The following is a 140,589-nucleotide window of genomic DNA, read 5'->3' as shown; positions in this document are numbered from 1 at the left end:
GAGAAATAAATAAACCACAAAACACAGTAAAGCACTTCAGACTTCACTGTCCTCCCTCTTGACATCAGGATTGTAACCTTCGCAGTCGGGCGTGGAGACATACATCAGCTACTCCAGGGGCTGAGGCAGAAGGTTCCAGGCTTGGGGTAGCTTGGACAGCTTAATGAGACTCTGCTCAAAACAGAAAGAGGAGGAGTTGCTGGATGGGACACTGCTCAGCGACAAAACTCTTGCCGAATAGGCAAGGCCATGGATTGGATCCCCAGTGCTACCACCAAGAAAACTAAAGAAGCGTAACCAAAGCATTTGACTTCACCCTGTTGTTCATGAGACTAAGCTTCGTTGGGGAGGGAAATTAGGGGTCCTTGCACCCTCTCTCCCATTGCTGCTCCTAGCTAATCTGTGGCCAGAAGCTGTGTGACCTGCAGGTCCCTCACACTGTGGCACCTACAGAGACAACAAACTGTGGGCCACCCTTGCCACCACACCACAGAGGCAGTGACAGCAGCCAGATGTGCTGCACTAAGGCAGTGTGTGTAAACGGGCTGTCCAGGGGCCCCAGGACATGTGGAAGCTGAGTTCTCTCACACTCTTTTAGGGGATGCTCAAGCTTCGTGGCTCTGCAGTTCCTCCTGGATATTTTTCCTTCCCCAGAAGCCAGCCAAGAACCAACCTCCCAGGCCCCCTGCTCACTGCTGGAAGCAGGAATGAGCACAAGGATGGTGGTCGGCACCTGCTCTTCTCTCTGTAGATAGGTCTGCAGGTAAGGGTTGGGCAGGGACATTTGTCCCAGATACCAAAAGTTATCCCAGCATCAGTAACTTGGATTCACATGATCATGAGCAGGCCTTACATTAGCTATGGATAGGGTCTCCAACATGTAGGTGGTGGGGAAGGACTGGGACGCCCTCGATGCCCCACTGTCCTCAGGGGACAGCAGCTGGCCAGCAGCAGGTTCTGTACCATGCTCCCCACAGGCAGAGCCTCTCTGCTCCTCCCTCATTCACATGAAAGTTCCCTAATGTTTCTCATAAATAGGAGAAAAGAAAATCAACACCCAGACGTACCCCGTGAAGGCAGTATTGTGGACGGGCCCTCTGGACTTTCCTTTTATTTTGGGAAGATGATCAGCGCAGGGCCAGCCAAACTCCTCCCTCCTGTGTGTCTCCCCGGGATATGAAGACTAAGATCTTTTCTTTTCTTTTCTTTTCTTTTCTTTTCTTTTCTTTTCTTTTCTTTTCTTCTTGAGACAAGATCTCACTATGTAGTGCAGGCTGGCCTTGAACTTGCTTGTGTAACTCAGGCATGCCTCAGCTCACAGTCATCCTCCTGCCTCAGCCTCTCGAGTGATACGATTACAGATACTCGCCACCCTACCCCACTATGAAGACAAACATTAAAATGCCTGGGATCTGGTCCTGAGCCTCCCAGAGAGGCCACCCTCCCTCTAAACTTGCCAGAAGTTGGAAGAGCCTGGCAGGAATCCCTCACCTCCCGGTCCCCAGGAGGGGCCCCACCCAGCTAGGCTGGGTGAGGGCACAAGGGGCAGGGATGTGCTTGGTTTCCAAGAGACTTTTTAAATTGACTACTTTCATTTGTTGTTCTCTTATTTTTCTGAGGTACTGGGGGTTGAACCCAAGGCCTTCACTGAACTTCATTCTCAGACTTTTCTTATTTTGAGACGGGGTCTCTCTAAATTGCCCAAGCTGGATTCTCCTGCCTCCACATCCCAGAATGCTGGATCACAGATGGGTGCTGCTGTGCCTGGCTACTGCCTTGTTAAGAGTCATCTTATCTCTGGTTGACATGGTCATCTGTACCTGCAGAGATGGAACTAAACCCACAGATTCCTGCTGTGAGATGGAGGCTGGTGGCAAAAGCATCACCTTTCCATTCCAAGCCCTTACAGACTTGGGACCCCAGTTTCTCATGAGTCCCCATCATCATTTAGTGACTGGATGCCTTCCTGTCTATTGGACTTTAAAAGAGATGCATGCATATTTAGTGCTTTATGAGAAAGACCTCTATTCAGTGTTTTGAGGTGAAGCTGAAGGATGCAAGTAACAAGGATTCACCATTACTATTGAAGTTGAGGGATACTCCACCTGGCAGTTGGCTATGCTGGGCCCAGGAGCTGCCCCAGCTCAGGCCAGTCTGAGGAGAACCCTCTCCCCTCCACACAGGGCCGGCCCCGCCCCACCAAGGGCAACAGAGCAAATGACTAGAAAGTTTCCAGGTCCCCCACTGCCTTGCCCAATTGCCATGGACCCCTCCAGACAGGATCTTCCAGGCAGACAGGTGGCACAGGCAGGTTCTGTACCTCCACCCTGTCTTAGGTGGAGACCTAGAGACCCCCATCCCTCACTTGGGCCATGTCCCCCCCCCAACACCTCAGGAGAACACCATGATGGCATCGAGTCTCCCCCACCCTCATCCCATTACGTTTCCCTCCCCTTCTGTTGGTCCTGTGAGTTCTAGAGGGGCAAGTGAAGGAGGAGGCATCTCCGTTCTTCCCCTTCCAGGTCTCGGAGCCAGCTGCTGTTGAGAGCCTGGGACACAGGGACACTCCTAGCAGAGAGAGGGCAGCTCCTTGGAGCACAGCCAGGCCTGTGCTGACACTGATACCTTTCTCCTCCCTGTTGGAAGGAACCAGAGACTCCTGCCCTGTGGGTGGCACTGACACACTGCTCAGTGTGGGGCTCTGCAGGCTCTCATTCACAAAACCCATGGCCTCCCTGTTCTTGCTTTCCTTCCCCAGCCCCTCTTCCTTGGCTTCTGCTGCTCGGTGATTGTGCTCCCCATTAAACATATCCTCTACCTGGCTAAGAACACTCAACAGCAATATTCAAGTCTTAGCTAGATAGCCTTGCTGAAAGAAAGAAAGAAAGAAAGAAAGAAAGAAAGAAAGAAAGAAAGAAAGAAAGAAAGAAAGAAAGAAAAGGAACATTAGAAGTGTCCAGAATCAGTGTGAAGTCACAGGCAGAATTGTTGTGGGAGTTGCCTCTGGGAAGATGGGCCCCACGGACCTTGGAGTGGTGACAAATGGGGTCATGGAGAAAAAGACACAGGGGAAGTAAGAGACAGGGCTGTGAACTGTCCTAGCCTCCTACAAAAGCCCTGATACATCACCTTGTCCATAAAAAGTCTAGATGAGTTCTATCCACTGCTCTAAGAAGTCAGCAAGGACGTTTTCCACCCATTTAAAGGCCTAAATGGGAAAAGACTCCCCATAGACAGAAGACCCTGGGCATATAACATGGCAAGGTGGGGTTTGGTATATGGATCTCAGCTAAGAACAAATAAAAGTTTGTGTAAGCAATTGAAGCCACTGAAGTAGAATAAAGTGCACGTGTTCCTATAAGGACACATCAAGAAGCTGGCGGACACATTCAGAACAAAGTGTTCAGGCCACACAAAGGAAAGGGACCAATAAAAAAAACAGCAAGCAAAAGATGCAGTGGGGGTATCCCCCTCAAAGTAAAGATAAACAAAATAATAGAAGCAATAAAAAAAAAAGGGAACATGAGTAGGTTTTCCAAAGAAACATGTAGTTTAGAAACTGGAGAAATAAAAAAGTCTAATCACAGAAATCAAACTCAAAGGAAAGATTAAAAACAACAAAAATGAAAATTTACAAACTAGAATATAAGGATGAAATGTGATGCAGAAAACAACACAAAAAGTCTAAAACATATTTGAGATACAGACCATTAAAGAAGAGAAATAGATTAGATCCCTGGAAAGAAAAAAAAAAAGAAGAAGAGAAATAGAATGAAATGATCCATTATAGATGGCATGGTATCTTTGTCCATTTCTCCTGCTGTAACAAAATACCCAGGGCTGTGCAGTTATAAGCAGTATAAAGGTACTACTCAAAGTTCTGGAGAATGGCAGTCCTGAATCAAAACACTAGCAAGCTCTGTGTCTGGTGAGGACTGCACTCTGCTTCGAAGAAAGCGCCTTGCTGCTGTGTCTTCACGTGACCAAAGGTGGGGGCAGGACCTGCTAGTCCCCTTAGGCCTCGTCCTAGAACACTAATCCCATGTATAAGGACAGAGCCTTTGTGATTTGATCGCCTCCTGAAACCTCCCACTCTCGGTGTCTTGGTTCCAGCACATGAATTTGAGGAAGAGGGGGCGCATATTCAAAATAGAGTGGGCAGGAAGGAGGGAAGGGAAAGAGGCAATATTGAAAAAGATAAAGATTTTTCAAGTTTTCAGTGTGCTAGTTTTCTAGGGCTACTGCAGCAAAATACCACAGGCTGGGGTTTAAACAACATAAATTTGCCGATCATATTCTAAACGCTGCAAGTCCAAGATCTAGGTGTTCCAGGGCTCCTGGCCCTGTGCTTGGCTTGAGGATGGTTGTCTCCTCCCTGAATTCTCATGAAGACCCATTCATCTGTATGGATCTTTGTTTAAGGGCAGTGGTCATGTGCATCAAGTCCATCAAACCCAATGACATGCTTTAAATTAGCTTTTTTTTTTTTTTTTTTTTTTTTTTTTGTAGCAGGGATCAAATTCACAACCTCTCGCTTACCAAGGAGATGCTTATGCCACTGAGCTAAATCCCTGGCCCCTGAATTAGCTTTTTAAATGACTCATCTCTAAACATTCATACTCTGGGGAGGAGGGCAAGGGACACAGTTCAGCCTCTAACAGAAAGTGACTGAAAACAGAAAAATGAGAGCTTTACTCTGAGATTCAGACAAAGTTGAAATATAGCGTCCCAAAAAAGAAGACAAATTTTAAATGTAGCTAGACAGAAAGTGTAGATGCTAAGAAGAGCAACAGTGAGTTTGATAAAAATGCAACTGCAGTAGCTGAAATACCAGCTGGAAAGGAAATAATATCTACACTGCCTAGAAGGTAAATAAAAACCATTTAACAACTATATCCAACTAAACTGTCATGCATTAGGGCAGTTGAATCTATACCCAGCTAAACTATGACCTAGCTGTGAGGCAGAGAATATGTTGTAGACTATCTCAGAAATGACTACTGAGAGCTATAGTCCAGGAGGAAGGAGCTAAGGCCAGAAGGAAGACCTGGGACAAGAAGCAGCAGTGGGCTAACTCTAAATAATCCTGGGATGTGACTGAGAAAGACAGTAGCTAACATGGAGAATTTGGAGGTGTAAGTGAGACAGGAGAGGATTGCCTACATGATAAACCTGGTGCTTGTCTTTGCAATCACTCATCTCCAGGAGGCCCCCTACAGCAAGCAAATGACACTGTTTTCCTATACCAGGTCACTGGTGCACTCATCAATGACCAGTGGGACTTCCTGCTGTGGAGAGACCTCCTCTCTTGGGAGCACAGTACATCCCTCCCTGGGTTAGCCACATCTTGTCCTCCTATCCCAGCCCAGTGGGAATGCCTGCCTGGTCAAGTTCTGTCTACCACTCTGGAAACAGCCCTTCTTTGGCCCACCAGACATCCCAAGGAACATGCATTGGTGACCAAGTCTGCCCTGGGACCCACATGGTCTTTAGGAACTATCCTAAAAAAGTTGGCAAGGAACTAGATTCAGGCTCTGAGGAATCAGATGGGATCTATAGGGGAATAGTGTAGGATCCAGAAGGAGATGGTGGTTTGGTCCTGTATACCTTTTGTCACACAGATCTGGAGGGACCTTGAGTGGGATCTTCAGGTACAGCAGTGGGTGTTCCAGGTACATTCAGAAGCTGCATCAGCAGTAGTGCAGGGCAGAATATCATGGTGTTCCGACCACGCATGTTTAACGACAAGCAGAAGAGCTTAGTCTGTCCCTTCCAGGTAACAATCGGTGGGAAGTAACTGCCCTGCAAGAAGCAACCGATATGAGATGCGCCCTGAAAATATGTATTTGGAACTGTTTTCAAAGTCACATGATGTGGCTGCCAAAATCTGTTAAATTTGTCACTATAACAACTCCCATATTTGCTCATTTTTAAGATACACAAACTTTTTTTCCCAATCTGTTAAAAACCCTACTATAAATTTTCAGTGAGTTTTAACCCATTTGTTAAAAATATACCAATACTGCTCTTTCCAATAAGTTTTCTAGGGTTGTGATTAGTATCAGAGAAGATGGAAATTTACCAGCTGAATTTCACCAAAAGGCTTTACATAATTGATGGATGAATAGAGCAAAGAATACCATGGTTTTGTAAGTGCAGCCAACAACACGCTTTTTTAATTTGAATTTGCATATTTTCCTGAGGTGTTCTTTTTAACGCTGACAGCCAGCTATTGAAATAAGCGTCTTAGACAAGACCCTTGAAATCACAGTTTCACAATGTACTACGCTGAGGTGCTCAAGATAATAGCACATATTCATTCACATACCACCCTAAATAGTACCATAATTACTAATTTTAAATTAGTGATAGTGTTAAGATGAGGGTATGATTTTTTTAATAACAGATGAAACATCTTGGAAAGTCATCTAATGTCTACCTTTCTTGTTTTGGTATATATTTGGGGACATTTTCTCAGTTGCTTTTCACTGATAGGCTAGCTGATCAAAAAGTTCAAAAGTGATCAGGCTGAAGGATTTTTTTTTAATTATATGGAGTGTAGAAACACAAATAGTAGTAAAAGAAAAACTGGGACGCCATAGAGTAAAGTGCAGTGGGCTGAGAGTTTCAGAAGACATCAACAGTCACTCACTCTGGGGAGGGCTAGATCCAGGCACCAGCCCCAGCCCCTCATCTCGAGACAGGTGTGGAGCAGTGCTCGCTTGGGGCTGGTGGGAGCCTGGAGGGTACAGAGGCACAATCTTGATGTGTGTACAAGAGAAGTGGCCAGCTGAACCCCAAAGCAACAGGCTGGAAGCCAGTGATGTTGCTTTACACCTGCGAGTGTTAAAGTGACATGATCTGAGTCTAGGCAACCAGATTAGCAGTTCCTCAGGGTCATGATACTCTAAAAGGTGTGGCTGAGACTTAAAAACAGAACCTCTGTTTGCCACTGGGGAAACGAGCTTGAGTAATACAGATCCCTACCCACATAGACGTGTGGTCCTTGGGTCACCAGAGGGAAGTCAGTCATGACAGGAGGTCACCTCTGCTCACTCCCAGGTCACCTGGACACCTTGCACACAGCACCATCCTAGACACAACTACCAGTCAGGTGCAGCAGTACAACAATGCCCCAACTGTGTCCCCACCCCACCATGGCACGTCAGGAGCAGAACCTGGGGCTGGATCAATCCCCCCACCCCACGGCCCTCGTGCTCCATAGACAGGTTAGTGATACAGCAGCCTATGCCCTGTGATGCCTGTGACCCCTTCCAGAGTCTGGGTGGATGGAGCCTGTTAACCCTGGAAATCCTACCACCCTGAGTGTTGCTTGTGATAACAAGTGACACTCATCCTGGAACAAAACTGGCATTAAAATGTTCAAGGGAAAAATCTGTGGATGGTTTTGACAGGGATGAAGTCACTGATCCTTTCCAGGAGTTTATATCTCAGCATAGGGAGGGCTTTGGATTAAAAACCCTCGGGGCTCAAAATGTAAAACTGTGTCCCTCACTGCCTGTCACTCGAAACCGAGGTATTTGGTTTAAGCTTATTTTTCTTTTTAAGCCGCCTGGCAAGTATTTTGCCTCAAGAGTGATTTTACAAAGCAAAGATATTTATTTCCCAAGTTGGGGGAAATCTGCACCCCTTCAAGTGACCTGCTTCTGTGAGAAATTAAAAAACAAGACACATACTGTGTTGATGAGCCCACTGGGCCCAGGACCCCATGCCATCCAGGTTAGCCCTCACCTCAGGAGACTGGCACTGTGCTCAGGAGCAGCCTGTGTGACTCGGCTGGGTCATAGAATGATGCCAGGCAAGAGCAAGCTGATAACCACCACTGGGAGATGAAGGCCACTTGCAGGCTGCCATCCACGCCTCTAGAGAGCACACTCTCTCCCAGGTGGGGTTCAAGTTCACCAGGGTGAGCTTCCACCAGCCCCTTCTTGGGTTGCTTGACTCAGGCATTCACTCTGTCTCAGCCTCAGCTTCCTTCTCCAGCTGGGATATGCAGACATCCTCATCCTGCCTCAAACCAAGGTCATCCTGAGACCCAAACAGTAGGTATGTGCGTAGAGGCCTGTGTTGGAGGTGTGGGTGTGTCAGCATGCATGAAGGCATGGTGTGCAGGGGTGAGTATGCAAGAACATGTGTAAAGGCACACATGTAAAGATACACATGTGGAAATGCACAGCAGCACAGGTGTGCAGGCACAGGCGCGGAAGTGCAGGAAGTGAGCAGGGCCTTGGCAGTGGCAGCCACCCTACAAGGCCTCGCCAGACACGAGGCACCTTCTGTCAGAGGTGTGGGCCGGGCCGAAATGAGCTCTACCAGCCACAAGGAAGAACAGCACGCTCTTGGGAGTGCTCACCACAGATCAGCAGTGTACCTGCCCAGTCACACAGGACCGGCTATGCCCCTCATGGCACCTCCCAGGATCCTGAGCAGAGGTCCAGCAGGTCAGACTCAGGGATGCATAAACCAGAGGACATATCCTGGCCAAGAAAGGCACCACAGGAATGCAGGCTTGGCTTAACCTTTGGCAGTCCATCAGCGAGAAATGCAAAAGAAAGGAGGGAAACTGACCAACACAGCAGAGAGAGAAAGGCATCTCATAAAGTTCAATCTGTTGGCGCTAAAACTTAGCAAACTGGAAGCAGAAGTTGCCTTGTCTGGCCAGAAGGGTCGGGAAACCACAGCTAATGTCAGACCTGACAGCTAGAGGTCCACGCAGGCCCAGCCACAAGGACAAGGACATGCAGCAGTGGGAGTGACTGTGAAAGGGGGCTGATGTCAAGGGGGAAGATGCTGAACCCCAGCCCTGCCATACACCGTGCACACACAAATCTGACATGGGTCACAGACCCAAAGGATGGGAAGAAAGACCCAAACAACAAGAGGCTCCGGGGGGATGCCAGGAAAGTCTTCCAACCTTGGCATTGGGTAAAAATTACACTAATGGTAAAATTAAAAATCGAGAAGTTAGACCTCATCAAAATCAAAGACATCACTAAAAGAATTAAAAAGAATTAAATGGTCTGTTGACAATACTTGCCATGCATTTGTGTGACAGAGGACTTCTATCCAAAATCAATGAAAACTAGAGGAAACAATAAAAAGACAACCCAATAACACTGGCAAAGACAAACAGACACTTCACACAAGAGCACCTCCAAGCAGTGGTGAGCATGTTAGAAGGTGCAAAACATTGCTACTTATCAGGAAAACACAAGTAAAACCATGATGAGAAGAAACCACTGCACACCTGGCAGTGTGTGTCTGTCAAGTTAAAAAGATGGATATTACCAAGTGTCAGTGAGGGCTGAGCCCTGAGAACTCACATACTGGAAAAGGTGCAACCACTTTGGAAACGTCTCAACAGTTTCCAGCAAACCCAAATGTGTGTCCACCTGACAGCCAAGCTGTTCTGTTTCCAGGTATGTACCCTGAAGAGTGGGGCCTCTACCCACAAGCAAGGTGCTCACAGCAGCCTCACTCACGGTGCCCCAAATCTAGAAGCAGGGAGGATGGATGCACAGGTCCTGTCGCTGCCACAGGGCGGGACGGAACCCAGCGAGGCAAGGGCTCCAGTAGGCGTTACACATACCAGTCTCGAAGGTTAGACTGAGAGAATGGTTGGGCCCGACAGAGTACACACATAGTGTCCCATGTTACGTGACATTCCAGAAAGGAAAGGGCCTCTGCAGACAGCAGTGCATGAAAGTTCTTTATGGGGGATGGGAACATGAGGGGAGACAGTGCCTGGGAGGGGTGTCCTGTAGGAGCAGATTCGGTGAGCTGTATCTGCAGATGTGCACATACTGTGTGAAAATCGTACCTCAGACTAAGATCAAGCAGCCACCCCTGAGACCCAAACCAATGTACAGAGAAAATAAGTGGACCCAGGTACAGGAGTCCCAAGGCTGGAACAGAGGAGAAGGCAGAGAGTCACCTGGGCATCCACCCCAGCAGGACACTAGAATTCTCTCTTTAGTTCAAGGATTGTGAGGAGATCCTCAGTGTGGGACAGATTTCTCCTTGAGACATCATTGGTAGTGGGCAAGAATTGTGTTGGCCAATTTGCAGTGTTTAAAATCCACTGGTGTTGGGCTAGGAGTTTAGCTCAGCAGCCTAAGCGCCTGCCTTGCAAGTATGTGGTCGTGAGTTTGATCCCCAGTACCAATAAAAAAGAAAAATACAAAAAAAAAAAAAAAAAGAAAGAAAGAAAGAAAGAAAGAAAGAAAATCCACTGGTCTTTCACAGATGGATCAGCTCTACTTTGAGCTGTGTGTGGTTTTGTTTGCATCTCCCTCTTTGGTCTTATTGAGACGCACTGGACACATAACACACTGCACATACCTGAGAGCAGTTTGTGGAGTTTGAACACGGGTCCCCCATGAAACCAGGTCTGGATTCAGAAAAGAAACAATCATCACCAGGCAAGTTCCCACCTCCTTGCAACCCTCTGTTCTGCCCCCTGAAGCCTGGGCAGAGTTTGCGCTCCACCATTTAGACCAGCTGCAGTTTCCCGATTTACAGATATTGAATCACATTGTACAATTTCGACACAGGAAGTCATGCGGCACATGTATTTGTTTAAATCTCACTTTGTGATGTCAACTATATTTACTCTGAAACTCACCCATGTGTTCCCTGGCTCACTTATCCTTAGCCATGAGCTGTTTGTCACTCATCCATCGTGGACCTTTGGCTGATTTTCAGTTCTGGGCCTTTATAAATGACACTGTTGAGAACACACTTGCGTAGGTCTGTTTGTGGATCCACGGTGAGATTGCTCTTGTGTAACTGCCAGGACAGCAATAGCAGTGTGCAGCATAGTGTGGGTCTAGCAGGCACCCAGCAGCTCCCCCTGGGGCAGCTCACCTGCTCCAGCTCCCCAGACCAAGTCCTGCACTATGTAGTGAGGGGCAAGGTCAGGCCACCTTTGAGGCCCAAAAGAGATGTGAGCTCTGGGGCATCACAGCACAAGGGGCCAGTGCAAAATGTTTCCTGTCTGAGCCAGCACAGAAGGTTATTCTCAGTTGTTTCTTTCTTCCAAACCCTGGCAGAGTGTCCTGGGAAAGCAGCTGACTGGGAAAGTTTTAAGGTTCTCAAGGCCACAGATCTGGCCTCTTCTTGCCTTGGGGATGACCCTGAGAGGACTTCAAGTCCTTTCTAAAATGGTCATAGTCTCTCGCTGTGAAAGCTGGCTGCCACTGCTCCTTTGTGCCAGACACTGGCTTTGGCATCTGGAAGTCTAGAAGGGACAAGTCCAACCCAACCACTCCCCTACCAGAGTCTGCTCTGCAGCCCCTCAAGGTGTCTGTGGTCACAGGGACTCGGTGCTCAGAGGAAGACAGGAGCAGTGGAGGAAAGGGGGCTAGGACCTTCAGCAAACAGCTCTGCCCTTGGGGGAACAGCCCAAGGATGGGCTGAGTCTGATACCAGATGGGTGCTGTTCTTACAATGCCCAGCATGGCATGGGCCACCCTGGATGCCCTAGAGAAGGGGGAACAGGATGATGTCTGAGTTCACACCAGATATGACACGGCCCATACTGGCTGGGTGCTCAAGGCTGCTAGAGGATGTCGTTGGCACCCAGTTGTATAGGGCAGCTGAAAGGCAGTCTGGCCTTTAACACATACACACACTGTTGCCTGTGTCCTCGGGGTCTGAGGAAATGGCAAAAGGAATAGGAGGGATCCACGCCCATCCACAAGACCATGCATCACCTGCCTGTGCTGTGACCCCAGTCAGCAGAGGTGCCAGAAGGACAGGGGAAGGCAGAAGGATCATGGAGAGGGTCAGGCATAGGGACAGCCACCACCTTTTTCCTGACCTGAACTTTTCCTCTCAGCCCCTGGTGTCATGTGAAAAGTGCCCCATGGGGACCACCTCAGGACATGGCCCACGAAGCCAGCATTGCTGGACCTGGTAGATGATGGGTTTCCCCATCCCTGAACCTGAAGCTGGGGTGTCCTGGAGGAGGTCTTGGTGGAATTTCACTGTGGACCTCTCATGTAGGGAGCCAGTGCTAGGGAAGAAGAGAGCGGGTATAGGACAGTCATGTCCAGCCTTGGCCATTTACTCTCCCCACAGTGGACGGCTCTGGGTCCTGCAGGCTGGAGCCAGCATGGCTGGGGGTGGCAGACAAGTAGCTCCCTTGCTGGACTGGCCTCCCTGAGATGGCCTTGGGGGACACTCTCTACTTCCCAGGCCGTTCCCTGGCATTGTGTGTGTTTGCTTGTGGTTCCAAGTCCATGAACAAAGCGGACACATCGGTATCCCCACCAGGCCAGTCCTGTGTGGGTTTGGGGTAGGAAGTATGCTGCGACCTCAGGTGAAGAAGCAGGGGCCTTTCAAAAGGTGTTCATCTTCCCTAATCAGAATATTTTTCCTCCTATAAAGCATCAAATTATGGAGGCAGCTCTGATGGCACATTAACCTACTTGGATGTCTACTTGGATGATGCGAAGGTCTTTAGGATGGTCCCTCCCCGGGGACACAATAGTCACTCTCCATCCGCTGTACCTTATGGGTGGGATAGGCATCAAGTGATGGCATGGAGCAGCAGTGAGGGACCTGCCCCAAGAACACGAGCTGTGTATGTTGTCTGTGGCCATAGGCAGCTCCAGCCATGGACTGCTCCATCAGCCAAACCACAACCAGCCACATGTTCCCCTCACCTGATCCACTGAAACCTGTGCCAAGAGGGAGCAGAGAGCAGCAGATTCCCATCTTCAGAGATTATGGGGACCCAGGGCTCCTCCTGCCTTGCACCCATGTATATTTTATTCACCTGTGTTCTGATAGTTCCTGGGTCTTCTTCTCCTGAAGGGCTCAGGGTGCTCTCCGGCCGGAAGGGAAACCAGCTGTGTGATCACCTCCTCCAGAGAGCAGCACAGCCTTCCCTGGCTTTAGATTGATCTGCCCCCATCAAGCAAAGCCAGCTCACTAGTGTTTGGGTTTTTTAAGTATTGCCCAGAAATTAAATTAGATAAATGCCTGTGGAGCTGGGGGCCCTGCTGTGGCATCAGAAAGGAGCCAGGATGTGTTGGACCACCAGCTCCACAGGCAGCAGCAAGCCTCCCAGATCAGGCCTCACTGGCTCCATTGCTGTGTGTGGCTCTGGAGAACCTGCCACAGCCCCTGGCCCCTGTGAGCCCTGGTGCCCACGACAGATGGCTATAGCTGTCACTCGCCATGGCCAGCACAAGCAGCGGCCAATCCATTCCCATCCAGCTCTGCTCAGGAGTCCCTGGAGCATGCCAGGGGCTAGGGCTGCACTGACTGTTCTGTGGCTCAGCTGGACCTGGGGCGGGAAGCAGCACCCAAAACATCAGGGAAGAGCAGGGTGGCCAGTGGGTGCATGGGCAGGGTCTGGTCTGGAGAAGGAGGGTTCCTTAGAAAGTAAGCATGAGCGACCAGATGGACATGGGTCCAGAAGAGAGAGAAGCCAGCAGAGGGAGTTCTGCGGGAAATTGAGATGGTGATGGTGATGATGATGATGATGATGATGATGATGATGATGATGGTGGTGGTGGCAGCCATCGCGATGGTGTTTCCGGGCCTAAAATCGGAAGCAGAATTAAAACTCATCCCAGCATTGGTGCAGAGGGCCAGTAGGTGCCATTTGAGAGAGCTCAGCTCCACAGTCAGAGATGACAGGAGTAATTTATACCACTGTAAGGCGTCAGAGGCTGCTTTCCATCTCAAGGCAGCTGCTGAGGAATGGACATTTATAACCGGCAAACTCAGAGGGTAAATACGGCATAAAAATGATCTATCTGAAGGCAGCCAACAGGAGAGGGAGGAAGGAGGAAGAAACACAGGGAAATGGGCAGGCTGCAGCCTACAGACTCAGCCACAGTTAGGCACAGAGAGCCAGGCTCCCGGGAGGTGGGAGATGCCCTAAATCCTAGGGCTGGTGGTGATATAGCTGGAGCCCCCTCTCCCCCGCAGCAGAATCAGGGGCCAGGCCAGGGCTCCATAGGAGCTAGGGGCTTAAATAGTGAAGTGGCTGTCCTAGGGGAGGCGTGACACTCACTGAGTCAATTTGAAGCTGAGAGCAGGTCTCCAGACAGTGGCCAAGCCCATGTAGTGGTACATTCCTGTTATCCCAGCTCAGTGGTGGAACCTTTCCCAGCTTCCACAAGGCCCTGGGTTCAATCCCCAGCACCAAAGGGCGGAGTGAGGGAGATAAACAAATCTGAGAAGTATGAACAAACTAGTGAGTGATCAAACACAGATGCACGTAAAATTGGTTAACTGGGAGACAGATTGAAGTAGCAGCCTAGATGCAACACAGGGAGCTGGGGGGAGGAGCAGCCTCACTGAATGGGGCAGCTGTGTGATTGGGTTTAGGTGCATCAAGACACCTGGCTTGGGAGCCACCCTGCCCTCAGGATCAGTACTTGCTAGGAGGTTGTGGAGGCGTGGCCTTGGGTACTGGCCATCGTCCCTCACCTCTTCCTCTGTGGTTCTGTTCCCTGCTGTTTTCTAGCCATTATGAACCAAACAGCTTTGCTGCACCACGTCCTTCCACCATGATGTCTTATCCTGGAGCCATCTGACCAGGAACTGAGGCCTCTGAACCATAAGCCAAATGCCACCTCTCTTTCTTGAGGTTGTGGGTGTCAGCTGTTGTGTCTTACCCACAAGAAAACCAAATAATATAACATCATAGGGAATAAAAAGGCCCTTTGTGGCTAACTGGGGCCTAGAACAAGAAATCAAAGTAAATAAGCTGAACATGGCGGTGCACATCTATAACCCCAGCTATTGGGAGACTGATCAGGAGAATTAAGAGTTCAAGACCAGCCTGGGGAACTGAGTGACAGCACGTCTCAAAATAAAATAAAAGGATTAGGGTGCAACTCAGAACTTTCTGGATTCAACCCTAACTATCACAAAAGGAGAAAGAAAGAGAAGGACAGAGTGATAGATGAATAGATAGATGGATGGATGGATGAATGGATGGATGGGTACAGAGCTGGAGTAGTGGCACAGGCCTGTTATACCAGTACTCTGGGAGACTGAAGCAGGAAAATCAAAAGTTCAAACCCATCCTGGGCAACTTAGTGACTTAGGAAGACCTTGCCTTAAATTTTTTAAAAAAAATTATTGAAAGGGATGAGATGTAGCTTAATGTGAAGGCAATGAGCTATAGTATCACACACATGAAGGAAAGGAAGAAAGAAAGAAAGAAAGAAAGAAAGAAAGAAAGAAAGAAAGAAAGAAAGAAAACGCAAGAGGAAGGAAGAAAGGGAGGGAGGAAGGAAGGAGAAAGGAAGGGGCTGAGGCAGTGGTGAAGAGGCTGTGAACAGGGGAAGCTGTGTGTCAGACCCTCCAGCCCCAGTGGCTCTGAGTAGGGGAACCTGTGCAGACCCCACCCGCCTACGTCTGTGGGTACAGCAATGTTTGGAGGCAGATTGCGGAAGCAGCTGGAGTAAAGAGTAATTCAATTAAACATCAACTAAACTGCTATCTAAATCACAAGAATGAATGTCATGAGAAGCAATGTTTCTAGAGGTCTGAGAGAGGTAACTTTCAATGAGGAATTCCTCATGCCGTGAAACTGTCTTCTCGAATAAGAGTGAGACAAAATTGCTTGTAGTTAATCAGAAACTAAGACTTCAGCTTCCAGCCACGATGGAGGAACTGGCTGTAGATTTGCTCTCTCACCTTAAATAACAGGAAGCCAAATGTGAACAAACATTTTCTAGACATCGGGCAGAGTGGAAAGAAGCTCTTGTCAACCTGCGCAGAGAATCTCTGGGCCCAGTTGATGCTGAGTGGAGACAGTTAGAAGTCTGGGGAGACCATGGCAACTGGAATTTGCAGGGCTGAGGCCTAGGTAAGGAAAGAAAGACAGATGCAGGGAGAGAATGGGAAAGATGGAGAGAGTAGGGTGTCTCCAGGGCACCTAGGAGCATCTTCTCCAGTCTGAGTAAGTCCCACCCTGTAGAGATGAAATAATAGAGGAACTTTCAGTTTTGAGCAAAATGTAGGAAAACATAAAGAGTCAGGCCTTGGTTTGGTTCAAAGTATTGGTCGTTCAAATTTTCAGAGAGGAAAATGTTCTCAAAGTAAGCAAAGATCCCTGGTAGAGATTGTATTCGGGTATTTCAAATCTGTCCCAGCCTCGGCTCAAGTTTGGATTTGGTTTGTGACTTTCCTGGTTTCTTGGACACTTCCCAAGGGTCTCAAGTGTCCACACTGACTCTGTCTGGTGTTAAGTGACATGTCAGTGGCTTCTGCCTAGTGACAAGAACCCCATTGGATTCACAGGGAGCCCATAGCTTGCTAAAAGAATTGTAGTGGCAGGACCGTCATTCGTTCTGTGAACCAAAGGAAGAGCCCACTGTGGAGGAGCTCAGGGGAACCTGGGGGCAGTCCTCCTGGACAAGAAGGGTGACTGGGAAGTGGAGTCAGGAGCACAGAGGGAAAGGCAAGAACAAGCCCAAGCACTGGCCCAGCCAGGTGCTTGTTCTGCTGCAGAGCAGAGGCCTGACACCTGGCAGCTGGAGCTTGACCACATAACTGTCTAGCCTCATGTCTCTTCCTCCTCCACTCTGTGCCCACAGAGCTGCTCCATGCTGCCCAAGTACAGAAGACAGAATTACCCCTGATGCTTGTGGGTCTCTCAGTGGGGCAGAGGGCACTTGAGGAAATACCAGGCTTGGTGTAGGATGAAATCCTGGATCTTGAGCCCCACCAGTGTGCGGTGGGCTGGGACCTCAGAAGAGGAGGCACAGATCTCAAATATGGAGGAGCCATGATGCTTGTGCCAAAGTGGGCTGTGACATCTGGTGGCCCAGAATGCATCCCTTCCCCATTTTCATGGTGGCAGGTTGTGGCCTCATCAGGAGCTCACCCATCAGGAGCCTCACCCGACAGTCATGCAAGGTCAGGGAGGAAGTGAATGCAGGCCTGGCTGAGACAACATCAGAGGTCGAGGCGGCAATGAGCTCAGGGCATGCGTGGAGCCCAGGCAGGGAGAGGGAAGGGCTGGCTACCCAAATACAGTGGGGTGAAGGGCTGAAGGTGGCGCGCAGCCGTGCCTCTTAGAATACCTCTCAGTCACAATTACACTGCTTCTCATTTCTCCATTCTAACTGCAGAAGCTCAACAGTTCCTCTGTATGTTTCCAAGCATCTCCTGAAAAGATCTGCATCTCCGGGCCATGGATTTAGCTCAGTGGCATAAGTACCTGCCTGGCAAGCGTGAGGTCATGTGTTCAATCCCCCGTACCAAAAAAAGTAAAAAAAAAAAAAAAAAAAAAAAAAAGATCTGCATCTCGTCTGGCTGGGTCAGGCGTTTGCTTCTCTCTGGACCAGCAATGATGGACCATGTTCATCCCTGTGTCCCAGCCAGTCTCATCCACCCAGAGGCTGGGGGAGCTGTGCTCATGCTGGCTGAAGCCAGGGTCAGATGTCTCCTGCAGAGGAGGGTCTTGCCCCCATCTTCAGATCCCCTCAGCTTGGCCTCAGTCCCCAAAATGGAGAGCAAGAATCTCTGGCCTTGGCCTGGTGGAGAGTTCCAGCAGCCCCCAGAGTCCCAGCTCCCTGTGTGTGGCTTCCAGGAGAGGCAGAAGGCACTTCAGAAGGGAACCAGGCCTGGGGTGGCAGGTGACACCCACCTCAGAAGAGAGAAGCTGGGCAGCAGTTGGGGCAGGAAGGGTACCTGGGCCACTGGGGACCTCCCTGAAGGCTGTAACACTCAACTCAGCTCCAATTTTGGCTACAGAGACAGTCAGGGTGGCTGTGCATGCACACGTGTGCAGTGAGCACATGTATGTATGAGCGCATGCACATGCTTGTGGGCACTTGGCTCCTGCATCTGGGTGGCATCACTCATTACACTGAACACAGGTCCTTGGAGGCAATGGAAGGGTCACCATGTGTGGAGCCACATCCACTCTGCCAATGTACTTGTCCCCTGCATCTGGAACCCAGAGCCATCTCTGCATCAGTGTGTCCCAGCCTGGCCTCCATCTCCATGAGGACAGCAGAAAACAACTCAGAGGAAACAAAGAAAAGTAGATCTACATGTTGAAAACAGGAGTCACATTCTAGAAGCAGAGCGTAGTGAGCAGGATTGATGTGAGGTTGGCGACAGGCAGGAGGGGCCACTGGGACCTACCAGATGCCATGATCCCATTGCCAGTCCTGGCAGTTATCGTAAATTAAGTTTCATGAAATTACAGTCTTATGCACTGTATTAAGCAAAGGCAATTGGCCTCCACTCCCTTCCCCTTGCCCAACCTGGGGAGATCCAGTGCCAGGAATTGAAAGCTATCCCTGCTGTGGTTCACATGCAGCCTGAAGGGAGCTCCACACCAGAGAGAAAACACAGTCCCTGCAGGGTGCTCCTTTTACAAAAGTGTCCTCAATCCTTCCGGGCACTGGAATCACACCATGCATTTCTGTCTGCAGTGTGTTCTCCAGGGACCGGCAGGAAACTGTGCTGCTGTAGCCAGGATCGGGGAGAAGGATCCCCATTCCTCACTGTTTTCTTGTCTCCGCAGATGCTACCTTTGTTGCGTCATTCAAACAAGACACATGGACATGAGCACAGAAGGACTGGAGACAAAGGGAAGGGCAGAGCTCACTCCACCCAAGCCACTGGTCAACTGCTCCTGAACCTCTGGGACCAGCAGGATCAGCTCACCAGTGTCAAGAGGCCTGAGGACATATCCGAGAGGGATTTACCTCAGGCAATGCTGGAGTGAACCTGTGTGCACCCGAGATGGTGGCACAGACGCAGGAAGCCACGCCACGGAATCACAAGTCCACAGGTGGAGTGGACAGCACCACAGTGCAACCAGGAGGCTCGTTAGAATGAGCCGGGCATATTCAGGCTGACTTGGAAAGATCTCTTCAGGGTGTCAGGACACAGAGCATGATGTCACCAATGCTGAAGGTGTGTTCGTGCATTCACACATTTGCACCTGTGCTCACTCACCCTTTTGTTTTTGCATATTCATTCTGTGAAAGGTTACACAGGGTTTTAGTACCATGAGGCTGAGCAGAGAGAAACATGCTCTTCATCATCTCAGTTGATTCATGCACAGAGATTATCTAGTTTTAAATCAATTTTTTAAAAAGAAGTAAAGGGGGGAAAAAAGCCAGCTTAAAAATCTGATTACTTAATTCTCCTCACAAAAAGAACCCCCGGGTTTCCCAGTAACTGTGTCAAATCAAATTGGTGACAGAAGCTCTCATGCTGAGCTGTTTTCAGTAGAGGAGAAAGGCAGTGTTTGGACAGCGGTCTGCATACTGTGAAAACTAAAGTACCCCAAAATATGAGGGACTTTTGGGCAAGACGCTCACATGTGTCCCCCGCCTCTCTCATGACCGTGGGTGATGTGGTCTCAGACACTGTAACACACAACTGGTGCATTACTGCTATTTCCAGGGTGACTGAGACCAGGACTGTACGCTCCATGGGTGCTGGGGACCTCGGTGTCTCGCCTTCAGAAAGATGGCACTGCCCTGTCACCAGGCTCCTCTCACACCATGGCCACCAGAGAAACACACCCAAAACTGGAATCCGACCAACCTTGGTTGCTTCTGTCCCTAGGATGACCAGATCTTCAGTGTCCCTTACCTCTGTGTCTTCATCACGGGACACAGATCTGCGGCCTGGCTGAGGACCTTGCCCACAGTTTGCTCTGCTTGCCTCTCTTCTGCTTCACTTGCCACCTGGTGTCCCCTCCTGGAGCCCCACTGTCATGTGGCAGCGCCTCCCCAGCATGGTGACCTCAGAGGCAGGAAGGGTCAGTTCCAGCGCCCTTTCCACACTGCTCCACTGAGATCTCATTAGCCATGAGATTTGTGATGTGGCCGTGGCTGGCCTCTGGAGCACACACCATGGTTCACCCTCACGTGGGCCACAGTTTAAATCCAGCCCTCACTCCCCCGTGTGGGGCTCCAAGTTCATTTTCTCCCCACCTACACAGGGTCCCCAGGAGGCTGAGGCCTGAAGCATGGCTCCCCCAGCCTACAGCAGGGATGAGCAGTGACCAAGGACAGCACAAAGCGGCAGGGGATGGCTCTCCTCAGAGCAACACTGTCCACAGAGGTTCTGAATCCTGAATCCTGTTCACTGATGACCTTGACCCCTAAGGCCTTGTGAGGTTACCTGGCTACATGCAGGGCCGCTGGACCTGGCAATGACCTTTGTTGGATCCCATGGGCTGGCTGATCCCACAGCTGAATGCAGAGTGAGGACAGAGGCAGTGGACAATGTGGAGTATCACCTGGCACAAGTGTTGGGTCACATAGGGGTTGGCTCTCCTCAGAGCAACAGCTCCTGCGGAAACAGACCATGGCTGCCGGCTAGACCGCAGGTGACACCCCAAACCTGTGTCCACTTGCCATTGCTGACCCACACAGAAGGCAGGATATGTCCTGCCCCTCCATGTGACACGCAGATGCCCCTCACCCTGGTTCTCACCACTGAGTCTGCACTGCCCAGCACTGCTGAACCCCACTTGCTGCTGAACCCTGATTGCAGCCTCTTGCCCCCCAATCACTGCAGGCCCAGGACAGTGCTATAGTTACTGCTTATTTCATAAGAGATGGAAAAAGAAGGTTTTTTTTTAAATGTTGAATTTCCTTTATTTTTTATTTTATTTTGTCTTTTTCCTTTTTATCGGGTACCGGGGATCAAAACTCACGACTGCCTGCTTGCAAGGCAGGCGCTTATGCCGCTGAGCTAAATCCCTAGCCCTGGAAAAAGAAGGTTTAAGTTGAAGAAAATGTTTATATATAATGTTAAAACATTGGCCTTTTTATCAACATTGTTAGAAAACAGAATTTTCTGTATTTCTCCTAGAAATGAGGCCCACAAAGGCAGAAACATTGCCGCAGAACTCCTAGCTACCCGGCTGGCCCCACAGTGTCAGCGGATCCCACCTCGTGTATCTCCCAGGCTAGGCGGCATGCTCAGCCCTCCTTCCCATAGCCCCGGCACTGGCAGGAGCTGGAACCTCATGCCTCCAAAGGAGCATCTCCATGTGAACTGAGCTCAGGAAAATCATCCAACAGTCCCAAGTCCCCTCTTCCTCACATGGAGGAGAAGTGACTCCTTAGTCCTGCAGGGACACAAGTCAGCAGCCTGTGGCCCAGAGCCAGAAGCCTGCAGCACAGCCCTGGGCTGACTGCTCTGTTCCCAACTCCCAGCATCCACAGGAGTCTAGGTCTCTGGGGACAGGAAGGACTTGGGAGCTCCTGGGCAGGGATCCTACCTTAGTTGATTTCCTCCTCACTGAGATACAATTTAAAGGGGAAGAGGTTTATTTTGGTCCCTATTTCAGTTCCTGTTCCACTGGCTCCAAGACAGAAGCAGCATGGTGGAAGGGTCTGGCGGAAGAAAGCTGCTCACCTCATGATCGACAGGAAGCAGAGTGAGAGGAGGAGCAGGAAAGGGGTCATGCCCACCTCCTCGGGTGTGTAACCAGATGCACTGAAGCATGAGAATTTGGGGATGTTTTAGATCTATACCTAACAGGTCTGCTCCAACCCACTCTTCAAGAGCATCCTGGGGGAATATCCTGGGGTCCAGAGATTTGCATCTGGGGCCTGAGGAAGGACAGGGCTAGGCACCACTATCCTGAGAGTGGGCATCAAACATGGTCAGCAGTGGGAACAGGGCTCTGCATTCTGTCTGCTGAGGGTTCCTTTGCCTGGCATCCCAATCACTGGGTATGAAGGCATCCTTCCAGGGACAGGTGAAGGCAACAGGCCCAGCCTCGCTTCTACAGGAAACATGGGAGCGGTCATAGCTTCACAGGTCATAGGGCAGTAGGCCTGGCTCTGCGGAAGGCAGGGCTGCCCATGGAGGAGCTACGCATGCCCAGCCACACACCATCCTGTCCTGACAGGTCCTGGAACAAGGCAGGAGCAAAGGCACCCATGGACATGGGACACGGTGCCTCCCAGTCTGCACTATGCCAGGCCAGCCTGCATGGGCCCTGGCTAATCTCAAGGGCTCCTGCCAGGGGCAGCCCAGATTCCCAGCCCTCATCCCTGGGCGTGACCAGCCAGAGCACAGGAAGCCCATGGCCCCCCTACCCTAGTCCCACAGAGCCAGTCTGCAGATTGATGGGCACAAAAGCCAGAAGCATACATGGAAAGCATCCACCTCGGTCTGGAGATTCCATCCTGAACAAACCCCAGAGGAGCCCCAGCACGGGTGGCCTCTGTCTCCTCTGTCACATCCTTGGAAGGGCAGTCTCTCCTTTCCTGGGCGGGGGCAGGCAGGATTGGGCTGAAGGAGACCTAGAGTCTCAGTTGTGGACAGAGGAAGACAGGAGCAGAGGACAAAGGAGACGCTGGCTGTCGAGAGCGCGGAGAGACAGCCAACTTCTATTTCCAACAAGCAAAGGATGATAAAAGGCGTAATTAGCTAATGGAGCACAGGACAGCACCGTCAGTGCAGGGTGGAGCTTGCCACAGGCGCCTGTGCCTCACATACAAATCAGTCCTGAGAGGCTTCTGGTGGGGAGCCAGGCAGACGCCCTGGGCCAGACACAGTTGACAGTCTACCTGATGCTCAGGGAGTGAGCCCTGGGGACAGGGATGCTGGACTCCAGCTCCCAGCTGCAGGGCCTTGAGGTTGCCTTCCTTCCTGCAGGGCCCCCAGGATCCACTCCACCCTAAAACCAGGCCTTTTTCTAGCTTGGGGAGGGACCTGGGGAGCCAACCAGCTGGACCGTGGGTTGCAAGTAGCTCCCAGCACTTGGCCGCCTCAGTTGCCCTTCCATGGAGGCGGGGAGCCATCAGCAGTGCCCCAGCTCCTCCAGGACAGAGTCTCCAGACACAGCCAGGCCCTGGGGGCTCCCAGGATCACGTGCCCAGAGAGAAGGCTGGGGCATCTGCTGCCAGGGGCACCAAGGTCAGACCCAGGGTTAGAGTGGGGGCAGTAGTCCTGAGCTTCTCAGGGAGGCACAGTGCCCTTCCCACTGCAGAGCAGGACCAGCCACCACCACAGCGAGCCTCAGCTGCATCCAACAGTGAAAGTGGGAAACACAGACCAGGGCTGGGACGTGGAATTTGGAATCTTACAAGAGTCGGGTGGGGGAAACACCCAGGGAAAAAGTGCAGCTCTGGGAAGCAGCCACTGCCCTGCACTGGGGTCAGAGCAGATGACCACGCTCCCTGCTTCACACCCTTCCCCTCCCACCCCTCTCCCTTCTTCTTCCTCCTCCCCTCCTCCTCCCTCCCCTGCCTCTCCCCCTTCCCCCTCCTGCCCTTCCCTCTTCCTTCCCCTCCTCCTGGAAGATGGCTAAGAAGGCACCAGTGACTCCACAAGGCCTCTCTTTTGGCATGGAGTGCTGTTCCACTGGGCTGGACCATACTGTCACAGTTGTCATTCAGCCACTGTGTGGGCCTGGACCTTCAGACAGACACTCTGGCCTTTAGAACCCGGCTGGTTATCAGGGTTGGAAAGAGGCTGTCAGTTCTGGGACCAGAAGGACCTTCTGAACCTCAAGGGTGTCTGATATGAACTGGTATAAACACGTTTTTCTTGATTAATATTGATGCTAGAAAGTCCAGGGAAGGGCAGCTTCAGGTAAGAAGTGATCTAGGTTTCAGTTACAATGCTTTACAAATGTTAGCTACACAGTGCACCATGTGTCTCCTCTGCTTCATCCTCAAGGAGGCTTCCCTCTTGGTATCCAAGTAGCTGCAGCCATTCTGGGACTCACATCCCCATCCTAAACCATCCAAGAAGAGAGCTTCCCATCTAGACTTGGACCCAGGACACATACAGACCAGGAAGCCACCTGACAGTGGAGGCGCATATGACCCACTGGGGTACCCAGGAGGCCAACTGACAGGCTCTGGAATCAGCTGCTCCCCAACCTAGGGGGTGAGCATACCTAGCGGGGCCTAAACCAGGAAAGCAAGTGAGGCTCCACCCAGGCCCTTGCCGTGACAGATGCAAGTGGCTCTCACCCTCATCCTTCCCTTCTGGCTCTGGAGCTGCTGCCCTTGTCCTTGCCCGGAATTCCACACTGGGTGCTCCACTCCTACGGGGGCCTGAAGCTGGCCTTGCACGTAGCTCTCACTGGGAAAGTCTGACCTGCCCCACTCACAGGCTGTGGGAGCGCTGTGTCCCCAGAGTCTCCCCCTGCCCAGGGCTTGGCTACCAGTGGCCCTGGGAGGCACCTGGGTCCTGCGGCTCTGACCTCGCTGGAGGAGGGGTCCACAGATGGACAGGACCTTGTGCCTGCCCTGGCCCTTCCACTCCTCCCTGTCCCTGGCTGTTCCCCACATGGAGGTCTGAGCCTTCAAGCACCTCCTCCTCTCAGAGGTTTGTGTCACCGCAGAGGAGAAGAAGGCTGCCGCACCCCACAGGGGCGTCCCTGGACACTTACACACTGCAGAAAACAAGTTTTCATGTGTGTATTTTTTAGGGCCCAGAGCCCTCCAGAGGAGAGAGGAGTGGGCTGGGTCGCGGCCAGGCTGTCAGTCCATAGACCCGGCCCATCGCCACCCTCCAGACACACCACACCACGGTGTCTGCGCCATGCTGACGGAAGGGCAAGGGAACAATCCAATTAGTGTGGGCCTGGGAGCCAGGATCCGATTAGGCAGCCCCGGCTGGCTGGAAGAGGCTGGAGCTGCAGAGCGGATGCGGAAAGGATCTGGCTTTCAGTGGTGAGCACAGCATCTCCCCAGGGAGCGCCCTGGCAGCTCCCTCCACCTGTCACCCAGAAGGCAGAGAGAGAGAGAGACAGACAGAGAGAGAGAGAGAGAGAGAGAGAGAGAGAGAGAGAGAGGCCCATCTGAGAAATGAAAGACTATGAAGGGAAAACAGCTCTAAAAATTTCCATCTGTGAGCTGGACCAGACCTGCACCCACCAGGCCAGTGCATGGCCACTGTGCTCCTGCCACAGGAAGCCCCAGGGCACAGTTCTGCTCCTCCAGGAAGGAGACCTGGTAGCTACAGCCAGGGCCAAGACCCAGGGACACTCTCGCCTCAGGGCCCTGCCCACTTGTCCCAGCTGAGGAGCCAGCCCCCAAGCACAGGCAGGTCCAGGCACATCTGTCCCAGGACCACTGCCTCTTCTATAGTCATCAGTGAAGCTGAGATCAGTGCACATCCACCCCAAATATTTTGCTGCCTCTTGGAGTTTCATCTCCATCCCTCCCCTCACCCTGGTGCAGCTGTCCTGTGCTTCTAGCTACGGGGATAGACCTGTATTTCCAAGAGTTTCATGCCATGGAATCCATGGTTCATGTACATGTGGCCTGGCTCTGCCATTCAGCACCATTACCCTGACATTTGTCCCTATTGCTACAGTCAGAATGGCATGCCTTTTTCATGGCTGCATTGTGCTCCACTGTAAAGCCAAAACCATTTATCCACCCACCCCCTGGTGGGCTTGGAGCGAGCTCTGGTTTATCAGTTTTGCCATGGTGGGTGTTTGGTTTCATTTGTCTGCTCACTCACTGGTAGGCACTCATCTCAGCTGCTGGCAAGATGGGCTCTTATTTCTCTTAGGAGGGGGGCAGGGGCCTGGGGCAGACTTTCAGCTTTTGAAGGACCCCCATTCTTCATTTCCCCAAGGGAATCAGCTCCCACTGAGTGAGCAGGAAAGCACTGTTCTCCCTGGGTCAGCACCTACCACATCCCAGCTGGTTGTCTGACCTATGGGTGGGCACAGAGCTGGCTCCAGGGCTTGAATTCACTTTCCTAATAGACGACAGCTTTGCATGTGCGTGCTCTCCATAGATAAAACTTTTGCCTATTTTTCCCTAATATACTTTTTCTTTCCTAAAATATTTTAGCATATAGCAGCTTTATTTATAAGGAAACACTGTGGAGCTGGCAGAGTTCCCCCAGAAGCCTCGCAGTTCCCAGGGTTAAGGAGGAACCCTTGTCTTAGTTAATGGGCCAAATGCAGGCCCATTTTATGTTTGTGTTTCCCTGTTTTTTTGTTTGTTTGTTTGTTTTTTGAGACAGGCTGGCCTTAAACTCACAGCACTCCTCTTGCCTCAGCCTCCTGAGTTCTGGGATTATAAGTGTGTGCCATCACTCCCAGCTATGGCTAAATGTATTTGAGATTTCCTCAGTTTCCCCTAGTACTCTTTTCTGTCCCAAGACCCTGCCCAGGAAACTTCATACCAGGGAGTCGCCATGTCTCTGTGGGCTCTTCTTGGCCTTGACAGCTCCCCACACTTCCTTGGCTCTGCCAACCTTGAGGGTTTGGAGATTGGGCATGTTTTGTAGATGGCTCCTTTCCCGGGCCTACTGGAACCCAATGTTTTCTCTGACTGGCCGGGGGCTCTGGGACTTTGGAAGAAAGACCACAAAAGTGACTGGCACGGCCATGCACCAAAGGGTCCAGAGTCAGCTGGTCTGGATCGTGGTGACTGTTTCCCCTTTCCACATTCTGGGCAGAAGTTGCTGTGCATGGCAGAGTAGGGTGGGGAGGGCCACACCGAGATCTTCTCGCACAGCACCCGTGGGCACCAGGTGGGGTTCTGCAGGTCCAGCTCTCCTCCCCACTTACTGGTTACATGCCAAGGAGCTGTGCATGGAGTCCAGGTGAGCACTGGGGCTCCTTGTGTGCTAGGGCCACATTCCAGATCCACTCTGTTTTGCTCCAGCATTGTCATGCATGGCTCCTCAGATGGCTCGTGGCCCTGGTGTGTCCCCAGCATGGCATTTCTGGCTGCCTGCTTGCTTGCCCCATGCCCAGCAGGGTCTCCAGGCTGCCCCATGCTCCTGTTCTGAAACCAGGTTAAAATCAAGGGGAGCACAGATGTGCCCAGTGCTGTGGACAGGCCCTGAGTCCTCGCAGCTCTGAACACCGAGGCCACATACAAGGAGCCTGGCTGCACTGGCATCAACCAACCGGCAACTCCGACTCTCTCGCCCACCTGTGCCCCTCCCAGCACTCTCACCAGTGCTGCAGACAGCAGAGGCGCAGCCACAGGTACACAGGGTGCTGTGTGCAGTGCACGTCTCTCAGCCTCACAGATGCCTGGGTCCCCGCAGAGGTCTGTGCTGTGCTGTGCCCTCATGGGGCTGCCTCATGGGGCAGATCCTGCCCGATTTCTGGATTTGCCTCAATGACTTGCACCTGTGCTGGGATGCCCAGTGGGCTTTCATTGAGCAACAGTCATGGACTGCACAGGAGATCTTGGCCTGCAGAGCCCGAGCATTCCATGCCTCTGACGGTGCAGCTGCCTCCTTCCCTGAGCCCAGCCTGGTCTCTCCCACTTCCCTCTGGGCACAGATGCTGACACTCAGAGGAGTGGGTCTCTGCTCTCCTGTCTCCGTGTAGTTTTTCCTTATTCAGGCCTGTTACACTGGTTTCCAACCGTGCACTCCTCCATGAACCCATGGGGTCACAAAGGCTTTGCCTTTTCATATGTGGGGCACATTTTGCTAACATTTAGTTGGGAATTTCTGGACCTACATTCCACCAAAGCACAAATGAAGGGAAGTGCTTCAAATATTGCAAGAAAAAAACACCAACCTAGGATTCCAGGTCCGGCAGCCAGTGGGTGGAGTCATTGCCGGGCAGGCACAAAGTCCAGGAAGCACTGGGTGGCAGGGAGCCTTCAGGGCGCACTGGCCTGGATCAGCACCTTGGGTCAGCCTGGGAAAACTGAGATTTGAGAAGGAAAAAGGCAAATTCCTCTACTCCTAATCCACCTAAACTACAATGGTTGCTTTAAGGTAGACCTCGTAACAGTGACTGCACTGCAGGCACGGGCAGGAGAAGCAGTGGGGGGAGCTGCAGGACTTGCTCTCCTGGGACTCACCGGCCCTCTGCACAGTCCTGAGTGCTGGGACACCCTCATGCCACTTCTGAGTTGGAAGAGGTGGGGAGCAATTCGAGGTGTCTTCAAGGTGGGACGTTCCGGGGACACACAAGGTGCCCACCTCGCCCAGATGCTGGACCACGCTTTCCATTAGAGCTTAGTGCAAGATGCTCTGACTCCCTGCTGATTTGGCCCTGGACCACCAGGTTGCTTTTTTATTTCTAAACTGGTGAGATTTCCAGAAATCTTTGTGTTCTTGATGCCTAGTCTGTTTCTACTCTGGTCAAAGAAAGGCATTATCTTGGTGTGTATTTTCCCACCTTTTTACTGCCCAGCTGTTTGCATCTGGAATGGGCTTTTCTCATCAGCATGGCAGGGCTGGATCTTGCTTCCTGGGTTAGTCTTACAATGTCTGCCCTAGTTTGAGTGTCTGGTCTGTCAGAATATCAACATGATTATTAATTTGATTGAGTTAAATACATTAACTTGTCTCTATTTGTCTTGTGTCATTTTTGCCTCTTCTCCTGCCATCTTTTGGACTGAGTTTTGAATTCCATTCATCTTTTCTATTGGCTATTAGCTGTAATTCTTCTTTCTTTCCATGTGTAACAGACTGAAGGTGTGTTTCGTTGTAATTGTTGCAGTGTTACTCTCCAGAGTGCTCTTGCTCTCCCAGGAGTAGAATAAGCCCAGGTGAGCTGTTTAGCTGCTTTACCTCAGCACTTTAGGGTCCTCCCGTGCCCCCACCTCCCCAGGCTTCCAAGGAGAAATCCAGCCTTTCTTATCCCTTGCTGGGTACACTTTAATCCTTGTTGCTGGCTGTGAGTGTTTGCCATGTTCCTTCTGTAATATTTCTTGTACGTGTGGTTTATTAAGATTCGTGGGTCTGTGGATTTATATTATCCAAATGTTTGTTTTATTCTCCTCCCTCCACCTTGAATTTTTCTTTTTTCCTTTCTTTTCTTTCCTTTTTTTTTTTTTTTTTTTTTTTGGTACTGGGGATTGAACCCAGATCCTCTCATCAGGCTATATAGCCTGGCCCTTTTTATTTATTATTTTGATACAGGATCTCACTAAATTGTTATGTTGCTCAGCTGACCTCAAACTTGAAACCCTCCTGCCTCAGCCTCCCTGAGTGTTGGGGTTACAGGCCTGTGGCTCCTTCCAGGGCCTGCTTACATGTATTTGAGAGCACTGGAATTTTCCCTGTCACTCACTGATGGCCCCTCATTTTTTAGCGCGCTTTTTTGTGTGATTTTGTGGTCTCTGCTGTCTCTCATCCTCAGTGTCTAACCTGAGGTCCCCACCCACCTGCATGTGTCACTTCTCACGCTTCAGTGTCCTTCTCTAGAAGCTGAATTTGAGTCTTCTTCATATCTTCAGTGTGTCTCACTGTGCTTGGCCTTTTTCCTACCTTCTTGAACATAAAAATATACTTATTTTGTAAACGTCCTGGTCTACTAACACGTATCTCTTACAAGGTTACTCCTGAATCTGTTTCTAAGGACCGATTTCCCCTCATTTTTTTTCCTGGTTATTGAACTCACCATCTCACGCTTGCCAGGCAGGCGCTTATGCCTCTGAGCTACATCCCTGGCCCTTCCCCTCACTGTGGGTCACACTTTGCTGCTTTGTCTTTCCATGCCCACTACTTTCTGATTGATGACACACATTGTGGCCTCATCTTGCTGGACAGTGGACACTTTTAGGCTCTATAAATAGTCTTGAGCTTTGTTTCAGAATGCCTTCATATTGCTCAGAAACTTGATTTATTTCTCTTGGATTTGCTATTAAGTTTTTGGGAAAGATCGGGGCAGCTTTCAGCCTGAACCAGTTTCAGTTCCCAGCAGAGGCAAAACCTTTGTGAATATCCTGTCATCCTCTGGTCCTGTCTTCTTTTGGCTGCTCCAGAAGAATGAATGCTGCTTTATGTGCATGCCACTCCCTGTCTTGGTGGCATGGTCCAGCCCCATGTCACCTATCATGGTGCCCCACGGGTAGGTGACTCCCTAGGGCACCATGGTGAGTGCCAAGTTAGTTTGTCTAGCCTGTCCTTTCCCTGGTGATTACACGGTGTGTCTCCTGACCTCCCTGTGCCTGAGCAGTGCTGTGCACCTCACGCACATCTGGAGTGGAGCCTTTCTGTGCAGTCGCTCTCTGGAGAACTGCATGTCCCCCCAGCCAGCCACCCCAGGGCTCCACTACCTATCCCAAGACCACCCCTAGTGTGTTCCGTGCTGGCCAAGCCTAAGGTCCTATGATCTCACCTGCATCTCCGCCCCCAGCTCCATCCACAGCCTGCACATGCACCCAGCTCCCTGGGCTGGAGGTCCCTCACTGCCGAGTGGGATCCACTCCTGCAGCGTGCAGGCTGCTGTCCCTCACTGTCACCAGAGTTGGATGTCAGGGTTAAAATAATCTCTGCAACAGAAGCTCTGTGTCTAGCAATCTGCCTTATAAATATCCGATGTGTCAGTGAGATGATGAATATGCAGGGTGATTAGGTTTTCACTGCTGTTAAAAAGGAACCTGGAAGCTCGCTGTGTGTGGAGTTGGAGCTGTGTCAGGGGATGCAAAAGATGCCTCCATCACGGAGCCTGGGGCAGGTACAGCCCCCCCCCCAGCACTCAAAGCCTTAGGGGGCTGTGTGGGAGCTGGGAGGGGACACTATGCTGAAGCTGCCCCTGCTGGACGACGGGTCGGAGGAGACTTTCACTCCACAGCCTCTCATGCTTTCTGACATTTCAATCATGTAATAGACTACTTATTCAGTAAGCTAAACAAAACCTGAGAAGATGAAATTCCTTTGAGTCCTGCAGGCTGAACCATCAAAGCACTGAACCCCTGAGGTTTTAAGTCTGCTTCTGGTCTCACACTGAGCAGGTGTCTCTGCGTCAGGCCCAGGAGTCAGAGTGTGCACAGTTGTCCCTTCAGTGGGCTTCCTGAACACGTAGACAGATGCCCAGGGCCACCCCCATGACTCAGGACCAACTCTGGTCTGGTGCCCGCACTGCCTATGTGTCCTGAGCTGCTGTTTGCCACTTAGCTTTGTACCACATTTTGGCCTGAAGATGTTTTTGAAATCACCGTGTCTGTGTCTGGCAGCATTGATGACCCTGCCCTTGGTGGCTGGCCAGACTTGAACATCTGGTGTGCTTTTCCAGGTGCTGTGAGATCCGTGCACAGCTGTCCAGGTCGGGGCAGTCAGGTGACCCAGCACCACCTTGCTGTGGTAGTTACTTTAGTTTAATCTAGTTACTGTGACAATGCTGGCAAAGCTCCTGGAGGAAAATAGCCCAGTGTTGAAACCAACTGAAGCAGCTCATTAAGCTTAGAGTGGCACTCCTGACTGACTTCAGCTTTCAGTGGGACTGGAGAAGACACTTGAACACAAGACAACCAGATTCCTCCAAACTCACCTCCTTTGGAACAAACCCCTCACTGCTGTCCAGATACGGCAAGGCGAGGCACTGCCAGACCTCTTCCCCTCCTGCTGGGTTCTTTTCCTCCTGTTATTCCTAATAACCGATAGGTTTTAGCCAGATAAATCTGCCGATCATAAGGTGAGGAGGCCATAAAAAAATATGTTTGTCCTCCGGGGCTCCAGACCCAAAATAGACTTCCTGCCTTTTCTTTCCGCGCACGCCAAGACACTCCACTCCCTAAATAAAGCATCACTCCTGTCCCACCGTCACCAGCCAGTTTAGCACCACCCAATGAGAGTTAACGTAAGTGGCCCCCGGCCCTTTGTCCAGCGAGAGAGCCTCAGTGTTCCCTCCGCAGCCTCTCCTGTGCCTCCTCATTAAAGACCTCCTCGTACTTTGTCTTCTTATCTCTCTCATTTTCTCTGTGCTGTTCCAGATTGAGTCTCAAAAAATAATCAATAATCACTCATCTAAATGCCTCCTTTTGTTCTCAAATTTATTCTTCAGTTTTGGGAGACAAAGAATGGATTTACACAAAGTAGTTGTTTTTCTGCCCTTGGGTCCCTGCCCACCCTGGCCAGGCTCTGCACCAGCTGCTTCTGCTCAAGCAAAACACAGTTCTGTCACCTGTCGCTTACTCTGAGAGGTGAACATGAGAGTTGTTTTTTCCGTAACCTGCTCCCTGTCCTCTCATGATCACCGATGACTTCACAGCCCCATGTGGGGCCGTACATCTCCGGCACAGGCCTGGGGCGATGTCTGAAAAGTGTTACACCTCACCTTTACGTGTTCTGTAAGAGTCTAACTTTTAGTTCTGAAGGTTCCACATCTCCTTGTCCCTCTCTGTGTTTGTGTCTGGCTCAGGCAGCCCTCCACCTTTCCCCACATTTCACCCCACGGCTGCCCTGTACCACAGCACCTGTGTCTCTGACTCCACCAAGGGGCACACAGGGACAGAACCCCCAGACTTGTGCCATGCTAGGGATGGGCCTGCTTCAGGGGCTGTGCAGGCCCACACCAGTCAGCACTGCCCAGCAGGGCTCTCTGGGATGATGGGGCAAGGGAGTGCCTGGGGTAGGGACTCTGGGACTGGAAACTTTTTAATTTAAACACAGGTGTGCGGCCAGTGGCCTCCCTGTGGGCCAGCATGGGCTGAGACAAAGTGGTAGTGGGGTCTGGCACTGGCTCAGTCCAGGGCTCCCCTATATGGGGCCAGGAATGTCTGCAGGTCAGCCTTGTAGGCCCATGCTCCTCCCTGGGTGGGAACCATATCACAGCCTCTGTGTGGACCTGCAGGCCACCCTGATGACAGCTGGGTCATGGCAGAGTAGAGGGGACATCACATGCTTGGGTTGGCAGTGGTGCACCAGAGGCACAGAGACCTCCAGGCTGGCTGGGGGACATCAGAGCTACGGCCTCACTGCCCTGACTGTGTGAATAGTCACTGCTTACCATGTTACCATGACAGACAGACAGACACGGGAGATCCAAGAGAGAAAGGGAAGTACCAAGGGCCACATCTCAAGGTCCCCCAGGTGGGTGACTGAAGGAACCTGCTCTCCATCTCCATTCCAGTCCCTGCCTGGGTGATGCCAGGACTCTGTGTGACTGTGGCCCCAACAGAGGTGGAGAGCCATGGCCCTGCCCGGCGTTGGCCAGCTCCACTCCTGCCTGTGGGCCACTCTAGCCATCCCAGGTGTGTTTGTGGGGTTCCATGCACCTCTGTGTCAAGGAGCATCACAAGGTGAAGGACTACTGGCCCTGGCCTGAGCTCTTGGGAGGACATGAGTGAGTGGCCCTATGCTTGGACAGACAGACATGTGGGGAGCCACTGAGCCAATGGTCATTCATACACGTGGAGCTGAAAGCACAAGTGCCCACAGAGGAGCCCCCCAAGGGCACGGAACCCCTGGGAAACTCTCTGAGGGCATTCAGTTCTCGAAGAGAACAGGTCTTCCAGCCCCAAAAACTCGAGGTGTAAGAAGCGAGCTAGTTCAGCCAAGGGGCATGGCATGACAGGTGCATAAATGAACACATTGCAGTGGTGGAATTAGGAAGTGCTCCACCTGGCCCCAGCTTTGTGTCTCTATCTTATTTTCTTCATTCTCTCCTCATTCTTCCCCCAGAAACTTAGAGAGCTCTCATGGCTGCCAATAGACATGGGTGAACCCCAGCCTGTGCCTCACTGCCCTGTGGCCAAGCAGAGGGAGGCTTGGGGTGGACAGTAGGGATGGCCCCCATGTGCCCTTCAAATGCCAGACAGACCCAAGCTGCCCAGTCTTAGGGCCAGGGGCCAGGGAGATGAGACAAAGAGGAAGGCCTCAGCCACAGGAACTGCAGCTCCCTCCCGCCCAGCCCAGGCTGGAGCTATCTGTCACTTCACAGTAACCAGGGCAGGTAGTGACCATCCAAACAACCTCAGAGCGCCCCCCCCCCATCCTGTCTCCACATGCTGCACCCCCTTGGCTCCTCCTGCATTGCTCCCAAAGCAGGGCCACTGCTAGGCAGCGCAGACAGGGAGGGGGGTCAACCCCGGAGCCTGGTTCCTGTGGTCCTGCCCTGTCCTGCCTCGGCTCTCACCTGCTGCCAGCTGGCAGGGTGGGGGTGGTTTAGTCTGTGCAGTGCTTTGGAAAGAATTCAATTAGTTTTAATTAGTACACATGTAATCAATTTTAATTAGTCTTAGCTCATTTTAAATTCCTAATTAGTTAAAACTCAGGGTTTTCACCTCAGAATCTCAGGTGCCAGGCTGGGTCTTACAAGTCAGCAGCACCAACACCCACAGCCCCCGAGGGACTCTGGGCAGGGGCCAGCAGCAGGGTGGCAGGGAGCCAGGTTCTTCCCTGAGACACCCAGCCTGGGGTCCACCATAGAGGTAGGGATGCTGCCCGCTGACCAGTGCCTGCCTGCCTGCCAGACCAGGCTGGCAGCTCCCTGGTCCAGCGCCCTACATCCACTCACTCACCTCCTTCCACAGGGTGCTGGGGCTGGTGGGACACTGTTGGTGGCTTCCCAGGTCCTCTCCCCAGCTCTGTGTGCCCCCAAGTCCAGCTTTGATCCCTGCCCCATGACCTTGGAGGGCCACGCAAGGACATGCTTCCGCCCCCCAGGGAGAGAGAAACAGGTTCCCTGCCCCACCCCACCCCTAGCCACAAACAATAGATGTGATCTCGGCTCCCCAGGTCCCTGCACAAGGAACCTGGGAGGGACCTCCCAGGACCTGGGGAGCTGGGACAAACCCAAGCCCTGCAGCTCCCACCCTGTCCTGTCCCCTCCCTGCCTGGCCTGGCCTTTGAGACTCAGGAGAGCTGTGATAGACCAGGATGAATAGGCCCCATAACCCTAACCCAAACTGGGGCACCACACAGGCCACCATCAGCCTTGAGGACACCAGGCAGGGGCCCAGGTCCACCCCAGGCCCCTCAAAGCCCGGAGGGTGGGCGAGCACATCAAATAGTGGGCATCGTGTCTTCCTGAGAAACCCCATAGAATTACTGGTCCCCCCCTACCCCCACAGGGCTCCAGGTCAGCTTGGGCCTCCAGGGAGGAGGTGCCTGCATGCTCTGAGGTGCTGCAGGGAGCACCGTGTGTAACCCAGTGGGCGGCACCCATCTCCACAGTCAGGGCCACTCAGTTCCAGCCCCAGGTCCCTGACTGGAGTTCTCCATGGGCCAGCACCAGCCTGCACAGAGCCCATGGGCTGCCCAGTGGCTCCAGCTGCAACTGTCCAGGTGCTTTTAAAAACAGGAAAACCCCTTCCTAGCACCAAGACACAATCTCACCTGTCGACTTGTTAGTCACAATCTCACCTGTCAACTTGTTAGTCACAATAATCATAGTAAAAATAATAAGTGTAACTGTTCCCCACAGCCAAAAGGCAGGAGCAGCCAGCGCTCAGCAGACGTGATCCCTTCACACATGGAGTGTCATGCACCTGCCCCATGGCAGGGCCTCAAGAACCCCAGGCTGCATGTGGGGAGCCAGGCACAGCAGAGGAGCAGGCTGGGTGGGGACAGGGGCAGAGGCTCCCCGTGGGGAGACGGAAGGCTCTGGAGATGGATGGTGGTGGAGGCTGTGAAGGCCTCGGCGCTGATCGAAGATGCACATAAGAACTGCAGAGATCGATTTCTGAGTGTTTAGGTGCAACTTTTAAACACCGTTTAGAAGACAGCCACGCCACAAATCAGGGCTCAGAACAGTCTCACAAATGAGCACTTGTGCAGCCACATTCTCAGATCTTAACTAAAACTGAAATACCAATGAGGTAAAAAATACAGTAAAGCCTGGTGCTGGGAAAATTTTAACCTTTCCTGTATCTGAGTCCTGAACCCGAGAACCTCGACAGGAATCACGTCTAGTCCTGGCCCACAGCACGCTGGAAAATCTTCAGGTTCCCTTCATTATTTCTTGATTTTATTGTTCATATTTAAGAAAGAACAAGTGACATAGCGACCACAACACAGGCAAAAGTGAGTAAAAGAGTAGAATGACGAGAAAAGCAGGAAACAATTTTAATTACTTTAAATGCAATTAAAACTTGATATTTTAATTCAAGTGATAGTTCTTTTAAAAAATAAAATAGTATAAAACAGAATCCGGGGCCTACCCTGGAAACCTTTACATCCAGAGCACAGCAGGGCAGACAGGCAGCAGGTGGGCAGGGGGCGCTGGTCCGGGACCTGGTTGCCAGCGGGTGGGGCCTGAGCATCAGTGGGGGCTCAGGCCACTGCCTGAAGACAGCATGGGCCAGAGGAGGGTCCCATGCAGCGCCGGGGACACAGAGGGTCTTGGAGAGATGAGGCAACGGCCCAATAGGAACTAGCCCCCCAAAATAGGTGGGGCCCCGGTGCAGGCGATCAAACCCACACTGACCTCTTGTGGCTGGTCTTGGAACTGCCAAGTGCACACCCCCAGGCCCAGGGAGAGCCAGATCCAGCGAAGCAGGGCTTGAGGCGTCTTCTGGAGTGCAACTCCTGGGGCTGGGCAGGGGCAGGGGCCTCCATGCTGAGATGCATAAGTCTCAGACTCCTGGCTGGAGCACAGAAACCGCACCCCGCTCCAGGGTACTGAGTCCCAGCTACCTGAGGCCCAGAGCACCAGGGCTGCCACTCCCCCATGGCCTGCAACCCTAGCCTTCCTTGTTAGATGCCTCTGGCTCACTGTCTCATCTCATGGCTCCTTCCACTGTTTCCCCTCAGAACTGGCTGGGGCTGGACCAGACTTCCAGGAGGAGAGAGAGGGCACTGAGTGCTCAAAAAAATCAATTTTATGGAGGTGCAATTCACAGACCATAGACCGCACCCACAGGCGTGTGGCTGGACATGCCCTTAAACCCACACCCAGGTGGCTGCCCTGGCCAAGCGAGAGCCCAGCCCTGCCCTAGCCAGCCCGCTGCCTCTGCCTCCTGTAGGACAGAGCCATCACGGAGGACCTCTGGCACTTTGGTGGCCTCTGGCTGGGTGCGTCCTTCTGTTGTCCTGAGCTGTCCCCACTACCCAGCTGCCCTTACCTGCTAATGCTAATGCACATCTGGGTCTCCTCCTGCTCTTGGTGACTAGATATGACCGGGGCAAACCTGGGTGCTGGTTCTGTGTGGAGGGTGCTGGGTCCTCGGCCTGAGTCCCACAGCATGCATAGTTTAATGTGCACGACCTCTCCGTGTCTTTGGCAAAGCCCAGTGCTGCTCCTTGGTGTCAGTCTCTAGTGGGAGTGAGTGGCCCTCTCTCCTGGGGGAGGCATGATTGTGACACATTTTCACATGCCTGTTAGTCATCGGTATATCTGTGTTAAGAGTCGGTTTCATGCATATCTTTAAATGGGTTATTGATCTTTTCATTTCTGAGTTGTACAGGTTGTTCCTGTCTTCAGGGTAGGTCCAAGTCCAGACACAGGATGTGAATATTTGCTCCCAGTGTGGCTGCCTCAGTGTTTACTGGAGGCCTTGGGAAAAGAGGAACAGAGAGGAACAGAGGGCCTTGGGAAGTGAACACTGCTGGGTTCCCTCCTTGTCACAGGTTCTGCTTCCTATGTGTCCCCTGCTGGGAAGGCGCCTTCCCGTTCCTACCCATGGTGCACCACAAGAGTTTGGCTGCCACATGACTCCAAGGCCCATGTGTGTGGCTTGGTCGTCCCGAAGGGGCCACTGGGAAGAGAAGCTCCAAAGGCCCGGCCTGGTGGGAGGCCTTGGGGGTCCCTGTGCATGAGCCTCGGAAGAAGACGGGGGCCCTGACCATTCCTGGTTCCCTCCGCCTGCAGCGGAGGCACAGCAGCCTCGCTCTGATGTGTACCCCACTATGATGCCCACTTCATTACAGGTTGAAACCCCAAACTGCCACCACAGACACATGCCTCCTCCTTACACATCTGCCATCTCAGGGATCTGGTCTCAGTGCCAGGAAGTGATGCTTGTTATAGAGGTGACCTTTCTGACGCAAAGGAAGTCTGTGCCTAGTGAGCACAGAACTGGCAAGGACTGGAGTTTGTAACAATTTAAGTAGCTGTACGTGGCCACTCCAGTGACTGCTACATTAACCCACACAGGCTCATCAGCCCCATCTCCTCCCGCAGGAGCGGGCCAAGGGCCTGAGCAGGGCTCTTCACTCCGGTCTGTAATGCATTTCCAACCGATATGCACAGTGTCAGGGAGACAGATGCTCCTTAGGGGGTGGTGCAGGGACAGCCCCAGGCCTCCCAAGGCTAGGGAGTGTCCGGCCTCAGAGCCAGCCCAGACGTCCTCCCACCTACCCAACCCGCTGTGTCCTTTCTCTCTCAAGGTCACAGGCTCCTGTGTGTGTGGTCAGCCATCAACTGAGCAGGTTGGCATCTTCTTTGCTTTCTTTCTCAAAATACTTATCTGCTGTAGGTCTTCTGTGTCTCCAGATCAATTTTTGAATCAGCTGCTCAATTTCTGCAGACTAAAAAGCCTGTTGAGAGTTTAGATTGTGCTGAACCAGACGAGACCGTTCACGTGAATGAGCTTACAAACCTATGAACAAGGCATCTCGTCCCAACTCCTGTTTGTGTAGATATTTATTTTCTCAGCCAGTGTTCATCATACTTTACAAATATCAACTTCTCCTTATAATGTTACATCATTTTTGGTGTAGAGCACATCTACTTTTCTGTTAGTTTAATTCTTAGGCACTTTACAATTTTTCAATGTTATTGTAAAGTGTCTTTATTTTTGTTTTCTAGATGTAATAGTCTGTGGTGTGGACTCATATAAGAAATGCCCAGCTGATCTGCTTAGCACAGTGCTGGCTGCATCTGAACACTGGGTTCATTAAAGAGGGGACACCCAACCTGGGTGGTGGTAGCTTGGAGCCTGGATGACAGGAAGGGAAGGAGAAGGAAGTCTTGCTCCAGCCCTCATTGACCTTGGGGTGTGTTTCCAGGCTGCAGCACAGACCTTGCAAGCTTCCTGATGCTGTCTCCCGCGGGCCTGGGGTGAACTCTGGGGCCTTGACCTTTGAGGCACCGTATGCCCTGTAAATCACAAATATACATTGTTATACTAAATCCGAGCTTCTAGTTAACCCTAACTGATACACCAAGAATCAGTTGTTAGTATGTAGTGGCACAACCCACTTCAGATAGACTTTGTAGCCTGTGACTGTTTTACTGTAGGGCCTAATTGGCCCCATTTGAGCATTTTGGTAGATTGTTAGGCTTGCTGGCTCTGACAGGCCCTCTGTGGACAGAGCATGACTCTGTCCTTCCCTCTCCTCTGCCTTCCCTCTGACTCCCGTCCACTCCTCAGCGTGGCCTCCCCAGGCACGGCGGGGCCAGCAGTGTCTTTCCCCCAGGACCAATGCTGGCAGGCAGGGGATTGTGGTGCAGAGCTGGCAGGGAGGACAGGTCTTTGGCTTCCCAAATGGTTGCCTTCCGACCCCACCTTCCCCGAGCTCCATTCATATGGCCCTGCCTGGTTCAGTGTTTCTCAAGTCCCCACTGCTATCTGATGTTGTCATTCCGACTGTTGGGAGCTGACAGCTGGCCCAGGGTGTGCCCCTTACCCCACCCCCAAGAGGTGACCCTGATGCTGCCGGGGGATCTGTCAGAGTCAAGGTGGATCCCAGCCCAGGGGCATGTGTCCAGGGAAGGGGTGGAGTAAGGACAGCCCAGGGCAGCCACTGTTAGTCGCTGGTCACTGAAGTGACCAAGGAGGTGAGACAAGGGCCTGCTGCCCCAGCAGGGGCTTCCTGAGGGTTGGGGTGTCCAAACAGGCCCCTAGGCTGCACCTCCAGTTCCTGACCCACAGGGCAGGACAGCCCCTTTGTGCCCTCACACAGTTACTCAAGGCAACCTGACAATATGGACCAGAATGACTAGAACAGGTCCATTGAGGCTCCTAAGAAGTTGGGGTAGGGGGGAAGAGGGCAACAGTAAGAGCTTGGCCCAGCCCTGCTCCAGTCCCACAGCACGAGGTGGCAGCCAGGTCTATGGTAGAGACTGATGGCCAGAGGCAAACACTGTGGTCTCAAGCAAGGAGTGGGACCCCAGAGTCAGAGGGGCTTGAGCAGAAGGGACGGATGCCTGGTGCTGTTCAGAGAGAAAGTCGGGGATGCAGAGGGCTCTGGGAGGCGCTGACTCTGTGAGTGGTGGCACCTGATATGACAGAACACTTCCAGGCTGTCAGAGCCAGCAATGTCCTGGGTACAACCAGGCATGGAATGCTGGCCAACCACAGCAATCAAACCATTTCACAGCTGGCCTGCAAGAGGGATGCTGTGCCAGGACACCCTCTGGGTTTGCAGTGTGCATCTGTGAGGAGAGGGGAGGGGACAGTCACACCCATGGCCCTCCAGGCCTTGCCAGGAGCCTGGCTCTGGGCACAACCTACCTGGACCTTCTGTGCACTGGGCTTTGCAGAGGCCTCAGGGCTTGGCTTGCCAAGCAACCTGTTCACAGGAAGGTGGGCCTGTGTGTCTAGGACCCATGCCACCCACAAGTGAGTGTGTAAGGGAGGCCGTGGCTGGATATTCAGGAGTCCCAGAAACTCAAACCCTGGGAATGCACCATGCCCAGCCCCTGGGCCCAAACACTTACGCACCTGTCTCTCTGTCTCTCCTCTCAAGTCCCTTCCCAGGTCTTCTGGGCCAAGGTCAGTCCATCCCACTGGCTCTCCTCTCCTTGCAGACCACGGCCTCCATGCTGAGGGACAGTGGTGCTCCATCCCCTCACATATGTCCTCTACCTCTCAGGGCCTGGGACCCTACACTGGGAGTGGACAGCCTGTCGGCTGCTGGGTGCCCACATGTTCTGGCTGGGCCTGATAGCACTGCAATGAGGCCCACTGGAAGGAGCCCCCATTTGGGAGCCCAGGAATGAGTGACTGGCTGAGCCTTTCTAGTACCTAGTCCTGGTCCCCTTATCCCCCTGGGGCTGGGCCCAAGCCATGTCTCTGAGCTAGGTCTTGTTCAGGGAGACCAGAGTTCTGACCCGAGATCACCAGCTCTGGTTTGAGCAGAAGTGGGGGAGATGCACTGTGGGGAGCCTTGGGCTGGACAGTGGTGGGGGATCTGGTGGCCAAGTCTTTCATCCAGAGTACCCCAGACTGCAGAGAACTAACTCAGTTGTGTAGGGCTGGCTGGAGAGAGTGGGCTGGAAGCCCCTTCTGCCCTCCTCCAACTGGACCTGTCTGTGCCTTCTGTGGCCACTGTGCTTGGTGATTTTCAATGTGCCCTGCTGTTTAGGGGCCACGACTGTGTCAAGTGCCCACCCTGTTCAGTCCTCATCCTCACTGGTTCCCTGAAAGGAAACAGACTTGGAGCTAAGTGGTCCTGAGGCATGCTCTGACCTCCCAGCCTGACCCCAGGACTGTCTTCACCTGAAGTCCTGCTGGGAGGACATGGGGACAGGAGGCTCTGGCAGCTAGTGGGCAGGAAGCCCTGGGCCTCAGGGTTGTGGGTTCTCTCTGATGCCATATGGGGACACCCTTAGAGCTCCTTGCCTTGGTATGAGCTGGGCTGCAGTTCACCTGAACTCATTAGGGCAGGGGAGAGGAAGGGATCTCTGTGAACCTGCTGAGACAGGTGACCCCTGCAGCCCAAGGCCATCCAGGGACCAACGCTCACTCTGGTCTGCCACACCCCCAGCAGCCCATGCTGCCCTGCACATGGACAAACACGTGAGAGCCTCTTAAAACATATGACTAGTAGGGGCTGGAGGTTTAGCTCAGCGGCATAAGCGCCTGCCTTGCAAGCAGGCAGTCGTGAGTTTGATCTCCGGTACCGATAAAAACGAAAAAGACAAAAAAAAAAAAAAAAAAAAAAAAAACCAACAAAAAAAAAAACATATGACTAGTGACACGCAACGCCCAGGGACCTGACTGCTCACTGCTGGAATATCTGCCTTTGCGTGTCTTGACTTTGTTATACAATTGACACTTTCTCACATCAAAGTGGGTCCTGGACCACAGGCACCCAGAGGCCACTGGAAACTCCTCCTGCTCCCCCTCAGGGCAGGGCCTCTGGGACTGCTGGTCACTACGATCCCCTGCCCTCACAGGGGATCCCCAGCTGCTCTTACAGGAATCCTGGGTCTCACGTCTGCACAGCCAAGCACAGGCTGTCTGCGACCCAGGGCGGGAGCGGCGGGGATCACACGTGAGAGGAGCACAGGGACAAAGGACCCTCTGAGGAACTAGCACCCGTCCACCCGCTAGCCAGGAGCCCACCCTGGCGCCCGCACGGGGCGTGGCCCTGCAGAGTCGCCCCGCGACCACCCAGTCCCTCCTCTCGAGGGGCGTGGTCATGTAGCCACGCCTCTCCCGGCAGGCCCCGCGCCCACAGCGCCGCTTTGTGGGCGATGTAGTCTGTGTGCAAGGTACCCTCGGCGTCACTGTCAGCTGAATCCAGGTGCCAGCCGGTCTGTGGGAGTGCGACTAGCGCGCGCCGCATTGCAGCACGGGTGGTGAGTTTGAGGTGCAGGCTGAATGCCGGGGTCTCTGGGCGAGTGCGGGTTGCGGGCCAAGTGCCAGGGTCTCTGGGCAAGGGCGGGGAGCGGGCCGGGTGCCGGTGTCTCTGGGCGAGTGCATGGTGCAGGCCGGGGTCCGCGGAGTGCTACGGTCTCTGGGGCGTCAGGCGCAGAGTAGGCTTCCCCGCGCCCAGGGCTTCCCTTCTGCAACTTCCCGCGGCTGCGGGCTGGAGGTCGTGGCGCCGCTGCCCCGCCCCGCCCTCTCGGTTGAGGCCCTTTCCCGCCGAGGCCCTTCCGGGCAAGGGGACCGCGTGGACCAGCGCTGCCTCCTGCCTCCCCTGCAGCCTTCGCCACGTGCTGTGAGCCGGGGGAGCCCCCGCCCACCTGGGCCTGGTGCGCCCCATTCATTGTGGGACCGGAGGTTGTAAATGCTGGACAGCTCGAACAACTTCCCCTTGGAGCAGTGCTTGGCCCCGGTCCTGACAGCCTCTGGCCTCGACAATGGCCTGAGTAGTCTTCCAAAGCCTCTAGCATAGGAAACGAATCCCAGGGCCTCATGGCTTCTGGGAGCTCCTGGGAGTCTGGCCAGCGGCCCAGTCACATACTATATCTTCACAGGACTCCTCACCTTGCTGTGGCTGTCACTGTCACTGCCTGGCCTCAGGATGTAAGTGGAAAACCTAAGCTGGTTTTATTGCTCAGCTTCTATAGAGAAGATGGGGTAAAGTCCTTGGTGTTGCTTACTGGGCCACCCTGTGGAAAAGTGACCTCTTCCAAGGAAACTTGTGGTGCCCAGCCCTGATTGGCTCAGCAGGATACAAGACATCTGGCCAGTGCAGATGCCTGCCTCTTCCATGCTCTGGAGCAGACCTCTGCAGGTGACTGGCTGCCTTGGCCTGGGACCTTTAACCCAGATGTGGGTACCTGTGCTGGGCCAGCTGAAAATGGGGTCATCCCAGGGTGTTTGAGCCTGCAGCATTCATACTCAGAAGGCTTTATTATACTCACCTGCGGCTTTCAGAGAGGTGCAGTGCCTTTTTTTTTTTTTTTTTTTTTTTTTTTTTTCTGTTTTTAACTGGCAGCTGCTCTGAAATGTAAGGAATGTTCTGGTCTGTTCTGAGAGCCTAGCTGGTTTAAAATAGAGGACTGTGCTGGGGTGTAGCTCAGTGGTAGAATGCTTCCCTAGCATATGCAGGGCCCTGAGTTCAATCCCCAGCACCAAAGGAAAAAAAAAAAGTACTGCTTCCTTTTTTTTTTTTTTTTTTCTTATATTGGGCTTGTAGGGGAATGAAATGGGGGTGCACCAGTGCTCCACACTGCCCTAAGGACAGCTGCTAGGGGTGGTCAAGAGGAGCAGTGGGGTTCAAATTTCTGGCTCCCTGGCTGGCCCAGGACTTCCTGAAGTTGCCTGGAAGGGGCTGGAAGTTACACTGGATCCAAGCCCTGCCACCTCGTTGTTAGTCTCCACTCTGTTTATGCAATTGCAAGCACCTTACAGGGATCCCGGGCCTTTGCTCTTTGAGCCGGCCTGCATCTCAAGAGGAGACTCAGCTGTGTGATCTCATTGTATGCGAGTGACATTGTATGACCACAGGTGGTATGGATTTGACTGGAAGGAAAGTGGACTGTGGAGACCCTAGATGGCCCTCAGGGCCTACACAGGTGGCCCAGAGAGAAGCTGAGAAAAAACCACGCTGCCTAGCAGTCTAAAAGACTGTGCATATTAACTTGAGTTTAGACCTGCAGTAGTCAACATTTTTTCAGTCAGGAGCCAGTGTTAAAAACAGATTTGGAGTAAGACTGTGGACTTTTGGCCTCATCCATACGTGGCAGCCAGGTCTCCTGGTCATGATCAAATTCTTCCCACAGTCTGTGGCCTGGCCCAGCTCACTGCTCAGTTACTCTGTCCTCTGCCCTGTGGGCACTGGAGTTAGCAGCTCCAGACCTGGACCTGAATTTTTTGGCCATATGCACAGGTAGTATCCACACTCCCCTGTCATGTACTGTGTAGCAAATCTAGGGTCTGGTTAGGTAGGTAGTGCAGAGCTGTGCACCCCCAGGAGTGGGGTGAGTGGCTTGCACAGATGAGAGGGAAGGTCTTGATAGCTTTCAGGAAATGTCTAAATCAGAATGAAACTGGCTGTCTCCAGGGAGCCTGGAGCTGGCAGCTACTGTGCCTTACCACTTCCTTTTGGTTGCTCTTGCTGGCCAGCCCTTGGAAATAAAGGTCCTCTGAGGATGGGCCTTTGTCCAGAGCCACCTTTGTCCAGAGCTGCCTGGGCCTCCTGGTTCCCATCAGAGGAAGTCAGAGGTCCCTGCAGCTGGATGGGGAGTAGAAAGAGGCTGAGTTCCTGAGGCATACTGAACATTCCTCTGAGTGCTCCTGCTGGGAAGCTGGTCTGATGAAGGCAGATGGAGGCAGCCGGGTTTCTCTGAGCATGTTTATGGAGACAGTTGAGGAGGAAGGCACCATGCCTAGCAGGGAGACCTGCCAGCTAAGAGGCTGCAGACCTGGCACATGATCCCAGGAGGAAGGCAGAGGTGCACGTCACAGAGCCCACCCTGTGGGGGACACATCTGACCTCTTGGTCATCATGTTTGCACAGAACATGGGTCACAGGAGCTTTGGCCAGTGTCTAGGGCCTGCTCACCAGGATTAGGGCGTCTCCGTTAGATATGGCAGTATCTTCAAGTGGTGATAGGGGGCTGGAGGGAGTGGCCTTGAGCAGCCCTGACCCTGGGCTGGGAGGGATGGAATAGAGCTTGCAAGAGGCAGCTTTGGGGTTCTACCCAACAAGCCCTTTGGCTGGCCTTGACCCATTCCCTGGCCAACCAACCATGTGAGTGTTATGGGTCACTGAATGTCAACTGAGGTAGCTCCTTACTTGTGGATCGCTTCTGGGGAGTCCGGCTCCCCGATATGTGAGACATCCTGGAAGACGAACCAGGCTGTCCACTTCTGGGAGCCATCTGAACACTGGTGGGTGCTGCTGTGCCAGGTCGCTAACTCTGGATGTCCACCCCATTCAGTCCTGAGAGTGGTGTGGTGCATTGCCCGTTCTGGCTTTCCTATGGGACATTTAGGAGGACAGGGTCCTGGGCTGCACCCTGAGCTTCAGACAGACAGAGAGGCTCCCTAATGAGGGCCACAGCAGCCTAAGAAATGCCCAGGGGTCAGTGAGGCTGGGGAGCACTACACTGGCATCTGGGAACTTCTGTCAGGAGCCCAGATCTGACTGACCCTGAGTAAGGAATGTCCTCTCAGCAAGGATAGTATCTTTTCAGCAAGGCCAAGCCCTGGATCTCTGAGCCTGTGCCCTGAGCATGGGCCGGTAGGGCCAGTGAGGTGGGAAGTGCCACTGGGTGGCAGTGGGCTGGACACAGGTGCTCCCTGCCTGGCCTGTCCTGTTCTGCACAGCTTTTCCTGGTGCTGTGGGGGATTGAGTTTAAGGCTCCCTGGTACTTGGCCCTTTGCAGCTGTTTCCAAAGGCATCCAGGGAGATTGGGAAGAGCAGGGCCAAGAAAAGTGGCCTCCCTGAAGCAGCTTGTCCTGTGCTGTGTCCCTCTCTGATGCTCAAGAGGTGGCCCGGCCCCCACCTAGCCTGTCACTTTCATTCTGGCCCCAGAGGATATGGACCCTGTCTCAGGCCCTGTGGCTTAGAGGTCACTATCTCTGCTGTGTATCGTCCTGTCCCCCCTGCTGGGGCTCTGGAATTCTTACAGCTGCTCACATTCCAGCAGCCCTCACAAACAAACATCTAGCTCCTGCTGTGACCCCAAGGTCCTCTTCTCACAGAAAGGAACCTGCTGAGACCTAGAGGATGGGGTCCCAACCATGTAGGGCCTACCCAACTGGTGGGTAGGCCCAGGTGCCTGCCCACCAGTGGCCCACAGGCCCTCTTGCTTTCCAGGGTCTCTGTCCCTTGTGGGGAGGAGGTACCTCCAGCCAGAGAACTCTCAGCCGGGGTCCAAATGCTGGGCCTCTGGGCCCCCAGAACTGATCTGTGTCACAACTGGGATCTTTCTCTGCCCCTGCCTGAGGGCAAGAGAGGGTTCTCCCTGCTTCCAGATCCTCTGCATATACCCACTCTTTGCAGTGGTCAAGGCAGAGTTGTCTAAGCACCTGGGAGCCAGCCCACGAGGGATAGGTTACCTCTGCACCCAGCACATCCCTACCCTGCCTTAGCCACATCGGACACAAGCCGAGCCAGGCCCAGCATTTGGGAGGAGCTCACTGTGAGGCTGCTAGCGAGGCCCTGTCGTGGAGAGTGGGAGGCTGGCCTCCTGGTTGTCATGGCCCTGCTCCCAGGCAGCTCACCTTTTAGCTACAAGGAAACTGGTAGCAAGTGGAACACAGAGGTGGGGAAGTAAAATTAGTTCCAAGTGGCTTGGTAGGCAGCTGGGCATGGCATTGCCTTGTTAGACAGGACAGTCAGAAACATGTGGGGCATGTTCTCATGGTGTAAGATGGATGGAGCCTCTGTCCCAAACAGAACTCAGATAAGACTGAGCAAAAACCTCACATGGTCTGGTCTGACCACCCAAAGTACATTGGGACTGCATGGGGAGGCCAGCCCCAAGGCTGGATGGCTGTCACCTGGGGAGCTCTACCTGGAAGGTCACATCTGTCTCCAGAGGCAGGCTTCGGGCTGCTCCTGGACACAGGGTCTTTGTGCTCTGACTCCTGTCCCTTTTCACACCTTGTTTTGCCCCACAGCTACCCTCAGGCCCTGGTGGGCACCTTCCCTAGTGTCTTCTGCCCAGCCATGGAGAATCTACCCCAGGTCCTCCAGCATATGGCCTGTGGCAGGTACACACCATTCCTCTGGTCCTTGAGCGCTGCTAGGACAGCAGCTTGCAAGAGACGTGTCTGGTCTGGTCACCTCTGCCCATACCAGTGGCTGGAGAGCCTGTCCCCAAGACTATCAGGGAGAGGAAGGGAACATGGCCACACTGTGTCAGGTACACACAGAGTGAGTGCTGTGCCTCCAAACATGAATTTGGAACATTTTTAATGTAAAGAGCTAGTGAAGTAGTTCGTTAAGTTGACTTTAAGGTTTAAGTTAACCTTTAAGGAACTACTGTGGGCTGAAGGATCCTGTCTGCCCTGGAGACCCAGAAGGCAGCACCGTCTGGGAATGGGACTGGATTTTAGGGCTCCAGTGAGTCTCAGGTTGGTGATAAGGAGTGGTCAGGGACACGGCTCTGGGCACTGGTCAGTGTCCAAGCTGACACTGCCTCCTAGCTGAACGAGCATCGGGAAAAGCACTGTGGGAAGGAAGGGGTGCTGGGCCCTGTGTCATCCTGCCCTAACTCAGCTCTTCCCTTCAGGTTGAGCCTCACCTCAGTCTCTGCCAGGGTCCTGTGCGGACCTGGGTGGAGTGATGCCCTCGAGCCAGGCGGAGGAGAAGCAGGCACCAGTGGAAGAGTCCGAGCCTGGCCTGGAGAACAAGGCATGGAGCTGCCTGGTGTTCTACCTCTGCTTCTATGGCTTCATGGCACAGATGCGGCCAGGCGAGAGCTTCATCACTCCCTACCTGCTGGGGAACTTCACCAAAGAGCAGGCATGTGGACTTGGGGTGCTGGGCACAGGCAGTGGTGGAGGGTTGGGCTTTTCTCACACTTGGTCTTGAGCAGCCAAAGCTGGGGAAGGTAAGTGGCTGTGGAAGGTCACAGGGTCTAAAGCTGCTGGGGTAGTGGCTGGGGTAGCCCTGCACCCCCACATGCCACAGCAAGCCAGAGTAAAGTGCCTTGGATCCTGCAGAGGGAGCCCCTACCTGCTACCAGGACAAGGGGTTGGGGGCAGAGGAATTGGTGCCCGCAGGCTGGCCTCTCTGCCTTCCTGGTGAGAAAGCCCTCAGCCACCTGTGTCCAGCCTGCTGGGCACCTGCCTCCAGCTGGGACTAAGCAGTTCTTCATGGAAAGAGATTAGTGAAGGAATTTTCCTTTTGCTCAGCCACCAGACAGAGGGTCCTGTTGAAACCCTGCTAATAAGCTTAAGCTCAGCCATGAGGCCCAGACCGGCTGGGTTCTGTCTTGAACTTAAGTTGTGTGCTTTGTAAAAACCTGAGCATACAAGGAGAGAGTGACCGTGTGCTCACCTCCCTGCTTCTTGTGTTCCCAGTGGCTTCTCTGCCCTCACGCAGGGCCCACCCGGTATCAGCATGTGTGTGAAGCCTCTTAACACAGGACAGTTGTCCCAGAAATGTTAGAACTCTTGTCTTCCTTCCCTTGCGTTGGACATTAATAGATTAAAAAGTAGATTCCAAGCCGGTTGTGGTCTGTAATCCTAGCACTCTGGGAGGATGAAGCAGAGAGGGCAGCAAGTTGAGTCCAGCATGGGCAACTTAGCTAAACTCTGTCTCAAAATTTAAAAAAGAACCGGGGCTGTAACTTAGTGGAGAAGCCTGGGTTCAATTCCCAGTACTGTACAAAAGCAAAAAGTGGATCCAGAGGTCAGCCCCTCCCTAGGCTTGTCTTTGGAGAGATGGCCACCAGCCTTGCCGGCCTCATGGTCAAGTCCTCGGGCCTCAGCTCTCTGGGCACTGAGTTATACTGGATAGCCTTGTCCTTGCTGGGCCTTGGTCAGGAGGGAACATCAGTGGTGTCTCAGGTCACATCTTCTGGGACCCGTCTTCATCTCGTAGGAAGATTCATCCTGGTAGGATCAGGGCTGCTTTGGGAGCCACAAAGCTTTGCTGTAGTGCTGCATGGTGAGGCAAGCAGGTGGCTCCCAGCTCTTCCTCAGCCCAAGGGCAGTACAGGTATTTGTTAGTGCTCAGGGGTGGGATACAGGAGTGTTCTGAGATCTTCAGAGGTGGAGTGCAAAGCATGTCCTAGAATTCTCAGGGGTAGGGTGCAGGGAATGCTCTAGAGTCTTCAGGTATGAGGGTTTGGGAGTGTTCCAGGACCCTCAGGGGCGCCAGGATCATCACTTATGGAATACAGGGAATGTTCTAGGACCCTCAGCTACAGAGGGTAGGGAATATCTAGGCTGTCTCAGGGTGCGGTGCAGTGCATGTTCATATCACATTAGGAGCCAGTTTCTGTGATGCTGTCCCTTCCGCTGACCCCATGCCTGTTCCTCCCTTTATGTTGAGGCTGTCCGGGTCCAGATTAGGATCCTCCCTGCACTACCCTTTCCACTCAAGGTCTGAGGGACAACCTGGCAATACCAGGCCCGGCCACTAGAAGGGTACCCTATATCAGCCTTGGCCTCTGGCTGATGACCTGCACCCACTGGGACCTTTGTGAGTAGCCTCCCCGAGTAGCTTTCCTGGGGACCCAGGTCACAGCCCAGGGCAAGGCCTTGTTCCCTGGACAAGTCTGGGGGCAGTAGAGCAAGCTGCAGGTCAGGAGGTGCAGGGGTGTCTGGTCAACCGAACCCCTGCATCTGGTAGGCAGAGCTCGGCAGCAGGAGCTAAAGCAGGACCCAGGGGGCCTGGCCTCTGCCCAGCCTTGGCTCGGAGAGCAGATTGGTGTGGCAGGCACCCATAAACTCAGTAAGGATGTGGCCTGACCCTCCCTTACCTGGTCTTTCACTTTGCCAGGGCTTAGACCTGGGCTGTGTGCAAGCTAGTGGTGCTGTCACCAGGGTTTCCAAGTGTTGCTAGGCCTGCACACCTGAGCTGCTGCTTTCCATCCTGCCTGGCAGAGTCCTCCTATGTCCTCAGGATTTCACCATTAACAAAGACACAGCCCCCTGCAGCTGGGCCTCAACAGGTCACTCAGCATTCCGGAACCTGGCTTGCCCTGAAAATGCCCTGCAATGTCCCCGTGTGAACAGGGCAGAGACCAAAATACCCCAGAGCCTTTGGGCTCTACCTTTTGGGGCTGCTCTTGGAGGAGACTGTAGACACAGGATAGCCCTCATGTCTGGCCTCCAGGAGAGACAAAGCAGTCATCTGGGCTTCTTGTGGGGAGGGACCTCCACAGAGTACCTAAGGCTGAGCCCTCAGGTAGAGGCTGGGGCAGCGCCTCTGTATCTCTAGAAAGGTGAGCAGTAACGGCCCAGGGATCCCAGCAGCTACTGTCCTGGCCAGGGCTGTGGTATTAAGTTCCCATGGACACTGCCCTCTGGTTCTGCCAGGTAGGGTGGGGTGGGGCATAGTGATGGCCTCCTTCCACCCTGGTTTCCCCAGCAGGCAGCATAATTGGCAGAAGGCCTTAGCCACTTCCTGTTTCCTGGGACAGACTGCTGTAAAGACCCCTGTGGGGACTTGGGAGCACTGCAGAGCTATGGCCCCCTCGCTGTTCTTACTGCTCTGCCCTCCTTTGCTCTTGGTCTCCTTCCTCTGAGGGAAGGTCCTGTCCCAAGTGCTCCCTCTTCTCCCTTTGCCTTTCCCCTCCCTTTCCTAAGGGACAGAGGTAGTTCTGCTGATGTCTCCTGGCCACGGCACTGTCCCCACATTGTTACATCAGGACACAAATCTAGTCCATTTCAAAGAAGACAGCCTGGATCAGCATGATCTAAGCTGCGAGAACCATGGTTTTTCCCTGCATAACCGCCAGCAACTACTTTCTCCTTCTGACTGCATGGGGTCAGTGGTTCCTGGGGCTGGGTCACTGCCCATTCCCTGATGACGGGATGAGAGAGTGAGGGGGAGGTCACAAGACCTATATGGTATGACAAAAGGGCAGGAGGAGGATGGTAGAGTGGTCAGCTGGGATGATGGACCCTGGGGCAGGGTGGCCCCCAAGGCTCAATGCAGGTACTCACAGTGACTAGCATTGCTAAGGCGGGGCACCCCCATCTACAGGTGACCAACGAGATCATGCCAGTGCTGACCTACTCCTACCTGGTGGTGTTAGTGCCCATCTTCCTGATCACCGACTACCTGCGCTACAAGCCAGTGCTGCTGCTGCAGGGCCTGAGCTACGTGTGTGTGTGGCTGCTGCTGCTCTTCGGCAGGTCGGTGCTGCACATGCAGCTCATGGAGGCCTTCTACAGTGTCACCATGGCTTCCCGCATCGCCTACTCCTCCTACATCTTCTCACTGGTGTGCCCCGCCCGCTACCAGCGCATGGCCAGCTATTCCCGGGCCGCCGTGCTGCTGGGCGTCTTCACCAGCTCGGTGTTGGGCCAGCTTCTGGTCACGGTGGGCCGCGTGTCCTTCACTGTGCTCAACTACATCTCCCTGGGCTTCCTCATCTTCAGCCTGGGCCTCGCCCTCTTCCTGAAGCACCCCAAGCGTAGCCTCTTCTTCAACCGCAGCACGCATGTGCGGGGGGCCTTGCCCTATGAGCTGGACCAGATGCACCCCAGTGTGGGCCATCTGGAACCCCAAGGGAAGATGGGGCGCCTGCTGCGCTCCTGCAGGGAGTCCTTCCTGGTGCGCATGCTGCACGAGGTGGGCACCAGCCTGCAGCTGCCGCAGCTCTACCTCTGGTGCCTGTGGTGGATCTTCAACTCGGCTGGCTACTACCTGATCGTCTACTACGTTCACATCCTGTGGAATGTGGTGTACCCCACTATTGACAGAACCCGTGTCTACAATGGCGCAGCCGACGCTGCCTCCACTCTGCTGGGTACGGTGACGCCTGTGCCCAGCCTGACCCCTTCCCTGCCCTGGGCCCCGGCATGGGCTGCACTTTCACGCCACAGTCCCCCACTCTGGCCCTCCTGACACACCCTGTTCCCAGGCGCCATCATGTCTTTCGCCGCGGGCTTCCTGAAGATCCGCTGGGCCCTGTGGTCGAAGCTGGTCATCGCAGCTGTGACTGCTGTGCAGGCCGGGCTGATCTTTCTCCTATACAATACCCAAAACATCTGGATTTGCTATGCTGCCTTCATGGTGTTCCGTGGAGCCTATCAGTTTCTTGTGCCCATTGCTACGTGAGTGAGCAGGTGGGAGGCACTTCCAGAAGGGGCTGCATGGGTAGCTTCACAGGAGGCTTCTTGCTGGATGCCCTTGCCTCTGTTCCTAGCACATTGCCTGGGCCTTGGCATGTGAGCCATGTGCCCTCCTTGATCACACATGCACATACCACGGAACGCATAAACATGCATGTACAACACACTCACATACATACATGCTGCACCATACATACACCTGCCCCCCACATACCATGTATGCTCTGTGCACATGTACTGTGTGCTCACTTGTGCACATTCAGCCCCCACATACACTCATGCTCACACCATAATATACACATGCACGAATATGTGTACACACACCCCAATATGGGCACTGTGCACACCATAGACTCCACACAGAGCACAGATTATACACATATCCACCATATATGCACAGGCATTAGCCTTCCCTGCTACTTACCTCCTTCCCTCCTGGAGAACTTTGCCCACCTCCTCTCGTCCAGCCTTCTGCTCATGATCTTGGCACTCATCCCCTTCCCCGGTGCAGCCTGACCTTGCTGGGACTGTCCAGTGCCCTAATTCTCTGTCCCCGGTGTGGGAAGCCTGGACCTAACCCAGGCTCCAGGGACTACCTCTCCTGTGCCTTTGCCTTTTCTGTGATGCGCCCCATCGCCCTGCTTCTTGCACACACTTCTAATGCACACTTCTTCTGTGGCCGACCTTCCTCACATCCCATTCTCGGGAGGATTTCCAGAGCATTCTGTTGCTGGCTCTCCAGGCATCTTCTTCACTTGTAGCACCCATTCTGCTGCTGGAGGGGCCACATTCCCCGCAGGTGCTGGGTGGGGAGTCCCAGGCAGCTGCATCTAGGAACTGCTATAGGGAGGGGAGGGGGCTGAGGGACTGCAGGGTGGAGCTTGGAGAGCTGTATCTCACTGGGGCTAGAGCTGGGGCTGTGGGCCTGGGGAGGGCCTTGCCCGAGCTTGCAGTGTGCTGGGCATGGGACTGTGCACCCTGGGGAAACACTGCCTGCTCCAGCAGGTTCCTCCGTACCAGTCTACGCAGCTAGATTTTAACCAGACCCTTGCCCCTGTCACTACCCCAGCAAGTCTGATCACTGCTTGGTTTTCTTGCTAGTTTCCGGATTGCATCTTCCATGTGTAAAGAGCTGTGTGCATTGGTCTTTGGGATCAACACATTCCTGGCCACCGTTCTGAAGACCTGTATCACACTGGTGGTGTCCGACAAGCGTGGTCTGTTCCTCGATGTCCGCTCACAGGTGAACCTGGGTCAGACTTGCTTCTTTCAGAGGAAAGCATCCTACAATCTTGGCAGAGCCTTCTGTGTTCACTTAGACCCTCTCAGGGGCCCAAATCCCGTCCCCATGGCTGGTGGGGCCATGTTGGAGCAGGATCTTAAGAAGGTCTAGGGGAGTCTCTCACCTGAAGTACACTGCTCCAGCACCTCCAGTCTGTGGAGGATGACAGTCTCAGGCACCCATCTCAGCAGCTCTCTGCTCAACCCAGGTTGTTCTGTCTGCAGTGAGACCCCGAACCTCCAGGGCCAGAGAAAAGAGGGCCCCTCACCTGGCTGCCTGGCCCTGCACTTGCCTGTGTCACCAGACTGGAGTTGTAACAGCCCTGCCCTCTGTCATCTCTACCTGTGGTTGTCAGGGCCAGATGGGCTTCCTATCCCCCTGGTTGAGGGACAGGAGCAAGTTTCTGTATAGAGGAAGCCAAGCAGAGCACCAAAGCTCTGCCTCGTGAGCTGGCCACTGGTATTTCCGAGGGGAACTTAGCAACTCGGCCCTGAGCCATGCAGGGCCTCGCACATCAACTCCTGGTGTCTGGCAGCACAAGCTCTCTAGGCCCATCTGGAGTTAGCCAGGCATAGACACCCAAACGGGTGATGGCTGGGCTGCTCCTGACTCCCCAGCCTGTGGCTGGATCACTCCCTCTGCTGGCCTGGAGGAGCCCTTTGTCCCGGAGCCCAGGTTGCACCTGGCAGGGATTGTGATTGTGGTCTTCATGCTCTGTTGATACTTGGGGACCTCAGAGGTGCAGCCCAGCACAGTCTGGTGACTACAGCCTCATGCGTGTGCACGTCTTGCCGAACTGACCCATCCCTTTACCGCACCCATCTCTGTCCTTGTTCCCCTCATTGCCTACCTTCCCTGGCATCTTCACCTCTGCCCTCTGCTCTTTCTCTCGCAACCTGCCATCTGCAAGTATTCAAGAGAATTTCTCGTAGCTGATTCCTGCTTTTCTCCCATTCTGCCGGCCTCTGCCTCTGCTTTGGTGTTTGGACCATTTGTGTTTCAGGTACAGCCTCACATGTTGGAGCCTTACATTTCAGTTTTCATTTTTCCTTAGTCTGTTTTTAGTTCTGTTTCCTTTTTTCACTTTTTTAATGGGTTCCTTGCATATTCTGTAGGATTTCACTTGGGTCTGTCTCTCGTGTTTCTAAGTGTGACATCTGGGTGGCTGCCTCTGGGGATGCCAGCAGTGTGCGAGGTGTAAAAACAGCCTTTTCCTGTGTCGCTTGTACTCTTATTGTAATGTAAGCGTCTTGGTATTTCCCCCACTTGCCATGAGAACCACATAATTTTGCTTTAATATCAGACATAACTTAGAAAACTCAAGACAAGGTGCTCTGCCCTACTTTGCCCACTTCGTTTCAGTGCCTTGTTGGACCTTTTCTTTTCTCTTCAGAATGCTGCTGCTGCTGCTGCTGCTGCTGCAATTTGAAGTAGGTCTGCTGGTGCCAGATTCTCCTAGTCTCTCTTCTCCTGCCTTCTCTTGTCCCTCCTCTCTAACCTTTGTGGAGACTGTGTTTCCATTTCTCCCCTGTATGCTTGCTACTGCATCTGGTGGTGGCTGCTTTGAATCTGTCTAATTGGTTGGAACAGCTGTTGTCTCCATCTTGGGGTCTAGGAAACACTTAAGTGTGAGACTCTGAACCCCACTTGAGCCATCTCCTGACCCTGCTCCAGTCTTGCGGTGGGAGGGTTGTGTCTCATTACAGCCGGGCATGTAGGAGCAGGTCCCCTGGACCAGGTGACACGTGGCTAGGAGGGGCTGGCGGGCCAACTCCCCTCCTGGCTCCTGATGCTGTTGGGGTGGAACATTGTCCTTACTGCTGGGTGGGCCAGGCCCCAGGTCTCCTTGACACCCGGGCTGGGGGAACAATCTCAGCCACCCTTTGCAATCTCTGCCGAGTTGGTGAGTCAGAGTGGGGTCATTATCACCCCACCGGAGAAGTGGCTCCTTACCCCACCAGGTGGGGACGCTGGGTTCTTCCACCAACCTATTGCACAGGGCAGGCTTGGCTCCTTGTCTGAGGGCCACCTATCCTGGTCCTCTGGCTGGCACTGTGTTGGACTCTGTTTCTGTTTTTCGGCTTCATTAGGCTGCTGGCTTCTGTAGTTTCAAAAAGAAAAACTGTGGAGCTCGCTCGTCATGTGCTCCTGGAGTCCTGAGGCCTCATATGTGCACCACGTCCTGCAGTGTCCTGGGGTTTGGTTCACCATGGGGACAATCAGGGAGTCACACCTACCGCACCTATACGGGAATGTAGTCCTGGGAGGTTCTTTTCTCTCTCTTTTTTTTTTTTTTTTTTTTTTTTTGTTTTTTTTTTTGTCTTTTTCCTTTTTATCGGTACCAGGGATCGAACTCATGACTGCCTGCTTGCAAGGCAGGTGCTTATGCCGCTAAGCTAAACCTCCAGCCCCTGGGAGGTTCTTTTCATAGGTGGCACCAGAATGAGCTTTCTGGAAGATTGCTGGTGGCATCAAGGCCATTGCTTCCTGGGCTCTGTGGCATCTGTTACATAATTCAGTCCTCCCTGTGTCTGAGAATGAACCAACCCCTCCTGCCCTGGGCACTCCAGGGACAAGGAGAAGTGTCCCCAATTGAGCTGGCTGCCCATCAGAATTGTGTAGCTTCTGCGCAGGCTCCCTGCAGGCTGCCTGTTGTGCCCTCTGCCAAGCAATGACCGGAAACTTCTGGCACCCTGGGATGTGGGCTAAGGGGTCTCCTAGGGAACACAGCCCCATAGAAGTGGAGTTGGGCATAGCTGTGGGACTGTCCAGGTCAGGACATATGCCAGGGTCCCCTTGGATTCCCTGGAGGGCAGAAGTCCGTCAGGGCTCCCCAGGTGGTAGAAGGCAGGAGGGGGAAGCTGCTGTGGGACCTGCTTCCATGGCCTGTGACCCTATGCGGTGCTTGATGGAACTGGAGCTGGCTGGCTGGGGGTGTCCTGGACTGAGGGTATTAGGTGGGGACAGCCTGAGCCTGTGTCCTCTCCCATGTCCCCCCCCCTCCAACCCCACTCTCCTACACCTGCCCCCCTGCTCCAGCCTTGCTCACCTGCACCTCTTTGTTCCAGTTTCGAGTCTACTTCGCGTACTTCCTGGTGCTGACCGTAGTCTACTTCCTGGGGGGCCTGCTGGATGTCCTGCGTCACATCCGACAGAGCTGCCACCAGCCCCTGCCCATGGTCCAGGAGTTGCAGAGTCCCTCAGAGGAGAAGGCTGTGCACATGCTGAGTGTGCAGGACGGCGACCTGGGTGACCTGCAGCTCTCAATTCTGCCGCTACCCACTGAGGATGGTGTGGAGGACAGCTTAGGGCCCACAGGGGCCAAGGCCAAGGCCTGATCCCCAGCCTGCTTTGCCTCAGCCAGCAGGTGAAACGATTCCCAAGCGAGGCAGTTCCCATCTGCCGTCCCGACCCAGCCCAGGCTGGTGGCCCAGGCCCATGTCCAGCCAGATCATTGGCACCCCAGCTCTCAGGACGCAAACAGTGACACTTGACTTTCTGTGGTCCTACAGGGGCCCGAACTCGAGGCCCACCTGTCTTAGCCAAAGGGCCCTTGCTGCTGGCAGCTGTTGAGCCCCTTAGCTCTGCGTTTCACTCGGGTGGCTGGACCCTGCTGGGGACGCTCTGGGCAGCCACCTGGTCGACAGGTCCATGCCACAAAGTGGGCCTAGGCTGCCTTTGTTTTATAGGGGATAGAATCCCCCGTCCTCCAGGACTTTGCCTTCACCCCGAGGGGGTTGGAGACCAGTCTGTCTCCAGGGGCTGACAAAGTGACCAGCCTGAGTCAAGATCACTGTCCCCAGGCTTAAGGGTGCCCTTCACTAGGGCCTGGGTAACTGAAGATTCTAATCTGTCCCCAGGGTCCCGGGCCTCCAGAGCAGGTGGGAGCTGTCCATCCCCAATCTGTGTTTATCAGTGCTTGTGGTTTGAGGTGCTTGTATGTTTGAGGTGCTTGCGTGTTCGGATGGTACTTCTTTTTTAAGAGAGCTCGTATGAATGAGCTTGTCTGGCTTCTCTGATGTGTGTGAGAAGCTGCCTGGAGGGGGATGGAAGAAGCTCCAGCCTCGCTGACCTGGGCCCCTCAGTGTGGCTCCCTGTTTTTGCCCTGTGTGGAAGAGGGGCTTATGGCCCATGGGGCCAGGAACATGGTTGCAAACTGAGCTAGGCTGGCCTAGAGCATAGGGCCTTGGGGTGGGCACCTTCCCAGGGGCGTGCTTTCGGCGGCAAGCCCTGTGCATTCCAGTGTTGAACGCTTGTCTCAGACAAGTGAATTAAACACGGTGAACCTGTGTGTTGGACAAGCTCTGATTCTAGCTGCCAAGCCTGGTCAGCATGGGCTACAGTTGGTTGGGCCAAGAATGTGGTCCCTCTGCCCTTGGGGCGGCCCCGGGAGAGTAAGCCACCTGCTTAGAGAGGGCTCAGCACAGGAAGACCAGGGTGCATGGCTAGGGAGGGACTCTAGGGTCCATGTTGGCAGCGGGCATCTCTGGTCTCTGGTGAGGCTGCATAAGCAGGCCCCAAGCACAGCCACCTGGGGTCCTACTGGGAAGGGGGTGAGTCCTCTGCCATCACCAGGGCAGGTGGCTTCTCTGGCCCTGACCAGGCCTCAGCCACACCCTGTACCTTGGGGCACACCCTGCCTGCCAACATCTGCACCTGTATAAGGAACATCGGTACTGGCCTAGCCCCAGGCGAGGAAAGCTAGCCACCAGGGCTGCGTGCTGCCCCAGGGTACATCTGCACACCGTCACATGCAGGTGTATATGTACACTTGGACACCACACATACCTGTGTCCTGCACACTCATGAGGTCCAGCCATACGCACCCACATCTGAGCTCTCCCAACATCCACCAGGAAACCCAGGCGCAGGGGGCTTCAGAGGTTGATTCTGCCCTTCTGTGATGGGGAACGCTGCTTACCAACCAAATGTCCATGTAAAAAGTTTTTATTTGTGTCCTTTTGAAACAGTCCATACCACATAGAACCAGCCCCACTGGTTTCGCCCAGTCCTCACCACATCCCAGATCCCAAGGGTGGTAGCAGCAGCCATAGTCAGCCCAGGTGGCCACGCAGGCAGCCCCTGTGGCAGATGCTCTGGGCTTCTGGACTTGCAGGCCAAAGGCTGGGCACAGGGCACTGCCATGGCCTGACTGATCACCCACAGACCTCTCCTCACAGCGGAGTCACCTGAGATACAAGCTTGAGGAGAGGCCTGACAAGGCTAGAAGGAGAAGCAGTGGGCAAGCCACAGCAGGCCTCACCCATCCCTGGGCACAGCCTGGGCTGGGTGGGTGCTGAGGTGGAACCCTGCTCCCGTGGGCACCGGGTCTTTGCAGCAGTGGAGGCCAAGCAGGGCGGCCATGTGTGCCCAGCATTACCGGGGGCTCTGTGCAGACTGGACTTGGCCTGCAGCACCTTCTGTGGCGTCTCTGGGCAGAAAGGAACCAAGCAGGAAACCACAACTCGTGAGGGTGCCAGGCCCTTCCTTCATTGGTAGGCCCTTGAGCCAGGGCACAGGCCTGTCTCAGCCATATGTCCTGGGGTGGCCTTCTGCTGAAGTCCAGCTGTGGGCTGACATGGCCCTAGGCACAGAGGCTGCACATGTCACAGCAGGCCAGCATGGCAGGGAAAGCAGGAGCAGGGATGTACTGGCATCATGTGCTCTAAACTTTTATGAAAATACACTCTTTGGCTTCCTTTTATTTTTCGAGGATTACATGAAATGTGAACTACACAGGAAAGCATCTTGGAGGCTCTAGGCCGGTGGCTGCTCCCTGCCGGTGCTGTCCTCAGGCCACTTCTGTCCAGCACAGGGCCCTACTTGGAGGGCATCATGAAACTGTTCTCGATGCAGAGCACGATGTAGGCTTTGCGGCAGCTCGAGGCACTCTGCTCCAGCAGCCTGCCGGACAGCAGTGAAGAAGCCTGGCCTGTGGCTGCCACTGCCTCTGTCCGCCACGCCTCACAGTAGCTCTCGGTCAGCCGGCGCCCGCTGGGGTCAGAGCCGTGCCACACGTTCTTTTGGGGCCTGCACGATGGTGGCATGCTATCAGCCCATGAACCAGGGGACAGGCCCCACCTGCCTATAGCTCTCACATGGAGACCTTTCAGCAACTGCAAGTGACACTTTTCAGAAGGGGGGGGGCAGAGATGTCATCACACCAGCAGGGACAGAAATAGGGAACCGTTTTCGAGGGCAGTCTGGCCGCTCCCACCCAAGGACTCCACAGGTCCAGGGACTCCCCACATGGCTTAGGGTGGGCTGGGCTGGGGAAATCGTCACAGATGAACAGTGAGGATAGCTGCCCAACAGCATGGGCAGGAAGTGCAAGAGCACCCCAGAGCCATGCCTTCTGGCTCAGGCCTCAGTGTGGACACTTCAGGCCCACGAGTTGGAGGTGACACATGGGAAGTCAGGTCACCCCTCTGTGTGGGGCCGTCCCTGAGCTGCTGTGCTGTCCCCACTGGGCACCTACCAGGCCGGGTGTCTCAGGACATCTCTGCCATCAAAAGAGAAGATGCGGGCCCCAGGCTTCAGCTGGCCCTGGGAGCCCGAGAACAGGGCTTCCCAGCTGGGAGACAGCACCTCATCCTGCAAAGGGAAGACAGGGCTTGCACTGCCCAGACAGCTGAGTCCCATTGTCCCTGAGAGCCCCCAGTGCTGCTATGAGGGGAGGACCACTCTTCTACCCTGGTGCCAGTCCCAGCCTGGACCCCAGGTTTCTGTGTGCCCTGTTGTTGGTTCTGGGGGACACTGGAGCTGTGGTGGTTCGCCCCTGTAAACCAGCACTCAAGAGGATGGGACTGCGAGTTCCAAGCCAGGCTGAGCTACAGTTTCAGGCCAGCCTGCTGTCCACAGTGGAACTTGGTCTCAGAAAACAAAAAACCAAGGGGACCCCTTTCCCCATTAGTGGACAGGAGCCATGGATAAGGTGCATATGCCAGGTCCACTGGCCCATGGATGTTCCCTGAGCCCCGCGTGGGAGAGTCGGTCACCTGTGCAGTTGGACGTCCTTTGGAGTCCTGGCCTACCATACAACCAGAGCACAAGAGCTGCTGGGAACATTCATAACCAGTAGCAGGGCTCCCAAGGGCACTGTGAGGGGCAGGGGTCTAGGCTACACAGGGCTTGATGGGACATCCTGGGATAGCAGTGACTTCTAGCATAGGGCTTTGCCTGTCTCTCCAGGGCATGGCAGCCCACAGGCCTGACACCCTCCCAGACACTCCCAGCTCTAGTAGGCGATGGCAGCAGAACCTCGTGAGCTCTGGGCCCTGAACAAGGGACTCCCTGGAACTCACACCCATGCCCAATCCCTGATGTGTCTGAGGACACCTCCAGCACCGTGCCAATGGCCAGGCCACGCACCCTGAGGTTGACAATGGGCACGGCCCCTCGGTCCGCACGCCGTACAATGCTGTAGAGGTCCTGCAGCCGGGAGGAGAGGAAGGCTCGGAAGGTGCCGCTCAGCCCCACGGCTCGCGCCTGCTGGAAGCACTGGAAGTCGGCCCCACGGATGCCACGCATGCCACCTGGCAGTGGGCTGTTGAGTGCCACCAGGTGGAGCTGTGGGGAGAGGACATGCCCATCACATACCTTTCATAGGCAACAGCCTCCTGCTAAAGAACAGGTGCTCAAGGACCTGGTGACAGCTCCCAGGGGGCAGACGCCTCAGTGCTGCAGGCCCAGAAAGTGGCAGGCCCAGGAAGTGACCCATGTGGCCCTCTGGGTACAGCAAATCACCCACCCCCAGCTATGCTGGCCTTGCTAGCAGGACAGGCTCAAGGCTCCCAGCCCAGCGCTATCTCCTCTGTACCTCCAAGTTGTCTCAATTTGCAGATGGCCACTTGGCCACCAGAGGGCCACCCAGGCCCAGATGACACCTACCAGGGGCAGCCCTGAGCAGTCAGGGTCTTGACCTGCACGCAGCCCAGGGACCAAGGGGCAGGTCTAGCCCACCCTGGATGCTCACCACTGGCTGGAAGTCCTGGTGGGAGTGAGCTGCTGAGCCTGTTGGGCTGGTTGGCCTAAGATGTACATAGGCGCCATGGTGGTGTGGGACTCCGGGATAGGGCCGGGGGTCTGGCAGGCGTGGGGGGCTGGCCAGGATGTCATCTGCCCGCCAGGGCCGTGCGGTAGAGTAGGAGTGCTCCCGCCGTGGGTATGGACCGCCCTCATGCAACTGCACCAGTGGGGGCTGCAGGGCAGCCACCTCATTGTCCTGTGGTGGAGGACAATACCATGGACAGGAGACCTACACCATAACCCAGCTGCTGCTGCCCACTCCACCTCCCACCTCTGCTCTGCCCTGGGGCAGCCAGGCCGGGCCCTGCGTGGCAGGCAGCATTTTCCTGGGAGTGCGAAGGGAATGCACTCCCCCTCATGCTGGATTGGGGTCTCGCCCTCTGTGAGGCCACCACATCAGACCGTGGTCCTCGCAGATTGCGGTCTCTGGCCCTATGCCACCCCCTGCTTCCCTGTCCTGGCCCTGAGGGCTGCACACTGTCCTCAGCCCCCACAGCATGGACTCCGGGTTCCACCTTCAGTGTCCGGGCTCCACCCCACTGTGCCTGCTCTGGACTCCCTGCCTACCCCCGCCTCCTAGCAAATGCTTCACAGATGCACCCGCACCTCCCCACTGCCACCCCATACCACCCCCACTGGGCAGGCATCAATTGTTTCACCCCAGCCCTAGTGGGGCACGACCATTTGATGAATGAATGAACAAACCAATCAGCAAGAGACCGAGAAAACAGTCGCTCGGCCCCACGTGCAGGCAGGATACCCCAGAGTCCCCAGCATGCTGCAGAGCACAGGCCCACCGGAACTTCAGCCAGGACTCTGCTCAGGCTCAACACCCAGGAAAACCCAAGTGCCCCTACCACACAGCCCTGCCCCTAGACTTACCTGTCCACCCATCTGTTTGTCTGTCTACCTGTCAGTCAGTCTTCATCCATCTACCCATCTACCCATCCATCTACCTATCTGTCCAGCAACCTTGATCATCTATCTGTCCACCCATGCATCCACCACCTGTTTATCTACCTGTCCCCCACCCACCTTTACCTAGTCCCCTGTCCATCTATCCATCCACCCGCCACCCAGCTATGCATGCAGCTTCCTGTCTACTCTCCACCCTGTCCCTCTTTCCATTGCTGATATGTGGGCAACGGAAGCAGAGGCACAGGAGACATGGGTTTGGCCCGGGACAGCTGTCTTGTCCCAAGGAGGGTGGCGAGCAGCAGCCACTGAAGAGAAGGGATGGGGTGGGGTTGTGATGCCCAGGGGGACCCTCCAGCCCAACTGGGGAAACCCAGTGGGGACCACTGCAGTCACAGGCCCCAAGCACCAAGCCTTGTTCTGGGAGCACTGTCCCCATCTGCCGGCACCGTATGGTCCATTCCTTCCTTACCGTCTCAGGCGGGAGCGGCATCCGGGCCTCCAGCTGGAAGGAAGCAGCAGGTTACTCCAGCTGGTCTGAGGGTGGCAGTAGGCTTGGCCCCCATGTGGCACCCTGACAGAGGGCCAGGAGGGCTGGGCTCCAGTGCCAGTGTCAGGAGCACAGACGGCATGACGATAGGCCATGACGCCACGGCCTGTCTTCTGCCCTCAAGGCTATCAACGCCACCCCTCAGTGTGGAAGTCCCAGGCTATTTGGGGCACAGGGCTGGCTTTGCCAGGCCTTACATGGGCCACGCCAAGGAGACGCCTGTCCTGGCCCCATCAGAGCAGGGCGCTGGTTCCCAGAAGACGAGGGAGGTGGGCCTCGCCTTCCAGACAGGGCCTGGGTAAAGGAGCCAGGCCTGCAGGCCAAGCTTGTGGAGCACATCTGAGCAGCCTCCCTGCATCCCCCATGTTTCCAGTACATCGCTGTGAAATCGAGCTTGGCCCTCACCTCCTGGGCCTGCAGGTGAGTCCTGTCCCTCTGCAGGGTAGCCCTGGGCCTGTCCTGCAGGACGGCCTTATCTGGCCCTGGCATGGGGCCCTCTGTCTGTGCTCTGCCCTCTGAGCCACCTGCAATCCAGCTGCAGTGTTTATCAGGAGGAAAACATACTCGTGAGCCTGGAACTGCCCAAAACACAGGTGCTAACTTTTTGAGAACCCAGGAAGGAGTCGAGTGCTAGGAGACACCTGCTTCATCCTTGTGGGTGGCGAGAAGGGGCCATGGCCCCGAGAACTCACCAGGACCTTGCGGACCCCATTGCGGACGCGGACGTAGAGCTCCTCGTCCTCAGCTACGAAGATGAGCCAGCCCTCGGGCACCTCACGCACCTTCTCCAGCATGGCCTCGTAGGTGGTCCAGGCCCTCACCTGCAGGGCCAAGACTTGTGGGTCCTGTGCCAGGGACAGCAGGCAGCAGGGCCTGGGCCCAGGGTGGGTGGGGACTGTGGCCACATGGTGGGGAACCCTTCCTGAGCCCCAGCCTGCCACCCCCTGCATACCAAACCAGGACTCTCACAGCAGCAGGCCGCCCTCCTCCCCGGATCCCCCAGTCTTCCTCTGGCCACCTGGACACTTACCCCTGAAGAGGTGCCCATGGCCCCTGGGGGTCCTGGGGGCCCAGGAGGACCAGGAGGTCCAGGAATGCTGATAGCTACAGGAGAGAAACCAAGACGCCATGGGCTACGATGGCAGCCTGGGGACAAGGCTGTGCCCAGCCACCCCCACTGCCTACCCCACACTTACTCTGCCTATGTGGGCCAGGAAATGAGGGGGGCCCAGGGGGCCCAGGAGGGCCAGGGGGGCCCTGGCGCCCCTCATAGCCAATGCCAGGAGGTCCCTGAGGGCCAGGTGGGCCAGGCGGGCCCCGGATGCTCTCTCCCTTGGGACCCTAGGACGACAGCAAACCCGTCACTCCCTGACCCCTGGGGCCCTCAGGACAGCAGCTAGGACCTGGAGCCCTTGGGCAGATGGTTCAGAGCGGGGATGGTGATGGATGAGGACAGTGACAGATAGGGCCATGGCACCAGGACGACAGTATGAGACGCCAGTAGGGAGCTGTGCCCCTCAGGAGGCCATGCCAGCTCCATGGTGCCGCCACATGCCCTGCATACAGGCAAAGAACATAGGGCCTGGGTGGGCTTCCATGCCAGGCTTACCGGAATCCCAGGGTACCCTGGCGGCCCAGGGGGGCCAGGCACACTGGAGCCAAAGAAGCCGCTGCTGGCCCCAGGTGCTCCCCGCTCGCCCTTCTGTCCGGCGTCCCCACGCTCCCCTTTCTCACCCTGTGGAAGAAGGGGTCACAAGCTGGCTGTGTGCTCAGCCTCATGGGGACCCCAGCCCCAGGAACATCACCTACCTTCATTTCAGCTCCCAGGTGGAACAGGTCCAAGGGGAACTTCCCTGTGGACAGGAGCATGAGGTCAATCTGGGAACACGGGCTCAGGGGCCCGCACCCCAACACTAGGGCTCCCTGCCCCTGTGTCTCGCCCTGCTCATTCCCCATGGTCCATGTTTTCACCTTGGCTGGCTGTGTCTCATCACCAATATTTCTAAACTGCCCCTGACAAGTGAGTCTGTGTCAGTGCTGACGCTTTTTGTGGTCCCCAGACCCTTTGGGGTAGGATCTGTCACTGCAAAGCTGTCAGCCACTCCTCCCCTCCGGCCCTGCTGTCTCCAGCCCTCTTCAGAGCCCTTTCCCCTCAGTGTCAGTCCCGATGGACTATGACTTTGGGGGCGCCTTATAGTCCAGAAAACCCCAAAGAGGGACAGCCGCAGCTCTGGCTATGCCCCAAGGCTACAGCCTGCAGTTCCCTGAGGAGGCACTGAGCTGATGGCTTCAGATCCCCGGGGACATGGCACTGGTATGTCATCAGGGCCAGAGGTTACCTCGTCTACATCAGGACCCAGGCTCTGGGCTTTGCCTGCGGGCGCACAGGCTGGTGTGTTGTGGGCAAGCCAGAAGGACCCCAGAACGGTGGTCTGAGTCTCACTCCTTGGGGCTAACCTCTGGGAGGCCCCAACGTGCCAGGTGCTGCATCCTTGGAAGGCCCATGTGGCGGCCTCCGCCCGCCTCCCAACCGCGTGCTGGTAGGCTCTCTTTTCTCCACTCATGGAGGGTGAGACGTGACCACAGGCAGCAGTGCCCCAGACCTGCCCAGGCCCCGGGGTCCCTGTCCACCACGCCCCGGCCTGGGGCACATTAGGCAGTGCTCACCTGGTGGTCCAGGCTGACCAACATCTCCTTTGTCACCCTTGGGCCCAGAAGGCCCTGGCAACCCTGGGGGAACAGGGACACTGTGTCACTGCAGAGCCTGGGAAGGGATGCTCACACTGCTTGTGCATGGCGGGAAGGAGGGGAGGCACAGCACAGGGCGGGCAGAGCCTGATCTGTGGGCAGAGCAGGGCAGGACAAAGCCAAGGCAGGGCTGGAACAGGAGGCCTGGGGCAACCAGGGCAAGGTGGGCAGAGGGCATGGCCCCAGGGTGCCAGGAGTGGGGCGCTCTCTCCATGTCCCTGGGAAGGGAATCAGTCCCCATGGAGCCTCAACCCCATCCAGCCCCCTACCATCCCCATGAGAGCCCTTACCTTGTGCTCCTGGAGGTCCAGGACGACTAGACTCCACGAATGCCTGCCAGGAAAGGCCCAGATGGCCGCTGAAGGGTGGAGCCCTGGAAGCGGAGGTCAGTGCCCCACCTCCCACCCCCACCCCAGCCCTTGCCCAGAGGGGTGGATGGAATTGGAAGGGGTCCAGAGCCAGGCCTGATAACATGGGGCCCCACCCACCAGCCCCAGTCCAGACACTCAGCTGTCCCCCGTGGAGCTGACTCCAGGCCCAGCTGCCCTCCCAGGCCTTCATGGCCTTCCCATGCCCCCCAGGCCCATCCCAGGGCACCAGGCTGAGATGCAGTCAGTGAGGGAGGAAAGCAGTGGCTTCTCCAAAGGACATGGGGACAGTGACACTGTGCAGTGCCACGGTGACGTACGTTGCTATCATAGACAGGCGTCCCAGGGGGTCCGGGGGGGCCAGGAGGTCCTGGGGGGCCAGGCATGCCCTGTGGTGACAGAGAGCTCTGGTCAGGCTGGGTCCCAGCCAGGCCAATGACCACAGGAAGTCAGAAGCACATTATGCTGATCACAGGCACCCAAGACCAGCACAGTCCTCCACACATCCCTCCGGGGAGCAGCGGGGCCACTCCGGCTGTGACCACCAGCCTCAGAGGGGCACCAGGGAGCGGAGAGAGGCATCAGTGAGTAGAGAGAGGCATCCATGCTGGCTGGAGTATGCTATCTGGGTGCCCTCGTGGGAAGCCACATGGGCTCCTGTGCCTGTGGGCTTTGGGTACAGGTGTGCACCTGCAGCAGAGTGTACACACAGGAGTGTGCATGTAGCAGTACATTGTGTCCACATGCAGGAACACCTATGAGTATACGTGTGTGTGTGTGTGTGTGTGTGTGTGTATACACATCTGTGTGTGCCCTGCATGGTACATTCACAGCGCTGGCTCCTCTGCAGCACCAGGCAGGTGAGTGGGGTTACGGGTCACAGCCAGGCTGCCCTGTCCTGGTACCCTGTCCACCTCGCAGGACTCACCCTCATGCCAAATCCGAGGGTGGCGTCTCCAGGCTCCCCCTTCTCACCCTTCAGCCCATTCATTCCAGGGCGACCCTGGGCAGAGCACAAGGAGCTGTGGGTTCCCCTTAGTCCAGGCAGGGCTACCCCAGGCTGCAGTTCAGCCTGCCCTCAGGGACCCCCACCCTCCTCCCTTGCTTTTCTAGAGGACTCCAGGGAGGGGTGCCAGGCCCAGTGGGACTCAGTCCAGTCCCACATCCCCCAGACCCCCTTGGCCACATGGCACAACAACTGTGCTCAGGGAAGGAGGGGGGAGGGATGCTGACACCCCTTGTGGCCCTGGCCCCTGCCCTGCCAGGCCCAGCCTGCTGCCCCTGGCACGGTGCCTGAGCAGAGGCCTGGTGCTCACCGGCCGTCCAGGAAAGCCGATTTCTCCCTTGTGCCCAGGCCGTCCATATGGTCCCTGTGGGGAGGAAGGGGAGCTGAGGGGCATCACGGGGCAGGAAGGCAAGTGGGGGACCCTCCTGCCACTCTGTGCCTCAGGTGAGGCAGGTCCCTGGGTAACCCAGCCCAGAGCACAGGGATCTGACTCACCGGGGGTCCACGGAAGCCAGGCTCACCCTGCACAGAAATCAGAACACATTAAGACGACCATCTTGAGGTCACGCCCAGGGCCTAACCACACGGGCTGGGCCCTATGCATCGTTCCACTGGGTACCCAGCCTAAGTCAGTTGTGAAGCTAGAGTCAGAGAGGACGTGGAGCCATCTCCAGGCTTTGAACCTCTCTGCCCACTTCCCAAATCCTGGATCTCTGAGCTCCCCAGAATCTGGGCTCCTGCCAGTGCCCCTACCTGTGCCCTCTCAGAGGAGGGCAGGGGGCCCTGTGGAAGCCACAGCTGCAGCAAGGAAGGCAGCGGAGGGCTGAGCAGGGCCACTACATCCCCTGCTTCCCTGCAGGGGGTGCCACCAACAGGAATGGGGACCTCAGGCAGCCCCAGGGGCCCAGGCACCCAGGCAGGGAGGTCTCAGAGGCCAAGAGGGAGAGGCTGTGTGACACCCTGAAGGCCTGAGTGACACCCTGAAGCTCACCTTGGCTCCCTTCTGCACAGGACCCAGGGCTCTGCTGTCAGGGCCAAAGATGCCACCTGGCTCCCCTTTCTCACCCTAGAACAGAGGATCAGTGGCTGTCAGGACCTCCTGTGGGCACTGGTGACCAGAAAGGACACAGCAAGACACAGGCAGTCGGCCACACATGGTCAGGGTTTGTGGGGGCCATGCCTGCCCCACAGCTGCCACCTGGCCACACAGGGCCCGTTCCTTGGGTCACAAATGGGGCACGGCCACTGCAAGTCCTCTGGTCCCTGGCCCCTGTGAGCCCAGCAAGCAGCACCCCAGCCCTCACCTTGGGTCCCGGGGAGCCCTGTGCGCCTTTGGAGCCCTCGTCGCCCTTTGGCCCAGCAGGTCCCTGGGGTGGAGACCAGGCAGGAGTGAGAGGCCATGACACATGTCCCTGCCCAGTGACTACCCCATCCAGTCTGCCTGGTTCACTCCCTGGTCCTGGGCTGGCCCCAGGGTCCTGACCGAGCCCCTCATCCTGCCATAGTCATGGTGTCCTAAGGACAGGACTATCCCATCTAAGACCCCATGGCCGAGGGCAAAGGCATGCCTACTTACAGGGAAGCCTGCAAAGCCCGGCCTGCCCTATAGGAAGAAGCACAGCGTCAGCTCTGGACAGGGACAGGGATAGGATGGAATGGGGTATCCTGACCCAGCCACCCCCAGCAGCTGCACCTACCTCAGGACCTGGCACACTGGCCAGTGCTCGCTGTGCCACCAGGGGAAAGCAAGAGAGAAAGAAGACACTGCCAATCAGCCCTCCTGTGTGGCTATATCTGTCCCCAGGCCTCCCGAGCTTGGACCAAGACCCCGCAGGGGACAGTGTGGCCACTCTGGGAGTCCCAGCTCCCAGCCTGGGGTGGATGTCACTCCTGTCCCAGACCGAGGGTGGTGTCTTCCAGTCTACCTCGAGCCTGCTGGATGCGCAGCTCCTGAAGAGGCACCCCCAGCTGGGCTGTCCCGAGGGCCAGGCCCGGCCTCCACTAGGGCTGCAGGTTCCTTCTAGCTGCATCTGTGGTCCCGGCATGGAGCCCAGGGCCCTTGTGCTGCACCAGCCTATCTCTTTATAGCTTCTGAAGCAGGGACCAGTAAGTTTTTAAACTGTACATGCCGGGCCCCAACTTGTAACGCCCCTGCCTCAGCCTGCCAGAGTACTGAGATCTGAGGTAGGCACCACTGTGCCCAGCTTCTCCTGCCACCTTTTCAGGCCCTTTTACCTCTAGGCATGGCACCCTGGCCAGGCATGCTTCAGGCTGTTCATGCCTTTCTTCCCAACCCGTTCCAGGACTACTGTGCTCCGCATCTCAAAGACAAGCATACCAGGCACTGAGATGGTGGCCACACAGCAGGCAGTGCCAGGATGGCGTCCAAGCTGGCACCCAGGCCTACCCAGAGCCAACCGCAGGCAGCAGGGATCTGAGTTGCTGGCCCAAGGCTCAGCATCCAACCTCAGGGCTTTGGTCCCATGATGGCAGCCCTTGCCTACAGAACCCATCTGTTCACAGGTAGGCCAGGACTACACTACGGCAGGGGGTGAGTGGGATGCACAGAGCCTCTGAGAGCTATACAGGCCTGGGACACACCCTCAGGGACTGGCTCAGGCCACCAGTGCCCCCACTTGTGTCCTTACGTCCTGTTCCGACACATAGACCACGGGGCCCGGGGGTCCTGGGGGCCCGGGGAGGCCAGGCTGGCCCACGCCGTCCTTCCCTGGGTCACCCTGGAAGAGGAAGCTGTGTGTCCACTCTGAGGCCGCTCAGGCCTGGTACCAGTGCCCCTGGCCTAGGGTGGGGCTCCCAGAGCCAGGGTGCTGAGATGGCCCTGGAGCCCCAAGAACTACCCTGCCCAAGCCTGAGGCCTTATGGGGCTTTGTGTGCACCCAAGTACAGGGTGCCTCAGCCCCACCCCATGGGCCAGGGACCCCCCCCCCAGCCGCACCCTACCCCTGGGACACTCACTTTTTCTCCCGGACTCCCTTTCTCTCCTTTGGGTCCCTGCAGTGGCAGAAGGAAATGTCTTGTTGTATACAGAAATGGAGCCTCAGGCAGAGAGGCCTTCAGGCCTTGGGCCCAAAAGGCCGAGTCCCTGGACCGCAGTGTACCCTCAACTCCCGGACTAAGACACTGACAAGGAACTCAGGCTCCAGGGAACCCCAGCGTTGTCCCAGGGCCAGCTCTTAGCCAGTTCTGCCTGGATCCTCTTGGCCTACCCCACGCCAGTTATGGTTACTCACCATGGGCCCAGCTGGGCCTTCACTGCCTGGGAGGCCAGGGAACCCGCGGGTGCCATCTGCTCCAACTTCCCCCTGGGCAGACAGTGGGACAGAGGGTCTGTGTGTCACCATGAGACCAAGAGTATAGAGACCCCCAGAGAAAGCCCCACAGCCCTTGGGTGGGATGCTAGCCACCACTCAGGCGGTGGTTTTGCCTTCACCCGAAGGGTGAAGACTCCCCGAAGGGGAGACTTGGGTAGCAGAGCTGGAGGAAGCCTGGCCAAGAGGGCTTGCTGGTGCTCATGCTGCAGTCAGATACTGATCCATTCCCTTCAGGTTAAAATCCCAGGTCCCTGGGGACACCTTGTGGTGCTCTGTGGGGCAGGGACTGCTGTCACTAAAAGGAGCTCAAGTTAAATGACAGAATCATGGCAGACGACAGACGGCCAGGAGAGGTGGGAGATAGAACTGGGCTGGCAGAGGTCCACCATGTCCCTCACCCCACGCCCAGCATCCTTACTGACCAAAGTACAGAGGGTCAGGCTTTGGGGTCCCTCCTGGGGGCCCTCCCACCCTCAGCTGACTCAGTTTCCCTGACCCAAGGAGGGGACTCACTTTGTCTCCAGGAGGCCCAGGCACACCAGGATCTCCCTGCGTGGACAGAGGGCTGTGAGTGTGTGGCAGGGCCAACTACCCCCACTCTTTCACATAGGATGCGGGGTGTGTCACCCAGGTACCCCAAGCTCAGGCTGATCCCCAGCCCAGGGCTGACAAGGTCTCAACATGGGCAGCTGAGCAGGGTACCACCTCCCCAGAAGCACAGAGCCTGCTACTCTGGACAACACACTGGACCATGGCAACTTTGCCTGAGGCCCCACACAGGAAGGGCACAGCACAGCCCAGACACACGATCTCCTGCATCCCCAGTGCAAAGCAGAGTGTCCGGGAGCAGGCGGGGCAGTGGGGCTGGTGGGTGGTGACCCCCCCAGGTGCTCTGTATGCCCTGGCCCAGCTCACACAGAGAGGGGGCCACTGCCCAGAGCCCAGTCAGAGGATCCAGGACAAAGGTCTGGGTCCCCCAGAGCCTGCAGCTGCTGAGCCTGAGCCTGGGCTGGAGTGGGCTTCAAGGTCCCTGCTGAGGCCCCCTTTCCACAGGTGCCTAGACCAGAAACCCGGTCTCACAGCCTTGGAAAGGAGTGGAATCAGCAGCTGCCCTAAGCTTTCTATTGTTTACTAATCTCCTACCACAATTCCCACTTCTCCTGAACAGAGACCCCAGGCTGCCTGGGCAGCACCCCCATGGCAGAGCAGCTGGACTCCTCCACCCCACAACACAGGCTGTGCCCACTCACTGACCTTGAGTCCTGGAAGGCCAGGTGGTCCCTGTGGACAGAAGATACCCAGGGTCAGGGTCCCCTCCCCGCAGTTCCCTCCCAGAGCCCATTCCACCCCCTCCCAACATCACAATGGACCTAAAAAGCAGTAGGTGTGGACTTTGCAAAGGTGCGACCCCTAGATCCCACAGAAGGGACAGATTTGGGCATCCCTGGAGAGACTGCAGTGACCAAGGGCTCCCCTGCCACACAGGGCTGGAGTAAACCCGTGTCCTGCTTTACTAAGACACAGTGCCCTACATGACTTCAAGTAGCCGGATGCTCATGGGCCTCACTGGGGCACTGAACCACCAAGAGCCACACACAGCATCCTGGATTCCCAGGGTGGCTAGCTCCTGCAGGCTTCCAGGAAGAATTTTAAATGTCTGAAAGAAAATGCTATAGTGCCTTGATCCCTTGGTGCCATGGTGAGGCCATCCTAGCTCGCCACCAACCTGTTTCCACCCAATTAACAGCCCTTGCTCATTTAGCTCAGAACAAACAATCTGGCCCGTCCTCACAGCCACAGGCCAAGTGCTGGGACCAAGCACACACCAGACCTAGGTCAGCACATGTCCTGGAAAGGGCAGTGCTCAGAGCTCCAAGGGGGCTGGTGCCAGGGGAGGTGAGTGCTGGCGAGGCCCAGTAGGGGAGTGGGGGAGGCCCGGAGCATCTGCACACTCCTAGACCATGGCCAGGATGCTGTGGAATTGGATTCCTTCTTACCCATCTGACCCTGAGCAGTGCATAGGCCTAGGCAGAGCCTGGACAAAAGGCCTACTCCTAACTCAGAATCTGCTCAGGCTGAATCTCAACTACCTCCCCAGATCACAGCAGCCACAGGGAGACTTCCACATCCTGCTCTCTGGAAAGACCCATCCTGCAGGCCCTGTGCCCTAGGTCTACTGACCCTGAGTCGCTAGTGCAGTGCCTGCCTGGAGACCAGGCCCAACCCAGCTGGTGTCCACCCAGGACACAGGGCTCTTGCTCTCAGCCCTCGAGCAGCTGTCCTCTCTGGTCCTCCCCTCCGGGGGGGGGGGGCGATACCTGGAGCTCTGCGGAGCCTCGGGCTGTTGACCAGAAGGGGGCTCCAGAGCCTTCCATGTCATCCTGCAGAGACAGGGACACTAGTCTCTGTTCCTTCCTAAAGAAGGCAGAGGGTTCACAGGACTGGGTGGTGAGAGATATGTTTGTGTAGTCCACAAAGACCCTGGCAGCACCTGGGCTGGCCTAGCCACCTAGGGTCAGATCTGGGGTCCCACGGGAGACAAGAAAAGCCCATGCCAAGGGGTGGCACCCACTGCTCCTGACCCAGAGCTGCTGAGGGAGGAGCTGTGGTACAGGCCAGGGTTCTCAGGGGCCAGAGGTGCTGCCACTCACAAATCCCGCAGCGAATCCTTGTCCAGGGGGCCCGGGAGGTCCTGGGGGTCCTGGGGGTCCTGGGGGTCCAGCGGGCCCAGGGGCTCCTGTAAAGCCATTCTCCCCGGGAGCACCCACAGGGCCTGGGTCTCCCTTGCTGCCCTGCAGGGTGGAGAGGCAAAGTCACTGCCTTGGCCCTGGACTTCAGCTAAAGCCGGGCTGCAGCACCTTTTGAGGGAAGTCATCAGTGAGGGTCCTCATTCAGGCTTGTCCTTCACAAGGTCCGACCCCCATGGGGTCCAGGAGAAGCTGGGCTGGTGTTGTCCCCAAGGCCTATGGTGGGCTGGGGCCTGATCCTGGGAGAGCCTGGACTGTGGGCAGCTCAGGGCTCCCTGCTAGGTAGAGGGTCTGGGGTCACCAGGCGGTGGCCAGGCCCTGCGTGCCTGCAGGCTGCCACCTGGGACCCACAGGGGTGGGGACAGTGCCACTCACGGGCAGCGAGCTCCCTTGCAATCTTGCCAGATCCAGGTGCCTCACACTTCCTCTCAATAACTGCTCAGCACTCAGAAAAAATGCAATTGCCCAGGACAAACGCCAACCCCAGCCAGGCAGGATGGGCAGGGCGGGGCTGTGGTCAGCACCAGGCATGGCAGCTTATTGATGCACCCTGGCCCTGCGGGGCGCTTCCACCCATACAAAGCTCAGGAGGATATGGGTTTGTACCTTGGGTCCAGGGGCTCCTGCGTTGCCCTGTGGTAAAGGCATCAGTGACATCAGACAGACAGAAAAACAAGAGGAGTAAGCAGAGCCCTATCCTGGCTTCCCCTGACCCTGACACCGTGGGTGTTTGTGCTACGTCCTTCCCTGGAGGAGCAGGTGGGGGACCGCCCCCCAGTGCCCACACCCAGCCTCCCAGAGTGGGGAGCATTCGGGGCAGGCAGCCGCGGGAGTTAGCCAAGACTGGGTGATGTGAGGGACCGCTCTCTGCAGGGCTTCCTGAGGCAAGCAGCCAAGCGACTCCAGACGGGCAGAGGCCACGCCCTCCGAGGAGCCCTCTCCACTGCCTGCGGCGCTGCCCAGAGAGTCTGCCCGGCCTCTGGGCATGCCGTGTGCCCGGGTCAGGCAGCTCTGACAATGGGAAGGACTTACAAGGGTTCCTTTCTCGCCCGCTCTTCCTGGAGGACCCTCTCTTCCAGGAGGGCCTGGGGGTCCCTGAGGGAGAAGAACAGAGTGAGGATCTGAATACCAGGGGCCACAGGAAAACTCTTGGGTAGGACTGTAGCTAGGACTCAGGAAGCCCTGAGGTCAGGGCGCAGGACATCCCCACAGCCGGGACCCTGGAAGCCCCCCAAGGTCAGGGCACAGGATGTCCCCATAGCCAGGACCCTGGAAGCCCCAAGGTCAGGACGTCCTGACAGGGACTCAGCCACAGCACTGAGAGATGGGCCCTGTCTCCAAGTGTCCAATCAATTAGGAAGACACAAACTTCCAGCAGTCCTGTGAGCGGTGGTGGCCACACAGGCTCAGGCAGGGGACCCTCAGCTTCCAGGAGGCGCCTGGAGCAGTGCATGACGCAGTCTCTGATCCAGAGGTCCCACCTGGAAGCTGTGCCGAACAGACAGCCATGGGGGGTGGGAGGGGTCCCCGGTCCCCTACAGCACTGATGGGGGGGTACCCCATGTGGACAGCTACTCAGAGCCCCTTGACCACAGGGAATGAGAACCGAGCTGTGCAGACCCCAGCTCTCCCACCCCGCCCATGGGGACTACAGTGACGTCCACACCCCAGCACCATGAGGCAGCCCAGAAATGGGGGGCAGCCTTCCCTGAAGAAGGGGTGAGGGGCCAGAACTGGGCCTGCCAAATATCACCCCCCACTCCCAGCCGATAGCATAGCAGGATGTACCGGAGATCCAGGAAATCCTGGGGCGCCGTCCCTCCCAGACACACCCGGGAGGCCTGGGGGTCCTGGGACGTGGGAGCCATTCACCCCAAAGCGGCCAGGTTCACCAGGCAGGCCTGGGACTCCAGGGGGGCCCGGGGGACCTGGGAAGCCTCGTGGGCCCTGCAGAGACACACAGTGATGTCACAGCCCACACAGGGTGATCACATCCCTGCAGACCCCAGCCTGAGATGGGGCTGTGGCCACTCACCCTGAGGGTCTCCAGGTCACCACTGAAGCCAGATCCCTCCATGTCGACAAAGGTCTGAGGAAGCCGAGAGGCTGTCACCAGGCTGCCCTACCCACTGTCCCCTACCCACTGACTGCCCCTGGGGCAGATGCTCACAATGCAGGAGCCACTCCTCCCAGGCCACCATCCCTTAGGACCTCGGTGCCCACGTGCAGAAGGCTGGGGGACTCACCAGCTTGTCATGCCTGAAGGATGGTCCTGGGGGCCCTGGAGGACCTTGGGGCCCTGGGGGTCCTCTTGGTCCAACCCCTGGATCTCCCTGGGACATGGAGAAGCCCATCATAGAAGCCCACAGGACCCTGGGTCAGCTGCACAGGAGGACACTCAGCCCAAGGACACTCACCTTCTCTCCCTTAGGGCCCACATCCCCTGGGGTCCCTGGGAAGCCCTGTGGCCCAGCATCCCCCTGGAAGACAAAGACAGCTGGTGTGGAGGATGGTGCCATCCACAGGGCTTCATACCCTGATTCTCCTCAGAGCGGGAGGAAGGAGCCAAGCCCTGAGGCCACAGAGCCTGGAGAGGACCAGAGTGAGGGCCAGGGCAGACACCCTGGACACCAGTGACCCTGAGCATAATGATGGTACCTGACCTATGATATGCATCTGCCTGTGTGTGACACACCCTGTGGTCCTGGCTGCTCTGAGCCACCCCAGACCCAGCGTACCCCAGCCTTCGCGGCCTCGCCTCCGCCTCCGTCTTTCCTTCTTTCCTTTTGCTGTTCATCCCCCCAGCGCCTGGGAGGTGCACAGGCCTCTGCCCTCATCCTGGCTTCCTGGTACTGAGTCTGGACACCTGGCACATCCAGTCTATGTGTTTTTCCGGCACAGTGCCTGCCCTGGGCACTGTGTGGCTGTGACCTTGTGGTGTACCTGGCTCAGGAGGCCTCAGGCCTCGCACGAAGACCACACATCTGACAGTAAAAAAATCGAACTTACTGGTCTTCCGTCCTCACCGGGATCACCCTGGAACATGCCAGAAAAGAAGCTATTTGTTAAAGACTGGATCACCTGACCCTTGACCCCATGTGCAAACTGCATCCTCAGGGACCCCTTCCACACACACTCCTGGCTGTCATCGGGGCATTGGCTCCAGTCTCCCAGCAGGAGATCACCCTGGGTCTCTGACTCCCCAGGCCTCTCAGCGACCATGCCCATCCCATCCCCCAGACAGGACCATGCCCAGGGGACAGGGCTCACCGGCTCGCCGTCCCTTCCTGGGGCGCCGTCCTTCCCTGGAGGACCAGGGTGTCCTGGGGGGCCCTGAGGCCCAGGGACAGAGTGTGTGTCGGGGCTGTGCATCCCAGGGCCTACAGGGCCCTGGGGACCGACCGGGCCAGGTGGACCCTGAGCTCCTGGCTCCCCCTTCTGCCCCTTCAGGCCTCCCTAGGGATAAAGAGGACAGGAAGGCATGTGCTGTAGTGACTGCCCATGTCCTCCTGGTGCTGCGATGCCCAGGTCCTCAGTAGGACCCTGGGTCACAGACAGGATGTGCAGGGCAGACAGTGGGGAGACCTGCAGGGCTCTGTTGGGTGACAGTGGGAGGGGCCTCACCGTCTCCAGGCTGCTGCCTGGGCTCAGAGCACGCTTGTCCCACTCGTTACCCGGAAGGGTCTTCCCTAGGGAAGAGAGGTGGCTGCCATCAGAACCCTTGGCCCTGGCCTCTGCTGTCTCCCAAGGTGAATGGCTGGTGTCCCAGGGCTGGGGGACAGAGGAAGGACACACAACCAGCCACCAGAAGAGAACCAGAGCCAACACAAAGCCCCAGGGCCATCCCAAACCCATGGTACACATGGTACAGACCTTCCAGAACATTCCTCCAGGTACATTTTAATAAGAGACCTCCGCCTTGTTACTACCTCCCAACACTCAGTTGCAAAGAGTGAAAAACAACGGAAAGGAACACAGCCACCTTCGCCAAGCTGGTGGCATCCCACACACCTCTTCCCTCTCCCTTCCTGATACACACTTGCACGTATGCACACACATACACATACAGAGACACAGGTGCACATACAGACATAAACACAGACAAACAGACCTGCCTCTCATCCCTTCCCTGCAAAGAGCCCGTCATGGCCAGGGCCTCACAGAATAGGCCACAAGAACATAGCTGGCCTGGGCCTGACACAGGCCTGTGTCCCACCTTGGCAGAGCTCAGGGATCAGGGCCCCACCCCCTGCAAGGCGCTGCCATGTAGGGGGAGTAGATGTGGCTCCCCTCAGCCTCCTGCCTGGAGAAAACCTGGGTGACACCATGTCGGACGTCATTCCTGGGACCACAGCCCTCAGCCAAGCACATGTGAGGATTGGCCAGCCCCAAAGGCGGCCACTGGCAGAGAGGCATGAGCTGCCTTCCGGGACACTCATGGGTCCTCGTGGCTCTGGACACTCAGGCCTGTCTCCTGGAGAATCGAGGGCTGTGTCCACTCCACAACCTCTGGGCCCAGCACTCTCCTAGTTAGCTCTGGGCAGCACTCTCCACCACTTACCCACTCACATACACACACGTGCACCACACACATGTATCATACCTGCATCTCACATAGCTCACACACATCACCCACCAGACACACACACCACACACACACCACATCTATCACACAGAAGTAATACACACCACACATGCATCACACACTACTCACACCACACGCTGCATACGTGGATCGCACACCCACCAGGAAGAGCTTCATGCTCTGATGGAGCCACCGTGCTTGGCACCTCGAGCTCCTCTGTCCTGGCATCTTCCTTGCCATCTTCCTTGCCACTGCCCCTGGCCAGGGGAGGAGTCGTCACGGGGGGTGGTGGGGGCAGGCTGGGTGTCTGCGTCACCACCTGCAGGAGGGATGGGAATGCACTGCTCAGCACAGTGGGATGGCAGTGTCTGTAAAGTGCCACGTTTACACAGGTTTTAAGCAAGATAAGTAGCTGCTTGAAGTTCCAGCCCTCTACTGAGCCCTTTGTTCAGGTTTTCTCTGGGTGTGGATGGCACTGCAAACCCAGCAGGTCCCCATCCCCTTCAGGGGCCCACACAGGTGGCTTCCATGGTTGGGGCGCTGGAGGCTGAGAGCTGGCATCACAAACACCTAAGAAACAGCTGTGTCCCCAGAGAGGGTGTGACTGGGACACCCAGCCTGCAGCCCCAGCACATTCAGCGTGGGTTTTCTGGTTCCCTAGGAACAGAGGAAGCCAGCTGCTCTGCAGACTCAGCCGTGGTGGCCAGGAACTTCCCCAGACACTTCTGTGACTTGGGGTCCTGGTGACATTCTCTTTTAGGTGATGACCGGGTCGAGGGGGACCGAGCAGTGGTTGAGGCCTGGCTGAGAGAGCCCATGGTCACCACTCCCTCACACTCTAGACATCCTGGTGAGTGTGGAGACCTGAAGTCACAGCCTGCAGCCTTCATGTGTTTCCTTCGCAACACATGCCCAGGGCCCAGGGCCCGGTGTAGGGATGGTGGTGACGGGGCAGGCACCCGAGCTCCAGGTCTGCACAGAGGCTGCCCGGGTGGTGTTGGTGCCATCTGTGGCATCAGAGTGCCAAGCCCACTCATCCCCCATGGGTACCCATGCGCTTGTGGGCAAGTGAAGGCCAAAGCCACCCCAAAGACCAAAGTGACATTGGAACCAGGACCCACTGGGGTGTTCACCCTTCCCCAGCCAAGCAGGAGCCAGAGGAAGGAGTTCACTGGAACTCAAGGTACACCGCCAGGCACCCCAGGCGCCATTCCCAGTGGGGAACCCATCTTCACGGCACACAGGGGCCCTGAGAAGTCACACATGTGTGCGCACACCCAAACCCACTGTGGGGCCCTGGCCCACTGCCACTCACCACGTCCTCCCTGTGAAGTTCTTGGTGCTCCTCTAGGCCACTGCCCAAGTCACCAGATGCCTGCAGGATGAGGGACAGAAGGACATAAGCAAAGTCATGACCCCATGAGGGCCTGAAAGAGCCTCATACTATGTCTGACATGTGTCATCAGCTGGACAGACACCCCAGGACTCAGATCTGCAAGTGCCCGGGCCTCCCGGACACAGTCCTAGGAGGAGGGGTACAGATGACACCCAGGACTGAGGAAGCCTGGGCAGGACAGTGTTGGAGGCTCTGTCCAGAGGCTGCCCTGGCCTTACAGGACACATTCGGTACACATGTCAGATACGCACACCCGACACACCAGAGATGTGTCACATGCCAGACACGTGTATCACATACCAGAGATGCAAATGTCACATGCAGGAAATGTACATATCACATGCCAGAAAAACATCACATGCCAGAGACACACCCATCACATGCCAGGCATGTGTGTCACATTGCCAGAGATATACATGTAACTGGCCTGACACATCACATGCCAGAGACACATGCCACTCACCAGACATGTGTATCACATGCTAGAGACACATGTGTCACATGCAGGAGGTGCATATGTCACATGCCATAGGCTCACACGTGCCAGACACTGATGTCACAGACCAAAGGCACATGCCACATGCCAGATACACACAGCACAGAAGACACACACACATTTATTTATTTATTTATTTATTTATTTATTTATTTATTTATTTATTCATTCATACCTAGCACTTGCCAGGCAGGTGCTTATGCTGCTGAGCTAAATCCCCAGCCCCGATACACACTTTTAGAGCTGCTCCCACCCCAGGCCAGGCCATGGTGCTCGGGATGGCCCCTAACAATCACTTTACATTCTGTCACCTAAAACATGAAGTTCAAGCCCCTGTTTATTGCCACAGAGAGAAGTAAAATGCTAGCATCTCTGGAGACCTGTCCTGGCCATCATCAGGACTCAGCCCCCGCGTGTTGCCATCCCACAGCCCAACATCACTCACCCTGTCTTCATCCTCATCCTCCTCATCCTGGCAGCGCACAGGGCTCACCCGGGGATCAGCACGCACCCATAGCTCTGCAATCGCCCCCTAGACAGAGAAGTGGGGTCACAGGCTACTGAGTGTCTGATTCATGCCAGTCCTGCCTGGTGCATATGAGCCCAACTCCAGCAGCCCTCCCTAAGGATGCCACATGCTGCCTGGCCCTTCTATGCCAGGTCATCTGGGAGGCACAGTCAGCACCAGGTACAGAAGGCCCCAACCCCAGGCAGCCTGGCTGGGACAAGGGCATGCAGGTCCCCTGGGACACATGAGCAGCCAGGGCCCACTCGGGCATCTCCACACACTGGCCCTCAGCCAACACCCCTGAAGACAGTATAGGAGCCAGGGCCACGGACCTAAGGCATGGCTGCCACTGACAGGCTATACTTCACACATTTCCAAAAGCAGGGGACCAGCAATCCTGGCACCCACAGTGAGGAGTGGCGCCACATGGCTGAGTCCATGGGAGTCACAGCACCAGTGCACGTACCTGTTGGTGCATGTTATCACGCAGAAATGCATATGATCATGTTGGACAGTATATGGCCATATGAGAGCGCTGTGACCCTAACAGAGCACATGCTCACATATGAACATGTGTGATCATCATGGACATGGCTGATCCTCTCAGAGAACATGCAGTCACATGTGAACACATATGGTCATGATAGACAGCATGTGGTCACATGTGAACATCTGTGGTGCTGATAGCATATAGTCCAGTGCAAACACCTGTGGTCATGATGGAGAGCATGTGGTCACATGTGAACACTTGTGGTCATGTTGGAGAGCATGTGGTCCAGTGTGAACACCTGTGGTCATGATGGATAGCATGTGGTACCTGTGATCATGTTGGAGAGCGTGTGGTCATGTGTAAACACCTGTGTGGTCATGTTGGAGAGCGTGTGGTCTGGTGTGCACACCTATGGTCGTGATGGAGAGCGTGTGATCATGTGTGAACATCTGTGGTCACGTTGGAGAGTATGTGGTTTTGTATGAATGTGTGTGGGCACCAGCACAGGCATGCAGTTGGGCAGTGTGGAGGACAGGCACCCCATCCAGCCCTCCCCATCCGCACTTCAAGTCTCCTGGGAAAGGGATCAAGTCCCGCAGACTCCCAGACCTGCAGTGGTGACTGAGTCACCAGTCTGAGAATCCTAGGGACATGGAGGGGCTGGATCAAATCTTACAAACCTGCTTCTCAGGAGTGTGGGGGATCTGGGGGCTCCCCATAGCTGCGTGCCGACCCCACACCTGAGCCCCACAGGTTGCCCTGCTGCAGACCAAGCAGCTTGCTCTGCCGGGGTACAAGTGCTGCACTGGTGAGGAGCACAGGTGCTGCACTCGCCAGGGCCAAGGCCACCCTGCTGGAACTCTATTGCAGCACTCAGCAGGAACGACATCAGCCACACAAAAGCCATAGGATCCACTGCACATGTGTAATGGCCTCAGCCAAATGGGGACATCCAGGGACATGGGAAGCCTAGGTACATGTGTGTGAATGATCAGAACCCACAAGGCAGAGTGTGTCATGGGGCTGCTTCGCTGCCCTCAGGCACTGTGCCCTGTGTTGGGGACGCTCGGCCCTCTGACACAGCCCTGTCACACTGTGGGGACCCCTGCTCTGTTCTCACGCCTCCTGCACAGCAGCCCTGAGCACTCGATATCTGTGCTTATGCTGTGGCTTGAGCAGAAGTGGCACCTCCATACAGCATCTCGCCGAGACTGTGCCCCTAGCGAGTGTCCAGGGCCCAGGCCTCATCATAGAGGGTGGTGGGCAGGAGCAACTGTGGGAGGCCCAGGGGACATGGTTCAGATCGCACCCATGGGTGAGTGGAACTCCCTCACTAGGTCCAGCTTGGGTGTGGGGGCGTGAGGCCAGAGCCCCACACACTGCTGCCTGACCAGGGAGCCTGTCCTGAGACACGGGCCCCACACAGCTGGTTGTGACCTCGGATACCAGCATCCCCATCACCCCACACCAGGGGACTCATGACCTCAGCCACTTTCACCACTGGACAATAACAGAGATGACAGAAAACACATGCATGGTGAGGGCTGCTGGCCAAAGACGCAGGGAGCAGGGCATCTACTCCCAGCTCCAAGTCGAGTGAGGACCATGATAAAGGGCACTTGGGGCCAAGGGACAGAGGTTGGCTCCAAGGGGAACGAGCTGCCTAGTGAGCGCCAGGCCCTGGGCTCCATCCCAGCATGGGGAGAAAAAGAAAAAAGCAAAACAGAAGAAAAAGAAAAAACAGATAATGAGGAAAGGGCACTTTGAGCAAAAATCATTAAATCAAGAGACACACAGCTCTGGCATGTGGAGTAACAAAGAAAGCAGATGCTGCAGAAGAGTTGGAAAGAGTTTCCTGGAAGCCTGGGTCCCTGGCTGCAGACAGCAGCCTCTAGCACACTCCCCCAGCTGAGCTCCAGAGGGGTGACCCGAGCACACGAGGCACAGCCCGCCCTCTGCCTGAAACAGCACCGAACCTGGCAGCACCATCCTGGCCCGTGTGGTCCAAGGCCCAGGCCCAGGCCCAGGCCCGGGGTGCCTAGTTCTGCCTGAGCCACAGCAGTGGCAGACGGGGGCAACCAGTGGCGTGCACTCCATTTCCCTCACTACTGCACCGTGCATTTCTGTTAAATCCTCACAAGGAGCAGTGACCTGGATCCCTTGCACATGCAGCTCACAGCAGAGTCCACACACAAATGAGACTCCCAAGCCGCTGACCTGACAGGAGGCAGAGCTGGGGCATGGGGTGCAGTGAAGGGAGCGGCTGTGAAGATGGAGGAAGCTTCCTGCCCGTTGCTCCCCTCCTGCCTCGTGACCCAGCTCCTAACACACACCAGTGCCAGTCTGTGGGCAGGTGCCGGGGATCCTTGCTGTAGACCGTGAGGGCGGGCATGCTAGACTCTGGAATCACAGAGAGAAGCAAGCAGCCGAGGGTAGGTGCCTGACTCTGTCCTTCTCCTCACAGACTGCTGGTTAAAGACTGCAGGTGCTACAGGTGTAAACGTCATATTGTCTCACTAGTGTAAGACGCTGGAAGAAATAGAGCAGGTACACATGTGTATATGCGTATAAAACGTAGTTAAGACAGTTACACTACCAATTTCCCTGAGTCCACTGAAGAGAAGAAAGATTTGTGCTGGTGTTATTCAGACAACTGAACGCAGACATCCTGTACCCTGGGTGAATGATTCGGGGATGCCAGTGCACAATGTATGTACTATTGCTGTCCCCTTTGAAACATTTTTTCTTTTTTTTTCACTTTGAAATAAAATGGATTTGAAAAAAAAAAAAAATAGGTGCTTTCTCCAGACCAGACTGAGCCAAACTGGCCCTTCAAATGTCCTGATGGTGTTTAAAAAGCAAAAGGGCAACTGGAACATAAGATCTGCACCACACAGAATCAAGGCTCAACTTCTTTCATCCATAAAGAGGTTGCATAAAGCCAGTAAGAAACGGCCAGGCCTATCCTAAAATGTGAGAACATAAATAGGTCAGTCACTGAAAACACACAGCAGGAAAACAAACAGCCAACGCGGGGCGGAGAAAACACTTGTCTCCACCACCAGCAGCCCTGAACACAGATGAGCAGACTCTGCCTACACACCACCTCTACCCCTCACAGGTGTGCAACATCTACAGAAGGATGCTTGGTTCAGGGCCTGCCGGCACCAGCTTCCAGGGGTTAACAATTTTCAACAGGAGCTGAGGTTTGACTGTACACATCAAGGAACTGGGCTGCCCTTGGCCCCCATTCATCTGACCCAGGCCTAGACCGTCCATCTCACTTGCCACAGACCCAGGATGTAGCCAGGAGGGGCCCTTGTGGCTGGACCCTGAGGGTCACAAAGCCAGTGGTATAAACACTCCAGCTGTGAGGGGGACTCAGGACCAGGAAGCCAGGCTGGCCACCAGCAGGCAGGGCCTCCCCCTAGGCTGCACCAGGTGCACAGCTGCTATACTCCTCTCCAGAGGCCGCACCATCCCACTCCAACCCTCATCTGCCACAGCAGGGTTACCTGGAACTTGTCGGGGTCTGCGCCTCCAGCCTGGCCCACAAAGAGGCCAGCGCCAGGCTCCAGCTCCAGACCCCGTGGGGACCGTGTGAATGGCAGCCTCTGAAACTCCTCGCAGTCCACATAGAGCGCCACAGAGCTGCCTTCCACGCTGAGCGCAAAACGGGTCCACTGGCCCACAAAGGCAGGCAAGCGGAAGCTGGCAGCCGTGCGGGTCTGGCTGGCACCCGGCTCCATGTAGAGCAGTGAGATGTTCTGGTGCTGGTCCTGCACCCCTGAGAGCTTCACGCCCAGCATCACGGCTGCTTGCGACGCGTCTGTGATGGCAAACAGCATGCCCGCAGCCCCCGTGTCTGGTCGCACGTGGAACAGCAGCGAGAAGTCACGGAAGAAGGGGCTGGGCACGTGGTACCGGGCCACTTGGCCATTGTTGGCATCTGGTCCAAAGATATAGGCTGGCCCGACCTCGGGGTCACTGATGGCTGTGATCTGCTGGGGCAGGGGCTCCCCAAGGAGCTGCAGCAGCCCCACCTCCTGGCTGGTGCTCTCTGCAAAGAGAAGACAGCAGGTGAGGGGGCCTGCATCAGGGGAAACCAAGCCAGGAAGGGCACGTCTACATGCTGGCTCTTCCTGGTCCTCTGGGCTATGCCGCCAGGGGCCACCAGTCAGCCCTGCTCATCAGACCCAAAGGTGCAGGACACTCTGTAAGGGACACAATGGCCACAGGTCACATCCGCCCTCAGGGTTTACAGGGGCCATAGCAGAAACACATTAGGAGCAGTGTACCCCAGAAGAAACAGCATCTCTGCACTGCAGGAAGAGAGGACCCTGGCCCCAAGCACCCTGCACTCTGTCCAGGCTGGGACGGCCAGGAAGGGACAGGAAGGTGCATGAACTGCTCCTGCAGGGCCATCCCTCCTGGGCCCCGAGGGAGGCATCTCATCCCCAGCTTTTCTGGCCAAGCTGCTGGCTTGGGAGTCTCCTGGGCCAGGGGCAATGTCGGGCTCCCAGGAGGTACAGCTTTTCAGCCTCTCACTGGAGTGCAGATCTCTCTATGCACCCATGGTCTGTAGTCTTCTGAGTCACCCAGAGTTGCCACAAGACCCTCAAGCATTCACCACACACCCACATGCCCACACTGAGCCCAATGTCTCCCTGGAGTCACTGAGCACAGGTGTGCACACACATGTACACACAGCACATGCATGCACATGCAGCCATGGCATTGCGTCCTCACCCTCAGGCCCTGTCCTTCCCACTGGGACTGAGCCCACCTACATCTAGGGGCACAGCCACCACTGGGCACAGGAGAGCAGTGCCACTTCAGGAGACCATCACTTGGGGCCCTGGCCAGCATCATGCCAGCCGTACATGTGCCAGTCACACAGGAGGGGATGCCTTGCAGTGGGCAGGCCATGGCCAAGAGCTCTCCTGGGATGGGGCAATCTGACAGAGGCAGTAGTGAAGTGTCCATGTGTACAAGCATGTGTGTACGTAAGTCACGGTGCAGCTGCAGGGCCGGGCTGAATGGGACTCCCAAGCAGAGGAGGAGGGAAGAGATGCAGAACCTCAATGTCATGGGGCATCCCCGAGCTCCCGTAAGGTCAGGGTGAAAACTGAGGTATGGCCGCCCCCAAGTGGATGCACCCTCCCATGTCCATGTGGCAGCCTGGCCGTCGCTAGGGACCTTGGTCTCTCCCCGCCTCCTGCAGGAGGCCCCTCCATGATGCCTAGAGCAGGACAGTTGTGGACACAGCTGTTCTCCATATTGGCCATCCCAAAGCTGAAGGCAGCTGACCTGGGCCCTGGGACAGATGCCACTGTTCCCACAGTGACACCAGAAAGCGGTGATCTCCAGCCTGAGTGCCAGTGATAAAACCACAAACTTCTTTCCCAGGGCAGAGCCCTGTCCTCCAATTAACACGCACAGCGACACAGCAGCTGCCGCCTCCTGGGCCGGACCCACAGGGAGGTACAGTTGGCTCTTCCCAAAGTCCTCCCATTTCCTCACCATGAAATTCCTACAGCTCCCCAGCGAGCAAGCGGCCTCCGCATGCCAGGGCCCTAAGGTCACTGGATAGCTCTGCGTCACACACCCATGACAGCCAAGGTCCCCGCCTCCACACCCAGCAGTGGCCCAGCTGCCTTGGACGGAAGCTGTGATCCCTCCCTCTACAAGGCAGGCCTGAGCTGTGCTGCCCCTTCCCTAAGGCCAGGAACAGTTAGGTGGGGACCTGGCCAGGGCGGCTGTTAGACCATCTGCTCTGTGACGGCCGGGACTTGAGCCCAGCTCACAAAGCTGCACAGTGACCAAGCAAGCCAGGTGGCCCTTGAGCTTTGCCTGGCTGTACCCCCCACATCCCGCCAGTGCAGCCCCAGTGAGAAGGCACACTGTGTCACGTGGATTGCATATCGGGTGCTTCTGGGACACTACTGGGGTTTTCAGTACCTCTAGGTCAAGAGACACATGACAGACACTGAGGTCCTCACGGAACCAGAAGTCACAACCCAGAATCTATGGGAATAGACAAAAGCAAGAGCTCAAGGCCAACCTGAACTGCACAGCAAGACCCTGTCTCAAGACAAAAAAAAAAAAAAAAGGAATCAAGAGGAAGGACAGGTTAAAAGGCTCTGTTATCATGGGCTGGGGCGCACTCCTGCATTAGACAAAAGAAGACTGCAGGTCAGAGCATGAAGGGCAGATGTGGAGAGAAGACAGCACAGCAAGAAAAATCCATCACTGAGTTGTCAGGAAAACATCAAAAACAACAGTAAAAATGGAAAAGCATCAGACAAACAGACAAAGTAAGCATTGCATCAGTCGTGCAGATAAAACCAAGTCCATTGTGAAGTCATCGTGGGCAAAGGGCAAGATGTCACATCTGTCAGACTGAGGCCAGGCATCCTGCTGGGCAGGGCATCAGGGCCCAGACACACATGGGTCATCAATCCTGGGCTGAAATCCCACCAAGATAGAAAGGGACACCTGGAACCTGCAGGGCGATTTTAGGGCAAACAGCAGGTGGACACAAGGATGGTGCGGACGCCACAAAGATGCCCACAGAGGCTCTCACGCCTCTTTGTGCTCAGCGCTGCCTCAGTGGCCTGGCGGACACACCCAACCACCAAAGGGAAAGCACAAGAGAACAGGCAGTGCTCCAGGGGACACCAGGTACCCCCAGCTCTCCTGGGATGCCAGGCCTCAGGAACCCACCAAGTCAGTGTCTAAACACCAAAGAGGAGAATGACAATACACCAAAAACCCCTGTAGAACTCAGAGACTCAGACCTTAGAAACGCAAGCATCAGTCTGAAGCCTGCCTCACAGTAACTGTGGTTTGTAACCCCACATCCTGTTTTGTACATAAGTTAAATGGATTTTAAGAAACTATCAGTTTATGCCTGGGGCACACACTGACTGCAAAGAGTGGACCGCAGGACATCTGCACCCAGAGAGCTGGGCTGAGCGTGCCGCAGTGCTTGCCAATCATTATACTGAGCCCAGGGCCAGGATGCAGGATGATAAATGAAACCCCACGCAGTCACAAAGAAGACGATAGGTATGTACAAAAGGCCAGGGGGCAGAAATGTGGACACTCTGTTACAGAACACAGCTATAAGAACAGCGAGGTAGGGAAAGAGGCCAAAGCTGTGGAAACACAGGGTGCAGCCAGCAGAATCACAGATGTCCTCATCCTCACATCACTTTAAATGTAAAGGGATGAAACTCTTCGACCTAAAGGCAGAGACTGGCAGAATGGATTTCACAATCTAGAATCCAAGGACAGGCACAAGGGCTTGCTTTAGATCCAAACAGGCTGAGAGTGAAGGGATGGAAAGGATGTTCCCCCACAACAGCAAATAGAGCAAAGGCAGCTGTGCTGATGCCAAACAGACATTAAATCACAGAGGGTTATAAGGAACGAAGGAGGGAATGAAGTATTAACAGCTTCACTATGAAGGTGTAACCATTACCCATCTCCACACCTCGTAATAGTGCATAGATTCATGAAGCAAAGCTCGGAGCAGTGGAGGAGCCACTGAAGACTGCAGCAATGTCCTGGAGCCTTCAGTCTCCTCTCAGTAATGGACAAAACAGCCTGACCGAGGTAGGGAAGGACTCAGGGGCTTCCAGGACACAACAGACCAGCCAGACCCAGCACAGGATGACCCAGCCAGGGACAGGACACACACTGCTGCCCAGACCACAAATGAGCATCAGCAGACTTCAAATGCAGGCTCCAACCACAGGAAGGCAAAGCTAGAAACACAAAGAAGCAAAACTGGAAAACTTTACATTTTGTGGAAATTAAATAATGTTCTCAAACAGCCAATGAATCAAGAAGAAATCAAAAAAATAAATGAGAAAAACACTTAGAGACAAACACAAATGAAAACAGTACATAAAATCTTAACAGGACACAAGCAAACACAATAGAGGTGGAATTCATAGCCACATTTTATTTAAAAAGACAAGAAGACCTCCAATGAACAACACAGTTCACATAATAAGGACTAGAAAGAGGAGAAGAAAACAGAAGGAAAAGAACATAAAGATGAGCACAGAGGTCAACGATGCAGAGGACAGGAAAACAAGAGTGGAAAATCAATGGAGCCAAAAGTTGGCTTTCTGGAAAGATCAACAAACAAAAAGATTGACAAACCTTTAGCTCACCAGATGGAGAAAAAAAGACTCAAGTTACCAAGATCAAAGCTAGGACGTTATCGATTCTACAGGAATTAAAGAGAGTCAACAAATTGGGTAATAATGTTGATGAAACGGCAAGATGAAATGAAGAACAGAAATAGAAACCCTGGGACAAGGCTAGATCAGTAATCAAAAATCCTCTCATCAAGAAAGCCCCTGGAGGGCTGGGGATTTAGCTCAGCGGCATAAGCGCCTGCCTTGCAAGCAGGCAGTCGTGAGTTCGATCCCTGGTACCAATAAAAAGGAAAAAGACCAAAAAAAAAGAAGAAAGCCCCTGGACCCAGTGGTTTTGGGGGCTCCACTAAACTGTACAGAAATCACAGCAATCCCTCTCAAACATCTCCACCAAGGACAGAAACTTCCCAACTTACCCAGTGAGGTGAGCACTACTGGAAACCAAAGTCAGACAAAGATACTGCAAGGAGAGAAAACTCCAGGCCAGCATCCCTCACAAACATCAACACAAAATTCTCAACAAAATGGCAGCAAGCTGAACCCAGGTCACCCAGGGGATCACACAGCACAACTGAGCGGGTAATTCCTGGTGCAGGACGTTCATAGGAAACCAAGCACCGTGCTGATGCCATGAAAACCCAGAGTCATCTCAGCCGAGGCAGGAAAGGCATAGGACAAAATCCGACACCCTTTCATGATAAAAATGCTTGACCATCAAGGAAGCATCATGCCATCTTGGCAGGCCCTGAAAGAAGAACCAGGCAGACTGCATGCCCCAGATGGCATGCCCCAAGCAAGCACCGCTTTCCCCGCTGCCAATGACTCAAACTATAACAAAGCGAAAAAGAGTTATAAAAAGCTTGCAACCTGAAAAGGAAAGGAAAGCACGGAGCTATCACCACCTGCAGATAGGATGCTACCTGTAGAAAACCCTGTGGGAGCCATGGCTCTGTAAGAAACACCAGGCTTAATATAGCAGCAGGACACAAAGGGAGCACCCAGAAATCACTGCTCTCCTCAAGCAGCGGGCAGTGTGGAAGGAAGTGACAAACACAGAGTCCCAGGGTGACAACATTAAAGAGAGAAGGTGCTCAGCACCCAACTTAGCCAAGAAGATGACAGACGTGAGCCACCAAAACTGCAGCACACTCTGAGAGAAGCCGAGGGAGGTATAAACAAGTGGCAACAGCCTGTGGCCACGGGTCAGCAGTTAGGTCATCAAGTTCTCACCCGATTGTGCAGCTGTGGGCAAACGCCACAGACAGCGACCTAGAACAGAAGTTAGTTTTCCAGGCTCTGGAGGCCAGGCCCCACCCTGCCAAGCCCGAGCCCTCCTAGCTGAGCCTCTCAGGAAACCAACACCACATCCATGGGTGGCAGAAGGGACGGGTCAGCAAACCTGCTCCCCTCAACCTCGAGCGTTTCACAAGGCACTGACCCCGGTCCTGGAGTCAGGGCTCTGGAGACTTCCTGACCCCCAGAGGCCACACCTCCTAATGGGATTGGGGTGAGCATGAATCTGGGGGGACACAGTGGATGTCGGCATCACCAAGGTGACCCATAGGACCTCCAGCCACCCCACTCTGCATGCAAACCACTGCCTGGCCACAGCCATCTTCCGCCAGTGCTGAGGTCCAGGAGGATGGAAGACCTGGCACCAGCATGGGCCTCTCTGCCTTCCTCTCTGGTACTTGAAGCCGCTCCACATGTGACCTTCTTGTGCTCCTTGTCCCCCCACTGCTGTGGCTGCCTCCTTGATCAGGGCTCCAGTGGGCGCAGTGCAGACATGCAGTGGGTATGTGGGACCATGGCACACGCTGGTGGTCTCCCGCAGGGAGACCCTCCACACAGGGATTCTTGTCGCTCCCTTTGGTGATGTCAGGAAGATCACGTGGACACCATTCTCCCAGTGGTGGGAAAACCACGAGCAGCTTACCTGCCTGTAATTTCCTTTCTGCATCATCCAGTTTGAGCCTATCCAACTGGATCCCCTCTGCACTTTATGCTATGTTGCACTAGCGAAGATGCAGAGTCAGAGAGGAGTCAGCAGCGGGCACAAGACAAGCAAAGGCTCTGTCTGCCGCCTTCTGACGGGGGAAGGGACAGTCTTGTCCACCAGCAGAGCCTCGAAAACTGCATGAAGCAGGTATTTCACCCATCACCGGCATGGACAAGGAGAAAGATGCCCAGGAAAGGCCTGGCTACAACGCTACTAAGAACACAACACCCCAAAGCACCATGATATCTGGTTTGGCGCTGCATACCATATGCACAGGCAATAAAGAAAAACACAAACTGGGTTCCATGAAAAAAATTTACCACTCTGCATCAAAAACAGTAGACAGCCCACAGCCCACAGAAAGGGAGGAAATACTTGCATGTGGTTGGTAACTCTGCCAAGGGGTTAATACCCAGAGCACAAGAGAATCCCTCAGGTTCATCAGCGACAGCAAGGCAACCGACTGAAAGGGGCAAGGGCTGGTGCACACAGGGCACACAGCCACACTGATTGGCAGGAATAGGAGCTCCAAGGAGACCCCACTTCACACCTATTTGAGGCGCTTAGGCCAAAACACAACAGAAGGTAGTGCCGAGAGACCAATCCCACACGGTCTCATTCAGGAGACCACACCCGGATGCAGGAGCGGGAGGGAGGCAGAGAACTGAGCTAGGGGCACAGGTTCCAAGGACTCAGGGTGAACAAGCTTGGAGTCTGAGCACCACGCTGGTGACAGCAGCAGCAATGCCGCAGCACCTCACGCAAGGCCACCTCATGCGGCCACGCCACGTGACATGTCTGTCACTCCACACCAGCGTGGCGAGGATTCCAAGATGCCTAAGTGCTCAAAACCTTGCACCAGGTGCACGCAGGGTTCCCGCACCCCAGCCCACCCTGGGCAGGGATGCTGAGTCACAGCCGCTGGGTGTGGCCGGACAGGAGCCCATGGGCGCTCAGTCAGCTGATTCAGAAAGCGTCTGCAGGCCGCACAGCATGAGAGAAAAGCATGTAGGTAGTTTTCCATGGAAGTGCTTTGTCTCCTTTCTGAATCAAAGTTAAATAGAAACCTCGAGTTAACTGAAGCGTTCTGAGGAGCACTAATGCTCCGAACGCCCATGCCTGACTGGAGGAGCAAAGTGGAGCCCTGGGCCACACCTGTCTGGGGAGTAGGGACAGCCCTCAGGGCTCCTCCTCCTCCTTGGCCATCCTCATCCCCAAGGCCCAGTGCCCTGGCCATCATGCAGACCTGGCTCCATGTCATTCTCAAGCAATGTGGAGAGCAGCCTGCACAACCTGGCCTGGTCACTCATGCCCAGCAGCTTTGGGAGGGAGGTTAGGGGGCAGAGGCAGGGCCTGGATACAGCACCTCTGCAGGCCCAGTGTGCAAGAGTATGGGCTTTGGTGCTCAAAACCCTAAGTGTGCAGGTGTGCATAGGGGTGTGCAGGACCAGGCGACAGGCCAGGCCCATGAGCAGAGGGTACACATGGGGACAGCACCAGAGTGTTCTGCACAGGCATGAAGGGGTGGCAGGTCTGGCTCCCTCCTGCCAGGTTCTTCCTCCCTGCCTAGCACTGCCCTGACCACACTGGCTGGGGTCACTATCGAGGGTCAGTGCTCAGGGCTTCCACTCCAGGACCTCACAGCCACCTCCAAGGGACCAGGCACCAAGGTCCCTTCCTGTCCCATTGCAACTTCTCCCTCCTGCCCACCTCAAGCTAGGTAGCAGTGTCCAATTGGTGTAAGGCCCACTCCCGGAGGACCCAGGGAGGGGTCCAAGGATGGGGACATTCCCCTGCCAGCCATGTCTGAGAGGCCATGGCCTGATGATGTGCCGCCCACCTCTGGCCTACGGGGACACAGGTCACCAGCCTGATGGAAGAGCCCCCTTCGGCTCTACTGGGGACATAGCCAATGCGTCCAGATGTTCTCTGAAAAGTCCCTTTCAGGCACTGGCTGGCCAGCTGGCTACAGGGAAAGAAACTCCTCACCCATGCTGCCCAGCTTGGATCCAGCCAGCATGAAGACCTCCCAGAGCCAGCCTAGTCTGAACCCCACATGGCCAAGCCTCACCAACAGGGGACCTGGCTTCCTGAGCTTGACCTTGGGCTGCAGGGCTCCTCCAGAAGGAATCTGGCTATGCTTGAGCTGCCCAGGCTCCCACAGAAAAGCTGCCCCTCACAGGACCAGAGCAAAGGGCTTGGCCAGCCAGGTGAGGTGCCACCCCACATGGAGGCCTGGGCTGCCTTGGTTGTTCCAGAGATGGAGGCAAGCAAGTGTCAGGAACAGGGCCACAGACGTGCACACACACCAAACACACATGTGCAAGGCCACCCAGCTCACACCCTCAGCGCCCTACCCTGCCCTGCCCACACTCTGTCTTGACCTAGTCCTGCAGAGGTCTGGGGGACTCTGGGGTTTGCTGAACCAAACTGGCCAAGACTTGCTTGGAACCCCAGCCCAGCAGCCCAGTGCATGGGATCCTGACAGTTCCCACACAGCCACCCCCACCTGACGCAGAGTCAAGGCTGTGTCTGCAGGTATGGAGAATAGGACCCTCACATCCCATAGCATGGCCACAGCTACAAGGTACACCCAGGCCAAGGAGGAAGAGCTGGAATAGAGCCAGTGGAGGCGCCACAGAGCCTGATCTGCTGCCCATGTCCTCCTCCCTCTTGTCCCTGCCACCCCCACTGGCCAGTTGCCGGGTGGGGTAAACCCCGGTAGGCAGGTGCATGGAGTACATGCAGGAGGCTGGGGCTGTGCAGGCCCTGGGAGCAGCCAGACCTCTCAACCTTTGAGAAGCTCACAAGACCCCTCCCTGACCCCCTGGCCACTTAAATGGCAAAGTGTAAGGACCAGGGCACAGGCCAAGCCACAGCTTTGGGCTTCAGTTTCCCAGTGTGATTGAGGGGACCGTAGACTGTCCTAGAACCAAGACAAGAACTAAATCACTGGTGCCCCCACCACCTGCAGCAGCACAGAGCCCCTGGCCACAACCCCTCTTGGTGACACCATGCTGTCTGCCATTGTGGCCTGCAGCCACAACTCCACAACCCCAATGGCCTCCCTACAAGGCTGGGGCTGTCCTGGTCCCCTGGCCAGGCACTGGGGGAAGGGCTGGGCAATTACCTGCTGCCGGCCCAATGAACACACAGAGCCCATCCTCCTGGGCACGCAGCGTGGCACAGGCCACAGGCAGCGGCCCCCCATCCAGGTGGCTCCAGCACGAGTCCTCCACAGCCTCACAGAACTGGCGGCAGGGCGGCAGAGAGAGCAGTGGGCCAGGGCCACAGGGGGGCAACAGCAGCAGGCAGAAGAACCAGGCGAGGAAAGGGTGGCAGTGTGTCTGCATGAGGCGCCCCCAGGCCTGCGCAGCCACCCACAACTCCTCAATGTCCCTGTGGTGCAGGTAGTTGGGCAGCCAGGAGCGCTCCACACCCAGGTGGCTGCAGACGGGCAGAGCGGATGTCAGGGGCAGGCAGCGGCCGTCGGGTGTCGGGGGGCCAAGCCCCAGCAGTGCAGAATAGTTAGTGAGCCCAGGCCCCGCGGAAGAAGCCGCAGGAGAGACCCTTGCACCGATGACCCCAGGGAAAGGTTCCACAGCCACTAGAGAGAGCCAGGCTGAGGGGCCGGAGGAGAGAGCAGAGGGCATGCCCGCCACCACAGAAAGCACCTGTCGGAAGCTGGGATGTCCACGGAGTCGCTGGCTGCCCCAGGGAGGGGCCCCACCCAGTGCAGCAGAGAGGACAGCTCTCCCTGCGGGCACAGGCGACACAGGGGATCCCCTTGGCAGTGCCGGGGACCTACCCAGAGATGGAGGTAGCTGGGTGGGCATGGCCAGGGCACCAGCCTCCGCTGTCTGAGTACCCAGAACCCATGGGGCTCCCAGATTGGACCAGAGGGTAGGCCCACTGTCCTGGGAGTCACTATAGGGTCCCTCGAGGGTGTGCGGCTCTGTAGGGGTTGAGGTGGCAGCAGAGGCCCCGGTGGGGGCAGCATCGTCCCACAGCTGGATGAAGCTCCGAATGCCCTGAGCCACATTCAGGATCTTGGCACCAACGCCTGCGATGTTCTCCTCCTCCTTCAAATCCAGGCTCCCGGCAGAGGCAGCCAGGCTGGAGGGGGTGACGTGGGAAGCAGAGCTCTTGCTCCAGGTGACCTCCTGTTCCTTCAAGGCCAGCTGGGTGCTGGCAGGGGCTGTCGTTGGCTCCGTGGGGCCACGCTGGGAGGGGTGGCCCTGGGGCTGGGAGACCGGAGTGGCTGTGGAGTCACTGGTCGTTGAGGACCAGAGCCATTCCAGGGGCAGCAGGGTGGCCCAGGTGGGCGTCAGGCAGCAGGCAAGCAGCAGCACCAGGCATCCGCTGGGCTTGGGAGCCATCGGGGCTGTGTGCTGGGCTGTGTGCAAGGCAGGCAGGACCGCCTCTGCCAGCTGGGAGGAGGGGCTAGCCGGTAGCCCTCTCCGCCTCCTTTTGCCTTCCAAGCACGGCCAAGCTGCTCCTCCTGCCACTCCCACAGGAGGGACCAAGGTGATGGGCACCTTCAGTTAACTGCTTCCTCCACACCAGGGGAGGGGGCTGGGGGCACTCAGGAATGTGGGCGGAGTGTCGCCCACTCTCCCTGGCCTGGGAGCTGCTGAGTTTCTGCCTGGGGTGTGTGTGGGCCTGGGGGCTGCAGGCCAGGCCTGTGCCCCTGGGGACACTGCAGCAGCAGCTGGCCCACCCTCCCCACAGTCCAGAATGCTGGAGCGCTGGCCCGGGGCCACAGCTCTGTGGTAAAACTGGAAGTTAAAAAATGCTCAACTCCTTACAATTCCAATTCTGATCCAACTGCTGCCTCAGAGGTGGGAGGCGGCAAGGGGAGGGTCCAGTGGCCATCCGGGTTCAGCCTTCCCACCCACACAGACCTAGGACCCAGGGCCACTCCACCAGCTCCCCACGCCTCCCCAGGACTGCAGCCTTCCAGGACCCGCTGGCATCACTGCACCAAATGTCCAGGGTCCAGGAAATGCTGGACCCTGATCAACAGCACACAGGTGGGCAGCAATAGGAAGGCAGAGGACAACTCACGGGATCTAGTAAGTCTCGGCTGCCTGGCGCCGGGCCTTCAGAAAGCAGAGAAAGCAGTTGGGGAACGGGGGACACAGCCTTCTGGGAGTGACTGTCCCAAGGTTAACAGCTCCTGAAGGGGAGGGGAGAGGGTGCTGCAGTATCACCTTCCACCCCCTGAGGGCCAGGTGGTCCCACAGGGTGGAACAGCACCTGGCTGGACCCTGGGGACGAGGGGGCACCACCGGCTTCCTTCCCACAGCCTTGCGCCACATGACTGTGAGACCACGGCTCAGAGAACAGGGACCCCAACATGAGGGGCCTCCCAACTGTGAGAGCAAAAGGCTCCCTTCCTGGAGCCTCACTGTGTGGGGACAGGGAGCAGGCTGCGGGGACTCGGGGCATCCAGTGGGAATGGCAATGGGGTTTTGCAACACTGGGGTTGAACCCAGGGCCCGCACAAAAAGCTACATCTGCAGCCCTTTTTAATTCTTTTCTTTAGAGAGCAGAGTTTCACTTAGTCACTAAGTTGCCCAGGCTGGCCTTGAACTTGAGATCCTCCTGCCTCAGCCTCCTAGAGAGCTGGAATGATAGACTATGCCACCCTGATAGGTTCAATTTGAAGTTGTAAATAACAATGAACTTGCAAAACGAGATGAACCACAGTTACTCTGACAGCTGAGGCTTCGCACTGCTGTGACACAATGTATGCATCACCATCAAAACCCTGCAAAGACACAACCACAGGCCGCTGGCCTGGACCCCAGTTCCATGCTGCCCACCCCACCTGCTGCCCCACGACCCTGCCCACTGTCCATATTCCTGCTGGGTCCTGGTCTGCAGGGCAAAGCCTGCTGCCTCCCTCCAGTGCCACTGGAAGAAGGAGGCTCCACAGAGGCCCGCATACAAGTGACCCCCACCCAGGACAGGACTGCCCAGCCTGGAAGGCACAGGCTGAGCCCAGGGACCTGCAGGCTGCTTCACCTTGACTCTCTCCCGAGCCAGAGGGACAGGCACGGCCTCTGCAGGATATGTCTCTCACTGTGACCACTCCAGCCTGAAGCAGCACCTGTGCTCCAGCAGAGCCCAGGTCAGCCATGTCCAGCTGTCCTAGCAGGCACTGGTACTGCTCAGGTCTCTGGGCCTCAGAGCCCAGACAGTACCTTGGAACCTGGTCCTTTGAGGAGTCAGGATGCCTGAGGCCCTGCTGCTTCAGAACAGGGCAACTATGGGAGGGGGGGGCAGGGGAACCGGGCCAGGAAGCTGGGCCGGGCTCCCTCTGGGCCGCAGAGGTGGTGGTGCAGATTCTGGACCTCCTTAGCCCCTGGCTTCACCTGCTTGTGCCACTGGACACCCATGGGGGCAGGAAGAGCACTGATCTCCACAGCAGTGAGCCTGCTAAGCATCCCGCCCTTCCACCTCAGTTTCCCTACCGACAAAAGGACCTGGCTGGACAGGCATACACGGACACACCCAGAATGTCCCTGGGGCCATGTGTGAAGCTCAAGTTCTTGAGGGGTGCAGAAACCCAGACCCAGGCTGAGGGCCAGCTCAGAACACAAGGCCACAAGAGGCAGGGTCAGACAGCACCAGGTAGTCTGCACTCACGCCCACACGTGCATGCACACATCCATGGTCACACTCACATACAGCCCCTGCACACACAGCATCCACCACGCCCCACTCAGCACTGCCCATGCCCTGCCCATCTCGCCTCTGCCCAAGTCCTTCCTGGTCGCCTTTTGCAGGCAGCAGGGCCGGTGCTGCTGCCCCATCCCAGCCAGGCTCTGCAGCTGGGCTGCAGCTGTGATGAAACAGCCTGCAATGTGCCTCCAGCTGTCTGGGACAAGGAGGAGCCATGCATCGATCGCTGGCCAAAGGTCAGGGCTTGGATATCTGGGACCAGGACAGCATCCAACAGCTGAGTAGGACATCCTTGAGCCATGAGGTGGCCACATGCCCAGAACTAATTCCCGAGCTGCGCGGAGTGATCCTGGCAGTGCCCAGGGAACTGTATCTGCTGGAAAATTCTCCACTGCTGTGAGATTTTATGTATCTCTATGCAATCTCAGGATGCAGGCTCCACAGACATCTCTCTCCAACCTGCACATACTGAGGGGGAGCCCAGATCCAGCCTGCCCCTCGTGGCTCTCAGTTGTGGGGGATGCAAGGTATGGCCCCACATTGTGTCCAGACAGTCCCTCCTCAGCCCCTGTGTCCACAGTGCAGAAGCCCAGACAAACCCAGCAGCGAGGGAGCATACCCAGCCTCCCCTACACCACAGGTACTCACACCCACCTCACCTTGGAGTGGGCATGCTCATAGGGCACTCGCGTGCAGGTGGGCTCCAGTCAGTAGTGTAGCCACTGCTGCTCCCTGCCCGCTCCAACCCTGTGACAGGTCCCACCTGTGCCCCGTCCCCCATCATGTCCATGTGCTCAGACCAAGGTGCTCACTATGAGCAGCACAGCACAGGCGCTGGGGCTGTCAGGGAGTCACCAGCCCATCTGTGGAGGTCTGGTGGGTCTCCTCTAGCCCCAGACACCGGGAGGTACAGGGTACACAGGGACAGCAGGGCTCACCTGACAGAAGTCCCTGGAGAGAGGGACCTCATCTCGAGGGAGGACGGAAAGAGGACAGATCCCACCCCAGCAGAGGACCCTACAAAAGGACATGACCAGTGCCAGGTGTCGCCACAGCTCTGGTCGCTGGCTGCAGCCTTTGCAGTCTGATGTGAATCCGACCTGGGGCTGATTCTGCCCCCGTTTTCCTGGCAACCTGATGAGGAAGTGTGACTCTCCTGCAACAATGCCTGCTAATAGTGGCTCTTAACTGCTGTGTGGCTGGAACACTAGCGATTGCACGTGGGGGCGGGAGCTGTGGCTGCCCACACAGAGACCTTCACAGTGGAAGCTGAGTTGTTCCCCATGGAGGCCTACAGCTCAAAAGTGTTGCCCCAGAACCCACTATCCCACACTGGTGATGTCCAGAGTCTGGCTGTCCAACCACACCCTGCCCAGACTCCTTGCAGCCATGTGAGACCCAAGTCCAGACATCCCCCTCCTTGAGGGTCCTGAGGAACCCACATGTCATCCCTTGGTCTCCAGGGTCTCTGGGGCTATATACGGCTACACCCTGCCTGCCACATGGGAGAGAGGAGACACTGCTGAGGGGAAGTGAGATGGATCTGCTTCCAGAGTAACCACTGAGCGCCCATCTGTACCGGGCACCAGGTACTCCGGCAGCCACGATGAGCCTCTGCTGGTGCACAGAGCAGCCACAGGAGCCCCTAGGGCCTAGGAACTGCTGGAGCCGGGCATCAGTGGAGCAGGGACTCACCTGCCCTGGTGGGCAACTCCAGGGCTCAGCCTGGATCCCAGAAGCCACCACACCTGCTGCAGGCCTGGGGCCCCTATGTTCTCAGCCAAGCACCCTGGGTTGAGGATGTCCCCTCCCTCTGCAGTGGTCCCCCGAGGGTCCTGGCCCCAAGTGCACCATCTGTCCCAGCCCCAAAGCTCCTGCAGCAGGAGATGCCCCGCCCAACCAGGGTCTGTTCCATCTTGTCCACTGGCTGCTCTGGATTCCTGAATAATGTGGTCTTTCATTTTCATAGAACACCCACATGTAACCGGAGGAAACTGGCTTCCCAGGGAGCAGGGGGTGGCATAAGGGGCAGGGAGGGGGCGCCCTAGTCAGAGTTGGAGAGGGAGTGGCCAGCTAGGTCCTGGCCAGCACTCAATCCACAATGCCTTGTTGCTATCTGCTCCCAAGACAGCACATCCAGCAAAAATGCAACCCCACGACCTTTCCACGCTGCCATCAGAACATAAAACACAGCAGTTCACCTCTCAGGGTCCCCTGGTTGATGACCATTCATGTTTCTACATGTGCTGCTGGACACTGTCTCCTTGCCACTTTGCAGGCCACAGTGTAAAGGTGTTGGCCGAGAGCCCTCTGCTGGGACACAGCTCTGCTGGCCAGGGCTGGGTCACTGCTGCAGGGGTTCCTTGAGTCACATGGAAGGGCTGAGAAGGCCCCTGCCATAGGAGGCCCAGCACCTCCATCGCTGGGAGCACTCAGTGCCCAGCCCCACCCGAACACCAGCTTGATCTCTAACCAGTGACTGCGAAGTCTCACACTTTCCTGCTCAGTCAAAAGTGGGCTGGGGATGGGCACAGGTACCACCCCCACCACCACCAATGGCATGCAGGTTCCGCTCTTGGGCTCAGGCCCATGCTCATGCCAGGCATGTGTGCCCAGGCTGAGCCCCAGGCTCTGGAATCCCTACTGCCTGGCAGAGCACAGGGACCACTCCTCTCAAATCTAAATGTTCCACTGGGTTTCTGCAAACCAGACAGAAGCCCTGGGCTCTTCAAGACCCCCACAGGCCAAGGGGATTTAGAAACAGAGCGAGCACAGGACCAGGACTTCCCCAAAGAGGACTAAGTGTGCAGAAGGTCATCAGCAGTGGAAAGGACACTGAGCACCCAGCACTGGCGTCGGGAGGGGCCCTTCCTGCCAGTACCTGCCACCTCCCCTGCACACAGCCCTCTGGCCAGTGCTCCTAGCAGAAGCCCGCTCCAAACTCAAGGAAGCAGCTGGATGTGTCCTGGGCATGGGACACCACTAACATGTGGTGGGATTCTAGAGACCCCCGGTCAACAAAGATGGAGGGCAGGAGGGGCCATGGCAGTGGTGGTGGCCGAGGGGGCTCTGGGTCAGGACCACCTCCACCACATCCGGGACAGCTCCAGGACAGTACAAAGGAAATGCAACCCTGTGCACCAAGGATGTTATCAGGCAACAGGGGACACTGGAACAGGGCCTGTTGGTCAGAGCACAGACAGAACTGTCTCAGGCTCAGGCTCGTGGGGTGGGGCAGGAACACCATGACTGTGCAGGGTGTGGCAGCCCCTTGGAGACAGCACAGATGGCAGGCTGCCGCGACTCATTCGAGAAACAGTGTGGAATGGGAGTGTGCATGCAAGTGTGTGCATACAGGTGTGCATGCAGGGATTGTGCAATATCCCTGTGTGGGGGTCTGTGTGCACATGGATTTCATACATGTGAGTGTGTGTATGCACACAGATGCACATGTGTGAGAAGGCAAGTACAGGCATGTGTGGGTGTATTGTGTCTGTGGACTGCAAACACCAGCAGCACCCAGAGCACGGCGGCAAACGGCACCAACCTCCAAGCTGAGCTGATGAAGTGAGTGCCTCCAGCAGCCCATTACCCTCCAGTCTGAACGTGCGGACACAGACAAGTTGTTGGGGTTGCACAGGTTTCTTCCTGGTATCCCCCGGGGACACTCCTTTTGTTGGCTTCACCTTGGGAAATGCAGGTGACTCGGGAGGCTGGGAAGAAATGCCCTCTGGACAACAACTGTTCCCCAGGCATCGTGTGGGCGTCACTCCTGTCACACCTTCAAAACCAGCTGGCAGGGAGCCCGGGAAGCTTGGCACAGTAGGGCCAGGAAGAAACCCCACGTTGCTTACTAGACACTGCAATCTGCCATCACTTAATGAAACAAAAGATCAAGAAGTGCCCTGAGTCACCTGTGGACTCTAGGAAACCACCCACAGCCGGCCCAAGACAGAGGAAAGATGATTAAAGACGCCTTTAAGAACCAAGACAGGACACAAAATTGATGCCAAAAATGAGTAAGCCGAGAAAGAAATCAAGAAAAACAATTCCAGTCACAATAGCTTCAAAAAACAAAACCAAAAAATGTAGGAATCAATCAACCTGCCAAAGAGGAAAAAGACCACAGCAATAAAAATTACACACATAAGCCAGGGATTTAGCTCAGCAGCATAAGCACCTGCCTGGCAAGCATGAGGTCGTGAGTTCAATCCCCGGTACCAAAAAAAAAAAAAGAAAGAAAATTACACACACTGAAGAAAGACATGGAAGAAGACATAAGACATAAGACAGAAAGACCTCTCATATTTATAGATCTGCACAATTAATATTATTAAAATCACCAACAAAACAGAGCTAGAGCATCAACACAATCTCTGCCAAAATTCCAATGACAGCCTGCACAGAAGTAGAAAAAACAATCCCAAATTCACATGCAAATACAAGACACAGAAAGTCTAAAGCAACATGAGCAAAACAAAACAAACAAAAAGCAACAACAATAAAGCAAGGCAAAAGATATCACAATGTCTGCTTTCAAATTATACTACAAAGCCACGGTAACAAAAACAGCATGGCATTGACACAAAAACATATGTGGACCAATGGAACAGAGGACACAGGAACAAATCTGTGCAAAGCCTTCTGCTTCTGGACAAGGAACTGAAACCATACACTGGAGAGGAAAGTCTCTTTCACAAACAGCTCTGGGAATCCAGATACCAGCATGGAACATTGAACCAGACCTTTGTCTCTTGCCCTGTGTAAAATTAACTCAAAATATATCAAAGACCTAAAACTTTAAAACCACTAGAAGAAAACACAGAGGAGACACTTAAAGACATAGGCCCAGGCACAGATGTCCTGCGTAGGACTCCGACAGCACAGGAAATAAGAACAGGAATCAAATGGGACCACCTCAAATTAAAGTTTCCATACAGCAAGGTAAACAACCAACAGAGTGAAGAGATAGCATACGGAGAGGAGGAAAATCTTTGTCAGCTACTCTCCAACACATGACTAATATCTAGACAATACAAAGAACTAAAAAATCACTACAAGATCAGGAAGCGGCAAATGAACAGACACTCCACAAAAGAACTACAAATGGCCAATAAGGGTATGAAAAACATACTCAACATCTTTAGCCACCAGGGAAATGCAGATCAGAACTACTTGAGAGGGTCTCGTCTTGGTCAGAATAGCTACCATCAAGAATCCAAGAATAACCAGTGCTGGCACGGAGGTGCCCTGTGCACCGCCAGTGGGAATGGAACGACACTGCCACTGTGGACCTGGGCATGGGGTCCTCCAAACCAATGCTACAGCTGCCACGCGACCCAGCTGCACCGCCTGGAATACACCCAAAGGAACAAAGTCAGCGTGCTGGGGGACACCTGTGTTGTAGTCAGGGGTTGTGAAGAGAACAGTTAGAATCAGGACACAGAATTTATAATATTATTTATGATGGTCACCCAGAGTTGAACACAAGAAAGTGCAGGAAATCTGTCTCCAACACCAAAGACCCAGAATATCCAGCCAAGGACCTGGATCCCACAGCAATGTCCTGCCTGAGTCCAGATAAAGACCTAGAGCTCATAACAGTACCTCCCAGGAGTCCAACAGGAGGGCTAGAACCCATGGGAAGGACTCACACCAGTCTGTTTTATGGATCTGCGCTGGGAAGACCCAGAGGTCAGTGGTGGAAGCTGGAAAGTCTATGCCAGCGGGGTGAAGGAGCTGTCAGTAGGTTCTATGCTGGAGCCAAGATGTCATGCTCAGAATAAGAACCAGGGCTGCCCTGAAAAGCACCACAGTCATCCTCAGTAACATGGAGGTCCTGAGCTCCTCCAACAATAAGAACAGTCGAGTAAATGCAAGGAAGCCAGCGTGACAAGCTTCTCCTGGAGATTAAACAGCACACATCTTCCCCTTTAGAGCCAGGAAGTGATGATCAAAGGAAGGACCAGAGCTCCCCCAAAGTGAACCACAGCCACTCTCACCTACAAGGTCCCGGGCTCCTCTGATAACAAATGGTGGAACTCACCCTGGGGAAGCTAGTCATGATGAGCTCCTCCAGGAGAACCAACAGCTCAAACACCAACACTTAGAGAAACCCACAGCGCCTCCCTCGTCTTCTCCATGTCTCTCTTTATCCTGGCAGCTTTCCTCAGCTGGGCCATCTACGCTCAACACCATGCTGATTTAATTCAGCTGGTGTTAAGGTGACCGCAAGTGTTTAATCCACAACACCTGCACATTCACATTTACTGTGACAGCATTCACAACAGACACGGCCTAGACGGCATGGTGCCTGCCAACAGGTGAACGGATTCAGAAAACAGAGACACACACAAGGGAGATGGTTCAGCCATAAAGAAGCGTGAAACTGTCACGTGCAGAAAATGGAAGGAACCTGACGTCACATTAAGTAAAATAAGCCAGACTCAGAACGACAAGAATCACATTTCCCTAATATATGACACCTAAAAAAGACAGCACAAAAGAAAAGGGAGACTTAGTAGGTGAGAACAAGGAAGGAGGGAGAGGGAGGAGTGCCAGGGCGTAACAGGGCCGGGAGAGGGACATGAGCACAATATTTTATAAAGTTAGTAGGCACTGGGATACATTTGAAAAAGAATAAAAATTGAATTCTGTCACATAAAAGACAAAAATGAAAGCTGAGTGACAGGTGTGTGGGAGTTCAAGGTACTCTCAGTTCAGCTGCACACATTTGAGAATTTTCACAATAAGCTAAAATGGGGGCGGGGCCCAGCACCCCTCCTCTGTTCTCGGCAGGACGCTATGGCTTGTCTGGGTCCTGTGATTTCCTCATAAGTACAAATGTCAGCCTCCAGCTACTACAGCTGGGCACAGCTGGGTGGACAGGAGCCGTGCTGCTGGGAAAACTGGGTGGCCACACGCAGGAGAATGAGGCCAGATCCCTGCCTCACACCGTACACAAAGTCTACCTTAAAACAGGTCAAAGAGCTAAAAATATAAAACTTTTAGAAGGAAGCATAGGAATAAATCTTGATGACCTTTGATTTGGCAAAGGGTTCTTAGACACAACACTAAAAAGCCTGAGCCATGGGAGAAGAGTTTGGAGTAGGTAAACTAGATTTTATAAACTGTAAACCTTTCATGCTTCTAGAAAGCATAATGACAGCCCACAGAACAGAGGGATGTATCTGCAAATCACTCATTCAATAAGGACTTGCATCCAGAATAGACAAAGAACTCACAACAATAAAAAGAGAAGCAACCCATTTAAAAGCTAGCAAAGAATCTGAAGTGGTCTCTCTCCCAGAAGACATACAGATTGCCAGCAAGTGCATGTGAAGAGGCCCACTGTCTGCATCCCTGTGGAAACACAAACACAACTGTGAGGCATGAGCTCACAATCCTGAGATGCCTGCCTTAAAAACCCAGATAAGAGGCCACGACACTGCAGAGCTCATGCACTGCTGGCGGGAATGCAAAACAGCGCACTGCTCTAGAGAACAATTCGGCAGCTCCTCAGACATACAGTTACCCATTCGTCCCACAATTCTCCCTCAGGCAGACACCCAAGAGAAATGAAAGCACATGTCCACAAAAGCCCCTAAATGTGAACACTCAGAGTAGCTGTTCACGCAGCCTAAGATGGCAACAACTCAAAACTTAGCAACTGCTGAGTAGATACCCACAACATAGCCCGTCCACAACAGTGGGATATTATTCAGCCATAAACAGGGTTGAGTGAACCTTGAAAACGTCACACGGAAGGAAAGAAGGCAAGGGCCTCGTGTTCCATGACTTCATTCACAGAAAACCCCCAAATAGGGACACCTACTCCACAACGTGGATCAGTGGCTGAGCAGGGCCAGGGAAGAGTGAAGGTCAGGGCCAGAGCTGAAGGGTTTATAATAAAATACTCTAACGCCCACTGCAGTGATGCAGGCACACAGCTTCCAACATCCTAAAAACCGTGGAGCCATTGCTCCCAGTGGGTGAACTGGGCAGGGTGAGGTTTTCTCACCAAAGCTGTAAAACCACATCACTTTCCTAAACCATGTAATCCATACAGCTAACTAATTTGCATTTACTTGATTTTTAATGAGACTGACTTTTCATGTATTTGATGAAAACATTTCTTTCACACATTCCTGTGGGTTTTTAAAGCTTGTTTCCCAAGATGTTCACCACTTAAAAAAAGAGGAACTCCAACAGCGACTCGAGCCGCCTACTGTCGGTGCTGCTTGCCAAACCTGTCCTCAGCGCTTTTCAGAAATGTGCTGTCTTCAGGACTCAGCCTCGCTGGCCGCCCTCAGACCTGGGAGCTGTACACTCCGCCCTCTCTGAAGCCTCTGCCCCAGCACAGGCCTTACCATAGTGAGAGGGCCCGGCAGGCAGAATGAGCCCGCCCTGTGCATCTGGACCCATCGACCTTCCTAGAGACAGACGCACACCAAGCTCTCACCTGCTCGGGGTCCCATGGTGGCCGGGAATCCAGGGGGGGACAGTCCAGGCCCTGGCCTGTGGGCTGCAGCTCAGGAAGGACCCCGCACACTACATGAGGGTAGGTGGGTGACAGACAGAATGGGGCAGGGTCCCAGGGCAGGGCTGGCCCCAGGGTGCAGGATGGCCCTAGGAAGCAGGCTCCCCATGCAAGATCAGTATGTGGTTGTGTGGTAACCAGGAGGGGCGTGGGCATCCTAGGTGGCAGGAAGAACAGGCCCCTTGGAGAGTCTGCAGACCCAGCCAGTGCCTGGTGTCTCCATGACATGGGTCTGTGGGTCATCAGGTAGGTCATGGTCCCCTCTTGATTTGGTGCACGGGGCTGGTGTTCCTGTCACCCAGAGGCTTTTGACCCAGGACAGTCACATGTGATGTGTTCCTCTCCACTACTGCATCTCTCAGCCTGGAGGAGGAAAGTGCTCCTCTCAGGTCCCAAGTCACACAGCCTGGAACCTTCCAGGAGCAGGAGAAGGAATAATGCAGAGGGGCCTGGCGGTGAGGTCACACATCATGCACAGGGACAGCTACATTGGGGCGTCCAGCATGTCCCACACGAGGCTGAGCTGAGTCCACGGGCTGTGTAGACATGGCCTCCTGGACCAAAAAGGTATGGGGTCGCTGCTCCAGCCCTGCCCCTGCTGGACCCTCCATGGTCCAAGCCACCACTAACTGGGTCATCCTGCCCGGCTGTCACCTGCAGTGGCCAGGGCCCAATGTAGCCACAGTCGTGAAACCTCCCAGCAGCAGAGGAGTGTGTGGAAACCTGGTCACAAACGTGTGCTGCAGCTGTGCAGGGGCACAGAGGGCTGGGGCAGGGCTGGTCACACTGCAGGACCTGGGGCTCCCAGGAGGTACAAGCTCAGGCTCCTGGAACTAAGGACAAGATCTGAAGGGTGGGGGTATTTGCAGACACCCAAGGATCCTGACGAGCCCCTGCTGGGCCACAGGCAGGGGGCTGGACCTCAGCGTCATGGAGAAGAGGGACACACAGGCAGGGCACGTGAGGACCAGGGCAGAGTCGGGGTGGCTAGGAGGACCTGGCCTCCAGGAGACAATGCCCGTGGGGCCACAAGCACAGTGCTCAGGTGCCATGGTGTTGCCACAGAGTCCTGGGACCTGGGAGGACAGGAGACCCTGGGTGGTGATTCCAGCATGGGTCACAGTAGCCTCTGCTGGAGGTGGTGGAGGGCAGCCTTGGGGCCTACTGACCCACACATCACGAGACCAGACCCTGGCCAGCCAACCCCTGCCTCACTGTGGCCTCAGCCCAAACTGGCCCTGGCTGTTCTCAGGTTGAGGGACTGGCAGAGGGGCGGCCCAGAACCAGGCTTAGTCTATTGTAGACATAAACATAAGGAAGCCGAGGTTCCAGACACAGCCTCCCCTCCCCGAGGTGAGAACGAAGCCAGAGCCCAGCTGAGCACCTGCTTTAACCACAAACTTGGTTCCTCGGCCACATCCTTCACCAGTGACCAGCGGTGGCCCCCTCAAATCTTAGCCTGACCCCTACAGAGGCCTTGCCTCACTCCATCTTCCATCGCAGCTGCCCAGTACTGCCCACACGGGTCACCCTTTCAAGTCCTGGTCCTCTCCCATAAGGAGAGGCCATGTACAGCTCGTTATAAGCTCACAGCATCCCAGGACCAGCCTGGGTCTCACAGCCTGAGATCGGCACTCTCAGGCCTCTCAAGTCCCACATGCCCTCTGCAGGACACAATGAGAACGCCCGGGGCCTCCTGCCAGAGGGCTGCTGGGTCCCAGGAAGGGGACTGTGTCCCCTAGCCCGCCCCACAGCCCGAGGCCTACAGGACAGCCCCTTGCCTGAGAGACCCCCAAACAGCACCTGCCAGCGCCCAGGAGTGTAGTGAGGAAGAGGGTGCACTGGGGCAGAGGTGCCCACCCCATACTAGAAGATAGCAGGGCACCCAGAAGCCACGGTGGACTTGGCCCCACATGGGAGGCAGAGGTTGCGTCCCCGACCTGGCACGGAGGAGGCTGATGGTCCCTGACCGTCCACCCCGCAGGGACATGCAGTGATGCTGCCGCCATGGTACCCACACCATACCCGGGCCTCGTTCTGGGCAGTGTGGGGTATCAGGTAAGAGGCTCCTGTGAATGCAGTAGAAACCAGAGGCCCTGGCCATGTCCAGAGATGGAGACGGCAGAGGCTCGGGGTCTGGAGGAGGCAGCAGTCCAGGTAGGGCCCAGAGGCCACCGCTGCACAGCACCAGCCTAAGGCTCCACTTCCTCGCCAAGACACAGCTGGGCGGGGACTTCCTCCAGCTGCCCTCTTGGTCAGGGGTGGGGGACCCACACTCTACGGGAGTCAGGGCTCTGGGCCACGCCCCGCGCTACGTCCAGACGGGGCAGGGGGCGGAGAGGCAGGTCGAGAAGTGCTCTGCGCTGCTCCCACACCAAGACACGACACACAGGGGCACACGCAGGGTCCGGGAAGGGCCGCTGGGCACCTCGCCCAGGGTCGAGACGCCATTCCCAAACTCTGCTTCTTCCCGCGTCCCAACTTGCTAGAGGAGCGCGCCCAGATCTGCAAACCTGAGGTCTCACGGAGTGGCCAGGTCCCAACAGCATCAGGCCATGCGTCGCCGCCAGGGGGAGCCAGAGACCCGCCCTCCCGCCAAGCAGGAAAGCCGGGGCTTTCCGGCCCGGCTTCTCAACAGAGTCCTGTGCTGGGGGCACCAAGATACTGCGCAGGAAGCCAGTGCCCTTGCCCTCACGGTAGGCGCCTGTCCTTAGCCCTGTGCTCCACAGGCACACTGTTACACACACACACACACACACACACACACGCACGCAGCTCACAGGAAGAAGAAAGGCAGCACCACCCGGCTCCGCAGCCACACTTCACTGGGCTCCCAGGTCCAGACTGTGGCCAACGCCCTACCCTGTCCCCCTCTATAGCCTCCTGCCCTCACCCTGCTGTCCCAGCAGACTGCATGGCCAGAGCAAGGATCTCCTGGGCCAGTGACAGCAGGGCGGGATCCTTAGGCACCCATCCCCCTGTGTGTGAGTACAGTGCCCAGGTTGTCCATGTCCTGACCCAGGGCCATGGCTCTGGACACCAAGGATGCCCCCTGTCTGCCCCACAGAGGGAGAGAGTCTGGGGATGCAGGAACCAGGCACCATAGGCAGGGAGGGAGGGCCAAGCTGGCCCAGAGGTACAGTCCAAGAGGCCCAGGTCCTCACCGGTGTCAGGGACAGAGGAGGGCCAGAGCCATGTGTCCACGGCTTCCAGATGCCATGCAAGGCAGGACTCAGTGAGACCGGGGCCTTATGGTGTTCCAGCAGCTAGCAGCATGGCCACTTGCTTGAGGCCATGGGGCACCTGCCACACCATATGTCCCACCTGCCCTTTGGGGGTAATTTGCCCCTGCTGTCTGTCCCTGTAGCCATCTCTGGCCCTGCCCAAGTCCTGCTGCAGGAAGTTCTGCTGTCCAGCTGACCATCCTCTGCTCCCATAGTTTGCAAACACTTTTCTCACTGATTGTCTTTCGTCTGGTGCCCTTGGGCCCTGTCCCCTCCCTATGTCCCAAGGGTCCTGCCTGACGGTCCTGCCCTGAACTCAAGTTACCCTCGGAGTTTCCCCACTCCTCTCTGGACTCCTGGCCAGGGCATCTCACACCATGGGAAGGCCCAGCCCCAGCCCTAATCTGTTGTTGACAAACACTCTCATAAAACAGGATAAAAACGCTGGCCATCCCAGAGTGCCATAAAAGTTTCTAAACATGTCACTTTCAGTACTTAAGAGGTGTAATTGAAATATATGGTGACTATTTTTTTGTTTTGGGAGCCAAATGTTTAGTAGTATTACCAAAATATACACAGGGTGATCAAAATATACAGCAAACATTTACGTTAAAAATTTTATTACAGCCGGGGATTTAGCTCAGTGGTATAAGCACCTGCTTGGCAAACACGAGGTTGTGAGTTTGATCCCTGGCACCAAAAAAAAAAAATTATTATAGTAAAAGCACTGCCATGAATGAATCCCTCTCAGAATCTTCCTACTTCATACACATCACCTCATTTTTCTTGCCACTTTCTGCACAACTCTGGGCTCCTCTTCCCTGGGTGCCTCTATGAGGTGTGAGCAGAAAGAACTACAGTGACTGCGGCTGGCTAAGCACCTCGCATGGGAAAGGCAGCGCCTACAAACATGGTTCTGGGTCCTCATCTGCCTCATTCAGCGGATCTGGCACCCGTGTGACTTCCGGCTCTTCCCCAAAGTCAGAATGACCAGGAATGGGGCATGTTTTGAATCAACAGGATATCAACAGGATATTGAGGCAGCCAGGACAACACAACTGAAGACCCTCAGGAAAGAGAACTCCAGAGCTGCTGCAGAAAGTGGCCAGGACACTGGGAAGATTCCGAGAGACTCGAGACAGTGGGTATTTTACTGTCATAACTTCTTTACAGTAAACATCCAAATACTTCTGATCTTGACGCCTACCTCTGAATAGACTCATCCTCCAGACTGAGCAGCCCCTTGCATCCCATCTGGAGCTCATCTCTGCAGTCACATCCTGTGCCAGCAGCCAGCTCTTTCTTCCAGCTGTGCAGACAGAGCTGCTAATGCCATTTAATAAACAAGCTGCGCGTTCCACAGGAACTAAAAGGCTACTTCATCCCACGGGCCACGTAGTTAATGGGCCAGGCCCCAAATGGAGGTGTCCAGAGCAGACAGTATACGCGGGCTGGGCCAGCAGCCAGCAAAGGGCCAGGCGCACATGGCCTGGGGCAGGGGTCCACTGGACCCCACTGCCCTTCCCGGAGGTTGCAGCCTTGGCCCTGACAAGCACAGCCACGGGGAGGTACAGGCATGGAAGAGTGGAAGGGAGCAACCAGAGTGCAGGTGTGTGGTATGCGGGACACCAGGGGAGGTGGAGAAAGGTCTCAGCCTGCTGCTGTCCCCACGCTGAGGCACCGCCGCCTCCCTGCCCTGGCCCAGTGCCCGCCTCCCAGTGGCACCCACAAAGGCGACCGGGCAGAGCTAACAGCCGTCTGGTTCCAGAGGCAACTGGAAACAACACCCCTGCGAGCTGCCAGAGCACAGGAAAGGCAGTCCCGGGAAGGGACGAGATGAACCCAGATTCCCTTGAAGATGGGGCTGCTGATTGGGGTACAGGCAACCTGTGCCCAGCCCAAGCCTGGCCCAGCCCCAGGGTGCTCACCCCATGCAGCATCTGCCCAATGGGCCCAGCACTGCTCAGCTGCCTCGATGGCCATGTGGTCCTACAAGAGAGTGTCCAAGCCCACCCATCATCAGCACCCAGGCCCACGGTGGGGGGGGGGGCACTGCAGGTGGGGTCAGTGTGTCTCCCTAAAACATCTTCAGCTAAGACAGGGTCTGAGGGGCCCCCAGAAGAGGAGCTAAGCATCCCAGGGCACTCCTCATCAGGCCCGGGGGACAGGGCTTGGCCACCACCTGCCCAAGCCATGGCCCTGCTACCAAGGCAAGAGTTTGGACACCACCATGCTTCCCAGGGGTGTCCTGGGACTACAGGGTCATGGGCAGAGCCCCAACTTCTGGCTCCAGGAGGCTGAATCCCACAGGAGTAAGGGCCGAGCTGGGCCCCTCCACCAGGATGCAACCCCCAGCGTCACTCCAGTAAAAGTCAGGGCTGCAAGCTAATCGGGCACTGACAGCCCTGGGACCTAGCCCTAAGCAAAGCATGCTACAGGCTGGGAGGGTCAGCTGTGGGCATGGGAGAACCCAGGGAGAGGAACACGCCAGCCCTGACCTAGCCAGGCATGGAGAAGAGGGGTCCTCTCCAAACTCACTCTACAGTGTACCCATGTCCCCAGGAGCACAGGCCCTGGAGACAGACACTGTCCTGATCCCTCTGACCCGCACTTGCTAAACTGGACTCCTAAGCCACAGGCCATCACGCAAATAACGGCCTTCTCTAGAACAGGCCCAGCAAAGGCCCTGGAGTCCTGGCACCACTGGGACCTCAGCACAGACTGGGGCGGGGACCTGTTGCGGGGAGCTGGCCAGGAGCCACCTCCTCCTCCTCACAGCCATCCCCGACCTGACATCTGCATTTCTCAGTCTCCTAGGACACACAGGCAGGCTGCACAGACTCAGCCCCTGCTCTACCTGACGGAGGACAAGCTGGGTAGCTCTGGGGCGCCCTCACCCTCACCTGCAGCTCACTCTCAAGACTCTAAGTCCTCTCACTGGCAAATTCTCACCATCAGGTCAGCTGCACCCACCTCACACAAGAGAGGAGGCCGAGGGCAGACAGCAGCTCTGAGGCCAAGGCTGAGGTCACAGCCCGGAAGACACCTGGTCACTGCCATTACTGCAGAGTGGTGGGGACACATCCTATCCTCGCCAGCCTGCAGTGACCGCCCCCCCCCAGCACTGCCACGGGGCTCCAGTGAAGATAGGCCCAAGCCACAGGAGGCCAAGGCTAGGCCACAGCCACACGGTCAAGGTAAAGGCATCAGGTCCTGGTGAGGGCCAGAGAACCACGAGTGGGTCTCCAGGACCTGGTTCTGGGTCCCGTGAGAACCTTGTGGCAAAGGATTAAAAGCTTCTCTGAGAGAACCAAGCTCCCACCACAGCACTCGGCTTCCTCTCCATCTGAACAAACAGTGCTCTCTCCGTGCCCTTCTCCGGACACCCAAGGTCACGCAAAATTAAACATTAAAGGGTGCCTGGGAGCCCCTGGAAATGAAAGCACTGCTGTATTTTCCTTGGCTGAGCCACCGAACAAGCTGCACAGAAGGACCGCACTGCCGGCCTTGAGCCCCAGCGAGGCCACTGTGCAGACAGGAAGGATGCGGGGCCCTGGCCCCAGCGTCACTCAGAGACTTTCATGCATGGTTGCCACGCCCTGAGGCTCAGCGATACATGGAGCTGGACGCAGCAGCGGCAACGCCAACATTCACCAGCCTTGGTCCCCGAGTAGTGACCGTGTGACAGCTCCAGACAGGTGCTGGAGTCTGCAGCACCCACAGACGCCAGGGCTCTGAAACCCGACTCTACAGCTTGGCTGGGAGGCACTGTCTGTGCACCCTGCCCTGCACCCCAGTACTGCCGGCCAGGTCCTCCCTTGGCCCCGCCACAGGAATGGGACAGAACATACCCCAGGGTCACAGCGTGGCCTGTCCTGGGGACAGGCCCAGATCCAAAGCAGTGGGTGGCTGACATCCACTGGGTCCTAAACTCGCCCAAGCCGTGTGTCTGTCGCATGTGTTACGGGGCTGCGGGTGCTGAAGGGGCAGATCCAAGGAACTCATGGGAGCCAAACCGGCTGCCCAGGGCACCCACAGGGCACATACAGAACCCCAGCCAGGGGCCCAGCCACCTCTCAGCTGTGTCCCAGGGAAGGGGGCACGGGATATGTACTCGGTCAGCTGACACTGGTGGCCCTGAGACAGGAAGGTAGGGTCCCTGCTCTGAGGTGCCCCCAGCAAGACCCTGCAGGGCACACGACCCCATCAAGGGAGACCTGGCCTTGGTCCTTCCCATAACCTTGGTCTGCTCCAAAACACTGGGACAGGGCGTGGGGCCAGGGCCAGGAAGGAGAGGGCTTGAGGTCCACTCCTGGTTAGAAACTGGGAGAAGCCAAGGCGGCATCCCCTGGCCAACGAGCACCTCACTCCTGCTGCCCGCCTCCCCAGGTTAGGGGCCCTGCTGGAGGTGGGCTCTGCCTGGTGCAGAGCTGGGCTGGGGTGGTGTGGGCCTGAGGGGCCAGCGGGGCCAGGAACTCTCATGGTGGTCTCCGCCCAGACCACTCAGCCCCCTGAGGCTGCTGCTCCACATTCCTGGGCTTCCAAAGGCCCAGACAGCCACCCACACTCCCTGCTCCCCACTCCCAGCTCCCTACTTCCCGTTCCCCACTCCCCGCTGCCCGCTCCCCACTGCCCCTGGCTGCATGGGGGTCATGGAGAATGACCCAAGCCCCCTCCCCCGGGCCACTCAGCCCCTCCTATGTGCAGAGAGGCCTCGGCATTCCAGGTGCTGGGTACCCGAGCTCTGTCCCCACAGAGACTAGGCAGAAGGGCAGCAGGACACCCTGGCCAGGAGGATCCCAAGTTTGGTCCCCACACACCGCCAGCAAGGAGACCAGGGTCTTTGCACCAGACCACAGGGCCGGCGCCAAGGAGGGCAGTGTGGAAAACAGAAACTGACTGCCCACGGCTGCCACGCTCCCCCACAGAGCTGGAGCCAGCTCTGATGGACATTGGTAAAGGGGCGGCACCTGGTGAGACGAAAGAGAGCCCATCCCAGAGAGACTGTGTCCCTCACAGACCAGGCTCACCACCCCAGCGACCCACAGCCCCAGGACAGGCACCAGTGAGCTCTGTCAGAACGGGTTATGGCTGGGGGTGCAAGATGACAGCACCCTCCAGCCCCACTGTGAGGTGAGACAGGCAGGTCGCTGTGACCGTGGGGACAGGGACTGGAGCCTCTCAGGACCCTGCTTCCAGCAGAGAAGGGCATGGGGGACAAGTACAGGAGCAAATGAACGATTCACGGGAGGAGGGGAGAGTGGACATTCAGGAGGCAGAGCAGGGATGAGTGAATTCACAAACCAGTGTGGGAACAAACGACTGATTTGGGTGGGTAAGGAACAGAATTTATGAATGAGTGAATGAATCAGCGGGAGATCGAGGAATGGCTCATAGGCCAAACACGAACGAATGAAGGAACAGGCAAGCGTGGGAATGAGTGAACTCGGGGCCTGGTGCCAGAGCGAATGACCACACCACAGCCCCACCTCCCTGGCACTGCGCCCTTCTCACAGGGACCGAGTCCTGGTTCCCAGACCCCCGCCATGAGGCCTGCAGGACAGACGTCCCCACACCTGACAGTATTCATCCGGGACAATGCAGGACCCTGTGATCCTTGCTCCACTTCTGCCCAGGGTGTAAATGAGTCTCAGCAGCACAGAGCTACTGTGAGGTCCCCTGCTGGGTCCTTGGACAAACCACCGGAGCAGACACCTGCCAGGCACAAATCGGCAAGTGGGTCCCAGCAGGGACTTAGTTCAAGGTACTCAGGTTGCCACCAGGACACGTGTCCCCAGATGTGAGCAGTGTCCAGCAGAGGAGATGACCCCCCCCCCAGCCTGTGCTGACCAAGACAGGTGCTGTGGGCTCCACACCTAACGGACACACAGGCAGCTGAGCTGCGTGTGCCCTACCCTGAGGACAGTACGGGGCAGGGTCTCATCTCCAGTGATGTGCAGAAGGCAGGCCTCCACCTCAGGCCAGGCCAGTGCAGAGGCCCAAGGTTCTGAGCTGATCCAGATCCCCAGGCTCTCCCCAGGACCCATGACACAGGAAAGTGTGGTCTCAGGACCGGCACACCTCAGGTCACAGGGAGGAGAAAGGGAACAGAGTGGAGCTCATGGCCAGGAGATCATGGGCTCCCTCAGACAGCGCAGAGAGGAAGAAGAGCACAGCCACAGGCGCCTGGAGCCCACACCTATACCCAGAGGGAGGACCCCTGACCTGGCCTCACATCCTGAGTGGACACGGAAGGCCTGGCCTCTCCTGGGGTGCTGGAACTCAAAGGGACAGGTGGTGTCCCCTTTGGCTGGGCAGGGTGGCTGAGCAGGTATCCAGGTGGGAGGAGGAAAGGGCATCACCTGACACCATGTGGCAATCTTCACTCACCCTGCCATGGCATCTTGGGGTGCCAACCCCGAGCAGGAGACCCATGGGCCAGTGAGTGCAGATACCACCCCCCCCAATACTGCCTCTCTTGTCCCCACAGCAGAGGTACAGGAGAGCCACAGAGGCCCACAGCAACTGAACCCAGGGCTAGCCATGTCCTCAAAGCCACACACAGCCCTTGGCTGGGCTCTTCCTAGAAGCACCCAGGCACTGCGGAGTTCCGCCCACATTCTGGGGCATCCACCAGGGAGGCTCCTCCTCCTGGAGGGTTACAGCTTCAAAGCTGCTGCGGCCCCAGGTGAGCCCTCAGGGTGAGGCCCAGTGAGCATCCCAGATCCTCCCCACACCCAGGGCCTTGCAGAACTGAAGAAGGAGCCGCTAGCTTCCCTGAGAGGCAGCAGGGCCAGGGTGAAAGGGCACTGTCCTCCCCCCAGCCTCCTCTGCTGGAACCCAGAGCTACCTTGGACCAACCTCACCAGGCCAATGTTGCTCGGCACAGTGCTGCAGGAGTCGTGTCACAGCCTACATTAGGATGACAGACCTGATGTCCTAGGACTCACAGACACCCAGGCACAGCAGCAAGGGTTCACATACTGCCCTTCTAGGTTTTCCTCCAAGCTGAAGAGATCAGCATAGCCAGAGGCAGAGTCCACATGTAGCCACCGGCAGAGTCCCACCCCGCACAGGGCCAGGCTCCACCACCCACCTGGGGACTTGCCCTGCACCAGCCAGGCTCCACAGTGCTGTTCAGCTCTCAGCTGAAACTCAGCGCAATCCTGACCACAGTGATGCTGAGCCCCAGCATCCTGTAACTCACTGCCAGGTTAAAAATCAAACCAAAATTCGAACTGAGTCTCAGCCCCTTGTTTCTGCCCGGAAAGTGCCCAAGCTCAGGTCCAATGTGCAGAACGGTGGTCTCTGGGTCATCTGGGGCCATCAGACACCATGGCCCTGGTTACCTAGGGGCTGCCCCAGGTACCACCCAAGTTACCATACCTGGACGCTTGTCCCTCCCCAGGTTCACCAAGCAGCTGGCCAAGCAGGGCTGGGCACAGCAGCTGCCCAGTGAGTGCAGTCTTGCTCCCCGCCTGCTGTCTGTCTGCCAGCATGGTGGCCCTGTCCCACAAGGAGGACAGCTGAGGTGTCCCTTAAGCCAGAGACCCCCATCCCCAGGCCAACACCAGACCCTCTCTCGCAGGCATAGCTCCTCCAGGCCTGGCAGCTGCCCACCTGGCTGGGTCCTTGCACGCTGTGGGTGACCCAGCTCCGCAGGGCCCCACTCTGTGCCTTGAAGGCCAGGTAGAGCTGCCCCACCCTCCCATGCTAAAATCCCAGATCAAAGCACCCAACACAGGCATCCCCAGCTGGGGGGACAGGGTGCTCGGCCACAGCACAGATCTCCAGCAGAGTCAGCCCCATGCTGGCCAGGATGGGCTCCTCCCAGGAACACACAGCACCCATCACGTGTGCACAGTGCATCACTGGCAGCTGCGATGGACGGGGACTTGCCAGCCTTGCTGGTTAATGTTTGACAAGCGTCAAGTTAGGAATTCGGTACCCAACACAGGGGTCACCCTGTGGCCAGGAGTCCAGGGAGCTCAGGCGAGGGCACAGAAGGCCACACTGCAGCAAGCTCAGGTGGCCATGGCTTGCACAGCAGAGTGATGATGGAAACTTGACGGGACCTGAGGACGAGGAAGGTGAGGACATGGGGCCACATGTCAGCCTCCTGCAGCACAGCCCTGTGCAGATGGCCGGGCAGCTGGACACCCTGCCCCTCCCTGTCCCCACTGGTGTGGCCAACGTGGGAGGTGTGGACAGCTGGAGTCTCTCTCAGCTCGGGGTACCCAAGGCAGATGAAGAGGCACCCAAACTGTCCCCCCGACAGCAGGCAGGAAACCACAGCCAGGCTGCCCCCACGCATGGCTGCTTTCTCTGGAATCCCTGGGTCACAACCCGCACAGCAGCCTGGTGGGGAGTGGCCCTCTCCAGGGGGCTTCCCCACCCACACTCCCCACACTCCAAAGGTTCTAAGGAGCCAGGGGGAGGGGGGTGTCCTCTCAGCTGGGCCCCAGGGAATGCCACCCCCGGCTCATGACCCTGTTGCTGGGATACGGTGGGAGAACTGAGATGGCTGGATTAGTGTCTAGACATGGGACCTCTCCGCACCGCTCTGCTGCTCTGCCTATGACTGGAACCTGAATCTGGCGTTGTGATCTGAGAGCAGGGATTAAGGAGGAGTCGTCTCAGGGTGTCTCAGGGCCTTGCAGCGAGCTTCCTCAGGCAGGGCCACCACCTGCACAAGACACCACGAGCCCAGCTGCCCATGGCATGGAGGGGCCGTCATCTGAGGGACGGGAACCTTAGGTCTTCAGGTAGCCACAGAGAAGCCCTCAGGCACTGCCTCCCAGCCCCTGGCGCCGAAATGCTGTGCTGCCCACAGTGCTACCCGCTGCTGGGCATAGGCCTCAGGCCGGGCCCAGCTTGCAAACACTGGCAGGGCCCTGGAGCAGTGGGATGGCAATGTCCCCACTAGGTGAGCAAGACCACGGCACCAGAGCAGAGCCAGGGCCCAAGTGCACTCTCCACCCTTGGTGATGCGATGCCTCCTGCACCCACTGTCATCTTCCTCCGAAGCCGACTCCTGATGAAAGGATCTGGCAGCTCCCTCTGAGTCAGGCCCCAGGGCCCAGTGCACGAGCAGAACCAGCTGCAGCCATGACGTGGGGAAGCAGAGACTCAGCCAAGCAGGACGCATCCCCTCGGGACAGGGTTGGGGGCAACGCCAGGCTGCCAGAGATTCAGGGTTCTGAATGTGATGTGTGTGCATTTTAAAGAGTAAACTTGTTTAAAACTCACAAAAATTTTATAATGTCACACACAGTTAAAGACCTCTGCAATGGGGCAGAAGCTGGGGTAGACTTAGGAGCCCCCAGCGGGGGACCAGGAATGCACCCGAGGTGGCAGAGAGCTCCCAGCCCAGAGGTCCCTGCTGCTCCCCTCCCATCCACTCCTTTCCGGCAGCACCATGGAAGGAACACGGGCCTTTGCACATTCCCAGCCTCTTTCCACTTGTTATTTGGAGACCGGTCTCCCCACTATACTGTCCCAGCTCGGCTCAAAACTGGTACGAGGTCAAGGTCAGGTCAAGGGCCAGCAGGGACACAGATGCCCAGGCCCACAGCAATCTGGTTCGTGCTGCCAGGGGCCACAGCTGCAGACACCAATGAGCCAATCACCTTGCACAGGAGCCCCGTCCGTCCACACCTGGTTCCCGAGGGCACTGCCAGCGCAGTTTCATGGCTCCCTGGCTGACTCCCGAGCGGCTCTCCAGCGGCCATCATGAGACTCTGAAAGAGGCCCAGGCCAGGTGGTGGCCCCATGGAAGGGGCCGTGGTGGGCAGAGCTGGAAGAAGACGTTGGGATGGCCATGGAGGATGGTGCAGCTTTGGGGAAAGAAGCACAATGGCCCAGACAAGCTGGGGCCAACGGGCATCTCTCCAAGATCCAGCCCCACAGCCAGAGCAGGCGGACAGCTGGGCACAGCCCCAATGGGGCCTAGAGCCAGGTGAGAGCCAGGAGGGAGGCATAGGCAGCAGGTGAGCAGTGGGGACGTGGGGCAAGGACCCTGAGCCAGCACCAAGGGATCCTGGGGGACCCCAGGCCCCAGGCATCGAACAGGAAGAGAAGGATGTCCTCACTGACCACAAGCCCACTGCAGGGCTAGAGTGGTGAGCAGAGGGCAAAGGTCGAGCCAGATGCTCTGAATAGCTGAAGGCCAGGAGAGATAAGCACATGAAAGGCTGCGCTATCAGTGGAGCAGAGGCGGAAGCTGCTGAGATCTGGTGTTTGTCCAGGGTCAGGGATGAGCCGCCACACCGTCTCCAGACGCAGGCTGCAGCTCACAGCTCTGCGACTGGCTGAGTTGAGTCTGTGATTCAAAAGTGCAGCCCTGGCGCCTCAGGGAAACCCAGGGGAGGACGGGCAGGGCAGGAGCGCTGGGCCTGCATGCCACTCTGTTTTGCTTTGGGTTTTTGTGTTTGTTTTTTGAGACAGTCTTCCCACATAGTTCAGGCTATGTTTGAGCTTACAGCAATCCTCCTGCCTCAGCCTCCAGAGTTTGGGATCACAGGCTGAGTTCTGACCTAAGGCCGGTCTTCTTGAATCTGAGCACAGGGAGCTCCAGGGCCCAGCACATCTCAGCCACATTGGGTCCCCACTTGCCATGGTACAAGCTCTGACAGCTCTGGAGCTGGCCCAAGGCCTCTCACAGACACCTGAGGGGGATGAAGACACAGACAGAGGCCGGTGAGAGCCCCCTCCTGGGGCAGCTGTTCATACTCCTCTGCCCACTCGAGCATTGGCCAGGGTGTGGAGCCAGGCCAGCCGCTTGACCAGCACAGAAGCCCATGCCATCTTGGGGATCCCATCCCCATGCTTGGAATGGGTGAATGCACACACTGGCCAGCCAGGCCCTGCCCAGGAGTGATGGCCAACTCTGTGAGAGCCCAGCTACATGGCGCTCCAGGGTGCCTGACCTGGAAGGCCCAGGGGAGCACCGAGTATCAACAGGCGGAGGCGGGCAGTGCTCGGGGACTGAGGCTGGCAGATGCCCCATGCTCCGGGTCGTGCGCCTCCTGTTCCACACCAGGGCCAACAGGTCTCTGAGGACTCGGAGGGGTGCGTAGCTGCTCTGGAGCAGGCCCGGAAGGCTCAGCCTCCCGCCAGGTGTCTTGATAACGGCATCCCAGCAGCCTGGCGTTGTCCGAGCAAGGCCTAGAATCCAGCAAGGGCTCTTTCCCCAGGGCTCTCACCCTCCCTGAGCAGTACTGAAGAGCTGTCCTGGGGCCGACACACCCTCAGCCCAGTTCCCCCACCGCTCTGAGGCCTGGGTCTGTACAGCGGGGTCCAGAGCTGGTCCCATCCTGGCATCCACTTCCCTTCCTTCTCCTGATGAAAGCCACTGTTTCTGCTCTGCTCCAGCATCTCCACATTCCAGCAGCACAGCCTCCTCCTCGCTTCACCTGTCCCCAGCCCTGTGTGACCCTGGCCAGGACCCTGTGGTCACATGGACACCTGAGACCCAGGGTCATCTCCGTGGCCCAAGATCCCAGCCCACTGAGTCCTGCTGGCCAGGCGCAGACATCTCAGGCCATGACCTGTCCACAGTGCACACAGGAGGACAGCCCAGGAGTTGCTGGTCCTGTGCTCAACTTTGGGCCTCGCATCTCTCCCTGCAGGCAATGGATCCCCTCCATCCAAGGAAGATAGAGTCAGGGTGGGAGGTCTGCTGCCTCCCTGTCCACGCCTGCTTTCCTGAGGATCTTACAATGTGCATTTTTGCATGATGGTCCCAGCAGCCCAGCCTCCCCTCCAAGTGCAGAGGAACTGGCCAGAGCCACTCCTAACGGGTGATCCCTGGAGACAGGGCTGAGGGTCATGACTCAGAGCACATGGGGCCAGGACCACACTGCCCTCCAGGAGCACAAAGAGGAACCCCCAGCAAGAGGGTCCAGCAGCAAGGCAGGGAGTTCAGGCAGAGTGAGCGGGACCTCCAGAGCCGCAGTACCATGCTGAGGCCACACAGTGAACACAGGGGCTCCTGGCACCCCCACCAGAAGTTGGCACCGTGCTGCAGGGGACAGACAGCAGGGCTCAGGCCAGCTGCACAGCTCTCAGCTGTCCCTTTGGGGCCAGGTCCAGATCCAGTTCTGCACCCACAGAGGCAACATGATGGGGACGCATACTGGGTACCTCTGCCCACACTGCCACGGCCTTGGGGATCCTCACCCACAGCGTACCAGAGCTGCAGGGGGCAGGCTGAGGCTCACAGGGGCTGTCTGCATACTGAGCCAGGGCCACCTCAGGGATGCCTCAGAGGCCACACACTCCAGAGAGCAGCTCTGCCCCCAGAAATACTGGCCCCCAACAAGAGGTGAATGATAGCACAAAGAGCTGGTGAAACCCGACATCCAAGATGACACTGTGGACGACACACAGAAAGGCAGGAGGAAGGTCCTGACCGGGACACATGTCAGCAGCTGGGGGCTGGGGAACTGAGACCCTCCAACTCCGATGTTCCCCTCCAGGGACAGACACCCATGCCGTAGGCTCAGAAGCAACACTTCCTGCCCTACATCAGTAGGACTCCCGCGACCAGGGTGCCCGACCCAGGGGCCAAGGGCCAGTGCACATGCATGCCGCCTGCCTGGAGGCCTCCCTGTCCAGAGCCGGCACGGCCGGCGCGTGGCACAGCTCTGCCTGGGCCCCCGATAAGGACCGTGAGAACAGTGCTGGAGGGAGCCGGCTGGCCGGGCGCTCTGCCTGCACCAAGATAACACAGCCGGCTCCACACAGCTGCGCCCTGGCCCTACACTGTGGTCATCTGGAAATCCAGGATCTGCTTCCTGTATCGAGGGTGGCAGCAGCCCCTTGCACACAGAAAGCCAGGTTTAGAGGCGCACACCTGTAATGCTAGCACTCCAAGAGGCTGAGACAGGAGGATCACAAGTTCCAGGCCAGCCTGGGCAGCTTAACAAGACCTCAGCTCAAAGCAAAAAATAGAAAAGGTCTGGAATGTAGCTCAGTGTGAAAGCCCAGCATTCACCCCCAGTACTGAAAGTAAAATACAATAAAACAAAACAAAATAAAATAAAATTACATAAGAGAAGAGAAGTCCACAGCTGGGAAGTGAAGTCAGGTGCAGGTGACTGTCCCTCCCAGGCCTGGCCAGTAAAGGGAACAGGCGCTGGACTGTCCCCAGGGATGCTGCTGCCCCTGCCTTGGAAGAGGTCATGCAAGACCTACCAAGGTTGCCTGCCACCTAGGACACAGGGACCCAGGGGGTGGCAAGGTCCCCTCACAGGCCCCTTCCTCCCTGGGCCACTGGGAGTGGGTGCTTTACGCTCTGGGCCCCTTTCCTCCTCCCCATGCTGAAGCTGTCCAGCCACTCCACAAGGACCCCCAGAAACCTAGCTGCCCACCCAGCGAACAAGAAGGCAGGTGTCTTCATGCTCTCAGCCAGTGCATCTGTATGCTGGCAGCCTCAAGGTCAGCGCAAGGCAGTTCTTCCTGTCCCTTTCATGTCCCTGGGACAGGAGGGGCCACTGCAAGGCTCGGACTCCTCAGAGAGGTCGGGGCTCTCCTCTTCAGGGCTGCTGCTTACGGTCAGCACAAGTCACTGAGCAGAAAGAAGACACCTCTTCTGTCCCATCCCAGGAGTGGCCTATGCTGGCGGGGGGGTCAGAAGGGTCCCTCTGAGGAAGGCCATCTCAGATGATGGCTAAGCTTGGCTGCAGGACAGGGCCTGGCGTTTCTGACTGTGAATCCACTCAGCAAACCACTGGGAACAAGGGCTTCTAGCCATGGCATCCGGAGAGTTTAACCCCCAGCCCCCAGGCTCCCACCCCTGCCCGAGCCTGGGTTTTGGCCTAGTGTCCTTCCCAAGGGACACCCAGCTCTGTCCCCACCCACAGAGCCCGAGTCTTCTGAAATGGTGCCAAGTGCGTCACTGATTGCACACCAGGTGCCGGGCACCCGGCCCTCTCGCGCCTTGGCACAGGGCCCCCCACGCGCACACAGCATCCCAGGGGCCCGGCCCAGGAGTGACCTGTCTGCCAGTGTGGAATTCCAGGAAGATGCACAGGCTTGCGAGCAGATTCTGGGCTCCAGGGCTCTGGCTGCAGCAGCCATGACCATGCCAGGACTTGCCTGTGCGCAGGAGCTGGGACAGACACCCCTCCCGTGACTCAGCGCAGAACAGGGTGCTCCCCTGGCAGCCCTTCGCACAGCCCGGCCGGCACAGCTCTCAGATGCCCTGGGGTGGTCTTCCTGTTTCCCACCCTGGAAGCACAGGCTGTGCACGGAACAAAACCTACTGAACTCAGCAGCTGAGGCCTGCAGCAGACCCACCCCCACCCCCAGGATATGATGTGTAGCAGAGATGCATCCTAAGTGCACAACACAGAGAGACACACGCCATGGCAGCAGGACACAGAGCAGCACACGAAGAGCCAAGGGGTGAGCCCTGCCCCAGACTAGGGACAGAGACCAGTGCCAGAGACTAGCAACAGCCCTGGTAGCACTGAGGCAGGCAGCTGGGCACAGGGGTGCAGGCTGCCCCACCCTTTGCAGCTCCCTGTGGCCTCCGGCTATGTGATCTTGCATGCTGGCTCCTGAGACTGCTGGGAGGTGGGGTCCCTACTCCCTCAGGGAGGCCCCAGGACCCTACAAGCCAGAGGAGCTGACCAGGCACAGAGCTGCAGAGCCGGAAGCAGAGGGATACATCACAGAATGCTGTGCCCTGTCCTGAACTGGGTACAGAGGCCACCACAGCTACCGTGTGTGACATGCAGTGGTAATGTCTCAGAACACCAGGCTGCAGCCCCGCCTGGGAAGTGCCCCTGGGGCAAGGATCTCCACCACACATGCCGCACCAGGCCTGGAGGGGCTCTCCTGGCCTGGGCAGTGTGGGGCCTGACAAGCAGTCTTGGATAGCGAGTCAGGTTGCATGCCCTTCCCCTTCTGGGCCCTCAGTGGCCCACGAGCTGTCCCAAGGCAGTGGTGGCCCCTATACTGTGAAACAGCCAGACTGTACACCCTAAGGACCTCCAGGCCACCCAAATCTTCCCACAGTCTAGACAGAGACCGGCTAGGTGCTATGGTGAAGAGTAAACTTGTGCATGTGTGCATGTGTGTGCAACTGTGTAGAGGCATATGTGCAATCATATCTGCACTTGATTGTGTGTTTATACTGGTGGTACTAGTATGTACAAGTGTATGTGCACAGAAGTAACTGCATGTGTGTACCTGCATGCACAGGTGTGCAGGGTGTACCTGTATGCAAGTGATTACATGCACAGGTACATGACTGCGTATGCAGGTGTACATGACGGTGTACTGTGCGTATATATGTGTGGGATATGTACTTCTCTGTGGATACTGCATCAGTAGGGGAAGTTTGTGTGTAACTGTGGGGATGCATAACTGTGTGTGCACACATGAGCATGCACTTTTACATGTGTGTACTGCAGTGTGGGCAGGTGTATCCCCATGTTCAGGTGTCAGCATGTTTAGGGGAGCCATGAGGAGCCAGGCAGGCTCTTGGGTGCCCAGTGCTGCAGGGCACTGGCCAGGTCATTCCCCTCCTTCTAGGTTTCCCCCTCTCCCCCTCTCCCTTTCTCCTTTTAAAGTCAAACAAGAGTACCCTGAAAAACAAGTTTTGCTGAAATTCAAAACTATCTTTCGAAGTCCTTGCATCTGAATCCTAGAGACTCCCCCTGGGGTAGCCCAGGGAGGGAAGCCTGTGAGCTCTCAGAGCCTGAGCACTGTGGGGCACTGTGGGGCACCATGGACGTGGGATGCCACCAAGCCCATAGGGCAGGGACCCACCTCTTCGGTGCCCCTCACCTCCTGGCATTGCACAGGGAGGGTGGTCCAGGGCAGGTGCAGGCGGGCACCAGGGTGAGGAGAGCACAGAGGCCGGGACAGCAGGGTGAGAACCCCATCCCAGGCACACTGCACCTCCCACCAGACAGCCTCAATTCACCCCAGGGGCCCTCACCACAGACACGTGTGAGTCCAAGGGACTCCAGCAAGCCTGGGGCCACAGGGCCACCAGCAGCAGCAGCTCCACCTCACAGGGCCAGGAGCTGTGCTGCCCCCAGGTTTCAAAAGAGGGGGAAACCACACAGGGAACAATCCTCCAACACAAAAACAAAGCTTCCTCGGGTCAAAGGAGGCACAGACACAAGAAAGTGCGTGAGTCTGCTCAGAAAAAATGCAAGTCGGCCAACGAGACTCTGATCTTTGAGTCCTGCGGTCATTTTCACAGATTTCCAGAGCAAACCAAGCGACTGTTAAGGGAAGACTGCCCATCTCCCAGCACCCAAGGCGGCAGATACAAGGGTTTCAGGGCAGTGGTCTCCAGGAGGGGGCTGGGCCGCTGGGGTTGGGACAGGCAGCAGGGCCCTGCTGGGCAGCTTCCGGCTTTAACCGCCCAGGAGGAGCCACATTCCAAGGACCACTTCACAAGGCTTGCAGCTTTATGCGCGGTAACTTTCCCCCGAGTCTGCAGCAGCTGCGATTCCCAGGCCCAGGAGTTCATCTCACTCAGGACTCATGCGCTCCCCCGCAAAACCAAAATCCATCACCTTTATTTCCTGTCTCTGAGATAAGGAGGCTGCCAGAGGCGGCTGGCCCGCCCTTTCTTTGTCACCACCAGAACGGCAGCGAGGCTGGGGAGGGGTAAACTCCTCCACGTGCAGCCAGGAGGCTGGACAGAGGGGACAGCACCAGGGCCAGGACCGATGGCCTGGAACGACCCGGGTGGCACGATCGGCAGGAACCAGCCTGACCCGGAGCCAGCAGAGATCGTCCCGTGCCTTACCCCCCGCAGACAGCACACATAAAGGAAGAATTATCTGCGCCCAACCAACAGGTGTTTAGCTGCTGACCTGTTCACAAGGTAGTAACTTTTTAAAAGGCCCATTCTGCTGTTTAGCTGGTGACTAAGCCAGCCAGAAACAATGAAACAAGTTATTTCTCTCCAGCCCGATTTCCCTACTCCCTTCATGCTCCTCCCGGTTCCTGGTGGAGGAAGACGCGCAGGGGACGCGCAGGTGACGCTGTCCGGGAGGGAGGAGAGGACCCCGTTGGCTCATCCCGCATCCCAGCGCTTCAGTCCATGTTGCGCCTGCCGGTTGGACGGGGACCGTGGCCTGGCTCGGGACCCCCAGCACAGCACTGGGACTTCCACAATGAGCAGCGCGGGCAAAGGAGGCCAGGGTCACCGAGCAACGGACTCCACAGCGATGCGCCCGCAGGCCGCGCAACCCGACACCGGCGGGACCTGGCCGGGCTTCGCACACAAAGGCAGGAGCCGGCGTCAGAAGTCCGGAACTCGTGCCACGCGTAGCGGGCTCCTCGGGCCGGGCAGTGTCCGCGGTCGCTCAGAGACCCCGGAGGTGCGACCTGCCCGGCACAGCAGGGCACGAAGCCAGGGAGACGACACGGGCCGCACCGCGGCGATCGGGCCGGACTTCTGGACACGACCCCGCCAGCGCCCACACCGGCTCAGGGCAGCCACCCGCAATCCCGGCCCCGCGACCCGCCGTCTTACCTGGCTCCGCGGACGCCGCGCGGACCGAGAGCAGCAGGACCAGGGTGGTGAGCACGGCCAGGAGGCGGCGCGGCCGGGGCCACCTGCGGGGTACAGCAAGGTCAGATCGTCGCGCGCGCCCGCGTCCCAGTCCCGCGCAGCCGGACCCCGCACACGATTCCCGAAACCCTCGCTGCCTCAGGGTGCCTGGATCGCTGGGCCACAGATCCAGGACCCCCCGCGCCCACGCCCCGAGCCCCGCGCGCACCTCGTTGCCATCCCGCAGCCGACTCCGCACGGATGCTGCGCCTTGGACGCCGAGCGCCGCCTGCCCGCGCTCTGGGCGCCCCCGGGGGCGGGACGGGCGAGGGGGCGGGGCAAGGCCGGAGCCCGAGAGGCGGGGCCTGGGCGGGGCGCGACGGACAGACCGGGACGGGGGCCAGACCAAGAAACCTAGGGGCCTAGGGGCCAGGGCCCCACCCGCATCTGGGCTCAGGCGCCTTCTCCAGGGGCTGCGAAAAGCCGCGGGCTCAGGACCGCTCCCGAGACACGGGTCCGTCGCTCAGGGCCTACGAGCTCCTTCCTGCAGGGCCCGGCCGGGGTGGCAAAGATCCGCGACCCTCACTGCCACCGCAGGGCCAGGGTCGCTCCCTGCCTGCAGAGCACAGAGCTCCGCGCGAGAGGGAAGCGCCCGTCCCGGGCCCTCCCCGCGGCACCCTCAGCCTCAGGCTCCTGCCCTGCAGCCTCCAGATCCCCCACACCGGTCTCCCAACCCTGAGCACCCGGTCTGATTTCGTGCTGACCACCAGGCTGACCCCAGGTCCTCCCCGTGCGCCTGGCGTGCCTGCCCCCACCTCCGCACAGCCGGGCCTGAGGTGGATTCTGATCCCCTCGCATCATCCGCCCCGCGGCTGCAGCTTCAGAGGCCGTGTCCTGCCCAAAACCGGGCCTGCCCGGTCCTGCCCTTCCACCCGCCAGCGCCCGCGCCTTCTGCCCTGAGCCTGCGCCAGTTCAGGTGACTAGTGCACTCGGGTCTTCGTGGAGGGCAGGGGGCTCCTAGACAGAGACCTGCGGGCGCGACAGCGTGGAAATGCAGGCCGCCTACTCGGCCAGGAAGTGGGTCGGTGAGGATGGCAGGGTCCCTGCAGGTCGTAGGGGTCTGTGTGCGTCTTGAGGACTTTGCATCTGTGTGTTGTGCGTGCTGCGTTGGAGCTCGTGTTTCTGTGACCGTGCGCGGTGTGTGCAAGTGTGTGAGGTGTTCCCACACGTGTGTCGGGCCTGGCCTGGGTCCCCAGCTGCCCCTCTGCCCATCACGCAGCCCGCTTCCTGTGAGGAGTGACCAGAGAGGCCTAGCAGCCTGTATCCCTTCCCACCTTCCAGGCCTCACTTCCGCCCAGCAGCCTGAATGCTCAGCTACAGCTGGGAAGCAGCACCCACAGGCGGAGGTGCAGGCTGGAGCCTGTGTGCCACCCTGAGCACCCCTGGGACTGCGGCAGGCACCCAGGCCTGACCCTCCTCGCCCATCCCTGGCCTATGAACCTGTGCTCGAGGGCCCTGGGAGGACTGTGCAGGCCGTGGCCTAGGGAGGCTTTCCAGACACACCAAGGATTATTCTTCAAAGGGCCATTGAAGTGATAAAAGTGTTATCAGGAGCAGAGCAAAAAACAAAGTGTTGGGCCACGGATGGAGCGGGTTTGACCCCTGGTACCAAAAAAAGTGTTCTCCCAGGACCCCTGGACACCTGAGGTTGTCAGAAACACTGCATTTGTTTTTCTGTTTAGTTTCATCCCACAGATTCCACCTCTTTCCTCCATTAGTGATCTGTTTATTCACTAATGTGCACAAGTAAGATGAGCTCACTGTGGGGGAAAAGCACCCAGAAAATACAGGCCTGTGCCCCGAAAGAAGGCCCCAGGTCACACTCAGCAGCTCCCTGCCAGCATCTGCCTGCATCTCCATGGAGAGTAGGGCTCGGTCTACCGAGGGGACCATGTCCAGCACTGGCTTATCCACTGCATGGTCACTGAGGCCCCTCCAGGAAGGGCAGACCACACCAACTTGCCCCATAGACAGAGCAGTGCCCTTAGCATGGAGGGGTAGGATAGGGGGACTTCCAAGCACCGGTCTGGATGGCTGGGAGCAGGTGAGGCAGCAGACGCCATGGTGGGCTGGGGAGAAGCAGGCGGTAGGACAAAGAAGAGTGTCTAGGACCAAGGGTAATTTGAGCAAAGGCCCTGGGGTGGAACAGAGTTGTGAGCTTCCAAAACCATGGATTCCCTCAGGTTCAGGGCTGCACCACGGCAGCTGCCATGCTCGGGAGCAGGTGGGGCTGGGAGGCCTGGGTCTGGAGGTGTGAGAGACCATCAGCTGTCAGCCCATCAAGGCTGCAGAGGCCTCACAAGAGGCCACATGCCTGCGCCCTGTGCGGAGGTGGCAGCCACAGCAGTGCAGGGGCAGCAGCATGCGGGGTTTTCCATGTGTGCTGTACCCCAAAGGCCCCACCATAGTTGTGGGTGCTGTGCCTCACAGCCCCCATGTCCATGACTCACCTGGGTGGGGGCCTGAGGGCATCACTGCTGCCAGGGCTTTGTCTCGCTGTCTCCAAGGCAGTGACATGGAGGGAAACACTGCCCAGGCCACGCCTCCCCTTCCTGCCCACCTGGCAGCCGGCCACCCCAGCCACCAGGCCTTCCTTCCTGACATGGCTATCAGCTGCTCTTGGGGGTGACAGGGGCATCAGAGCTTGGGAGCATAGCTTTTCCCAAGCAGCACACATGGAGGACGACACACAGGGCCACTCACACAGTGCACACCTGCAACACAGCCACACATACCATAGTACACACACACACACACACACACACACACACACACACGAACAGATCTGGGTTTATCGGTGCCTCGGGTTGGTGGTGTGAGGCCCCCTACTGACACCTTCCCATCTGGTGCCTGGCCACCTCCCTGCCCTCAGCCCTCAGGCCCACCTGGACCCCCACCCCTCCCCGGCAGAAGTGGACCCCTTTCTCTGCCCTGTGACCGAGTTCTGTGCACCCCTGGAGGCAGGAAGTGAGGAGCTGCCCACGTACTTCCAACTGGAAGCTCGCACAGCTCAGGGCCCAGGGCAGCCTCAGACAGGGATACCGCACCTCTGCAACCTCCAGGTCCCAGCTTCGGGTTCACCTCCCTCAGCCCTGCACCCAGGCAGAGCATAGTCATAGCAAAGCTGGGCCAGAGCACATCCGTCCCACTGTGATGAGTCAGGTGTGGCCACCAAGCCCTGTTGTCCTTCCAGAAGCAGCCCTTAATCCTCCTCCACTGGGCTTTACCACCATGCACATGACAGGTAGCTGTCACCCTGGAAATACAGTGCTGTTCTGTAAAATTTGAAAACAACACATGAAATGGTGCTCACGGTTCTGCTTGTGTATTAAAAACTGGTGGTCAGCTTAACAGCAGCGGACCTGAATCAGTGCGGGTGCTGCTGAGTGCAGACGGCCCACCTGAGGATGCTGCCAGCATAAAAAGGAGACCAAAGAGCATCGTGGGTTTTCCTAAGCATTGTTGTTGTTTGGAGCTGTTGGTTCCTGGTGGGAGTTCGTCATGCTGACACCCCTGATATGAACTCAGCTGTTGTCATCAGAGAAGGGCTGGGATTCACTTTGAGAGAGCTCTGGTCCTTACTTTGAGCGTTGCTTCCTGGCTCTCGAGGGGGAGATGGTGCTGTTCAGTCTCCAAGAGAAGTTGTCAGCTGGCTTCCTGACTTGTACTCAGCTGCTCTCATCATCAGAGGAGCTCAGGATCTCTGTCACTGAAAATGGCTGTGGTGCTTTTCAGGGGAGCCCTGGTCCTTATTTTGAGCACTGCTTCTTAGCTCCAGTGTAGAACCCTCAGCCTGCTGGCACAGATCCTTCACTCCACTGGCACAGACTTTCTCACTTCCACAGCTGACCTTTGGGCCTTTGCAGCTCAGACCCATGAAATAGACATGCATGAGTCATTACTGTGGGCTCTGGACCTCCAGCTGGACTTGTGGGAAGCACTGTCATGGGTCTAGACCTTCTGCTGGACCCATGCAGTACACTGCCCTTGGCTGGGTTTTCTAGTGTTATGGACAGATTTCTTCCACTTTCTTGTATGTAACTCTGGTGACCACCATAAATAATATTATAAATTCTGTGTCCTGTATGTCATGTTCTCCTTGCAGCCTGATGATGACAGTTCTTTTTAAACTCTGTGTGTGTTCTAGCTCTTTCCATGTCAGTATACATACATTTATTTAAATAGTTGATATGAAAGTAGCACACTTGGTGAGATTCTCATTATTTAACTTATATTGGTTTTGTTTTTTGTTTGTTTTTGGTACCAAGAATTGAACTCAGGGCCTCCCGCTTGCCAGGCAGGTACTGAGCTGCTGAGCTAGATCCCTGAACTTACATTGTTTTTGATCCTTGGCTTGAAAGAGACAGAAGCTGTGAGGAAGAATGGTTGGGAATGAAGTGGACACGACATTGTCCAGGGCAGAAAACAATACAGAAATTGCCTGCAATGAGACAGAAAAACAGTTGTGTTTCCAGGAGATGTAGGGCACATCAATAGATATAAGTAGAATCTCAGGAGAGAAGGACAGAGGGAGACCCAGAGACGGGCTGAAAGACAGAGGACATAGTTAAAGAACAATCGAGAACTTTTCAAAATTAATGACAGACACAAAACCACAAATCAAAAACCTGGACAACATTCACTGAGACAAACGTCAAGAGTACAACAAACAAACAAAACAGAAAAGGAGAGTTCTGCATATTACATTCCAACTACTTCGGGGAAGCAAAGAAAATCTTCAAGGCAACAGTGAAGTAAAAAGGATAAATTATGCATAGAGACAAGGAGACGAATTCAGCAGAATTTTCCTCAAAAGCAACACAAGGGTGACAACAGCAGACTGACAGGGACAATGTTGGAGCAGAATTCCTGTCAGTGAAAGTATGTTTTAAAGATTAAGGATAAATGAAAGTGACCCTGGACACACAAGAACCATGTGAATTTCCTGCTGCCCTGCTTATGCTACATGGAACTGATCAAGAACATAATAGCAGAATGAAAACCGGACGTCAGAGAGAAATGTAGAGCAAAAAGTCAAAAAAATGTCTTCCCAATATCCTGTCACCGCCATAACTGTCTACATGAAGCAGGCAACATTTTTTTGTCATGTTGATAGCATCACACAAGGAAAGTACTAAATACTAAAATACTAAAGATCAAGACAACACTTAATGAAAAGGAAGCAGAGAATCAATAGAGAAAATTCTCTGAACTAAAAGCCAACTGGTTTTGGTTTTGCCTCATTTTATAGACGCTGTCCAGGCTGATCAGAAACAGAAATGTGAGCATAAATTGCCAGTGTCAAAAACAAAGAGTGGATGTCACTACAGAGCTGGTAGATATTAAAAAGATAGCAAAAAATTATGCACATTTTTATTTTATGCTAATGTATTCTATAGCTTAGACAAAGTGTACAAATTCCTGGAAGACCACATAATATCCACAATGCTACAGAAAGAAGTTTCAAGCACTGAGTAGATCTGGGTGTGTCAGAGAAGTTGGTTCTTCATTAAAAATCTTCCTAAGAAGAACTGTCACTCAGACATTGCCATTGGTGGACAGTAGAAGGCAATTATGAAAAAATAACTGCAAATCTAGAGAAGATCTTTCAGACTGGAGGCGGGGTGGACTCCTCCCACAAAGCCTTTGCCACCTTGATCCCGAAGACACTGCAAGGGAAGGAGGCTGCTGACTGTCTCCTCCACAAACACACAAGAAAGCCCTTAACAAGATGTCAGCACAGAGAATCAGCAGACACTTGGTGACCGAGCAGGTTTGACTGTAGGAGTACAAGGCTGGTTTCACATATTAAAACTACTCAGCGTAATTTATTGTACGATACAATAATAGAGAAATAATAGGATAGTCTCCCTCAGTACAGAAAGAGACTCTGACAAGTTAGCATCAAACTTCTAAAAACCCCCAACCAGGTGTTTCCTCAGCCACACAAAGGGCACTCGTGGGAGGGTTACAGCTCATGTTGCACTTAGTGTTGACAAACCAAGTGGGTTCTCCCCAAGATAGGAAGCACGCGTCCCTGTTACTCTCAGGGGCTCTTCCTCTGCATACAGTGTCTCATTGGAGGAAAAACCATGTCCAGAGTAGACAGAAGTAAGGGCTAATCACACTCATGTCATTCATATGTGACACAGTTGTTTGTAGAAAACCCTAAGCAATATATATATATATATATATATATATATATATATGTTGTTAAAATAATAAGTTTAGCAAGATTGCAGGGAATAAGGGCAAAACAAAACAATTGGTTATATTTCTACATAGTGCTATGAACAGTTAGAAACTGAGGCACTGGCCCAAGCAAGTAGGCAGGAGGAGGAAGTTGGGGGCACGCCCACTGGAAAGCAGGCAATGAACTTCCCGGCTCGCGAACGATACATGCTTCTATGGTGATCCTTGGCGGTCACGTTCAGTTCACTCCAAATTCCTGCCCAGACACTGCGGAGTTCGAGAACCGAACATATCTTGCCCATAAGAAATAAAGGAAAAAACCAAATAACTGGCTTTGAGGCCCAGAAATTACCCCTATAAATAAATTACCTTTCCAGGACTTCAGCAAATCTGACCATTTCTTCAGCGCTGTCACAGCTCTCACAGTCTCCTCTCAGCTTTCCTGTGGGAATCACTAACTCTTTGGAGCTATGGTTACCATATTTTGTGCAAATAAAGTGTAAAAAGGGAAGCACAATGGTGGGTGTTTACCGCACTAACTCAGCACTCTGTGTGGTCTGGGCACAGGTGCCGGGCAGGCAGAACCGTCGTGCTCTGAGTGCTCGGGACACACAGCACATGACTCTCTCTCGACCCTCACGGGTTTCTGCAGGTCAAATCTGCGGTTCAGCTACCAAGCAGAGTCAGGAGCACTGCACAGATGTATTTGGAACTTTGCTGTCCAAGTAATGGGAAGCAAGCTGGAACCTCTTGACAACCAAGGTCTCAATGCGTCTCGAAAACCCCAGTGCGCCACCAAAAACTGTTGGTGTTCAGTGAAGCTGCAGGACACGGAATCAGCACACAAAATCCAGTAACATGCCTATGCGCTAGCCACAAGCCACCTAAAAACAGATATCAAGGAAACAATCTCATTTACAGTCAGCGACAAATACTGAAATTCAATGGCAAGAAATTCTAACAAGGAAGCAAAAGATCATATATTGGGAGCTATGAAACATTGACGAAAAAGACATAAATAAATGAAAAGGTGTCCCATGTTCACGGAATGGAAAAATTAGTATTTAACTGTCCACAACACTCAGACTCATCTACAGGTTCAGTGCAATTCCTATCAAAATTCCAGGAATATTTTTCACAGAAACAGAAAACATACAAACAAGCACTGAAGAAGCTCATGCTGAGCCATGCAAGCTGGACTCCAAATAGCTGGAGCAACTCGAGCAGGAAAAGAACTGCAGGAATCACACCGCCGGGCTCGCCTCCATGCCAGGGTGCTGTGATCAGAACAGCAGAAAAGAGATCAGGGAGAGAGCTCTGAGGTCACCCATGCTTTCACAGTCGCTCGGTTTTTGACAAAAATGCCAAGCCGCCCAGTAGGAAAAGGAGTCTCTCCCATTAAAGGTGCTTGGACCACTGGGTATCCACATGCAAGAGAGTAAACCGAGAACATACATCCTACCTTATGCACATGTCAACTTGAACTAAAGACAAATGCGGCACTGCAACGTGACACTTCTAGGAAAAGCTGCATGACATTGGTCTGGAGAGATGTTTTGGATCTAAACATGAAGCATGAGGTGACCAAAGCTAAAACTGACTAAACGGACCTCGTCAAACTGCAAAGCTTCTGTGTGGCCAAGGCAGCATGGGGCTGGTCCACCTTGGTCCGGTGCTGTCAGGCAGGTGGCTCAGGAATGAACTGGGCCTGGCAGAAAAGGATACCACCTCATCTTCACTCAGAGGCCTCAGAGCTGGGCAGGGATCCAACCCTGAGCATGGCGCTGGGAACCCACACCTGCAGGTGCCCACTGGGACACAGATCAGGCTCTACTTCCTCCTGCCGCAGGCCTGGTATTCCAGTGCCTCAGAGGCAGTGGGGACAGGGCCTCTGTACAGGGAGGGCTGGTGATCAGCAGCTTCTGAGGACCTGCTGCTGGTGGCCACTGAGGGTGTGGCACATAGGCTGAGTGGAGACCAGGACAGAGGCCGGCCTGCTGCCTCACTTCCAGGGAAGGATAGGGCACACTACACTCTCCCACATCATGGCACTGAGTGGACCCAAAGCCCTGGCTCTCACAGTGCCCCCTGCCACGTAGGAGCCTAGAATGGGCTCTGCTCCACCAGCAAAGGCCCCTCGCTGGGCTGGGTCGGCTGTGTTACTGTAATCAGATGAGTGGCCTCATGGATTTTTTTTTTTTTTCTTTTGTCTTTTTCCTTTTTTATCGGTACCAGGGATCGAACTCACGACTGCCTGCTTGCAAGGCAGGCGCTTATGCTGCTGAGCTAAATCCCCAGCCCCAAGGCCTCATGGATTTTAAACTGTGTTGTTTTTGACCCAACAGGACAGCACTGTCTTCTTCCCGTGAGCAATTCCTCTGTCTCTCCAGTGGCTTCTTCCCATGCTGTTACTTGATATCAATTTGTTTCGGTTTGTGGAATTTCTTTGTGTTTCCCTGGTGGTGAGTGTCTTCGCCACAGGCCCTGGGCACGTGTCCATCTGCATGGCTTCATAACCATTGTTTTGGGTCATGTGTCTTTGAGTGGGCCTGTGTGGATGTGGGCTCACTGTGAGAAATGTTGCCCACACTTGAGACACCGAGCCCTGCCACACTGGGTGTGCGCCTGGTCAGATTACCACTGGGACATGCATCAGGGAACAGCCCCATCCCTGGGAATGGAGGGAAGCAAGCAGCTGCCTCTCCGTAGGTCCTGAGCCAACCCTGCCCACAAACCCTGCTACAGTTCCCGCTTCCGGGTCACCTGGTTGAGGCGAGAGCCTGCAAGAGGGAGAGCAGTAGAGCTGTTTCCAGTGGTGGTGACGTGGGGCAGGCAGGGCCACCTCCCCACATGCCGCCAGCCCCAGGCTGTCTGTGTAGGACTGTGTGTGTGTGCCCTGGTAACTTTACCTCCGTCTGGGTCCCTCTGTCCCTCCAGTTCAGGGACAGTGGTGGCTGATTGCTGGTTACTGCCCCAGCCCTGCCCACATCTGCATCTAGATCTCACTCTCGACCCCTCTGGGAGCTGCGGGGCACTGCCTCTTCTTCCTATGTGCCAATCGGGTGGGCAGGCTCGGAGCCTTGCAGGGCATAGGTGTCTGAATACCCACACCTGGAATTCACTGCGAAGGCCAGCTGCATCTCCTGTGTGGCCCCCTCTCAGGTCCCTGGTCTTCCCTGCCCTGCCTGGGCCTGTAGGGGCCAGGAAGCTTGGGGTCAGAGCAGGCTGACATGGGGACTAGTGCATGTGAGTGGTTAGGTCATCATTCTTTACGCACATCACAAATGCAATTTTGGATTCGAGAGGAGGAGATTAAAAGACAGAGCCAGGTATCATGGTGCATAGCACTCAAGAGGCTGAGGCAGGAGGATCCAAATTTCGAGGCCAGCTTGGGCTATGTAGTAAGTTCAGGGCCATCTTGCACTACATGGTGAGACTTCCAAAAACCTCCCTGTTGTAGTCAGGGGTTGTGAGGAGAACAGTTAGAATCAGGACACAGAATTTATAATATTATTTTATGGTCACCCAAGTTAAACACAAGAAAGTGCAGGAAATCTGTCCACAACACTGAAGACTTGGAATATTCAGCCAAGGGTCTGGATCCCATAGCAAAGTCCTGCATGAGTCCAGATGAAGACCTAGAGCCCATAACAGTGCCTCCCACGAGTCTAGCTGGAGGTTCTAGAACCCATGAGAAGGACTCACACCAGTCTGTTTTACGATCTGCGCTGGGAAGGCCCAAAGGTCAGTGGTGGAAGCTAGAAAGTCTATGCCAGCGGGTGAAGGAGCTGTCAGTAGGTTGAGGGTTCTACACTGGAGCCGGGAAGTCACCCTCAGAATAAGGACCAGAGCTGCCCTGAAAAGCACCACAGCCATCCTCAGCGACATGGAGGCCCCGAGCTCCTCTGAGAATAAGAGCAGTTGAGTACATGCCTGGAAGCCAGCGTGACGAGTTAGCTCTGGAGACTAAAAGGAACACATCTTCCCCTCGGGAGCCAGAAAGTGATGTAAGTGAACCACAGCCACTCTCACCAACAAGGTCCTGGGCTTGAACTCATGATGGGGAAGCTAGTCACAACAATTCCTCCAGGAGAACCAAGGCTCAAACAGCAACACTTAGAGAAACCCACAAGGCCTCCCTCATCTTCTCCACGTCTCCATTTATCCTGGCAGCTTTCCTCAGCTGGGCCACCTACGCTCAGCACCATGCTGATTTAATTCACCTGGTGTTAAGGTGACCACCAGTGTTTAATCCACCATACTCCCCTTAAAACCCGTACTTCCAGGAATGCAGATGTGAACAAATGCTTCCAACAGAACAGGGCTTCTGCAATGTGTTCTAAGGAAGGAGAGCCTCAAACCAGGCCCCTCCTCTGCCCCCAGGGCACCTGGGGGCACAGCTGTTCAGGCTCCCCACTTTGGGAGAAGGTGGGAGAAGGACTCTCCAGCCCAAGCTGATGGCTCAGCTGTCCTGCCCAGAGTGGCCCACATTGTTCTGCGACCCATTGTGCCTGGGGCTGCCCACCCTGCCCTCAGCCTTCCCCAGCATTGTCCTCTTTCCTCTTGGCTGTGCCCGCCTTTCCCATCTGCTTCCCCTCTTCCTGTTTTCTCCTCTCCCACTTTTGCCTCCCTCTCAGGGTTTCTGTGGAGGCGGAAAAGGAAAAAGTAAGCCCACAACCGGCCTGCGGGTCGTGGCCACGTGCCCTCTGCCAGAGCCTAGGTTGCCCACCAAACACCCTGCCAGCTGCCGCGGATGACCACACACTGCGGCCTCATCCACCCAGGGTAACACGCAGCCTGGTGCCAACCACTGTGCCCAGCCAATGAACAGAGGCAAAGACCTTGCAGAGTGAGAGGTTGGCAGGACAGGAGACCCAGCCAGGAAGCTGTCCCTGTCCCGTCCTGTGGCCACATGGTGGCAGGACGCAGCACTGTGGGGCTTGCTGGCCAGGATGGGTGGTGGCGAGGTCCTGCGTTCTCCTTCCCCTACCTAGGATGGGGCAGTGCTGTGGATGGACCTGCTGCTCCCTTCTGGATGTAATGACCACTGTGTGCAGAGAGACATGGTGTCCTGTCCTTGTAGAGAAGCCTCTCTGATGGTGACCCATTCCCCAAGGTGACCAGGTGGCAACACAGATGTCCTGGGCATAACAGGAAGGTGAACATCCTTTCCCCAGAATCACTGTCACCAGGCACTGGACCTCCCACCTCCCACCTGACAACATGGGCCACCCCACCTCCCTGTCCGTGACCAGGTAGTTCATCCAGACAGGACGCTGGCCTGGGGTCCCACAGGCAGCCACAGCCTGGGTGTCCCCTCCGCTGGACTCTCTGGAGGAGCGTGTGGACTCTGGGCTGCAGGGCTATGTGGTACAGTGCACCGTGCCTGCTGGAGCATTGCACACACACAATGTGCACCACATGTGCCTGTCTTTGCCACATTAGCTGCAGATCCAATGCCTTTTTCCAGACACTGAGCTATGCTCCCCATGACAGTGATCATTGTCCTTTCTGGGGGCCATGGAATGTTCTGAGTTTCCTAGGAGATGAGAGAGATCAGATTAGCAACAACCATTGAGTCAGGACACTGTTCCCAGCCTCAACCTCAGGCTCATTCCCAGAAACAGGCTCACAGCGAGTGACGTAATTCACACGCAGCACAAGCCGCCTCTCTGCCACTGTCAGAAATGACTCAGATAGTGATGCCCTCATTCCCTGCTGTGCCCGAGGGAGCACAGCCCACGAGGAGATGTCTGGGAGTGCTCACCACGAGGCGGAAAAGACCCTCGCTCCCACCGCCAGTGCCCGTTCTCTCGACCTCTGCCTTCTCTTCACACTGAGGTGGAGACTGCTTCACGGGGAAATTCTGGGCTCCAGCTGCTCCTTGGCCAGCCCTCGGCGACTCCCCACATGGATCCCACTCTGCTGGGGAAAAGAGTGGGGAAACCAAGGCCTGTCTCCAGGAGCCTGCAGGGGAGCGCATGGTTGACAGAGGTGTCCCTGCCTCTTGGTGCTGCTGCTGCCCACCAGAGGGGTCTGCTGGTATGAATCGAGCCCAGCTCCCAGGAACATCTTCCTCCAACCTGCAAAGCTGAAAAGGGGGATTTAAGATTGTCTCATTTCTGGGAGACTATTTCTTAGAACCTCAAAGAATACACTGACTTACTGTTACAAATCGTTAGATGGAAAGTTAATGTACAAAAGTCAGCTGGATTTCAGCACAGCACAGGCTAACATCTTCCTAAAGAGAAAATGTATTTAGTGTCCTTGAGTATCAAGAGTTTAGTATACAAGCCCTGCAGTGGAGATTGTAAAGCTTCCTCAGATGCACAGTGGGGTGGCATACCATGCTCATGGAGGGGGTTAGACACCAGGCTACCTGGGGCTGGCCATGCAGAGTGTGTTGGAAAAGCTCCCATTTACAGTGCTCTACAGTCAAGGTGACCGCAGCTGAGGTGGCCAGGACACGGCTGCTGAGTCTCCCTATTCCAGAGCCTCAGACGTCAAGCAGTCTTCTCAGCTGGCAAGATTTACAGCCTCTGTTTCTGAAGATCCTGGTCATTTTCTTGGGCTTTTGCCTCTAATGTGGCCTCCTTTTCTTGCAGTCCCCAAATCTGTGAAAACTCAACAAATATGAGTAATCCAGAAGAGCCCTTGTCTCTGCTCCCACAGAGTTTTTACCTTCCTTGACTCCCCCAGACCATAGCTTGATTCTTTTTATTTAAGCCTTTGCTGTCACTGGTTTAGGAGAATGGAGGCCAGGCCAAGTCCCCGATAGATAGGACCATGTCTCCTCCCCACAACCATTCTCCCAGATCACTGCACTGCTCTAGTGCATTTCCAATCAAAACCCTGGCAAGGCATTCAGGGGACGTAGCAGGGCTGTTTCAATGTGCATCCTGAGAGGAAAGGCCCAGGAAGGACCAGGGTTCTTCCAACGCAGTGGCGAGATTCCCCACCACATGCCCTTATGAAATCGAAGCAGTCAAGGTGGCACGAGACTGTCACCTGTTAGACAACAGGGTTTGGCAGAGAACCCAGAGAACTCCTGTGTGGGTAGCACAGGGGGCACTGCAGGGCTGAGGGCGTATGGTGGAGTGGGAAGAAATGGTCGTTCCATTTCATGGAAAGGCAAGGCTGGCTCCAGTGGATTAATGGCTTAGATGTCTAAATAAAAAACAAACAATTGAAATTGGCAAACATTTCATAAATGTAGCACACAGAGCTCAGATAAGGGGCTCAACAAGAAATAGACAGCTCACTCAGAAAGGGTATTTTGTGGGGGATTTGAAAGGGAGATTATTGCAAAGGCCTGGACAGAGTTTTCAGAGGAGGCACAGCCACCCAGTGTGCGGGCGGTGTCGGCCAGGGCCAGGGAGCTCAGGGCTGAGAACCAGGAGTCTGCACCCAGCCCCGCTCTGTGCCCCAGCTGTGCCTCCTGCTGCATCCCTATGCATGAACCCTCAAAGGCCAAGGGGCAGAGCACCCTAGTATAGTCTGTCCCTCCCACCATGGCCTGGGCCCAAGGGGGTGTGGGAGGCGGGAGGGGCTCCAGACCGGAAGTAGATGTCCCTGGGACCCAGGAACAGTGCTTGTTGTGAAAGGACAGGATGTGAACAGGGAGGTGCTGCCCACGACATGCACAGTGGGACAGGTGCGATCAGAATGCCTGGAGGATGTGCACATCCACAGCAAGACGAGCGTCACCCAGGAAGCAGAGGACACAGAGCAGGACCCTCATGTG

At 55.8% G+C, this 140,589-nt stretch overlaps 2 protein-coding genes across 6 annotated transcripts; one reads left to right on the top strand and one right to left on the bottom strand.

The window, feature by feature from the left end:
• The first annotated feature begins 41,976 nt into the window (after window positions 1–41,976).
• Window positions 41,977–57,560, top strand: Slc19a1 (solute carrier family 19 member 1). Of its 4 annotated transcripts, none has more exons than XM_005008613.4 (6): window positions 41,977–42,133; window positions 47,468–47,700; window positions 50,896–51,664; window positions 51,779–51,971; window positions 53,091–53,232; window positions 56,340–57,560. In XM_005008613.4, the coding sequence occupies exons 2-6, from the start codon at window positions 47,521–47,523 to the stop codon at window positions 56,607–56,609; spliced, it is 1,554 nt and encodes a 517-aa protein (XP_005008670.2). In that variant the 5' UTR covers window positions 41,977–42,133; window positions 47,468–47,520; the 3' UTR covers window positions 56,610–57,560. The 4 variants fall into 4 exon arrangements, with proteins under 4 accessions (XP_005008670.2, XP_063080716.1, XP_063080717.1 ...); XM_063224646.1 differs by having other exon boundaries at window positions 41,996–42,144; XM_063224647.1 differs by lacking the exon at window positions 41,977–42,133 and adding an exon at window positions 42,172–42,803.
• A 642-nt stretch (window positions 57,561–58,202) lies between these two features.
• On the bottom strand, window positions 58,203–126,997 carry Col18a1 (collagen type XVIII alpha 1 chain). Of its 2 annotated transcripts, XM_013145004.2 has the most exons (42): window positions 126,823–126,997; window positions 126,576–126,658; window positions 83,956–84,500; window positions 79,888–79,974; window positions 78,866–78,925; window positions 77,713–77,869; window positions 76,590–76,654; window positions 76,236–76,421; window positions 75,975–76,001; window positions 75,383–75,445; window positions 75,212–75,298; window positions 75,001–75,054; window positions 74,754–74,912; window positions 73,998–74,060; window positions 73,572–73,598; window positions 72,870–73,010; window positions 72,537–72,599; window positions 71,473–71,499; window positions 70,732–70,767; window positions 70,138–70,209; window positions 69,863–69,898; window positions 69,535–69,624; window positions 68,584–68,613; window positions 68,463–68,489; window positions 68,191–68,253; window positions 67,878–67,952; window positions 67,382–67,408; window positions 67,197–67,250; window positions 66,809–66,883; window positions 66,201–66,269; window positions 65,803–65,845; window positions 65,432–65,494; window positions 64,574–64,617; window positions 64,374–64,499; window positions 63,961–64,105; window positions 63,795–63,868; window positions 63,457–63,585; window positions 62,687–62,719; window positions 61,247–61,495; window positions 60,643–60,840; window positions 59,750–59,865; window positions 58,203–59,301 (listed from the first exon to the last, which is right to left on the bottom strand). In XM_013145004.2, exons 1-42 carry the CDS (start codon window positions 126,831–126,833, stop codon window positions 59,091–59,093), a joined length of 3,990 nt encoding a protein of 1,329 aa, XP_013000458.2. In that variant the 5' UTR covers window positions 126,834–126,997; the 3' UTR covers window positions 58,203–59,090. The 2 variants fall into 2 exon arrangements, with proteins under 2 accessions (XP_013000458.2, XP_013000457.2); XM_013145003.3 differs by lacking the exons at window positions 126,576–126,658; window positions 126,823–126,997 and adding an exon at window positions 94,422–95,013.
• Window positions 126,998–140,589: the final 13,592 nt, after the last annotated feature.

Source organism: Cavia porcellus, unplaced genomic scaffold (assembly GCF_034190915.1).
Source record: "Cavia porcellus strain 051 isolate PalLab524CR breed Dunkin Hartley unplaced genomic scaffold, mCavPor4.1 scaffold_15, whole genome shotgun sequence".
NCBI classification, from domain to species: domain Eukaryota; kingdom Metazoa; phylum Chordata; class Mammalia; order Rodentia; family Caviidae; genus Cavia; species Cavia porcellus.
The sequence above is the reverse complement of the archived record's forward strand: the minus strand, read 5'-3'. Positions and strand labels throughout refer to the sequence as shown.

Bases quoted from the DNA above. Each gene is read 5' to 3' on its own strand.
- Slc19a1 (XM_005008613.4), top strand. From the start codon at position 47,521: ATGCCCTCGAGCCAGGCGGAGGAGAAGCAGGCACCAGTGGAAGAGTCC. The intron at 47,701-50,895 runs GCATGTGGACTT...CCCCATCTACAG, and splicing joins GGAACTTCACCAAAGAGCAG to GTGACCAACGAGATCATGCC. The intron at 53,233-56,339 runs GTGAACCTGGGT...TCTTTGTTCCAG, and splicing joins TCCTCGATGTCCGCTCACAG to TTTCGAGTCTACTTCGCGTA.
- Col18a1 (XM_013145003.3), bottom strand. From the start codon at position 94,992: ATGGCTCCCAAGCCCAGCGGATGCCTGGTGCTGCTGCTTGCCTGCTGC. The intron at 73,011-73,571 runs GTACAAACCCAT...TCCACCCTGCAG, and splicing joins CAGGAGCCCCTGGACCCAAG to GGCAGCAAGGGAGACCCAGG. The intron at 67,409-67,877 runs GTGAGCTTCAGG...ATTTCTGTGCAG, and splicing joins CTGTGCAGAAGGGAGCCAAG to GGTGAGCCTGGCTTCCGTGG.